Here is a 119691-nt window from a genome sequence, read left to right as displayed (position 1 = left end):
CATTGGTTTAATTGCTGATCTTAGGGGCAGTGGAATGTGAATGCCTTTTCACAACACATCAAGGAGCTGATCAAGGGTCCCCTTGTGTTCAATATTTCCAGTGGTATGCAAGGGAGGCCTTCTTCTAGGAGGCGCTAGGGTCAAAGTGACTCAGAGGAATGGGCTGGCTCGAAACTGAAGATGGAGTTGTTTGGAACCCTCCCCAGCCAGCTGATCAAGACCTACAGCTTGATATTTAAACGTTACCTGGAAGCACGACTTTATACATGTGTTTTGTTTTGGGGAAGGAAGTATATCCTTCGTTCAGCTCTGGGAATCCTTGAAGTCAATAGATTTAGGGCAGGTTGCATCTAAGCAGGCTTGCATGTCAGAAGGTTGGGACTGTGACAAATATGCTTCTGCCCTCTGGTGGTGGAATGGAGATGGCATCTCCTCAGGGGGTGTCCTCAGTCCTTGCTCTCCAGCTGTTCACGGGCCAATCCCAGCTTTTGCCTTGGATGCAAATCTGCAGCTGTCTTTGCTGGAATTGGGATTAGCCAATCTGTCATCTAGCACAATGGTCTTGAATAAAGTCTTCCAACTGCTTTAAGAAGTGTCAGAGTAATTTGTTCTTTTTTTAGTTTTTTATTTTTTGACTTTAAAAATTTATTTTTATTTTTAATTAGTTTTTTTTTTTTAACAGATTCAATGTGATTTGAAGTTACGATTCTAAGGACATAATGATATGCCCTTCTACCTTCCTCTCTCCCTCCTTGCCTCATCATCTCTCTCTCTCACACTCTCTTTCCTTCTCCTTTTCTTTTTGTTTTAGTTTTTGAAATAATGCACTTTAAAATTACATTGCAGTAAAAAGGCTTAGATCTTCAACAAACAAGAAGTTTAATAAGTAAAAGTGAAAAAGATCCTAGATTAGTTGGAAAATATATGACTATAACAATAATTGAATGGAAAAATGACCATTTCACCCATAAACCGTAATTTTTAAAGTAATCACAGATCATGAAAACTGGAGTAGTATAATATTCTTTTCCATTGGTTTGACAAAGGTATAAAGCAAAGTTTTACAGAGCTATATTTGCAGCAACACTGATAACACAGACCTTCCTTTCTTTTTGTTTTTTAAATTTTAGCTCCCACATATAAGGGAGAACACATGGCATTTATCTTCTGGGTGTGATTTATTTCATTCAATGTGATGTCCTCCAGTCACACCCATTTTGCTGCAAATGGTAGAATTTCGCTCTTTTTAAAAGCTGAATAATATTTCATTGTGTATATGTGCCACATTTTCTTTATCCATTCGTCTGATGATGGACACCTTGGTTGATTCAAAGGTGAAGTGATAGCTCATTGTGGTTTGATTTACGTTTCCCTGATGGCTAGTGATGTTGAGCATTTTGTTTTTTTTTTTTTTTTTTGGATAGGCAGAGTTAGACAGTGAGAGAGAGAGAGATACAGAGAGAAAGGTCCTCTTTTTCTGTTGGTTCACCCCCCAAATGGCTGCTATGGCCGGCGCGCTGTGCTGATCCAAAGCCAGAAGCCAGGTGCTTCTCCTGGTCTCCCATGCGGGTGCAGGGCCCAAGGACTTGGGCCATCCTCCACTGCGCTCCCGGGCCATAGCAGAGAGTTGAACTGGAAGAGGGGCAACCGGGACAGAATCCAGTGCTCCAACCGGGTCTAGAATCCGGGGTGCCGGTGCCATAGGCAGAGGATTAGCCTAGTGAGTGCAGCGCCGGCCTGAGCATTTTTTCATATATTTGCTGGCCATTTGCATTTCTTCTTTTGAGAACTATCTATTGAAGTCCTTTGCTCATTTCTCAACTGGATTTTTTTTTTTTAAGATTTGTTTATTTATTTGAAAGTCAGAATTACAGGGAGAGGAAGAGAGACAGAGAAAGAGATCTTCCACCCACTGGTTCACGCACCAAATGGCCACAATGACCTGGGCTGGGCCAGGCTGAAGATAGGAGCCAGGAGCTTCTTCCAGGTCTTCCAGGTGGTTGCAGGGGCCTAAGGACTTGGGTCATCTTCTGCTACTTTTCCCAGGCCATTAGCAGAGAGCTGGATCAGAAGTGGAGCAGCTGGGATTTGAACTGGCAGTCATGTGGGATGCTGGTGCTACAGGCTGTGGCTTCAACCTCTGTACCACAGTGCCAGTCCCTGTTGTTGAGTTTTTTAAGTTGCTGATATTTTCGTGATTTTAACCTTTGACAGGCAGGTGGTTTGGAAATACTTTTTCCCATTCTGTTAGATGTCTCTTCACTCTATTATTCCCCTTTTCTGTGCAAAAACTTCTAAGTTTGATGTAGGCCCATTTGTTTAGTTTCCTTTTGTTACCTGTGCTTTGGAGGTTGTGGGGAGCAATCCGGACTAGACTAAGTTACTCGAATTAGGACTTATTCTATGCATCTGCTCTCCCACAATATGGCGCTGGGAGAGAAGTAAACAGCTTCCGCACAGCTGCCTCCAGTTCAACCAATTAACTGTAGGACTTGCTCCTGATTGGAGAGCAGCGTACTCAGCCGAGTTGGGATTGGCGGAGGAGGACTATAAAGGAGGAGAGAGACGGCATGCACCAGGAAGATCTATGGGGAACATCTAAGGGAACCCGTGCAGCCCCCAGAGAGCCGGCCGGCGGTGTGCCGCTCCCCTGCGGAAGTGGGGAATGTGGCTAGGGGGAACTGCCCTTCCACGGAGGTGGAAGGGATAGTAGCCAACCCGGGAAGAACCAGCAGCAAACCCGGGGAGGGCCGAGCAGACGAAAGAACAGCGCAGGGTCCTGTGTCGTTCCTCCACGAAGAGGGGGAGCGACCTAATGGTGCCGTGACTCGGATATGAAGCCCAGGCAGGGTTTAGTGTTGCTCCTCCACGAAGAGGGGGAGCGACATAATGGTGCCGTGACTCGGATAGGAAACCTAGCTCGGATAGGAAACTTAGAACGGATAGCAAACTTAGGAGGGAAGAAACGGGAAGAACTGGGAAATTACCGGAGAGAGAGACTAGCAAACAGCCTAGGGAAAAGCCGGCCGAAAAGGGTGCCGGAAGAAGCTGTTGAAAGCCTAGGCATAGACTCGGATACGGACTACGGGGGGAAGCTGGGAGAAATCTTTAAGGTCGAAAGCGAAAGTGAAAGCTAGAACAAACAGACTCGGACGCGGACTGTGGGGAGAGGCCAGGAGAAATGAGGGAGGAATATCGTTGGAGGAAAGCTTGGGGAAACATACCGGGTAGAGAAAAATGCTAGGGAAATTGAAGCCGCGGGGGGCAGGCCGAGGCGGAAACGAAAGCCACTTTGGGGTTCTCAAGTTAGCCCGGGAATAGGGGGCGAAAAGTTGAAACCAGAAGCTGAGACGTAAGCCAGATTGGGATCCGTCTGATTAGCCCGGGGAGCAAAGGACGGGAGGCCAAATCGTGGGGCGGAGACGTACGCTGGGTTGGATTCGCCGGGCTAGCCCGGGGAACTTAGATTGAATCCTAGTGGTGGAGACGCAAGCTACGCTGTGTTACTCGCGGAAGCCGCCGCGTGCAGAGAGAGCACGGGGCGTGAATAGATAGGGAACGGGGCTGGCGTAGGCCGTGGTTCAGACGCGAAAGGGTTAAGCGTGGAGACCGCAGAGCGCGCGAAGCCGGGAAGCCGCGCAAAGCCGGGAAGCTGCGCAGATGAGAGAGGCGCGCGGGCTGAAGCGGCGCAGAGCCGGGAACCCGCCGGCGGGGCGAGGTGCCGGAAAGCTGCGGGGATAAGAGAAACAGAAGTTTTAGAAGTAAAGTGAGAGAAATAGGAATGCTGGAAGATAGAAGTAAAATGGGAGAAATAGGAATGCCCGGAGATAGAGAAATAGAGAGAAATAAGGCCTCCCCTCAACATGCCAATTAGAAGGCTTGGATTCGGTCTGCCCGATTAGTGAGGCGGTGAGCACCTGGGCGGCTAGCTGCAGGTCACCGAAGATAGGCACGAACCAACACTAATAAGTCTCCCCCACAATAAGGCAATGAGAAGGCTTGGATTCGGTTTGCCTGATAGGTTTTGTAAGTCCCCTGCAGGCAGAGCAGAGCATGCGCTGCAGGGCACCGAACACAGGCATGCATCAGCGCCTAAAAACCTCCTCACAATGGCGAAGAGAGGACCCGGATTCGGTTTTCCTGATTGATAGGACTTGTAAGAGCCTGTGGCAACTCTAGCAAGTAGAGTAGAGTGTGTGCCGCGGGACACCGAAGACAGGCGCGTATCAACGCTAAAAAATAAAAAGAAAGGGGGATCTGTGGGGAGCAATCCGGACTAGACTAAGTTACTCGAATTAGGACTTATTCTATGCATCTGCTCTCCCACAATATGGCGCTGGGAGAGAAGTAAACAGCTTCCGCACAGCTGCCTCCAGTTCAACCAATTAACTGTAGGACTTGCTCCTGATTGGAGAGCAGCGTACTCAGCCGAGTTGGGATTGGCGGAGGAGGACTATAAAGGAGGAGAGAGACGGCATGCACCAGGAAGATCTATGGGGAACATCTAAGGGAACCCGTGCAGCCCCCAGAGAGCCGGCCGGCGGTGTGCCGCTCCCCTGCGGAAGTGGGGAATGTGGCTAGGGGGAACTGCCCTTCCACGGAGGTGGAAGGGATAGTAGCCAACCCGGGAAGAACCAGCAGCAAACCCGGGGAGGGCCGAGCAGACGAAAGAACAGCGCAGGGTCCTGTGTCGTTCCTCCACGAAGAGGGGGAGCGACCTAATGGTGCCGTGACTCGGATATGAAGCCCAGGCAGGGTTTAGTGTTGCTCCTCCACGAAGAGGGGGAGCGACAGGAGGTCTTGTCCAAGAAGTTGTCCCCTATTTCAATGTCATAGAGTGTTTTTCTAATGTCTACAATGGTGTTTACATTTTCTTCCAACACCATTGTAGTCTCAGGTCTTAAATTTAGGTCTTTGATTCATCTTGAGTTGATTTTTGTGTATGGTGAGAAGTATTGATCTAATTTAATTCTTCTACATATATAAATCCAGTTTTACCAGCTCCATTTGTTGAGGAGAGTATCCTTACTTCACTGTATGGTCTGAATACTTTTGTCAAAAACTCAGTTGGCTGTATGTATGTGGATTAATTTCTGGGCCCTTTATTCTGTTCCATTGATTTATGTTTCAGTTTTTATACCAGTACCATGCTTTTTTTTTTTTTTTAAGATTTATTTATTTATTTATTTATTTATTTATTTGAAAGACAGAGAGGCAGAGGCAGAGAGCCAGGAGCCTGGAGCTTTTTTCAGGTCTCCGACACGGGTGCAGGGACCCAAGGACTTGGACCATCTTCTACTGCTTTCCCAGGCCATAGCAGAGAGCTGGATTGGAAGTGGAGCAGCCAGGTCTCCAATAGGTGCCCATATGAAATGCCAGTGCTTCAGGCCAGGGTGTTAACCCGCAGCTCCACAGCGCGGGGCGGGGCGGGGTGGGGGTGGTGTATGCTGTTTTAATTACTTAAGCTTTGTGTGTGTTTTGAAGTCAGGTATTGTGATGCTTCCTGCTTGTTTTTTATTGTTCAGGATGATTTTGGTTTCAGATCTGAGGGGAAATGCTTTCAGATTTTCCTTATTCAGTATGATATTGGCTGTTGGTTTGTGCAATATAGTCTTTTCTTTATAATTTTAAGGAATGTTCCTTCTGTACCTATAGTTCCTGCAAAGTGTCCAGCGCGTAACAAATCTTCCCAGCCAAATTGATTCGATGAATTAATTTACAGGCTTTTATTGGGATTCTGCTCCTGGGTGAGGTTCCCTAGTCCCAATAAACTGGGGCTGGGAAGTCGCCCATCAGAGGTTGGGAGGGCTCCTTTTATAGATACAGGGTGTGGAGGTTAAAGGTTGAGGCAGGTCTGATCCTCGATGGTTGACCTTAAGGCACCTGCGGGGACCTTGGCAAGGACTTTTCATTCCCAGAAGTGCAGGTAGGGACTCTCCATTCCTGGAAGTGTGGGCCTTCTCTCCTTTGGATCCCGAAGCTACCATTTCCCTTTAGATCTAGTAGTGTTTGCTGAATATATCTGGGTGGTCTTGTGTTGGGTACATATATATTTATGATTACTAGGCCTTCTTGGTGACTTGAACATTTTTTCAAAATATAATGTTCTTCTTTATCTCTTTTTCAGTTTTTGACTTAGTCTATTTTATCTGCTATCAGGATAGCTAGCTATACCTACCTGCTCATTTTTGGTTTCCATTTGCCTGGTAAATCTTTTTCCAATCTTTCACTTTTGGTCTGTGTGTATCTTTGTTTTTGAAGTGTGCTCCTTTCCCTTTCTTTCCTTCTTTCTTTCTTTCTTTCTTTCTTTCTTTCTTTCTTTCTTTCTTTCTTTCTTTCTTTCTTTCTTTCTTTCTTTCTTTCTTTCTTTCTTTCTTTCTGACAGAGTTAGACAGTGAGAGGGAGAGAGAGACAGAAAGAAAGGTCTTCCCTCTGTTGGTTCACCCTCCCAAGTGGAGGCCTGGCCTGGCGTGCTGTGCCGATCCGAAGCCAGGAGCCAGGTGCTTCCTCCTGGTCTCCCATGTGAGTGCAGGGCCCAAGCACCTGGGCCATCCTCCACTGTCTTCCCAGGCCACAGCAGAGAGCTGGACTGGAAGAGGAGCAACCGGGACAGAACTGGCACCCCAACCGGGACTAGAACCCGGGATGCCCGTCCCACTGGTGGAGGATTAGCCTAGTGAGATGCGGCACCGGCCAAAGTGTGTTTCAGGCCATTTAGTGGTGTCCTGATTTTTTTTAATCCATTTAGCCAACTCAAGTCCTTTGGGTGGTGAATTTAACTCATTTACATTCAAGGTTAGTATTTATAGATAAGAAATAAGACCTGTCATGTTTTGTTATTGGATAATGAATCTGCCTGCTCTTTTGGTGAAATTTGATGGTATCATATATTTTCATGATGTTTACTTCTAATGTAGGACATCCTTCAGAATTAATAATTTTTTTCTTTAAAGGGACTTTTACCAACTGCCCAGTCTGTTATGTTCTATTCCATATTTTTCCTCTTTCTCTGTGTGATTTGTGTTGGTTGTAGCACTGATCTGAATTCACCTTGCACCTACACCTTGTGTGCTTGTAAAAATAACAATACATAACTTTCCAGCCTCCCACATGTTTTCTGTACACTTAACATAAGTGCTTTTAAAACACAATACCTCAGCTAATCTGAACCACAATCTTACAAGGTGGGTCTTATTACTACTTATCCTACAGGGATGGGAACTGAACTGGAGTTTAGGGAGGTGTTATTTTCCTTGGTCACCTGGCTAGGTTGACAGCGGAACTTGGCTCCAAACCACTAGAGTGCACATGGGACCCTGAGGGCTCCTGACCAAGAAGGGGCAGCTTTTAGTTTGGACCCTTCTTCCTTTTCAGGGCTTTCCCTGAACTTGAGACCTGTATCCAGAACCGTGTTATTAGTAGAAGGTGCTAGAAAGCTCTAGCTAAGATGCACTGGTAAGGAAATGGAAATACCAACTTCCCTGTTTGGTCATTACACATTGGATCCCTGGAATGAAGTATCATGCTGTGCTCTATAAAAATGTGTAACAGCAACAACAAAGCAAGTAATAGTTAAATTGTTGCTTCTGCATTAGAGAGTGGATGCCAGCCAAAATGCTCAACCTGTGGCAAGCACAGGGCAAGAGGTTACAAGGTAATCTGCAGGCCAGAGAGGGAATGTAAGGAAGAAAAGATGCGTTGGCCTAGCATCCTCAGGAGTATTCAGGGGCGCCATATGAATGGGGGAACAAGTGTGAGAAAGATCTAAGCCAGGGAGATGTGTGTGTGTGCATGTGTGTGTGTGCGCGCGCGTGGGTGTGTATTGAAGGGAAAGTCCAAATGTAACTGAAGTTTAGGCATAAAACATTTGGGTCTAAGTGCTCGGTATAAAATCCTCTGTACAGGAGCCCAAGAAGGGCTGAGCAGAGGGAGATGCTCACCCTCTCCCGCCTGTCAAGGCTCTGTAGAGGGGTTTCTGCCTCCGCTGGACTGGTGCAGGTGGCAGTGCTGGTGAACCAGTGGGCCCCAGGGTCAGGCAAGTGAAGGTCAGGAGTGCCCAGTTTTTTTATATTCAACTTTTATTTAATAAATATAAATTTCCAAAGTACAACTTTTGAATTATAGCAGCTTTTTCCCTCCATAACCTCCCTCCCTCCCGCAACCATCCCATCTCCCACTCCCTCTCCTATCCCATTCTTCATCATGATTCATTTTCAATTATCTTTATATACAGAAGATCAACTTAGTATATACTAAGTAAAGATTTCAACAGACTGCACCCTCAAAGACACACAAATATAGAGTACTGTTTGAGTAGTAGTTTCACCATTAATTCTCATAGTACAACACACTAAGGGCAGAGATCTGACATGGAGAGTAGGTGCACAGTGACTCCCACTGTTGATTTAACAATTGACGCTCTTATTTATGATGTCAGTAATCACCCAAGGCTCTTGTTATGAGCTGCCACAGTGTATTGGCTTTCCATGCCTAGGAAACTCTCACAGGCTTTTTAGCCAGATTCGAATGCCTTAAGGGCTGATTCTGAGGCCCGAGCAGGAGTGCCCAGTTTTAGGCAAGCTGGAGCAAGAGGTATCAGGCCTTGCTGAAGCAGCTGGCCAGGCGGTGACTTTGTGGGCAGCAGCTTCTGTCTGAGGTGTGACAAAGAAAAACCTCTGAAACCCAGAGGGGAAAGAGCAAAATCCTTGCAGGGACCAAGAGTTACATCCAGGGCCTCTGGGCCTCTGTCTAGAGAGCAAAACATTAAAAAGGGGGCAAGCTGACTCCTTAGCAGTCCCCTGCAGAACAGTTATGTCAGTTTCTAAGTTCTGTCCATTGCCTGTGCCCTGTCGCCCTGCAGCACCTGATTGGGGGTGGGTGGGGGAGCTGTTGCTATCTTCTTTTCTCAGAGGATACGCATAACTAGAAGTGACTAGCTAGGTCCTCCGTTCTGGAATCCCACCTGCAGGGAGATACCAGGAGGGTCTGAGGTGCTGCCCTATGGCCGCACCTGACATGGTTTTGGGGGATCTCCTTCCACTCAATCAGATTGTTTCTAGAATTCCCACTCCCAGGTGTAAGATCACCCTGCGGACAGGAAGAGCAGGAGGAGAGGCAGGAAGCCAAGACACCATCTTTTTGTTGGCAAAGATGAAAATATGAAGAAAGGCTTCAGGTGTGAGCCTCACCAGTCAACAGTTCATGTGGAATGTGGAAGTTGCCAAATTAAAGATGGAGTTGCTTGTGCCAACCCTAACAAAGAATGACAGGCCAGCAGGTTGTGAAGAGAGGATTCTTTCTTGGTAGTAACTATTGTAAAAGAACCACAAGCTGCACAGAGGCCACTCTGACCTAGCACAAACAGTACATCTGCAAGGACACCTGCCCAGTACACTTGTTCAAGCTTTGTTCATCTTGGCTATTAATCACTGTGGCCAACGATTATTGTTTCAAAATATCTGATGTTACCTTCCTCATTTTTGCTTTTAAAAACTTCCTCTTGGAGTGAGCATTTGGTCTAGTAGTTAACTGACTCGTTGAGATGCTGGCATCCCGTATCAGAGCGCCTGGATTCTCGTCCTGGCTCAACTCCTGAGTTAAGCTACCTGCAAATGTGCACTCTGGGAGGCAGCAGATGATGGCTCCAGTAATGAGTCCCTGCCACCTGGGTGGGAGACCCAGATCAAATTCCTGCTGCCAGATTCAGCCAAGGAGAGAGGGGTCGGGGAGCATCCCTGGAGACAACTGACCTTGTATTTCAGCCTCCAAAGCTGTGAGGAGGGAAGTTCTGGTGTTGCAGCTGCCCTGTCTGAGGTGTTTTGTTAAGCAGCCTGAACTGCCTAACTGACTATCTCTGGGACTGACATCCGTGCTCACCCCACAGGACTCCCAGACTGCAGTCTCCTTTCTTTTACTTTTTAAAGATTTATTTATTTGAAAGGCAGAGTTACAGAGAGAGAGGAAAAGACACACACAGAGAGACACACACAGATCTTCCATCTGCTGGCTTACTCCTTGTATGGCTACAACAGCTAGGGCTGGGTCAGCCAGGCTAAAGTCAGGCAGCTGCAATCCCATCCAGATCTCCCACGTGGGAGCAGGGGCTCAAGCACTTGGGCCATCATCTGCTGTTTTCCCAGGTGCATTCAGGGAGCTAGATTGGAAATGGAGCAGCAGAGACTCAAACAAGTGCCCAGATGGGTTGTCGGCATCGCAGGTGGCAGGTTAGTCTGTTACACCACAGTGCTGGCCACTGTGGCCTCTTTTCTAATCCACCGTCTGCACTGCTGTGAGTGACCACTCTGAACTAAAAACCCACTTGAGCTTTTATCTGTTACCTGAAGAGCCAGGTGTGGCTCCCAGGCCTGGGTGCCTGCCTGAGGAGCACTGTTTTCTGTGCTCCCCCACACATGCAATCTCTCACACACAGCTGCGTGTCGTGTCCTCAGAGCAGCCCGCTCTTTCCTGCATCCAAGACTCCTTTTCTTTTTTTTTCTTTTCCTTTTTTTTTTTTGACAGGCAGAGTGGACAATGAGAGAGAGAGAGACAGAGAGAAAGGTCTTCCTTTGCCGTTGGTTCACCTTCCAATGGCCGCCGCGGCAGGCCCGCTGCGGCCGGTGCACCACACTGATCTCAAGGCAGGAGCCAGGTGCTTCTCCTGGTCTCCCATGGGGTGCAGGGCCCAAGGACTTGGGCCATCCTCCACTGCACTCCTGGGCCACAGCAGAGAGCTGGCCTGGAAGAGGGGCAACCGGGACAGAATCCGGCGCCCCGAGCAGGACTAGAACCCGGTGTGCCGGCACCGCAAGGCGGAGGATTAGCCTATTGAGCTGCGGCCCTGGCCTCCAAGTGTCGCTCCCCCTCTTCATGGAGGAACGACACTAAACCTTGCCTAGGCTTCATATCCGAGTCACGGCACCATTATGTTGCTCCCCCTCTTCGTGGAGGAACGACACACGACCCTGCGCTGTTCTTTTGTCTGCTCGGCCCTCCCCGGGTTTGCTGCTGGTTCTTCCCGGGTTGGCTACCGTCCCTTCCACCTCCGTGGAAGGGCGGTTCCCCCTGCCACATTCCCCACTTCCGCGGGGGAGCGGCACACCGCCAGCCGGCCGGCTCTCTTGGGGGCTGCACAGGTGTTCCCCTTAGATGTTCCTGGTGCATGCCGTCTCTCTCCTCCTTTATAGTCCTCCTCCGCCAATCCTAACTCGGCTGCCCACACGCCGAGTACGCTGCTCTCCTCCAATCAGGAGCAGGTCCTGCAGCTTGTCAAGTTGGTGAGAGGCAGCTGGGTAGAAGCTGTTGCCTCCTCTCCCAGTGCCATATTGTGGGAGAGCAGATGCATAGAATAAGTCTTAATTCCAGTAACTCAGTCCAGTCCGGGTTGCTCCCCACATCCAAGACTCCTTTTCCAGATACTCCCAGGCTCTGTCTTGTCAGAGGCTGTGTGTGGCGGAATGAGAAGGCCATGCCAAGGTGGCCACTGGCAAGCGAGTGTCAGTTACTCAGGAATGGCTTTGAAACCCACCTGGCAATGGAGCCTGCCTGGCAACAGGCTGTGATTGGATGGCTTTGGAAACTGCCTGGCAACAGGCTGTGATTGGTTGGGGCATAGACCGCCCCTTGACCAGATTGGCTGGTCTTGGCTATATAAGATATGGTACCAACTGAAATAAACGAGTCCATGGGCTGCTCGCCTCAAGCCTGCTTTCACCCGACTCCCGGAATCTGTGTGGTGACTCAGTGCCTCTTGCCCCCACCACGCTGCTCCTCTCAGAAACAATCCACTGCAACATTGTTGAGAAATCAACGGCAACAGCTGTGAATCAGCAGACCGAGTGAGAAGGTGCACCCTGGCCAATGTGGGTAGACAGCATCTGATCCATTGAGGGTCTCAGGAGAACAGGAAAGCAGAGAAAAGGTGAATTTTCTCACTCTGCTCAAGTTGGCACACCGTCTTCTTCTACCCTCCGATACCAGCTGCCCTGTCTGAGGTGTTTTGTTAAGCAGCCTGAACTGCCTAACTGACTATCTCTGGGACTGACATCCGTGCTCACCCCACAGGACTCCCAGACTGCAGTCTCCTTTCTTTTACTTTTTAAAGATTTATTTATTTGAAAGGCAGAGTTACAGAGAGAGAGGAAAAGACACACACAGAGAGACACACACAGATCTTCCATCTGCTGGCTTACTCCTTGTATGGCTACAACAGCTAGGGCTGGGTCAGCCAGGCTAAAGTCAGGCAGCTGCAATCCCATCCAGATCTCCCATGTGGGAGCAGGGGCTCAAGCACTTGGGCCATCATCTGCTGTTTTCCCAGGTGCATTCAGGGAGCTAGATTGGAAATGGAGCAGCAGAGACTCAAACAAGTGCCCAGATGGGTTGTCGGCATCGCAGGTGGCAGGTTAGTCTGTTACACCACAGTGCTGGCCACTGTGGCCTCTTTTCTAATCCACCGTCTGCACTGCTGTGAGTGACCACTCTGAACTAAAAACCCACTTGAGCTTTTGTCTGTTACCTGAAGAGCCAGGTGTGGCTCCCAGGCCTGGGTGCCTGCCTGAGGAGCACTGTTTTCTGTGCTCCCCCACACATGCAATCTCTCACACACAGCTGCGTGTTGTGTCCTCAGAGCAGCCCGCTCTTTCCTGCATCCAAGACTCCTTTTCTTTTCTTTTTTTCTTTTCTTTTTTTTTTTTTTTTTTTTTTTGACAGGCAGAGTGGACAATGAGAGAGAGAGAGACAGAGAGAAAGGTCTTCCTTTGCCGTTGGTTCACCCTCCAATGGCTGCCGCGGCAGGCCCGCTGCGGCCGGCGCACCACACTGATCTGAAGCCAGGAGCCAGGTGCTTCTCCTGGTCTCCCATGGGGTGCAGGGCCCAAGCACTTGGGCCATCCTCCACTGCACTCCCGGGCCACAGCAGAGAGCTGGCCTGGAAGAGGGGCAACCGGGACAGAATCCGGCGCCCCGAACAGGACTAGAACCCGGTGTGCCGGCACTGCAAGGCGGAGGATTAGCCTATTGAGCCGCGGCCCTGGCCTCCAAGACTCCTTTTCCAGATACTCCCAGGCTCTGTCTTGTCAGAGGCTGTGTGTGGCGGAATGAGAAGGCCATGCCAAGGTGGCCACTGGCAAGCGAGTGTCAGTTACTCAGGAATGGCTTTGAAACCCACCTGGCAATGGAGCCTGCCTGGCAACAGGCTGTGATTGGATGGCTTTGGAAACTGCCTGGCAACAGGCTGTGATTGGTTGGGGCATAGACCGCCCCTTGACCAGATTGGCTGGTCTTGGCTATATAAGATATGGTACCAACTGAAATAAACGAGTCCATGGGCTGCTCGCCTCAAGCCTGCTTTCACCCGACTCCCGGAATCTGTGTGGTGACTCAGTGCCTCTTGCCCCCACCACGCTGCTCCTCTCAGAAACAATCCACTGCAACATTGTTGAGAAATCAACGGCAACAGCTGTGAATCAGCAGACCGAGTGAGAAGGTGCACCCTGGCCAATGTGGGTAGACAGCATCTGATCCATTGAGGGTCTCAGGAGAACAGGAAAGCAGAGAAAAGGTGAATTTTCTCACTCTGCTCAAGTTGGCACACCGTCTTCTTCTACCCTCCGATACCAGCTGCCCTGTCGTCTGTCCTGTAGGCTCAGGCTGGGACTCACACTGTTGGGTTGCCAGTCCTCATGTCTTTAGGTTCAGATCAGGATCACTCTAACGGCTTTCCTATGCCTCCGGCTTGCAGACAGCAAACCACAGGACTTCTCAGCCTTTATAGCTGTGGCAATGCAGCCCTGGTGATGTCTCTTTCTGTGTATCCCTACCTATCCTACTTGTTCCCTGGAGAGACCCGGCTAACACAGACGGACGTGTGGACCAAGACCCTCTCTAAGACAACAGTCATTGGATAGCAAAGGGTGTTTGTTGTGACAGAGTCACAATGTAGGTGACCAAGAAGCAATGGGGCAACTTAAAAGCTTTCACACTCATCAGGGGTATGTGAGTAGATGCCAAGCAAGGACTTGTGTTTGAGAAATTTGGAGAGAGAGAGACTCCATCCATCCATCCATCCATCCATCCATCCAGACAAGCCAGAGGAGAGAGGGTGGCATTCATGGCTCCACACCTGGACCTGGCTGGGGAGAGCAATGAGCAATTCCTGTGGCCAGACCATGCCTTCAAGGGACCCCTGGGGAGGTTTCATGGTCCTGTTGGACAGGGCCACCTAGATGGTTGGCTGGGCTTTAGCAGAGAGAGCTGCAGCTCTCTGTGTATTTGCTGGGGCTGCAGAAGAAGCAGGCGGCAGCAGCCCTGATGATGAACGGCTCTGTATGAAAGAATGGCAGGTCAGAGGGACTCTTAGCAGCATGGGCTGAGTGGCTGAGGGACCGTAGCAGACTGGTTGTGTCTGCAGGGCTACAGAGGCAGCGCTGGTTGTGGGGAAGGTGAAGAGATGCTGAGAAGGGAAGAGAATGGCGACTCTGTTCCTTTGCTAGAGTGCAAGGCCTTCTCCTGAGACAAACCTTAGCTTAGCGAGGGGGAGTTGATGTTTTAAAGCTTTATTTATTTATCTGAAAGTAGTGTTACAGATAGAGACGGGGGAGGGAGAGAGAAAGAGAGAGACAGAGAGAGAGATAGAGAGAGAGAGAGAGAAGAGAGAGAGAATCTCCTATCCATTGGTTTATGCCCCAGATGGCTGCAACAGCCAGGGCTGGGCCAGGCTGAAGCCAGGAGCAGGGAGCTTCATCCGGGTATCCCAGGGTGGTGGCAGGGGTCCAAGCACTTGGGCCATCTTCTGTTGCTTTCCCCAGGCCATTAGCAGGGAGCTGGCTGGGAAGTGGAGCAGCCAGGACAGGAACTGGCCCCATCCCAGGTGGCAGCTTAACCTGCTGCAGCAGAGCAGGGCCCTGAGAAGGGAGAGTTTTGGCTGTTGCAGGTGACTTGCACTCTAACCACCAACTGGAGGATTACCAGGATGGAACGAAAGTGCCTTGACTGCCACTCGGGAGACAGGAAGAATCGGCGCTCCTGAGTGCACGTAATGAGACAGCAGCAGATGAATACAGTGGCTGCGCAGCCGTAACGCCTGCCTGTTTAATCCAGCAGAACAGGAGCAAAGCGACTTTGACAAAGACAACTGGCTCCTGGGTGACTCAGTTTCCTCCTCCATAAAATGCCTGCCTTCATGAACCTTTTTATTCTCTGCTTGAACACTTGGTAATTGGCACATAATAATTGTACACATTTATGGGGCAGAGTGTGATATTTCAATGTATTTTCGTGTGTACAATGAGCAATAATCAGATCAGGGTAATTGCTATACATATCACCTAAGCATTCATCCTTTACGTTAGTTGGAACACTCAAAATCATCTCTGCTAGCTATTTTGAAATGTGCAATTGTTGTTCCGTAGTCACCCTACTCTGCTACAGAGCACGACACATTACTCCTCTATTTTAACTACCCCCTGTACCTTTCAACTAGCCCTCCCTCCCCTTCCCACTTCTCCCCAGTCTCACCATCCTATTCGCTATGAGATCAACTTTCTAAGCTTCCACAAATGAGTGAGAACACATAGTATTTGTCTCTCCATTCCTGACTGATTTCCTTAACAATGAAGTTTACATTGTTAGATACAACAGTTACTGCTTTTTTAGGAAGGGTTCAGATTGTTGTGTATTTTTCTTCAGCATATGGAGTTATTTTAAGAGGACCGTAAAATGTTAAACTCTACGGACAATAGCTGAAGCAGAAAAGCCAGAGTTCCCTGCATAGCTCTCCTTGCTTGTTCATAGTGGGCATAGTGGATTCTGAACCTGAGGCCCATCTCTTCTATGGAGCTGTGCCTTGGACAAATGCCTTAAACGCGTAACCCTTCAACCTTCAATCTCATAAAATTGGAGGCAGGATTAGAACATTCACCCCGTGTATAAATGTGACTCTACTTAATGCATGCTCACTACTTGGCATAGAACATCACATGTCATAAATGACTGCTATGTGCTGGCCATTGCCACTGAACCCACTGGTCAGTTTCTCTTGGGGCCATTTTCTTTTAAGTTTCTGAACTTTATAAGAGACATGACCTAACTTGATAGCTATTGTTCTAGAAAACAGTTCTGTTCAGGTATGTGTGTGAGGGACTCCCACATTAGTGCACCAGCTGTCTGTGTGCAGGTAGTTCTTGAGTTACTCCCCCAGTGGCAGCCCTGTTGATGGGAGGCAAGCTCCAGACTATCAAAACACTGTTACCTGAATTCCTTGGACACCATATTCTTAAATTTGTAGTGTGGTACCACTGTAGGTTTTAACCATATCTGCAAATCCTTTGTAAGTTCAATGCTGAGCCACATGCTCTGGCCACCATCTCCTGTAATTCTAAATTAATCATTGCAAGTCCGACTCTTTATAATTCCTAGACCTACTAGAATTCAATTCCTTGATATGATCTATGGGTTCAACCACATTTTCATGCATCTCAATGTATTTTACATCCTCGTGTTGTCACGCACCCTGTTTAGAAGCCATGGCACATGATATATGTATTAATCCCTCATCCACTGCATCCGCCACCCTCTTTCCCAGCTCCTTCTTTTTCACCTTTGCTGGGAGAGAACTCCACCCTGATGGAGTCCAGCACTCAACCCATGGAGTGCCAGCACATGTGGAGCTGGTTGTAGCTGACGAGAAAGAGGATCCTGCTTAGTGTCTGACCTTAATGACGATGTACCTTAGGTGGGAACTTGGGGGCCTGTTTCCCTCTACTCACTATGCACGTTTTCCTGGACAATTAAGTCATACTTTACCTTCACCTCAGTCTGTTTTCTGAGGCTGTAACAAAATTTCAGGGGTTGGGAACTTCATCAAGAACAGGGAATTATTCAGCTCTCAGTTCTGGAGCATCAGGGGTATGGCTCTGGCATCTGTTCAGTCCCGGCAAGTGCCTGTTACTAGATGATGTCACGGTGTTAAGAAAAGGACAGACCACATGGTGAGACAGGAGGCCAGAGGGACTCAAAGGCCACTCACTTTTTTTTATTTTAAAAAATGTTTATTTTTCACCCAATTAAAAGGCAGAGTAATACACATAACAGATTGAGAGAGACAGAGAAGTATCGCCCTTCTGCTTGTGCAGGCTAAAGCAAGGAGCCTGGAACTCCACCCCAGTCTCCGTGTGGTTTCAGGGGTCCAGGCTCTTTCATGTTCACCTGCTGGCTCCCAGGAAGCACTGGCAGGAAGCTGGGTGGGAAGTGGAGCAGCTGAAACTCGAACCAGGTCGTAGTCTGCTGTGGTCATGGCAAGGTGTGTCTTACCCTGCTGTGTCACAGCACTCACTTTTTTTTTTTTTTTTTTTTTTTTTTAATAACAGCCTGCTCTGTGAGAACTCACTCTGCGAGATCAGCGTCGATCCCTTTTGAAGGCAGCGTCCCCAGGTACTCACCCTACATGGAGGCCCCACCTCTAAAGCCTCCATTGTGACAACGCCATCTTGAGGATCAAGCCTCCAGCACTTGAACCCTGGGTGATGCACTCAAGCCACAAGCAGACCTCCTGAAGCTTCCATCAACTGCATCTTCATGCCCTGTTCCTGCTGATAAACCATCCAATTTTTCAAGGAAAATGGAAACCAGAGAACTTCCACAAGTTTCTGCCCTCCATGGTCTTTTCTTCCACCTCTGAATTCCTCAGTCATGTCTGCCATCTTGTCTGTCTGCCATCTTGTCTGTCTGCTCTGCCTGTTTGTTTTCAGTTGGTTTGTAGGAAGACTTTATTGATTCAGGAAATAGTTTCTGTCAGATGCATTACAAATATCCCTCACAGTCTGTCACTTTTCTTCTGACTTTCTTCATGTTATTACTATTATTTCATCATTTCTTACTTTATTCATGTTGTTATTATGATTTTTTCCATGCAGAATCTTTTGATTCCTAGATAGATGAATTATCAGTTTTTAATTTCTTCCCTGGTGTGCCAGTTTTTGTTTTTTCTCATTAAAATTCCTAAGATTCCCCTACCCCCATATTTCTTCCAGTAATTTTATTTTATTTATTTATTTATTTTTTCATTTTAGAAGTTGTATCTGGCCGGCACCGTGGCTCACTAGGCTAATCCTCCACCTGCAGCACTGGCACCCCGGGTTCTAGTCCCGGTTGGGGCGCCAGTTCTGCCCCGGTTGCTCCTCTTCCAGTCCAGCTCTCTGCTGTGGCCCAGGAAGACAGTGGAGGATGGCCCAAGTGTTTGGGCCCTGAACCTGCATGGGAGACCAGGAAGAAGCACCTGGCTCCTGGCTTCAGATTGGCGCAGCATGCAGGCCATATCAGACATTTGGGGTTTGAACCAATGGGAAGGAAGACCTTTCTCTCTGTATCTCTCACTGTCTAACTCTGCCTGCAAAAAAAAAAAAAAAAAAAAAAAAAAAAAAAAAAAAAAAAAAAGTTGTATCCATATGGAAATTTCTGTGTTTGTAAAGTGTGAACTGTGATGCAATCTCATTATTTTCTAAATTAATTTTTAGGTGTCCCAATGCCATTTATTGAACAACACAACTAGGCCTACATGTAAACTGTCACAAATCTCATATACCATGTTGATATATTTCTGCCCTTTTTATTCTCTTCATTTATGTGTCTCTCTGCTTGTAGATAAGTCTCCTCTTCTTAAAACTTTCTGCTTTATAATGTGTCTTAATCCATGGCAGGGTTAGACACCTAGCTTCTCTCAGAATTCTAGCTTTGCCTTAGATGACCTTTACAACCAGGTTGTTTGGTTCATATAGAAATCAATAAACAACAAATGTTGCTGAGAATGTGGGGACAAAGGTACCCTAATCCACTGTTGATGGGAATGTAAATAGGTAAAACCACTATGGAAGACAGTATGGGTATACCTCAAAAATCAGAATATAGACCTAGCATATGACCTAGCCATCCTACCTCTGGGAATTTACCCAAGGGAAATTAAATCAGTAAACAAAAGAGCTATCTGCACCCCCATGTTTATTGCAGCTCAATTCACAATAGCTAAGACATGGACTCTACCTAAATGCCCATCAACAGAAGACTGGATGAAGAAATTATGGGATATGTACACTATGGAATACTACACAGCATTAAAAAATGAAACCCAGTCATTTCCAGCAAAATGCATGAATCTGGAAAACATCATACTTAGTGAAATAAGCCAGTCCCAACTGGACAAATGCCATATGTTTTCCCTGACTTGTGAGAACTAATAGCACACCTAAAATGAAATCTGCAGAAGTGAAACTGACACTTTCAGAAGTAATGACTTGAACAATCCTTGTCTTGACTGTCAAGGAACAGTTTATTTTTATTTTTATTTTCTTTTCTCTTCTTCATACTATATGTTGAACTCTTTACTTAACATAGAGTTAATCATGTATATAAAGTCAATTGAAACTAGATATCAGTAAAAAATAAGAGGAGGAATAGGGGGAATAAGAGAGGGAGGAGTAAGTTTGTAACTGTAAAGATGTATTGTTCTGCATACATTCCTATGGACTTACTTCTAAGGATAAATTTAAAGACTTGTCATGGTATTCCAAATCCCATTAAAATTTGGCAAAAATGCCATCTTAATTGTTAAAGTGATGATATTAAATGTTAAAGTGAATATAGATAGGGTTAAGTGTTAAAGAGATCATATAAATGGCATCAAGTGCCTGGTAATAATAGACAGAATTAAAAAGGAGGTAATGTTCAACTTTGAAAGCAGTGCACAGCAGACTCATAGAATGGCAATTGATTTAAGTAACACTCTGACCTCAGAATCAGCCCTTAAGGCATTTGGATGTGGCTGAAAACCCCATGAGAGCATTTCAGGCATGGAATACCAAGACACTGTGGCAAAAAAAAAAAAAAAAAAAAAAAAAAAAAAGTCTGACCTATGAAGGTTCTCTGTGAGTGAAACCCCCATGGAAAGAAGGGGCCATCAAAGAAGGATGTACCTTTCACTGAAAGGAGGAGAGGACTTTCACTTTGCTCGCAGCCTTGTCTAAATACTGACAAAATTTGTGGTCACAAAAGGCTTCCGTAGTCTTGGTAGATCATGGCAAGAGCCTCGGGTGATCACTGATGTCAGAAATAAGAGTGTCGATTGTTAAATTAACTACAGAAGTCACTGTGCACTTACTCCCCATGTAGGACCTTTGCCCTTAATGGGTTGTACTATGAGAATAAACTGCAAAACTTGTTCTCAAACAGTATTTTACATGTTGTGTGAGTGTGTGGTACAAACTGTTGAAATCTTCACTTAGTATAGAGTTGGTCTTCTGTGTATAAAGTTAATAGAAAATGAATATTAACGAGGAATGGGATGGGACAGGGAGTAGAAGAGGGGATGAAAGTGGGGGTGGTAGTGTGAATATTGAGGGAAGAACCATTATATTCCTAAAGTTGTATCTATGAAATTTGCATTCACTAAATAAAAGCTTTAAAAAATAAAATAAAACAAAAAAAGGCAGATGTTTTCTAGTGTATCATTCATCATTCTTGACTAAGACACTCTGCTGAGCCCATACACCGGTGTGATCACTAGCACCAACAACACATGCTGAGACCCCAGGAGAAGGGAGCAGGTCTTCTCCATGCCCACTCCCCCTTGAGCCTGGGGTGTGTCACAGCCCCAGATGGAACATGTGTGTGTGAGAAGCCAGCACAGGATTCCTGCAGCCCTGGGAGACACTCTGTGGCTGGGGATGAATTCACAGTCCAGATTCCTCAGAGAGGTCAGCGTCAGTCTGTGGTTCTGACCCAGAAATGAACCAGTTCTTCCTCCTTCCATAGCTGGTGAATCTCAAACACTGGGATTCAGGGTGAGATCCAGGAAGCTTGTCTTGAGTTCCTTTGACTGCCAGTGATTTGAAGTTTCGCTGTCTTTGATCAGTTCTCTCTATTGTCTTAAACTGTCCTCTGGGTCTCTCTGCCTCAGTGGCAGAGCATTCGCCCATAACAAAATGCATCTGGCTCAATCCCCCAGTTGCTGGGCTCTGGGCACAAACTCACCATGACACAGAGGGCTGTCCTGATTTCCTTATTTTAAATTGCACTTTGTTCCTTGTGGAGATCATCATCCCTCTTCTTCTCTTTATTTTTCTAAATAAATGTCACAGTCCAGACATCTTGATTATTTTGGATAGTATTACAAAACACTGGGGAGATTTAAATAATACAAGTTGATTTCTTACAGCTCTGCAGTCTGGAGAGTCCATGGTGAGATGTGGCAGATACTGATGGTGGCTTTCTTTCCTGAGGACAAGCAGCTGCCTGGGCCTCACTTGGACAGCACCAATGCCACTCATGGGGGCCCTGGCTGTACCCTCATCTGCACTGATGTGCACAGCCATGTGAGAAATCTGCCAGGAAAAAGGAGATTCATTCCTCCTAGGTGGCTCTGTGTTGAGGTGGATTCATTCTGAGAGGAGGAGTGTGGTGGGGGCAAGAGGCGTGAAGTCACCACACAGCCCCCGGGAGTCAGGTGAAAGCGGGCCTGAGGCGAGCACCTGGCAGACTCCTTTATTTCAGTTGGTACAGCAGCTTAAATAGCCAAGGCAGCCAATCCAGTCAAGGGGCAGTTTATGCCCTAACCAATCACAGCCTGTTGCCAGGTGGTATCTGAAGCCACCCAATCACAGCTTGTTGCCAGGCAGGCTCCATTGCCAGGAAGGTTTTGAAGCCATTCCTGAGTAACTGACACTCACTTGCCAGTGGCCATCTTGGCATGGCCTTCTCATTCCACTGCAGCTCTGGGTTTGGTCTTCTGGTCATTCAGAGAGATGGCCAGGGCTGAGGCTGTGATCTGGACAGTAGTGACAGTGCTACTCCTGTCCACAGGATCCAGGGCTGTGAGGTGAGGAGGTCGTTCCACTCCCAAGCACTTTGCCTCATAAAGACTGCTCTGAGCCCCAGCTTCCTAAAATCTCTGGATGTAGCATGAGAATGATGGAAATGGAGCCATTCATGGCCAGGAGACACTGTATATTTCATGAATTTGTTTGGTAATTTTACTAGAGAAGTAAATGACCACTGCAAGATTGAAATCCTAGTAATATTGTTACAAATTAGTTACTTATAGATCTCATAATTATATGTAAATTACTACATAGTGTATATATTAATATGCATATTAGATACCATATGTAATTGTGTATAGTTTATATATTTCTATAATAGGGTATATGCACAGTATCTATTCATGTGTTATTATAAATATGGCATTCAATTACATGTTGAATATACAATTCAGAATAATAAAACTTAAGCTACAACCTAAAATAACTATTACTTTCTATGTATTTATTCAGGTCTTGATTGTTTGTAATTCTTTCATTTAGAAAATTCTCTAAATCTAAAGCTGAGGACACTCCCTTACAGAGAACTGACAGAGCCAGAGGTGCACCTGAAGGATTAGGCACTGGAGACTGAGGTCCTCACTGGCTGCCCGAGGTCAGCTCAGGCAGCCTCAGCCCCCCTGAGAGGGGCCTGCAAACTCAGACCAAGTGTGGCATCTGTGGTGGGATTCCCCAGCTGAGAACCAGGCTCCCAGGACCCTCACTCTGGCTCCCCTCCCCTCTCTAGGGGACCTGCTCCTGATCCAGGCCTAGTATCCTCTCTCTGTCACTCCCACCTCCACCTGGGGAGGATCCCTTCTCTGCCCCTGATCTCTTCAGTACAAGACCCTGGTTCTGGTTCTCTTGGTCAGGAAACAGGAAACTCAGCTCAGATACATGGAGTTAGAAAACCTTTGTTATTAATCTGAGTACAAACTTAAGGAAAACCTGACAGATAAAAATTGATGGGCTTGTTCACTCTCCAGGTGTCAAATATCTTCACTCGTGTTTACACTTGAAGTAATACATGTGAATGCTCACAAACCATTTTACCTTCTGGTTCTTGTTAAATCATTTTCAAGTTATTAGTTTGATTTTAGTAAAAACAAATAGAGACTCCTACATTATCTAAATCCTGAAATGATAACACGAGATTGTAATTATTTTTATGAACTCTAGGCCTTTATAACCTGACAAGTTCAAGCATCTTCTGTGGATATCCTTCCTTTTTTTTTTTTTTAACTTTCAACACCTGCTTTGAGACTAATATTGTAATGGCTGCTTGTGAGAATACAGGTGCTTCTCAGACTGCTGATTTGATTCTTCAGGGTAGGTGAGCCACCGGCTGGCCGTGAGGTGCTACTGTGGAGTTGTCTGCTCAAATATGAGGGGCTCTTTGGTCCCTTAGCTCATGCTCTCTCATCCCTCACAGATGACCGAGAGATTGGTACTTTGCTGAGATCCCCAGTCACCTTACTTGTAGCACAATTAGCTCTAATCCCACTGCAAGGGAACCACAAGAACAAGTCAGTTTGTGAGCCTTCCCTGTGAGTTTTGCAAAACTGTGGACTTCCTTCCCCATAAACTCCCTGTCTCCTGTCTGGTGAAGAAAACCTGACGGTTGCAATGTGTGCTGTGGGCAAAGATGCTGTGCCCACTACAGCTTCTGTTGCCCACTGGAGGTTAACACAACCACGGACTTTCCCCATGTGCTCACACCACCACTTCTAGTATCCTCTCAAGCAGCTTCCAGGTCTCTACAGGTGACCACTAAATCCCTAGATCCTAATACCAACACCTGCCTCTTGTTCCAAACAAATACCTCAATTTGCCCATTTGCTGGGCTGAGACTGTGCCCACTTCTGCTAGTGCTGAAATTGATTAGTCCACCAAACATGCACTCACTGTCCCCATAGGATGAGATCCTGCCCCAGAGATTTGGCACAGCCACCACTGTTACAAGCCTTGAGACACCTCACATCTCCTTGGCTTGGAGGTGGACACTTTGTTTCTCATTCAGTTGCTCCCAATCCTTCACAGATGATACCTCCCAAATCCATAAAGACCAGAGCCATCCTGAGTCTCTGTCTTTGTGCAGAAGATGGCGTGAGCATCCTGGTGACCACATTGACTGTGGGCTAGAGCACAATGCACCATTGCCTTGTCACCATCCATTCATTCCTCATTTTCCCAAAACCTGTGCTACTCAGTTCATGGTGAGGTGGAACTAGAAAGTGAAATGTGGCACATTCTGAAAAGTGCACTGGTTGCCCTAGGACTTGTCCTCCAGATAACAAAGGGTCGGCCTCATGAGGTGAAGCCTGTGCATCCCGGGTCCCAGGCACACGTGTTCATCCCAGTCATGCTGGATACAGGTCAGTCAGCTTGTGTTGGTGTGGATACCAGGTCTTTGAGCTGTCACCTTGACTGCCTGATATAGGAGACATAAAGTATCATGCAGTAATCTCTTGGGCCTTGGTCCAGATGCACTGGTATTTTCACCCTAGTCTCCTTAACAAGGTATATACTGTAAAGTGCAGGTCCAGGGTTTCCAGCACACTGTAATACTCTCTTGCTCCAAGAGATTCAACCTGGGAAATGGCTTAGGCACCACGGGTCAGCCCTACTAAGAGTGCTGGAGAAACCATAGTCATTGCTGCCTGGGCCTGGGCAAGGCTGACCAAGGCAGATGTGAAGTTCTCTGCTGAGCCCTGTCTTACTGCAGCTTCACATAAACTGCCCAACTGTCCTTGTCCCAGAGTTGTTTGATTGCCCAACAGGAAGTAGTTCTGTAAATTAGGACATTCGCCCCAGGAGATCCTTAAATAGGAGAAGTCCTGTGCTGCATGTGTGTGGTGCCTGCTGCTCCGGGAGGCCTGGGTCAGAGGACTGCTGCCTGCCCCTCTCTGCTCATTCCATACAGCCTGTAAGTACTCTGTGTTGTGATGGTTTTGTCATTGCAGCCCAGCATCAACCTGACCCCTCAAGGTAAGGCTTACAGTGGTGGAACCCAAGGCTGTAGAGCCCGTGCTGCTCTCCTAGTGTGGTCCTCTGGTGGGTGCTGGAGACAGGAGCCGCCAGGTGGGCTAATAGAGAACCTCAAGAAGTTTGTCCAAACATACACATTTTACTTGACATGCGCAGTGGACACAACAGCAGCTTCTTCAAGAGATCTTTTATTTCACAGAATGTCCATTCAGGATCTTTGTGATTTTCCTACCAGGTTGTATGCTTTTGGCTATTGAGTTCTTTAAATTAGTTCTGTACTTTGCATGTGAACGTTCATCAGAGGTGTGGATTGCAAATACTTTACACCTGTCCCTAGGTTGCTCACCCCCACTCACTTGGAATCCTGCTCTCCCCTCCTCCAGGTGCCTCCCAGCCATGAGGACCCTTGCTCTGCTTGCTGCCATTCTCCTGGTGGCCCTGCAGGCCCAGGCTGAGCACATTTCAGTGAGCATCGATGAAGTCGTAGACCAGCAGCCCGCACAGGCAGAGGATCAGGACGTGGCCATCTACGTTAAAGAGCATGAGAGCTCCGCTCTTGAAGCTTTAGGTGAGAGATGCAGCGCGGCAGAGCTGCACAGACTCAGGGGAGGAGCGGGACACGGGCCCTGGGACAGCCTGGGAGAGCAACGGAGATGATTTCACATAACCTCCCAGACCCACAATTTCTCAACTGCTAAGTGAGCATGGCAAGCCCAATGAATCTGGCACGTTCTGCAAAGACTCCTGAATGTGAGAGATGTGTGTGGTATTCTCTAGGTTTAAACATGGACAGACTCATTACTGATTTGTCTGTATCTAAATGTGCAGAATTCTTGGAGAGGAGCATATTGAATACAGTCTATAAGAGGAGGTTTAGAATCTGGAGGCAGGAGCAAGGCTGTGCTCAGATGCGTGTGTGATGGGGCCAGAGCACACAGGAGTGAAGACACTGAGAATGAGTCTCGGGTTCTGTGGGACCAGCACTTGCTGTGGGTTTTGTTGGTTGTATTGTCCATGTTGTTGACTGTCCTAGAGCCAAATAACGAATCCAGTCAACTCACAGGAAAATTCTATAGCATGTTCGTTGCTACCCTCCCTGACCCCCATGCTCAATGCTTTATGCTCCTCCTGTGTCCACAGGTGCAAAGACAGGCGGGCGCTGTGTTTGTAGAAAACAGCTCCTCTGTTCATATCGGGAACGTCGCATCGGGGACTGCAAAATCCGTGGTGTCCGCTTCCCGTTCTGCTGCCCTCGCTGAGCATGAGGAGCAGAGAAAGCGAGTTCCTTGTTTGCCTTGAGACGACTCCTGTGGCACATCCTTTTCTTTCCTACTCAAATAAAGACCTTTTAGTGAATATTATGTGTCTGTGCTCCTTTGAAGTGCATGTGTATATTAGTTCAACTCTTAGAAATGCATGACCCAAAACTCTTAAAACTGGCTCCAAATTCCTCGTTGAACTGAGATTAATTCAGGCTTCAGGAAAAAAATGATCAGAAAGCTCCTATCTGGTTCTGATCTCTCCACTGACCTCTATTTTCTCTTCCTCTGCCTTCATTTAAATGAAGGCTCTGGGCTTGGTTTGCTGGTTAGTCGGAGAGATGGGCCAGTGCTGAGGCTGTGAGGTGGGCAGCAGTGACAGTGGTGCTCCTGGCCACAGGAGCCAAGGCAGGGGTGAGGCAGGGGGCTCCACTTCCAAGCGCACTGCCTCATGAAGCCTGTTCTGAGCCCCAGCTTCCTAAAACCACGGGATGTGGTCTGATATTGATGGAAATGGAACCATTCAAAGCTAGAAGACACTGTATATTCCATATACATTTCTTTGGTAATTTTATTAGAAAAATATTTGACAAAAGGAAGAATGAAATCCTGATAATAATCTTACAAATTATTTATAGATTGCATAATTATATAATATACTACATAGTATATATATATCAATATAAGATTTTATATCATATGTAGTGATGTACAGTTATGTATTTCTATAATAGGGTATATGCACAGTATCTATTCATGTGTTATTATAAATATGGCATTCAATTACATGTTGAATATACAATTCAGAATAATAAAACTTAAGCTACTACCTAAAGTAACTATTACTTTCTATGTATTTATTCAGGTCTTGATTGTAATTCTTTCGTTTAGAAAATTCTCTAAAGCTGAGGACACTCCCTTACAGAGAACTGACAGAGCCAGAGGTGCACCTGAAGGATTAGGCACTGGAGACTGAGGTCCTCACTGGCTGCCCGAGGTCAGCTCAGGCAGCCTCAGCCCCCCTGAGAGGGGCCTGCAAACTCAGACCAAGTGTGGCATCTGTGGTGGGATTCCCCAGCTGAGCACCAGGCTCCCAGGACCCTCACTCTGGCTCCCCTCCCCTCTCTAGGGGACCTGCTCCTGATCCAGGCCTAGCATCCTCTCTCTGTCACTCCCACCTCCACCTGGGGAGGATCCCTTCTCTGCCCCTGATCTCTTCAGTACAAGACCCTGGTTCTGGTTCTCTTGGTCAGGAAACAAGAAACACAGCACAGAATCAGGGAGTTAGAAAATATTTGTTATTATTCTGAGTACAAACTTAAGCACAAAACTTCCATATAAAAATTGATGGGTTTGCTCACTCTCCAGTTTAAACCACCATCACACGTGTTTACACTTGAAGTAACACATGTGAATGCTCACAAACCGTTTCACCTTCTGGTTCTTGTTAAATCATTTTCAAGTTTAGAGTCTTCTACATTATCTAAATACTGAAACGATAACCTGAGATTGTGAGTATTTTTATGAACTCAAGCCTTTGTTACCTGATGTTGTCAAGCGTCTTTTGTGAATATCCTTTGTTTTTCCTTAGAACACCTGCTTTGGGGACAACCTAATGGTTTTACATAGGGATGAGAGGAGCCTCTCAGATAGGGAATTTGATTCTTCAGGGCAGGAGAGCCACCTGCTGGCCATGAGGTGCTACTGTAGAGTAGTCTGCTCAAATATGGTGGACTCATTGGTCTGCCTTGATGAGTGAGGACATTTCCGTGTGAGAACACACAGAGAGGGTGCGCTCTTGGCCTGAAAAGACAGCATTCCCACAGAAACTCTGAGTTGCTTAGCTCCTGTGTGTGCTTAGATGTGAGCACGGGGGTGGAGTTAACAAGAGAAAGAGAGTGACCCGAGTTTAAGATCCTCATTACTGCAGATCATCTTGGAAGTCATTAACTCCTCAGGGACTGCAAGGCCTGATGGCTAACGTGAGGGGTTGTACTGATCTTGTGTTTCACTTGTTCATGCAAATCAGGATCCGAGAGCATTGAGCCCTTCACACCAGGGCTTGGACTTCAGTCCCTGCAAGTATGTGAGTATGGGGCAGGGAAAGGAGAGGAGGGAGAGAGGGAAACCATGAAACTCCCTAGTTGTCCTCCACACACTTGGAGGTTCTACTAACCTAGAATTCCCATGTGCACTGCTTGTTCCATCAGATTGCTGGGGTCAATGAATAGTTCATGTTACAGTGAAACACTGGTGAGCCTTCCCCTTCTCCCTGTGCCTTGGTAGCGATCAGTGGCCATGAGTGTTACCTTCTTGCTTCTCCTCCATTCAGAACAGTCTGCACAAGTTGACCATATAAAGCTAGATTCTTCCTTTAGTCCAGGATATGCAAGTCCATGGAAAGATATTTCCCTTATAGAAAGCTCAGGGATCTGGATCATAACCCTGGGGGAAGATTTCCTCATGAGAGTGTTATTGTCTTCTTCATGGATAAATGGAGCCAGGTCATAACTGCAGGTCACACTGGAAGGCAGAGTGTTAGCTGTGGGGGACAAGGTTAACCAGAAACTTTCATGGGGGTTATAATATCATCTCACATTTGGGTAAATTCAGATCAAATTCAAGCAAATATGAAATGCAGGCATTAATGCACTGATGATGAGTTATCCTACAGTTAAGTGACCACCTCCAGAAGTGGCCATAGAGAGTTCCAGAATTCTTTCATTCTGTGTATATATCAGCAGTGGGATTCAGGAAAAACCTTATGCCATCACTTTTCTGAGGCCCTGGGAGAAGAAGACTCTGCCCTGGATCATGTGGTCCATGAACGGTCAAGTGTCTTCTAGATCAGAAGTTTCAGTAGAACACACTCACTGCAACCCATCCCACCAAGATTGTTATTCAGCATATCTGAGTGAGATTGGAGATTGCATATTTCTAGCATATTCCCTAGTGTCACAAAAATTTCTGCTCCAAAGATCAGCCTTTGATTGTGGAGGTAACGTTGCTCCAACATGTCTGCCTGTAGCAGCAAGAACAGGTCTCAGGTCCATAACTCCCTCAATGCCGGCCCCCTGGCTCATTCCTGAGTGACCCTCCCTGTTAAATACCTCCCTTCTTCTTAAGATTCTTCTCATGCAGGACCTCCGCCTTTAATGAATTATACTATGAGAGTTAACTGTAAAATTTATTTTGAAACTGTTTTGTGTGTGTGTGTGTGTGTGTGTGTACAAAGTGTTGAAATCTTTACTTCATACAGAGTTGTCTTATCCAGAGACCAAAGCATCTTGCTACCATGTGAAGACCATCCCCAATGCCATAAGGTCTCTTCCTGCTCAGCGAAGCTTCTCCACTGGGAGCCAGATTGGTCACCCCCGAAGCCAAATTACTATGCAGCTGGAGATCTTTCTGAGGTGAGGGTGGTGAATTCCCTGGGAGACAAACACCACAATGAGTATCATCCCCATCTGAGTAAGAATGTGAAAGTTGGAGTTTTTGCAAGTCAATAAAGTGGAACTCACCTTCCTTGAGAGGTGAAGCAACCATCACTTCTCCAGGAGCCACTGTCATAAGGAAGCACTTGGAGCAAACAACTCAGAATTTCACCTTAGATCAGTGGCAACCCTTCCAAGACCAGAACCGACCAAAGAGTGCATTCAGCCTCAGGACAGTGGAGCCCACACTGCCTTGCAATGTGATCTGAATTCACCAGTCAAGATCTCCAGGGTAGATGAGGAAGCAAAATCCTGACCAGGAAAGGGCCCTGCTGCATGGGGCAGCTGGGCACATCACTGAGCAGGTTGCCATGAATCCTGGCAACCTCCCTTGTCCGGGAGGAAGGAGCAAACCTCCCAAGAGGAAGAATAAACATGGAAAGAGGCCTCTGTTGCTGTTCGGTGATTTTAGTACAAATGTACTTCACGAGTATGTGGTTGGGTGATAGTGCAGAATTTAAGTGTTTGTATTTGCAAGTGCAAAGTGTTTGCATGTATTATTTGTCCTAGGTGTGAATTGGAATCTTACATTTGAATAAAATTTATGCTCCTTGATCATTTATAAGTGATGAGAGACTGTGTTTTGTGTGAGGCCACAATGTTGGATTTAGATGTGAGCTTCATAGCATGTCACTAAGCAATTGTTGATATTAGAGGCACAGACCTCTGCTTAATGATGGGATTCTGATGAAGCTGAGAAAGATGGGGAATAATGGCTTCCTTCTCCTTTGGCTACAAGCAATCATGCCTCATGCTTTCCTCTCCATCACCTCTCATGGAAGTCTTGGTGACAGATTTCTCTGAGTCAATAGTGAGGGCGATCCTCATGGCCCTCTCTCTTACCACAATGCCATTGCCTCAGGTTGTCCCAGGCCCCAGGAGCTGCGTTTTACACAGGATGAGCTTCTGGAAATTAACCATTGTCTTTAAGCCTCAACTACATTGTGTGATCACCCCATGGTACTGAACAGGAGCCCTTCATCCTCCAGAATCACCAGTTTGCCTAAGGAAATTCTGGAGTCCAGAGACTGATCTTGGCCTCCAGAAAAGGACACTGTTGGCATAGAAACATGGCATTAAAACCAGATGCATTTGAGGTTCTAGGACAGCATTAGACCATCGGAACCTCAAAAGATATGGGGCCCCTTTGTTGCCATGGGAAGACTGAGGCTGCCATGGAATGCAGGGAGACTCCCACACACCTCCACCACCTAAACCATTTGAGCCCTTGAGAAAGTCTGCAGACATCTGCTGCAGGCCTGTGTCACCTCCTGCAGGCCAGACTGACTGTGGATGCCCTGCCTCCCAAATAAACAAGCAGAGCTACAGGGCAGAGGTAAAGGAACCCAGATCCCAGGCTACACTCATGTGTGAACTCCAGAAATATAATCTTATTAGTTGATTCTTAAGAAACTGAGAGAAAAACAGAATCAGTTTTTTTCTTAATTTTAATTTTTTTATTTAGTAAATATAAATTTCCAAAGTACAGTTTATGGATTACAATGGCTTTCTCCGCCCCCCATAATTTCCCTCCCACTCGCACCCCTCCCATCTCCCACTCCCTCTCTCATTCCATTCACATCAAGATTCATTTTCAATTATCTTTATATACAGAAGATCAATTTAGTATCTATTAAGTACTGATTTCATCAGTTTGCACCCACACAGAAACACAAAGTGTAAAATACTGTTTCGGTACTGGTTATAGCATTACTTCACATTGGACAACACATTAAGGACAGATCCCACATGAGAAGTAAGAACACAGTGACTCCTGTTTTTGACTTAACAATTTGACACTCTTGTTTATGGCGTCAGTAATCTCCCTAGACTCTAGTCATGAGTTGCCAAGGTTATGGAAGCCTTTTGAGTTAGCTGACTTCGATCGTATTCCGACAGGGTCATAGTCAAAGTGGAAGTTCTCTCCTCCCTTCAGAGAAAGGTACCTCCTTCTTTGATGGCCCCATTCTTTCCACTGGGATCTCACTCGCAGAGATCTTTCATTTAGGTCTTCTTCTTTTTTTTTTTTTAAGAGTGTCTTGCCTTTCCATGCCTAAAATACTCTCATGGGCTCTTCAGCCATATCGGAATGCCTTAAGGGCTGATTCCGAGGCCAGCGGGCTATTTAGGACATCTGCCATTCTACGAGTCTGCTGTGTATCCTGCTTCCCATGATGGATTGTTCTCTCCAGGAATCAGTTTTTTAAGTCTTTATTTATTTATTTGAAAGGAAGAGTGAGAGAGAGGCAGAGAGTGATATGAGGAAGAGAGAGAGAGAGAGAGAGAGAAAGAGAGAGAGAGTCTCCCAGTCTTCCATTTGTCATGCCTGTGTTCTCACTAGGAGGTGGGTTCTCAGTTCTCCTGGACAAGGTCAGCCTGCTGCACCCTAGCCCTGCCTTGGGATCTTCCAGACCCCGATGCTCTCTTACCACGCTGAATAACTAGAGACACCAAGACTTGAACAGACGGCCACAATGGCTGCCAGCATGGCAGGCTGTAGCTTCAATTCCTGTATCATGAAGCCAGACAGCAAAGGGGTTTGTAGTCTAACTCTTCTGCAATCTTAGAGACCTCTGCCCTGATCTCTCATTTCCATAAGCTCTTCCCATACAGGAAGTAGCCTTGATGAAATATAATACACATTATCTATCTATCTATCTATCTATCCATCTATCTATCTGTGTGTGTGTGTGAGTTTGTCCACGTGTGTGTTAAGAGTCTAATGGGGGTGTCAGCACTGGGGCACACTGGGTAACACTGCAGCCTGCAGTGCTGGCATTCCATATGGGCTCCGGTTTGAATCCTGGGGGCTCCACTAACAATGCAGCTCTCTTCTATGGCATGGGAAAGCAGTAGAAGATGGCTTACGTCCTTGGGCCCCTGCACCGGCATGGGAGACCTGGAAGAAGCTCTGGCTCCTGGCTTTGGATAGGCACAGCTCCCCTGTTGTGGCCAATTTGGGAGTGATCCAGTGGATGGAAGACCTCTCCCTCTTTCTCTCTCTCTCTGTGTAACTCTGACTTTCAAGTTAATACATAAATCTTAGAAAAAGAGTTTCATGAGGGTAAACATGATTGTGCTAAGCAGATTTTTAACACATGGGTGATTCTAGAGTAGGGCAAAATCAGTTTCATTCTACAGGGAGGACTTACCCTACATTCACGTTCATGAAATATTCCCTGACATGGGTACATTATAAGACACACCTGTGATTGCAGTGGAGCTGGTCTTTGCTTGAGATCCTGTATTTCATTTTCTATGTTACAATTTATGTCTTTGAGAGGCTTAGAGAAGGGAGATACAGATAGAGACCTGCCATCCCCTGGCTCACTTCACCATAGACCTCAATTTCCAGGAGCTAGATCCCAACCAGATTTCCTCTATAGGTGCTGGGAGGGTGATTATTTGAGGGATCCTGGAAGTCTCCCGGGGTCAGCATTAGCGGAAGGCTGCAGTCAGTGGGGAAACATTGGTATCAAAGTGAATATGTGACGTGAGCATCTTAACTCTTCAACTCAATCCTAGAGCAAATGCCCAAGCCTAAGGTTCTGTATTTTACAAAAGTGATAGATAGATGTGGTCAAGGTCTTCAAGTGCCAGTAATAAACCATGGTAAATAAAAAGAGTTGTAAAGTGTTTACCCTGCTAAGTGAAGACTGGACACGGCATTTCCTATTTGACATCACTTTATTGATGGCAAAATTACTTTTGTCAATACATGTCCATGTGGCAATACAATAACTGAGAAATACAAGGTCACGAGGACGTTCAGCTGAAGGATTTCCTCTGACACCCGACCAGAGACAGAGGCCCTGCTCTCAGGGCTGACATTACCTCAAAGATGCAGACCCCAAAGAACAGCCAGAGGGCCTCAAAATACAGTTACCTGAACAACAAGTACTGATGAACTGTTTAGTATTTATATTACAATGTCACACCTAGTCCACCAGGTCAATCAATTCTATAAAATCCTTCACGTGAAGGCCATTATTATCCAGTTAAATTCAGTAGGATTGAAGTAATCCAAAGAGGTACTATGTGTCTGCTCCCAGCATTCCCTCTGGCTGCCAGGGTGCTCTTGCTGGACATCCGAGGACATTCTGAGTACACTGGCACAGCCTGAATGTTTCCCTTCCCCAGTACAACCACCAGCCACAAGTCACCTGAGGAGACAGGTGGGCATTGCCCTTCCAGTGGACGTCTCACTCCCAGTCACTGTCCTCAGAGGAGGAGGAGATCTGAAGGGACTCATAGAGGAGTCTCAGTGGAGATTTCACACAGGGTTTCTCTGTCTTCTTGGGGACAGGAGGGTCCAGAGGAGTTGGAGTTGGCTTCCCATGGGGCTGAGGCGAGGGGGTAGTCATGAACCTGCAGCTCCACCAGTTATTGCCTAATGCACTGAATACCATTCTGAGGGACGCGCCTGGGACACAGCTAGGAGCTGGGTGATGGGAGGTAGTGGAGCCCTGCACAGTTTTCTCGGGAACTCTGTTTTTTGGTGGCTGCAGGTCAGTGTCGAGCTCTGGAGCTGGTGAACTCTGTGACACAGGAAGTGACACTTTTCTTCCTTGGCCTCTTGTAGTTGGCAGCTCCTGCAGACTTCGGGGAGTCTCATGCTTAGGTGACTGAGTGGTCCTCTGTAGGTTTTGTAAGGGGCTCAGTCTTGGTCTCTTGGCTGGATTCCAGGAGGAATGATGGGGCATCTTGAGGGATCTCTTGCCTGGAGGCCCATTGCTGGGTTTGGATTGGGGACCCATTCTCAGAGCCTCAGACTGTTTACTGGGCTGTGGCTCCTCATGTGAAAATCTGGCTTGTGTCTGACACCTGGAGCTTCCGTCTAAGTCCTGTGTTCTGGAGGCCTTCTTGGGGATTTTGAAAGCAGACAAATTAGGCCTGTGGTCTGTCTGCTTCACATTGAAGGTGCGGTGCTGGCCAAGTTGCTTCACTGCAGGTGGGCTGGGCTCAGGGGTATTCACCTCCTCACCTTCCTTTTGGCTGGATCTTGAGAAGTGACTCAGTTCAGGTGCTTTTAGGAGAGGTGAAGAGCTACTGGGTTTCAGGGCAGATTTCTGGATGGCTATCTGACTTGTGAGGTCAGGATGCAAGACCCTTGTTTCTTGGGCTCTGTTGAGAGGCATAGGCCCACTTGGCTGCTGTACGAAAAGACAAACACAAACAATAAGGTTAGGATTTTCTTACCACAGGGTAAATGTGAAAACAGAGGAAGTAAAATTAGTGAACACAGCGCAATAATTGAGTCCCATTATAATGACAAACAGCCATTTGAATGAGGACTGTCCACCTGCCCTTGTGATAATCAGAAATAAAGAAATGACACAATCAATGAGAAACCTCTGGGATGCCACCAGTTCATGGAACTATGGAACATGACTCTATATCTGTTTTGATGCAAACATGTTAAGTTACTGCACAATATTTCCAAACTCATCATTCCACTTTATTGAAGACGCCCTCATCATTTTGTGTCAGCTACAAAGGATAGTTTTTCAGATGTAAAAATGGAGGATGAAGGAGATGCACTGAGCTTTGGAGAAATGGTGAAGAGAATTGTGTAGGAGGAAGTGCACCCTTGGCAGAGAATTGGAGAGCAAGCCTTCCAGGAAGCCCCATGGGTAGCCCTGGGTGCTGAGTGCTGATCCACAGCCCGAGAGCTTGGAGAGCTGGAAGTGTAGAGGGCCAAAGATGGAAGCATTTTTGAGATGGGGGAGAGAAGAAGGGCTGCAGCGATCCGTGGGGATAGAGCTGGAAAGGGAGAATGGCGTAGGTCCAGACTGGAGCCCAGACTGGGGGCTAGTGGTTGCTAGTGGTCACCTGTGGTGCCAGGGCAGTGGAGAACCAGAGCCAATTCAAATGAATCTAGCCAAATCCCAACCAAGATCTAGCTGAGAAAGGACGGGTGCCCTTCTAAAGGAGGGCAAGACTATGGAAGCTAGCAGGTGCACACAAAACAGCTCACTGAGACGGGGCACCTGAACGCAGTGCTGGCAGCGGGGGCAGGCAGGCTTCAAAGAGTGACTCTAGTGTGCTGGTGTGAGCCAGATCTTCTAGCAGAGGGAGCATCCCGGCGCACCCCATGCCCCCTACCACACCCCCGACCCAGAGCTCGGCTGGGCAGTGACTGGGCAGGTGTGAATGGTGCTTGAGCCAGCAACGCTCTCTGACCCAGTGACTGTGGGAGTCCTAGGTGCTGAGACCTTGGGGCCTCAGTGTCTACAGGAAAAGGTGTAGGGCGTGGCTGGCTATTGAGTTCTCACACACCCAACTATGGTGTTTCCCTGGAAACTCACCCCATCCTAGACTATTGACAAGAGCCCCTGGCCACACCCACCACGCACCTCCTGGTCTTCACCCAAAGGCCTGACATTCCACAGAGCCAGAGAAGCATAGCCATGAAGATCTAGCTGAACAGTAGAACAAACGAAATATCCATTCCACAAATGCCAAGAAAAATGAGAGCCAAAATTCAAGAGATAAGAATAAGGAAGTCATCATGACAGCCCCAAGAGGAACACAATGACATTTCAGTATGAGATTACCAAGATGAAGAGATCAAAGAAGTGACAGAAAGGGAAGTTAGAAAGTTAATCAGAGGATTACTCAAAAAAAAAAAAAAAATCAAAAGAAATTCCACACAGTAAAGACAATGATACATGAATGACATGATTGAAAATATTTACCAGGAATTTGAAAATTTAAAGTGAAATCAAAACAAAATTTTAGAAATAGAGAATCCAATGGATGAAATTAAAAATGCAGTGGAAGGCCTACACAGCAGACTTGCTGAAGCAAACGAAAAAATATTCGACCTAGAAGACCAGTTTTGGAAATCTTACAGTCAGAAAAGCAAAGATGAAGAAAGTAGGCAGTTACAAACAGTGTTGGAGATCTATGGGATACTATCAATGCACCCAACATATTGGGTCTTAAGATTTCCGGAAGGAGTGGAGAGGCAGAAGGGAATAGAAACTTATTTAGGGAAATAATTACACAATACTTCCCCAATGTGGAGGAAGAAGTGCATGTTTAAGTAGAGGAAGCACATGGAACTCCTAAGAGATAGGACCAGAAAAGATCTTCACCATGACACATTGTAGTCAGACTTTCCACAGTGAAACATGAGGAAAAGTTTCTAAACGGTGCTGGAGAGAAACATCAGATTGCTTTCAGAGGCTTGCCAATGAGCCTCACAGCTGACTTCTCATGAGAAACCCTGCAGGCTAGTTGGGAGTGGTGAGACGTAGTCCAAGTCTTAAAAGGCAAAAACTGTCAACCCAGAATATGTGCCCTGCAAAGCTTGCATTTATGAATGAAGGTGACAAAAAGACCTTGCATAGCAATCAGACATTGAAAGAATTTGTCGATGCTCATCCAGCCTTACAAAAGAAGATGCTTAAAGATGTACTTAGACAGAAACTAGAAAGCTGGGCATCATTATGAAAGCAAGAGGAGGCAGAAAACCCACCAGTGGAAGAACAAAGGAAATCCACAGTAAACCATAGGAGGATTTAAGGGAAAATGGCAGGGCCAAGTCAATCCTTCTCAATAGTCACCTTGAATGGACATGGCTCCCATTCTCCAGTTTAACAAAAGGACCCCTTTATTTGCTGCTCGAACAAAACACATCTGAACAGCAAAGATACACACAGACTAAAAGTGGAAGGATCGACAAAGATTGTCCACGGGAACAGAAACCAAAAATGTGCTGGTGTTACTATCCTAATATCAGACATAATCGGGTTTAACATAAAAACTGTTAAAAGAGATGAAGAAGGGCACCAGGTAATGATTTGATGAAGGGATCATTCCAACAGGAAGAAGTGACTATACGAAATATATATGCACCCGAGGACAGGGCTCCTGACTATTTAAACATGTGAATAGACCTACATGGAGACATACATTCATTCAAGAATAGGGGACTTTAACAGCCCTCTTTCATCAATGGACAGATCAAGCAGCCAGAAAATTAGCCAGGCAACAACCGAGTTGATTGAGGATATAGATACAATGGACCTACAGATATCTACAGAACACTTCATCCCACAGTGACGGCATGCACCTTGTCCTGATCAGTGCGCGGAATGTTCTTAGAATAGAGCATATGCCTGGGATTTCAACAGCTCAACATTTATTCATGGCACAATAATATATAGCTTATTTTGGTGCAAAACTTTAAATGTGTGCAGAATATTTTTGAAAATCACACTTCTATGTAATCAAACACATCCTCATAATTTTGTGTCACACAAAATAAGTTTTCAAAATAATGTTTCCTGTGAAGTTGAGCAAAGCTTTATTAGTACATCAAAGTAATGCAGATTTTTTCTTTCTTTTCTTTTTTTTTTTTGTTTTTGACAGAGTTAGACAGTGGGAGAGAGAGAGAGAGAGAGAGAGAGAGAGAGAGAGAGAGAGAAAGGTCTCCCTTCTGTTGGTTCACCCCCCAAGTGGCCACGACAGCTAGCGCAGTGTGCCGATCCAAGGCCAGCAGGCAGGTGCTTCCTCCTGGTCTCCCCTGCGGGTGCATTGCCCAAGCACTTGGGCCATCCTCCACTGCCTTCCCGGGCCACAGCAGAGAGCTGGACTGGAAGAGGAGCAACCGGGACAGAACAGGCACCCCAACCGGGACTAGCCCGGAGTACCGGCGCAGCAGGTGGAGGATTAGCCTAGTGAGCTGCCGCGCCGGCCAGTAATGCATGTTTGAAGGCTCTTTACTATCTGATGAGTTTTCATGGACAATAAGGGAAAATTAATCCATTTACAGATGCAATCACCTACATGTATGAATCTATGTTTTGGGGCACACTGATTCCAAATGTACCATTGGAATCTCCCTCAAGCATATGGTCTCCAAGCAGGCAATTAATTGTAGAATGCTTTTTGTAAACAAAAACATTGAATTCATGCTCTCCGAATTAGTATGGAGTTAACATGGAAAAAGTAAAACTTTGAAAAAAATGAAATTACAAATGGCATCTCCAAAGTAAGGAAATGACAGTCAACTAGACTTCATTTAAGTTTTAATTAATTCCTCACACAGAAGGGGCCATGAGAGTCAAGAAAACCAAGGCTATCCTAGAGAAGCAGAGCGTGGGCAGCCAGGAAACTCACACTCAGATCCTCCCAGGACTCGGTCACGTCCTTCCAGCTGTGCTGCTGCCTTCCTTGGAGGTTCCTGGGAAGTTTCTGGAGGACAGCCTTGCTTTGCAGCTTGTCTTGCCTGCAGAAAAACATAGAAGGTTTACTGGTGTTCATTTCCTTACCACCACCACCTCCAATCACACTGAACAGCACCATGGGCTACACTGATCTGAACTTCTCTTCCAGTCAAGGCTTTCCCCTAAATGCAGATTGCCCTGCCAATTGTCCACTGCCTACTTTCTAGTAGGTTTCACTGCTTCTCTGCCTGTCATGATCAAATTCCAAGATGTACCCTGCTCCTACAACTTAGTGCTTTGTCAGAAATAGGCAGAGCTCCATGGTCTGGAGACCTGGATGAAGTGGGGGCTCTTTCTGTTACTCTGTAGGCTCTCCGTCACTGTTTAGAGGTGGGGATTCATCTCCTCTCTATGTTTCAGTGCCCAGAATGACTTTCAATGACTTTCACGTGACTCACCTTTGATTCTCTTCCTTCTGTAGCTCTGTCTTCCTCAATGGCCCTGGGTTCACGGGATGCTGCCGTTTCTGAGGCACCAGGTTCTCCTTGTTTGGGCCCATGGGCTGCAGAGTCAGGGTCCCATCTGAGCACTTGATGGGGCACCTCCTGCTGTGTGTCATGTGACCAAAGGCCCCACAGTTTTTGCACTTGACCTAGGAGTAGTAAAGATATTTGTTAGTTGGATCAGCAGAATGCACAGGTTTACTGTATCACAGGTCAGTTGAATAACCTATTTTCAATTCTTACTTTAATGTTCACTTGGAGTACAAACCTAGATGTGGATCTCAAAACTTGTGAAACATTTCAGAAGCTTTGTAGTGCCAAAGCCTGTATTATGGAGGGATGTTAGACTGTAGGACAGGAGATTCCACAGAAGAAGATAATGAACCAGGTTTCAGTGAAAGTACATGGTTAGCTATATCACTTAATGGGACATCAGGTCTCCCGAAGATGTCGAATGGCACAGAGACCTACTGAGGATGTCTCAGGTCAGGATAAGATAGGATGGAAATGATCACGTAAGTCACAGAGGCAGAATCGTCCATGTCCCTATCCAGTCTGTGTGCATGAAGAAGGATCCTTGAGTCCCTCCAGATCCCAACCTCTGCGTACCCTGGGATTCTCCTCCTCTGGTGGGGGCACCCTCAGGCCTGCTGGTCCCCTCCGTTGCTTTCTCATGTTCTGAGAAAGGCCTGACATTCCACAGAGCCAGAGAAGCATAGCCATGAAGATCTAACTGAACAGTAGAACAAAGGAAGTATCCATTCCACAAATGCCAAGAAAAATGAGAGCCAAAATTCAAGAGACAAGAATAAGGAAGTCATTATGACAGCCCCAAGAGGAACACAATGACATTTCAGTATGAGATTACCAAGATGAAGAGATCAAAGAAGTGACAGAAAGGGAAGTTAGAAAGTTAATCAGAGGATTACTCAAAAAAAAAAAATAAATCCAACACTAAAGACAATGATACATGAATGACATGATTGAAAATATTTACCAGGAATTTGAAAATTTAAAGTGAAATCAAAATGAAATTTTAGAAATAGAGAATCCAATGGATGAAATTAAAAATGCAGTGGAAGGCCTACACAGCAGACTTGCTGATGCAAACGAAAAAATATTCGACCTAGAAGACCAGTTTTTGGAAATCTTACAGTCAGAAAAACAAAGATGAAGAAAGTAGGCCGTTAGAAACAGTGTTGGAGATCTATGGGATACTATCTATCCACCCAACATTTGGGTCTTAAGATTTCCTGAAGGAGTGGAGAGGCAGAAGGGAATAGAAACTTATTTAGGGAAATAATTACCGAATACTTCCCCAATGTGGAGAAAGAAGTGCATGTTTAAGTAGAGGAAGCACATGGAACTCCTAAGAGATAGGACCAGAAAAGATCTTCAGCATGACACATTTTAGTCAGACTATCCACAGTGAAACATAGAGAAAAGTTTCTAAACTGTGCTGGAGAGAAAATCAGATTGCTTTCAGAGGCTTGCCAATGAGCCTCACAGCTGACTTCTCATCAGAAACCCTGCAGGCTAGATGGGAGTGGTGAGACGTAGTCCAAGTCTTAAAAGGCAAAAACTGTCAACCCAGAATATGTGCCCTGCAAAGCTTGCATTTATGAATGAAGGTGACAAAAAGACCTTGCATAGCAATCAGACATCGAAAGAATTTGTCGACGCTCATCCAGCCTTACAAAAGACGATGCTTAAATATGTACTATAGACAGAAACTAGAAAGCTGGGCATCATTATGAAAGCAAGAGGAGGCAGAAAACCCACCAGTGGAAGAACAAAGGAAATCCACAGTAAACCATAGGAGGATTTAAGGGAAAATGGCAGGGCCAAGTCAATCCTTCTCAATAGTCACCTTGAATGGACATGGCTCCCATTCTCCAGTTTAACAAAAGGACCCCTTTATTTGCAGCTGGAACAAAACACATCTGAACAGCAAAGATACACACAGACTAAAAGTGGAAGAATCGACAAAGATTGTCCATGGGAACAGAAACCAAAAATGTGCTGGTGTTACTATCCTAATATCAGACATAATCGGGTTTAACATAAAAACTGTTAAAAGAGATGAAGAAGGGCACCAGGCAATGATTTGATGAAGGGATCATTCCAACAGGAAGAAGTGACTATACTAAATGCATATGCACCCGAGGACAGGGATCCTGACTATTTAAACATGTGAATAGACCTACATGGAGACATACATTCATTCAAGAATAGGGGACTTTAACAGCCCTCTTTCATCGATGGACAGATCAAGCAGCCAGAAAATTAGCCAGGCAACAACCGAGTTGATTGAGGATATAGATACAATGGACCTACAGATATCTACAGAACACTTCATCCCACAGTGACGGCATGCACCTTGTCCTGATCAGTGTGCGGAATGTTCTTAGAATAGAGCATATGCCTGGGATTTCAACAGCTCAACATTTATTCAGGGCACAATAATATAGAGCTTATTTTGGTGCAAAACTTTAAATGTTTGCAGAATATTTTTGAAAATCACACTTCTATGTAATCAAACACATCCTCATAATTTTGTGTCACACAAAATAATATGTTTTCAAAATAATGTTTCCTGTGAAGTTGAGCAAAGCTTTATTAGTACATCAAAGTAATGCAGATTTTTTTCTTTCTTTTCTTGTTTCTTTTGACAGGCAGAGTTAGACAGTGGGAGAGAGAGAGAGAGAGAGAGAGAATGAGAGAGAAAGGTCTCCCTTCTGTTGGTTCACCCCCCAACTGGCCACGACAGCTAGCGCAGTGTGCTGATCCGAGGCCAGCAGGCAGGTGCTTCCTTCTGGTCTCCCCTGCGGGTGCATTGCCCAAGCACTTGGGCCATCCTCCACTGCCTTCCCGGGCCACAGCAGAGAGCTGGACTGCAAGAGGAGCAACCGGGACAGAACAGGCACCCCAACCGGGACTAGCCCGGAGTACCGGCGCAGCAGGTGGAGGATTAGCCTAGTGAGCTGCCGCGCCGGCCAGTAATGCATGTTTGAAGGCTCTTTACTATCTGATGAGTTTTCATGGACAATAAGGGAAAATTAATCCATTTACAGAAGCAATCACCTACATGTATGAATCTATGTTTTGGTGCAGACTGATTCCAAATGTACAATTGGAATCTCCCTCAATCATATGGTCTCCAAGCAGGCAATTAATTGTAGAATGCTTTTTTAAACAAAAACATTGAATTCATGCTCTCCGAATTAGTATGGAGTTAACATGGAAAAAGTAAAAATTTGAAAAAAATGAAATTACAAATGGCATCTCCAAAGAAAGGAAATGACAGTCAACTAGACTTCATCAAAGTTTTAATTAATTCCTCACACAGAAGGGGCCATGAGAGTCAAGAAAACCAAGGCTATCCTAGAGAAGCAGAGCGTGGGCAGCCAGGAAACTCACACTCAGATCCTCCCAGGACTCGGTCACGTCCTTCCAGCTGTGCTGCTGCCTTCCTTGGAGGTTCCTGGGAAGTTTCTGGAGGACAGCCTTGCTTTGCAGCTTGTCTTGCCTGCAGAAAAACATAGAAGGTTTACTGGTGTTCATTTCCTGTCCACCACTACCTCCAATCACACTGAACAGCACCATGGGCTACACTGATCTGAACTTCTCTTCCAGTCAAGGCTTTCCCCTAAATGCAGATTGCCCTGCCAATTGTGCACTGCCTACTTTCTAGTAGGTTTCACTGCTTCTCTGCCTGTCATGATCAAATTCCAAGATGTACCCTGCTCCTACAACTTAGTGCTTTGTCAGAAATAGGCAGAGCTCCATGGTCTGGAGACCTGGATGAAGTGGGGGCTCTTTCTGTTACTCTGTAGGCTCTCAGTCACTGTTTAGAGGTGGGGATTCATCTGCTCTCTATGTTTCAGTGCCCAGAATGACTTTCAATGACTTTCACGTGACTCACCTTTGATTCTCTTCCTTCTGTAGCTCTGTCTTCCTCAATGGCCCTGGGTTCACGGGATGCTGCTGTTTCTGAGGCACCAGGTTCTCCTTGTTTGGGCCCATGGGCTGCAGAGTCAGGGTCCCATCCGAGCACTTGATGGGGCACCTCCTGCTGTGTGCCATGTGACCAAAGGCCCCACAGTTTTTGCACTTGACCTGGGAGTAGTAAAGATATTTGTTAGTTGGATCAGCAGAATGCACAGGTTTACAGTATCACAGGTCAGTTGAATAACCTATTTTCAATTCTTACTTTAATGTTCACTTGGAGTACAAACCTAGACTTGGATCTCAAAACTTGTGAAACATTTCAGAAGTATTGTAGTGCCAAAGCCTGTATTATGGAGGGATGTTAGACTGTAGGACAGGAGATTCCACAGGAGAAGATAATGAACCAGGTTTCAGTGAACGTGCATTGTTAGCTATATCACTTAATGGGACATCAGGTCTCCCGAAGACGTCGAATGGCAGAGAGACCTACTGAGGATGTCTCAGGTCAGGATAACACAGGATGGAAATGATCACTTAGGTCACAGTGGTAGAATCGTCCATGTCCCTATCCAGTCTGTGTGCATGAAGAAGGATCCTTGAGTCCCTCCAGATCCCAACCTCTGCGTACCCTGGGATTCTCCTCCTCTGGTGGGGGCACCCTCAGGCCTGCTGGTCCCCTCTGTTGCTTTCTCATGTTCTGAGATTGATGGACTCCGTGGGTCAGAAGTTCTGGAGAGTGCTCTGCCATTCACCCGTCCACGTGGGAGCTTTGGAGGTCAGTTTTCCTCAGCCATTGATTTCTGTGTCCTGAGTGCAAGAAAAATAAATTTTGAAATGATACACAAGGAGAATTCCCTTTAGAACCTCCTTTGACCGGGTCGAGGTATGTGTGTGTGTGGCCAGAAAGTGTAGTTTTCTAAGAAATTTTTGAACACCGTTAATATTTCAACATTCATTGACCACGACACACCCTATTCCGTGACTGTTTTTCTCACTGTCTGTTGAATTCTTTCCTTATGGAGGGTGAATCCCATCTGAATTAAGTAACATGAAAATAGATGATGGTAAAAGTTAAAGAAAGGAAAATAAAGGAAAAGAGGAGTGAGCTTGGTGGTGTAGGCAGGAGGGATGCCAGGGTGGGAGGTATCCCTGTGCTCTTGGATGTGTATATATGAATTATACAAAGTGTTTCACCTAAGAAAATAGAAAGCTAGTCAATTACCATAACTAACATTCACTACCGTAAACAAAGTAGGCTACTGGAGTATATTAGCCTTAGAATTTGGAATTTCAGGTAATCAATATTATTTGGAATGATATGATTTATTTTATTTCAATTTTCTTTTTTGACAGGCAGAGTGGACAGTGAGAATAAGAGACAGAAAGGTCATCCTTTTTTGTTTGGTTCACCCCCAATGGCAGCTGCAGCTGGGGAGCTGCAGCCGGCACACCATGCTGATCTGAAGGCAGGAGCCAGGAGCGTGCTCCTGGTCTCCCAACGGGTGCAGGGGCCCAGACACTTGGGCCATCCTCCACTGCCTTTCTGGGCCACAGCAGAGAGCTGGACTGGAAGAGGAGTAACCAGGACAGAATCCGGTGCCTGACCGGGACTAGAACCCCGGGTGCCGGTGTCCCAGGCGGAGTATTAGCCTAGGGAGCCGGGGCGCTGGCCCGGATGATGCATTTTATCCTCCTCTGTACTAAAAAATGAAGGGAAGAATCTGTTCCAAACAACTAATGCCTTAACCCCAGGTGTCACTTATGCTGCATTTTATTTTTCTTGAGTGATACCCGTAGAACAAAGTCTGAAAAGAAACCCACCTGCACTCCAGCTGTGCTTCTCCTGTCTGTCTGCAGGGACTCAGGTGGGTAGATGCTGCAGAAAGAACACTGGAGAGAAGGAGGCTCCTGGGACAACAGAAGTAAGGAAGTGAGGGAGGAGGGATTCCAGGCTGGCTTTTATCCGGCCCCTAGGAGGCAGGGTCACACCCATCATCCAATCAGATGTTCACTAATCCAGTCAGACTTGATGGGCTTACCTCTGGGAACAATGCCCTCTCCGTTGTTTCCCGATTAATTAGTTGCCTTCAGAATATTTCTACTTGGTAATAAGAACCAAACCTTTGCATTTAAACATCACTCTGCACTGTGCCATTTCCCACTCTGTTCAGTTGCCTCCTTCATCCATGAGGAAAGGAGGTGCTGCCGTTCTGGAACAGTCCCTGGCAGCGGGTGATCTCACTCCAAAGGTGGCCCTCAGGTTCTGCTTCCAAGTGGAAGGGTGCACCAAAGACTGTCTACTGCAGCAGACCGTGCTATGAGTTAAGGAGCCCGAGAAGTCTTTGGATTTCTGTATTAGAAATCTCAGGAACGGGCACTGAGCTTAGGCACAGAAGAAGATCCTGGCTCTAGGCTTTGGATCCGCCAAGCTCCAGCCATTGTGGCCACTTGGGGAGTGAATGGGCAGTGTGTGTGTGTTTGTGTGTGTGTGTGTGTGTGTGTGTAAATTGCTGAGATGTTACTTAGTACAGAGTTAGTCTTCTGTGTACAAAGTTAATTGAAAATAGGTCTTTTTTTTTTTCATTTGACAGATAGACAGTGAGAGACAGAGAGAAGGTCTTCCTTCTGTTGGTTCACTCCCCAAATGGCTGCTACGGTTGGTGCAGTGCTGATCCAAAGCCAGGAGCCAGGTGCTTCTTCCTGGTCTCCCATTGTGGGTGCAGGGGCCCAAACACTTGAGCCATCCTCCACTGCCCTCCTGAGCCACAGCAGAGAGTTGGACTGCAAGAGGAGCAACTGGGACAAGAACCTGGGCCCCTATGGGGTGCCAGAGCCGCAGGCAAAGGATGAACCAAGTGAGCTGTGGCACTGTCCCCAAAGTAGGTCTTAATGTGATATCAGACAGGAGAGGGGAGATGTAGGAGGAGAAGGGGAGGAAGTGTGGGCAGTACGGCGGATATAGTGGGAAGAATCACTCTACTCCTAACGTTGTACTTAAGAAATTTGTATTCATTACATAAAAGGTTTCTTTAGGGAATAAATCAATAGTTTTAAAACTAAAAAACATAAAGCATGCCTCTATAAGGATTTACAAAAAAAAAAAACAAACAACTATTTTCAGCCATCAGTCTTTCCAGCATTCTTCTTTGTTTTCCTTTGAGAAATGCATGGCACATATGAGCACATCATGGCAACCAAGTTCCACAGTAGGCAGATTCAGCCTTCTCCTAACAACTGCATATTTCTCCAGGTGTTGTAATAAAGCAGTTAAGTCCCTGAGGCTTAGGGAATGAGACCACACCCTAAGTCCCCTCCTTAATCCCCTTAAAGGGCTAGCAGTTGATTGGTGGAACTTGTACTGGGTGAAGGGTGGGGTGGGCAGTGTGGACTATAAAGGATGGGTGAGAGGACAGAGGTGATCATTAGCTGACAAATCTCATCCAGAGACTGATCTTGTCCTCCAGAAAAGGACACTGTTGGCATAGAAACATGGCATTAAAACCAGATGCCTTTGAGGTTCTAGGACAGCATTAGACCATCGGAACCTCAAAAGATATGGGGCCCCTTTGTTGCCATGGGAAGACTGAGGCTGCCATGGAATGCAGGGAGACTCCCACTCACCTCCACCACCTAAACCATTTGAGCCCTTGAGAAAGTCTGCAGACATCTGCTGCAGGCCTGTGTCACCTCCTGCAGGCCAGACTGACTGTGGATGCCCTGCCTCCCAAATAAACAAGCAGAGCTACTGGGCAGAGGTAAAGGAACCCAGATCTCAGGCTACACTCACGTGTGAACTCCAGAAAATGTCACCTTATTAGTTGATTCTTAAGAGACTGAGAGAAAAACAGAATTAGTTTTGAAGTCTTTATTTATTTATTTGAAAGGAATACAGAGAGAGAGAATGTGTCTTGCAGTCTTCCATTCATCATGTCTGTGTTCTCACTAGGAGGTGGGTTCTCAGTTCTCCTGGACAAGGTCAGCCTGCTGCACCCTAAGCCTGCCTTGGGATCTTCCAGACCCCGATGCTCTCTTACCCCACGAATAACTAGAGACACCAAGACTAGAACAGACGGCCACAATGGCTGCAGCATGGCAGGCCGTAGCTTCAATTCCTGTATCATGAAGCCAGACAGCAAAGGGGTTTGTAGTCTAACTCTTCTGCAATCTTAGAGACCTCTGCCCTGATCTCTCATTTCCATAAGCTCTTGCCATACAGGAAGTAGCCTTGATGAAATATAATATACATTATCTATCTATCTATCTATCTATCTATCTATCTATGTGTGTGTGTGTTTGTCCACGTGTGTGTGTAGTGTCTAATGGGGGTGTCAGCACCACGGCACACTGGGTAACTTGCAGCCTGCAGTGCTGGCATTCCATATGGACTCCGGTTTGAATCCTGGGGGCTCCACTAACAATGCAGCTCTCTTCTATGGCATGGGAAAGCAGTAGAAGATGGCTTACGTCCTTGGGCCCCTGCACCGGCATGGGAGACCTGGAAGAAGCTCTGGCTCCTGGCTTTGGATAGGCACAGCTCCCCTGTTGTGGCCAATTTGGGAGTGATCCAGTGGATGGAAGACCTCTCCCTCTTTCTCTCTCTCTCTGTGTAACTCTGACTTTCAAGTTAATACATAAATCTTAGAAAAAGAGTTTCATGAGGGTAAACATGATTGTGCTAAGCAGATTTTTAACACATGGGTGATTCTAGAGTAGGGCAAAATCAGTTTCATTCTACAGGGAGGACTTACCCTACATTCACGTTCATGAAATATTCCCCGACATGGGTACATTTTAAGACACACCTGTGATTGCAGTGGAGCTGGTCTTTGCTTGAGATCCTGTATTTCATTTTCTATGTTACAATTTATGTCTTTGAGAGGCTCAAGGAAGGGAGATACAGATAGAGACCTGCCATCCCCTGGCTCACTTCACCAATGACCTCAATTTCCAGGAGATGGGTCCCAACCAGATCTCCTCCACAGGTGCTGGGAGACTGATTATTTGAGGGATCCTGGAAGTCTCCCGGGGTCAGCATTAGCGGAAGGCTGCAGTCAGTGGGGAAACATTGGTATCAAAGCGAATATGTGACGTGAGCATCTTAACTCTTCAACTCAATCCTAGAGCAAATGCCCAAGCCTAAGGTTCTGTATTTTACAAAAGTGATAGATAGATGTGGTCAAGGTCTTCAAGTGCCAGTAATAAACCGTGGTAAATAAAAAGAGTTATAAAGTGTTTACCCTGCTAAGTGAAGACTGGACACGGCATTTCCTATTTGACATCACTCTAATGATGGCAAAATTGCTTTTGTCAATACATGTCCATGTGGCAATACAATAACTGAGAAATACAAGGTCACGAGGACGATCAGCTGAAGGATTTCCTCTGACACCCGACCAGACAGAGGCCCTGCTCTCAGGGCTGACATTGCCTCAAAGATGCAGACCCCAAAGAACAGCCAGAGGGTCTCAAAATACAGTTACCTGAACAACAAGTACTGATGAACTGTTTAGTATTTATATTACAATGTCACACCTAGTCCACCAAGTCAATCAATTCTATAAAATCCTTCACGTGAAAGGCCATTATTATCCAGTTAAATTCAGTAGGATTGAAGTAATCCAAAGAGGTACTATGTGTCTGCTCCCAGCATTCCCTCTGGCTGCCAGGGTGCTCTTGCTGGACATCTGAGGACATTCTGAGTACACTGGCACAGCCTGCTTCCTGAATGTTTCCCTTCCCCAGTACAACCACCAGCCACAAGTAACTGAGGAGACAGGTGGGCATTGCCCTTAAGTGGACGTCTCACTCCCAGTCACTGTCCTCAGAGGAGGAGGAGATCTGAAGGGACTCATAGAGGAGTCTCAGTGGAGATTTCACACAGGGTTTCTCTGTCTTCTTGGGGACAGGAGGGTCCAGAGGAGTTGGAGTTGGCTTCCCATGGGGCTGAGGCGAGGGAGTAGTCATGAACCTGCAGCTCCACCAGTTATTGCCTAATGCACTGAATACCATTTTGAGGGACGTGCCTGTGACACAGCTAGGAGCTGGGTGATGGGAGGTAGTGGAGCCCTGCACAGTTTTCTCGGGAACTCTGATTTTTGGTGGCTGCAGGTCAGTGTTGAGCTCTGGAGCTGGTGAACTCTGTGACACAGGAAGTGACGCTTTTCTTCCTTGGCCTCTTGTAGTTGGCAGCTCCTGCAGACTCTGGAGAGTCCCATGCTTAGGTGACTGAGTGGTCCTCTGCAGGTTTTGTAAGGGGCTCAGTCTTGGTCTCTTGGCTGGATTCCAGGAGGAATGATGGGGCATCTTGAGGGATCTCTTGCCTGGAGGCCCATTGCTGGGTTTGGTTTGGGGACCCATTCTCAGAGCCTCAGACTGTTTACTGGGCTGTGGCTCCTCATGTGAAAATCTGGCTTGTGTCTGACATCTGGAGCTTCCGTCTAAGTCCTGTGTTCTGGAGGCCTTCTTGGGAATTTTGAAAGCAGACAAATTAGGCCTGTGGTCTGTCTGCTTCACATTGAAGGTGCGGTGCTGGCCCAGTTGCTTCACTGCAGGTGGGCTGGGGTCAGGGGTATCCACCTCCTCACCTTCCTTTTCGCTGGATCTTGAGAAGTGACTCAGCTCAGGTGCTTTTAGGAGAGGTGAGGAGCTACTGGGTTTCAGGGCAGATTTCTGGATGGCTATCTGACTTGTGAGGTCAGGATGCAAGACCCTTGTTTCTTGGGCTGTGTTGAGAGGCATAGGCCCAGTTGGTTGCTGTACGAAAAGACAAACACAAACAATAAGGTTAGGATTTTCTTACCACAGGGTAAATGTGAAAACAGAGCCAGTAAAATTAGTGAACACAGCGCAATAATTGAGTCCCATTATAATGACAAACAGCCATTTGAATGAGGACTGTCCACCTGCCCTTGTGATAATCAGAAATTAAAAAATGACACAATCAATTAGAAACCTCTGGGATGCCACCAGTTCATGGAACTATGGAACATGACTCTATATCTGTTTTGATGCAAACATGTTAAGTTACTGCACAATATTTCCAAAATCATCATTCCACTTTATTGAAGACGCCCTCATCATTTTGTGTCACCTACAAAGGATAGTTTTTCAGATGTAAAAATGGAGGATGAAGGAGATGCACTGAGCTTGGGAGAAATGGTGAAGAGAATTGTGTAGGAGGAAGTGCACCCTTGGCAGAGAATTGGAGAGCAAACCTTCCAGGAAGTCCCATGGGAAGCCCTGGGTGCTGAGTGCTGATCCACAGCCTGAGAGCTTGGAGAGCTGGAAGTGTAGAGGGCCAAAGATGGAAGCATTTTTGAGATGGGGGAGAGAAGAAGGGCTGCAGTGATCCGTGGGTATAGAGCTGGAAAGGGAGAATGGCGTAGGTCCAGACTGGAGCCCAGACTGGGGGCTAGTGGTTGCTAGTGGTCACCTGTGGTGCCAGGGCAGTGGAGAAACAGAGCCAATTCGAATGAATCTAGCCAAATCGCAACCCAAGATCTAGCTGAGAAAGGACGGGTGCCATTCTAAAGGAGGGCAAGACTATGGAAGCTAGCAGGTGCACACAATACAGCTCACTGAGACGGGGCACCTGAACGCAGTGCTGGCAGCGGGGGCAGGCAGGCTTCAAACAGTGACTCTAGTGTGCTGGTGTGAGCCAGATCTTCTAGCAGAGGGAACATCCCGGCCCACCCCATTCCCCCTACCACACCCCTGACGCAGAGCTTGGCTGGGCAGTGACTGGGCAGGGGTGAATGTTCTTGAGGCAGCAACGCTCTCTGGACCCAGTGACTGTGGGAGTCCTAGGTGCTGAGACCTTGGGGCCTCAGTGTCTACAGGAAAAGGTGTAGGGCGTGGCTGGCTATTGAGTTCTCACACACCCAACTATGGTGTTTCCCTGGAAACTCACCCCATCCTAGACTATTGACAAGAGCCCCTGGCCACACCCACCACACACCTCCTGGTCTTTACGGAAAGGCCTGACATTCCACAGAGCCAGAGAAGCATAGCCATGAAGATCTAACTGAACAGTAGAACAAAGGAAATATCCATTCCACCAATGCCAAGAAAAATGAGAGCCAAAATTCAAGAGACAAGGATAAGGAAGTCATCATGACAGCCCCAAGAGGAACACAATGACATTTCAGTATGAGATTACCAAGATGAAGAGATCAAAGAAGTGACAGAAAGGGAAGTTAGAAAGTTAATCAGAGGATTACTCAAAAAAAAAAAAATCAAAAGAAAATCCACACACTAATGACAATGATACATGAATGACATGATTGAAAATATTTACCAGGAATTTGAAAATTTAAAGTGAAATCAAAACAAAATTTTAGAAATAGAGAATCCAATGGATCAAATGAAAAACGCAGTGGAAGACCTTCACTGCAGACTTGCTGATGCAAACGAAAAAATATTCGACCTAGAAGACCAGTTTTTGGAAATCTTACAGTCAGATAAACAAAGATGAAGAAAATAGGCTGTTAGAAACAATGTTAGAGATCTATGGGATACTATCTATCCACCCAACATATTGGGTCTTAAGATTTCCTGAAGGAGTGGAGAGGCAGAAGGGAATAGAAACTTATTTAGGGTAATAATTACCGAATACTTCCCCAATGTGGAGAAAGAAGTGGATGTTTAAGTAGAGGATTCACATAGAACTCCTAAGAGATAGGACCAGAAAATATCTTCACCATGACACATTGTAGTCAGACTATCCACAGTGAAACATGAAGAAAAGTTTCTAAACTGTGCTGGAGAGAAAATCAGATTGCTTTCAGAGGCTTGCCAATGAGCCTCACAGCTGACTTCTCATCAGAAACCCTGCAGGCTAGTTGGGAGTGGTGAGACGTAGTCCAAGTCTTAAAAGGCAAAAACTGTCAACCCAGAATATGTGCCCTGCAAAGCTTGCATTTATGAATGAAGATGACAAAAAGACCTTTCATAGCAACCAGACATCGAAAGAATTTGTCGATGCTCATCCAGCCTTACAAAAGAAGATGCTTAAAGATGTACTATAGACAGAAACTAGAAAGCTAGGCATCATTATGAAAGCAAGAGAAGGCAGAAAACCCACCAGTGGAAGAACAAAGGAAATCCACAGTAAACCATAGGAGGATTTAAGGGAAAATGGCAGGGCTAAGTCAATACGTCTCAATATTCACCTCCCATTCTCCAGTTTAACAAAAGGACCCCTTTATTTGCTGCTCGAACAAAACACATCTGAACAGCAAAGATACACACAGACTAAAAGTGGAAGGATCGACAAAGATTGTCCATGGGAACAGAAACCAAAAATGTGCTGGTGTTACTATCCTAATATCAGACATAATCGGGTTTAACATAAAAACTGTTAAAAGAGATGAAGAAGGGCACCAGGTAATGATTTGATGAAGGGATCATTCCAACAGGAAGAAGTGACTATACTAAATGTATATGCACCCGAGGACAGGGCTCCTGACTATTTAAACATGTGAATAGACCTACATGGAGACATACATTCATTCAAGAATAGGGGACTTTGACAGCCCTCTTTCATCGATGGACAGATCAACCAGCCAGATATCTGCAGAACACTTCATCCCACAGTGACGGCATGCACCTTGTCCTGTTCAGTGCACGGAATGTTCTTAGAATAGAGCATATGCCTGGGATTTCAACAGCTCAACATTTATTCATGGCACAATAATATATAGCTTATTTTGGTGCAAAACTTTAAATGTTTGCAGAATATTTTTGAAAATCACACTTCTATGTAATCAAACACATCCTCATAATTTTGTGTCACACAAAATAATATAAGTTTTCAAAATAATGTTTCCTGTGAAGTTGAGCAAAGCTTTATTAGTACATCAAAGTAATGCAGATTTTTTTCTTTCTTTTCTTGTTTCTTTTGACAGGCAGAGTTAGGCAGTGGCAGAGAGAGAGAGAGAGAGAGAGAGAGAGAGAGAGAGAGAGAAAGGTCTCCCTTCTGTTGGTTCACCCCCCAAGTGGTCACTACAGCTAGCGCACTGTGCCGATGCGAGGCCAGGAAGCAGGTGCTTCCTCCTGGTCTCCCCTGCAGGTGCATTGCCCAAGCACTTGGGCCATCCTCCGCTGCCTTCCCGGGCCACAGCAGAGAGCTGGACTGCAAGAGGAGCAACCGGGAGAGAACCGGCACCCCAACCGGGACTAGAACCCGGAATACTGGCGCCGCAGGTGGAGGATTAGCCTAGTGAGCCGTGGCGCCGGCCAGTAATGCAGGTTTGAAGGCTCTTTACTATCTGATGAGTTTTCATGGACAAGAAGGGAAAATTAATCCATTTACAGATGCAATCACCTACATGTATGAATCTATGTTTTGGGGCATACTGATTCCAAATGTACCATTGGAATCTCCCTCAAGATATGGTCTCCAAGCAGGCAATTAATTGTAGAATGCTTTTTTTAAACAAAAATATTGAATTCATGCTCTCCGAATTAGTATGGAGTTAACATGGAAAAAGTAAAACTTTGAAAAAAATGAAATTACAAATGGCATCTCCAAAGTAAGGAAATGATAGTCAACTAGACTTCATCAAAGTTTTAATTAATTCCTCACACAGAAGGGGCCATGAGAGTCAAGAAAACCAAGGCTATCCTAGAGAAGCAGAGCATGGGCAGCCAGGAAACTCACACTCAGATCCTCCCAGGACTCGGTCACGTCCTTCCAGCTGTGCTGCTGCCTCCCTTGGAGGTTGCTGGGAAGTTTCTGGAGGACAGCCTTACTTTGCAGCTTGTCTTGCCTGCAGAAAAACATAGAAGGTTTACTGGCATTCATTTCCTGTCCACCACTATCTCCAATCACACTGAACAGCACCATGGGCTACACTGATCTGAACTTCTCTTCCAGTCAAGGCTTTCCCCTAAATGCAGATTGCCCTGCCAATTGTCCACTGCCTACTTTCTAGTAGGTTTCACTGCTTCTCTGTCTGTCATGATCAAATTCCAAGATGTACCCTGCTCCTACAACTTAGTGCTTTGTCAGAAATAGGCAGAGCTCCATGGTCTGGAGACCTGGATGAAGTGGGGGCTCTTTCCGTTTCTCTGTAGGCTCTCAGTCACTGTTTAGAGGTGGGGATTCATCTCCTCTCTATGTTTCAGTGCCCAGAATGACTTTCAATGACTTTCACATGACTCACCTTTGATTCTCTTCCTTCTGTAGCTCTGTCTTCCTCAATGGCCCTGGGTTCACGGGATGCTGCCGTTTCTGAGGCACCAGGTTCTCCTTGTTTGGGCCCATGGGCTGCAGAGTCAGGGTCCCATCCGAGCACTTGATGGGGCACCTCCTGCTGTGTGTCATGTGACCAAAGGCCCCACAGTTTTTGCACTTGACCTGCGAGTAGTAAAGATATTTGTTAGTTGGATCAGCAGAATGTACAGGCTTACTGTATCACAGGTCAGTTGAATAACCTATTTTCAATTCTTACTTTAATGTTCACTTGGAGTACAAACCTAGACTTGGATCTCAAAACTTGTGAAACATTTCAGAAGTATTGTAGTGCCAAAGCCTGTATTATGGAGGGATGTTAGACTGTAGGACAGGAGATTCCACAGGAGAAGATAATGAACCAGGTTTCAGTGAAAGTGCATGGTTAGCTATATCACTTAATGGGACATCAGGTCTCCCGAAGACGTCGAATGGCAGAGAGACCTACTGAGGATGTCTCAGGTCAGGATAACACAGGATGGAAATGATCACTTAGGTCACAGTGGTAGAATCGTCCATGTCCCTATCCAGTCTGTGTGCATGAAGAAGGATCCTTGAGTCCCTCCAGATCCCAACCTCTGCGTACCCTGGGATTCTCCTCCTCTGGTGGGGGCACCCTCAGGCCTGCTGGTCCCCTCTGTTGCTTTCTCATGTTCTGAGATTGATGGACTCCGTGGGTCAGAAGTTCTGGAGAGTGCTCTGCCATTCACCCGTCCACGTGGGAGCTTTGGAGGTCAGTTTTCCTCAGCCATTGATTTCTGTGTCCTGAGTGCAAGAAAAATAAATTTTGAAATGATACACAAGGAGAATTCCCTTTAGAACCTCCTTTGACCGGGTCGAGGTATGTGTGTGTGTGGCCACACCGTTAATATTTCAATATTCATTGACCACGACACACCCTATTCCGTGACTGTTTTTCTCACTGTCTGTTGAATTCTTTCCTTATGGAGGGTGAATCCCATCTGAATAAAGTAACATGGAAATAGATGATGGTAAAAGTTAAAGAAAGGAAAATAAAGGAAAAGAGGAGTGAGCTTGGTGGTGTAGGCAGGAGGGATGCCAGGGTGGGAGGTATCCCTGTGCTCTTCGATGTGTATATATGAATTATACGAAGTGTTTCACCTAAGAAAATAGAAAGCTAGTCAATTACCATAACTAACATTCACTACCGTAAACAAAGCAGGCTACTGGAATGTATTAGCCTTAGAATTTGGAATTCAGGTAATAAATATTATTTGGAATGATATGATTATTTTATTTCAATTTTCTTTTTTGACAGGCAGAGTGGACAGTGAGATTGAGAGACAGAAAGGTCATCCTTTTTTGATTGGTTCACCCCCAATGTCAGCTGCAGCTGGGGAGCTGCAGCCGGCACACCATGCTGATCTGAAGCCAGGAGCCAGGAGCATGCTCCTGGTCTCCCATGCGGGTGCAGGGGCCCAGACACTTGGGCCATCCTCCACTGCCTTTCCGGGCCACAGCAGAGAGCTGGACTGGAAGAGGAGCAACCAGGACAGAATCCGGTGCCTGACCGGGATTAGAACCCCGGGTGCTGGTGCCACAGGTGGAGGATTAGCCTAGGGAGCCGGGGCGCTGGCGTGGATGATGCATTTTATCCTCCTCTGTACTAAAAAATGAAGGGAAGAATCTGTCCCAAACAACTAATGCCTTATACCCAGGTGTCACTTATGCTGCATTTTATTTTTCTTGAGTGATACCCGTAGAACAAATTCTGAAAAGAAACCCACCTGCACGCCAGCTGTGCTTCTCCTGTCTGTCTGCAGGGACTCAGGTGGGTGGATGCTGCAGAAAGAACACTGGAGAGAAGGAGGCTCCCAGGACAACAGAAGCAAGGCAGTGAGGGAGGAGGGATTCCAGGCTGGCTTTTATCTGGCCCCTAGGAGGCAGGGTCACACCCATCATCCAATCAGATGTTTACTAATCCAGTCAGACTTGATGGGCTTACCTCTGGGAACAATGCCCTCTCTGTTGTTTCCTGATTAATTAGTTGCCTTCAGAATATTTTGACTTCGTAATAAGAACCAAACCTTTGCATTTAAACTTCACTCTGCACTGTGCCATTTCCCGCTCTGTTCAGTTGCCTCCTTCATCCACGAGGAAAGGAGGTGCTGCCGTTCTGGAACTGTCCCTGGCAGCGGGTGATCTCACTCCAAAGGTGGCCCTCAGGTTCTGCTTCCAAGTGGAAGGGTGCACCAAAGACTGTCTACTGCAGCAGACCGTGCTATGAGTTAAGGAGCCCGAGAAGTCTTTGGATTTCTGTATTAGAAATCTCAGGAACGGGCACTGTGCTTAGGCTCAGAAGGAGATCCAGGCTCTAGGCTTTGGATCCGCCAAGCTCCAGCCATTGTGGCCACTTGGGGAGTGAACGGGCAGTTTGTGTGTGTGTGTTTGTGTGTGTGTGTGTGTGTACATGCAAATTGTTGAGATGCTTACTTAGTACAGAGTTAGTCTTCTGTGTACAAAGTTAATTGAAAATAGGTCTTTTTTTTTTTTTTTTCATTTGACAGTTAGACAGTGAGAGACAGAGAGAAAGGTCTTCCTTCCGTTGGTTCACTCCCCAAATGGCTGCTACGGTTGGTGCAGTGCTGATCCAAAGCCAGGATCCAGGTGCTTCTTCCTGGTCTCCCATTGTGGGTGCAGGGGCCCAAACACTTGGGCCATCCTCCACTGCCCTCCTGAGCCACAGCAGAGAGTTGGACTGCAAGAGGAGCAACTGGGACTAGAACCTGGGCCCCTATGGGGTGCCAGCACCGCAGGCAAAGGATGAACAAGTGAGCTGTGGTGCTGGCCCCAAAGTAGGTCTTAATGTGATATCAGACAGGAGAGGGGAGATGTAGGAGGAGAAGGGGAGGAAGTGTGGGCGCTACGGCGGATATAGTGGGAAGAATCACTCTACTCCTAACGTTGTACTTGTCCCTTTGGGACTGGCTTACTTCACTCAGCATGATGTGTTCCAGATTCCTCCATTTTGTTGCAAATGACTGGATTTCGTTGTTTCTTACTGTGGTATAGTATTCTAAAGAATACATATCCCATAATTTCTTTATCCAGTCTACCATTGATGGGCATTTAGGTTGGTTCCAGGTCTTGGCTATTGTGAATTGTGCTGCAATAAACATTAGGGTGCAGACCGCTTTTTTCTTTATCAATTTAAACTCCTTTGGGTAAATTCCAAGGAGTGGGATGGCTGGGTCGAACGGTAGGGTTATATTCAGGTTTCTGAGGAATCTCCAGACTGATTTCCATAGTGGCTTGACCAGTTTGCATTCCCACCAACAGTGGGTTAGTGTCCCTTTTTCCCCACATCCTCGCCAGCATCTGTTGTTGGTAGATTTCTGTATGTGAGCCATTCTAACCGGGGTGAGGTGAAACCTCATTGTGCTTTTGATTTGCATTTCCCTGATTGCTAGTGACCTTGAACATATGTTCTCCCTGATCGGTGACAACTGACTGAACACCAAAAAGGAAACCTCCTGAAGTGAAATGGACATTATGAGAAATGGTGACTTGATCAGCATAGCCCTGACTGCTAATGGACAACTTAATACATTATCCCTCATAGTATTTTTTTTTGTCTGTTCTACTTAATATGACTGGTTTAATTCTGTAATTATCACACAGTTATTCTTAAAGTGTTGAAAATTAACTGAAATGTGATCCCTGTTAAACATAAAAGTGGGAATAAGAGAGCGAAGAGATGTATAATTTGGGGCATGCTCGGGCTGACTTGCCCCAATTGGTAGAGTTGGAAACATACCAGGGGATTCCAATTCAATCCCATCAAGGTGGCATGTGCCAATGCCATCTCACTATTCCAAGTGATCAATTTCAGTTCACAATTGATCATAATGAAAGGACTAAGAGTCAAAGGGAGCACATAAACAAGTCTAGTATCTGCTAACACTAACCGATAGAATAAATAAAGGGGAGAGTGATCCTAACGTTGTACTGATGAAATTTGTATTCATTACATAAAAGGTTACTTTAGGGAATAAATCAATAATTTTAAAACTAAAAAACATAAAGCATGCCTCTATAAGTATTTACAAAAAAAAACAACTATTTTCAGCCATCAGTCTTTCCAGCATTCTTCTTTGTTTTCCTTTGAGAAATGCATGGCACATATGAGCACATCATGGCAACCAAGTTCCACAATAGGTAGATTCAGCCTCATCCTAACAACTGCATATTCTCCAGGTGTTGTAATAAAGCAGTTAAGTCCCTGAGGCTTAGGGAATGAGACCACACCCTAAGTCCCCTCCCTAATCCCCTTAAAGGGCTAGCAGTTGATTGGTGGAACTTGTACTGGGTGAAGGGTGGGGTGGGCAGTGTGGACTATAAAGGATGGGTGAGAGGACAGAGGTGATCATTAGCTGACAAATCTCATCCAGAGACTGATCTTGTCCTCCAGAAAAGGACACTGTTGGCATAGAAACATGGCATTAAAACCAGATGCATTTGAGGTTCTAGGACAGCATTAGCCCATCGGAACCTCAAAAGATATGGGGCCCCTTTGTTGCCATGGGAAGACTGAGGCTGCCATGGAATGCAGGGAGACTCCCACTCACCTCCACCACCTAAACCATTTGAGCCCTTGAGAAAGTCTGCAGACATCTCCTGCAGGCCTGTGTCACCTCCTGCAGGCCAGACTGACTTTGGATGCCCTGCCTCCCAAATAAACAAGCAGAGCTACTGGGCAGAGGTAAAGGAACCCAGATCTCAGGCTACACTCACGTGTGAACTCCAGAAAATGTCACCTTATTAGTTGATTCTTAAGAGACTGAGAGAAAAACAGAATCAGTTTTGAAGTCTTTATTTATTTATTTGAAAGGAATAGAGAGAGAGAGAGAGAGAGAGTCTCCCAGTTTTCCATTTGTCATGTCTGTGTTCTCACTAGGAGGTGGGTTCTCAGTTCTCATGGACAAGGTCAGCCTGCTGCACCCTAGCCCTACTTTGGGATCTTCCAGACCCCGATGCTCTCTTACCCCACGAATAACTAGAGACACCAAGACTTGAACAGACGGCCACAATGGCTGCAGCTTGGCAGGCCATAGCTTCAATTCCTGTATCATGAAGCCAGACAGCAAAGAGGTTTGTAGTCTAACTCTTCTGCAATCTTAGAGACCTCTGCCCTGATCTCTCATTTCCATAAGCTCTTCCCATACAGGAAGCAGCCTTGATGAAATATAATATACATTATCTATCTATCTATCTATCCATCTATCTATCTCTGTGTGTGTGTGTTTGTCCACGTGTGTGTGTAGTGTCTAATGGGGGTGTCAGCACTGCGACACACTGGGTAACGCTGCAGCCTGCAGTGCTGGCATTCCATATGGGCTCCGGTTTGAATCCTGGGGGCTCCACTAACAATGCAGCTCTCTTCTATGGCATGGGAAAGCAGTAGAAGATGGCTTATGTCCTTGGGCCCCTGCACCCGCATGGGAGACCTGGAAGAAGCTCTGGCTCCTGGCTTTGGATAGGCACAGCTCCCCTGTTGAGGCCAATTTGGGAGTGATCCAGTGGATGGAAGACCTCTCCCTCTTTCTCTCTCTCTCTGTGTAACTCTGACTTTCAAGTTAATACATAAATCTTAGAAAAAGAGTTTCATGAGGGTAAACATGATTGTGCTAAGCAGATTTTTAACACATGGGTGATTCTAGAGCAGGGCAAAATCAGTTTCATTCTACAGGGAGGACTTACCCTACATTCACGTTCATGAAATATTCCCCCACATGGGTACATATTAAGACACACCTGTGATTGCAGTGGAGCTGGTCTTTGCTTGAGATCCTGTATTTCATTTTCTATGTTACAGTTTATGTCTTTGAGAGGCTCAAGGAAGGGAGATCCAGATAGAGACCTGCCATCCCCTGGCTCACTTCACCAATGACCTCAATTTCCAGGAGCTTGATCCCAACCAGATCTCATCCACAGGTGCTGGAAGGGTGATTATTTGAAGGATCCTGGAAGTCTCCCGGGGTCAGCATTAGCGGAAGGCTGCAGTCAGTGGGGAAACATTGGTATCAAAGCGAATATGTGACGTGAGCATCTTAACTCTTCAACTCAATCCTAGAGCAAATGCCCAAGTCTAAGGTTCTGTATTTTACAAAAGTGATAGATAGATGTGGTCAAGGTCTTCAAGTGCCAGTAATAAACCATGGTAAATAAAAATAGTTATAAAGTGTTTACCCTGCTAAGTGAAGACTGGACACGGTATTTCCTATTTGACATCACTTTATTGATGGCAAAATTACTTTGGTCAATACATGTCCATGTGGCAATACAATAACTGAGAAATACAAGGTCACGAGGACGTTCAGCTGAAGGATTTCCTCTGACACCGACCAGAGACAGAGGCCCTGCTCTCAGGGCTGACATTACCTCAAAGATGCAGACCCCAAAGAACAGCCAGAGGGTCTCAAAATACAGTTACCTGAACAACAAGTACTGATGAACTGTTTAGTATTTATATTACAATGTCACACCTAGTCCACCAGGTCAATCAATTCTATAAAATCCTTCACGTGAAGGCCATTATTATCCAGTTAAATGCAGTAGGATTGAAGTAATTCAAAGAGGTACTATGTGTCTGCTCCCAGCATTCCCTCTGGCTGCCAGGGTGCTCTTGCTGGACATCCGAGGACATTCTGAGTACACTGGCACAGCCTGCTTCCTGAATGTTTCCCTTCCCCAGTACAACCTGAGGAGACAGGTGTGCATTGCCCTTCCAGTGGACGTCTCACTCCCAGTCACTGTCCTCAGAGGAGGAGGAGATCTGAAGGGACTCATAGAGGAGTCTCAGTGGAGATTTCACACAGGGTTTCTCTGTCTTCTTGGGGACAGGAGGGTCCAGAGGAGTTGGAGTTGGCTTCCCATGGGGCTGAGGCGAGGGGGTAGTCATGAACCTGCAGCTCCACCAGTTATTGCCTAATGCACTGAATACCATTCTGAGGGACGCGCCTGGCACACAGCTAGGAGCTGGGTGATGGGAGGTAGTGGAGCCCTGCACAGTTTTCTCGGGAACTCTGTTTTTTGGTGGCTGCAGGTCAGTGTTGAGCTCTGGAGCTGGTGAACTCTGTGACACAGGAAGTGACGCTTTTCTTCCTTGGCCTCTTGTAGTTGGCAGCTCCTGCAGACTCTGGAGAGTCCCATGCTTAGGTGACTGAGTGGTCCTCTGTAGGTTTTGTAAGGGGCTCAGTCTTGGTCTCTTGGCTGGATTCCAGGAGGAATGATGGGGCATCTTGAGGGATCTCTTGCCTGGAGGCCCATTGCTGGGTTTGGATTGGGGACCCATTCTCAGAGCCTCAGACTGTTTACTGGGCTGTGGCTCCTCATGTGAAAATCTGGCTTGTGTCTGACATCTGGAGCTTCCGTCTAAGTCCTGTGTTCTGGAGGCCTTCTTGGGGATTTTGAAAGCAGACAAATTAGGCCTGTGGTCTGTCTGCTTCACATTGAAGGTGCGGTGCTGGCCAAGTTGCTTCACTGCAGGTGGGCTGGGGTCAGCGGTATCCACCTCCTCACCTTCCTTTTCGCTGGATCTTTTGAAGCGACTCAGTTCAGGTGCTTTTAGGAGAGATGAGGAGCTACTGGGTTTCAGGGCAGATTTCTGGATGGCTATCTGACTTGTGAGGTCAGGATGCAAGACCCTTGTTTCTTGGGCTCTGTTGAGAGGCATAGGCCCACTTGGTTGCTGTATGAAAAGACAAACACAAATAATAAGGTTAGGATTTTCTACCATAGAGTAAATGTGAAAACAGAGCAAGTAAATTAGTGAACACAGCGCAATAATTGAGTCCCATTATAATGACAAACAGCCATTTGAATGAGGACTGTCCACCTGCCCTTGTGATAATCAGAAATAAAGAAATGACACAATCAATTAGAAACCTCTGGGATGCCACCAGTTCATGGAACTATGGAACATGACTCTATATCTGTTTTGATGCAAACATGTTAAGTTACTGCACAATATTTCCAAAATCATCATTCCACTTTATTGAAGACGCCCTCATCATTTTGTGTCACCTACAAAGGATAGTTTTTCAGATGTAAAAATGGAGGATGAAGGAGATGCACTGAGCTTGGGAGAAACGGTGAAGAGAATTGTGTAGGAGGAAGTGCACTCTTGGTAGAGAATTGGAGAGCAAACGTTCCAGGAAGCCCCATGGGTAGGCCTGGGTGCTGAGTGCTGATCCACAGCCTGAGAGCTTGGAGAGCTGGAAGTGTAGAGGGCCAAAGATGGAAGCATTTTTGAGACGGGGGAGAGAAGAAGGGCTGCAGAAATCCGTGGGTATAGAGCTGGAAAGGGAGAATGGCATAGGTCCAGAGTGGAGCCTGGACTGGGGGCTAGTGGTTGCTAGTGGTCACCTGTGGTGCCAAGGCAGTGGAGAAACAGAGCCAATTCAAATGAATCTAGCCAAATCGCAACCCGTGATCTAGCTGAGAAAGGACGGGTGCCATTCTAAAGGAGGGCAAGACTATGGAAGCTAGCAGGTGCACACAATACAGCTCACTGAGACGGGGCACCTGAACGCAGTGCTGGCAGCGGGGGCAGGCAGGCTTCAAACAGTGACTCTAGTGTGCTGGTGTGAGCCAGATCTTCTAGCAGAGGGAACATCCCGGCCCACCCCATGCCCCCTACCACACCCCTGACCCAGAGCTCGGCTGGGCAGTGACTGGGCAGGGGTGAATGTTCTTGAGCCAGCAATGCTCTCTGGACCCAGTGACTGTGGGAGTCCTATTTGCTGAGACCTTGGGGCCTCAGTGTCTACAGGAAAAGGTGTAGGGCGTGGCTGGCTATTGAGTTCTCACACACCCAACTATGGTGTTACCCTGGAACTCACCCCATCCTAGAATGTTGACAAGAGCCCCTGGCCACACCCACCACACACCTCCTGGTCTTCACCCAAAGGCCTGACATTCCACAGAGCCAGAGAAGCATAGCCATGAAGATCTAACTGAACAGTAGAACAAAGGAAATATCCATTCCACAAATGCCAAGAAAAATGAGAGCCAAAATTCAAGAGACAAGAATAAGGAAGTCATCATGACAGCCCCAAGAGGAACACAATGACATTTCAGTATGAGATTACCAAGATGAAGAGATCAAAGAAGTGACAGAAAAGGAAGTTAGGAAGTTAATCAGAGGATTACTCAAAAAAAAAAAAAAAAAAAAGAAAATCCAACACTAAAGACAATGATACATGAATGACATGATTGAAAATACTTAGCAGGAATTTGAAAATTTAAAGTGAAATCAAAACGAAATTTTAGAAATAGAGAATCCAATGGATGAAATGAAAAACGCAGTGGAAGACCTACACTGCAGACTTGCTGATGCAAACGAAAAAATATTCGACCTAGAAGACCAGTTTTGGAAATCTTATAGTCAGAAAAACAAAGATGAAGAAAATAGGCAGTTACAAACAGTGTTGGAGATCTATGGGATATTATCAATGCACCCAACATATTGGGTCTTAAGATTTCCGGAAGGAGTGGAGAGGCAGAAGGGAATAGAAACTTATTTAGGGAAATAATTACACAATACTTCCCCAATGTGGAGGAAGAAGTACATGTTTAAGTAGAGGAAGCACATGGAACTCCTAAGAGATAGGATCAGAAAAGATCTTCACCATGACACAATGTAGTCAGACTATCCACAGTGAAACATGAAGAAAAGTTTCTAAACTGTGCTGGAGAGAAACATCAGATGACTTTCAGAGGCTTGCCAATGAGCCTCACAGCTGACTTCTCATGAGAAACCCTGCAGGCTAGTTGGGAGTGGTGAGACATAGTCCAAGTCTTAAAAGGCAAAAACTGTCAACCCAGAATATGTGCCCTGCAAAGCTTGCATTTATGAATGAAGGTGAAAAAAAGACCTTGCTTAGCAACCAGACATCGAAAGAATTTGTCGACGCTCATCCAGCCTTACAAAAGAAGATGCTTAAAGTTGTACTTAGACAGAAACTAGAAAGCTGGGCATCATTATGAAAGCAAGAGGAGGCAGAAAACCCACCAGTGGAAGAACAAAGGAAATCCACAGTAAACCATAGGAGGATTTAAGGGAAAATGGCAGGGCCAAGTCAATCCTTCTCAATAGTCACCTTAAATGGACATGGCTCCCATTCTCTAGTTTAACAAAAGGACCCTTTTATTTGCTGCTCGAACAAAACACATCTGAACAGCAAAGATACACACAGACTAAAAGTGGAAGGATCGACAAAGATTGTCCATGGGAACAGAAACCAAAAATGTGCTGGTGTTACTATCCTAATATCAGACATAATCGGGTTTAACATAAAAACTGTTAAAAGAGATGAAGAAGGGCACCAGGTAATGATGTGATGAAGGGATCATTCCAACAGGAAGAAGTGACTATACTAAATGTATATGCACCGAGGACAGGGCTCCTGACTATTTAAACATGTGAATAGACCTACATGGAGACATACATTCATTCAAGAATAGGGGACTTTAACAGCCCTCTTTCATCGATGGACAGATCAAGCAGCCAGAAAATTAGCCAGGCAACAACCGAGTTGATTGAGGATATAGATACAATGGACCTACAGATATCTACAGAACACTTCATCCCACAGTGACGGCATGCACCTTGTCCTGATCAGTGCACGGAATGTTCTTAGAATAGAGCGTATGCCTGGGATTTCAACAGCTCAACATTTATTCATGGCAAAATAATATAGAGCTTATTTTGGTGCAAAACTTTAAATGTTTGCAGAATATTTTTGAAAATCACACTTCTATGTAATCAAACACATCCTCATAATTTTGTGTCACACAAAATAATATAAGTTTTCAAAATAATGTTTCCTGTGAAGTTGAGCAAAGCTTTATTAGTACATCAAAGTAATGCAGATTTTTTTCTTTCTTTTCTTGTTTCTTTTGACAGGCAGAGTTAGACAGTGGGAGGGAGAGAGAGAGAGAGAGAGAGAGAGAGAGAGAGAGAGAGAGAGAGAAAGGTCTCCCTTCTGTTGGTTCACCCCCCAAGTGGTCACTACAGCTAGCGCACTGTGCCGATGCGAGGCCAGGAAGCAGGTGCTTCCTCCTGGTCTCCCCTGCAGGTGCATTGCCCAAGCACTTGGGCCATCCTCCGCTGCCTTCCCGGGCCACAGCAGAGAGCTGGACTGCAAGAGGAGCAACCGGGAGAGAACCGGCACCCCAACCGGGACTAGAACCCGGAATACTGGCGCCGCAGGTGGAGGATTAGCCTAGTGAGCCGTGGCGCCGGCCAGTAATGCAGGTTTGAAGGCTCTTTACTATCTGATGAGTTTTCATGGACAAGAAGGGAAAATTAATCCATTTACAGATGCAATCACCTACATGTATGAATCTATGTTTTGGTGCAGACTGATTCCAAATGTACCATTGGAATCTCCCTCAAGCATATGGTCTCCAAGCAGGCAATTAATTGTAGAATGCTTTTTTTAAACAAAAACATTGAATTCATGCTCTCTGAATTAGTATGGAGTTAACATGGAAAAAGTAAAACTTTGAAAAAAATGAAATTACAAATGGCATCTCCAAAGTAAGGAAATAACAGTCAACTAGACTTCATCAAAGTTTTAATTAATTCCTCACACAGAAGGGGCCATGAGAGTCAAGAAAAGCAAGGCTATCCTAGAGAAGCAGAGCATGGGCAGCCAGGAAACTCACACTCAGATCCTCCCAGGACTCAGTCACGTCCTTCCAGCTGTGCTGCTGCCTCCCTTGGAGGTTGCTGGGAAGTTTCTGGAGGACAGCCTTGCTTTGCAGCTTGTCTTGCCTGCAGAAAAACATAGAAGGTTTACTGGTGTTCATTTCCTGTCCACCACTACCTCCAATCACACTGAACAGCACCATGGGCTACACTGATCTGAACTTCTCTTCCAGTCAAGGCTTTCCCCTAAATGCAGATTGCCCTGCCAATTGTGCACTGCCTACTTTCTAGTAGGTTTCACTGCTTCTCTGCCTGTCATGATCAAATTCCAAGATGTACCCTGCTCCTACAACTTAGTGCTTTGTCAGAAATAGGCAGAGCTCCATGGTCTGGAGACCTGGATGAAGTGGGAGCTCTTTCTGTTACTCTGTAGGCTCTCAGTCACTGTTTAGAGGTGGGGATTCATCTCCTCTGTATGTTTCAGTGCCCAGAATGACTTTCAATGACTTTCACGTGACTCACCTTTGATTCTCTTCCTTCTGTAGCTCTGTCTTCCTCAATGGCCCTGGGTTCACGGGATGCTGCCGTTTCTGAGGCACCAGGTTCTCCTTGTTTGGGCCCATGGGCTGCAGAGTCAGGGTCCCATCCGAGCACTTGATGGGGCACCTCCTGCTGTGTGTCATGTGACCAAAGGCCCCACAGTTTTTGCACTTGACCTGGGAGTAGTAAAGATATTTGTTAGTTGGATCAACAGAATGCACAGGTTTACTGTATCACAGGTCAGTTGAATAACCTATTTTCAATTCTTACTTTAATGTTCACTTGGAGTACAAACCTAGACTTGGATCTCAAAACTTGTGAAACATTTCAGAAGCTTTGTAGTGCCAAAGCCTGTATTATGGAGGGATGTTAGACTGTAGGACAGGAGATTCCACAGGAGAAGATAATGAACCAGGTTTCAGTGAAAGTGCATGGTTAGCTATATCACTTAATGGGACATCAGGTCTCCCGAAGACGTCGAATGGCACAGAGACCTACTGAGGATGTCTCAGGTCAGGATAACACAGGATGGAAATGATCACTTAGGTCACAGAGGCAGAATTGTCCATGTCCCTATCCAGTCTGTGTGCATGAAGAAGGATCCTTGAGTCCCTCCAGATCCCAACCTCTGCGTACCCTGGGATTCTCCTCCTCTGGTGGGGGCACCCTCAGGCCTGCTGGTCCCCTCTGTTGCTTTCTCATGTTCTGAGATTGATGGACTCCGTGGGTCAGAAGTTCTGGAGAGTGCTCTGCCATTCACCTGTCCACTTGGGAGCTTTGGAGGTCAGTTTTCCTCAGCCATTAATTTCTGTGTCCTGAGTGAAAGAAAAATAAATTTTGAAATGATACACAAGGAAAATTCCCTTTAGAACCTCCTTTGACCGGGTCGAGGTATGTGTGTGTGTGGCCAGAAAGTGTAGTTTTCTAAAAAATTTTTGAACACTGTTAATATTTCAATATTCATTAACCACAGCACACCCTATTCTGTGACTGTTTTTCTCACTGTCTGTTGAATTCTTTCCTTATGGAGGGTGAATCCCATCTGAACAAAGTAACATGAAAATAGATGATGGTAAAAGTTAAAGAAAGGAAAATAAAGGAAAAGAGGAGTGAGCTTGGTGGTGTAGGCAGGAGGGATGCCAGGGTGGGAGGTATCCCTGTGCTCTTCGATGTGTATATATGAATTATACGAAGTGTTTCACCTAAGAAAATAGAAAGCTGGTCAATTACCATAACTAACATTCACTACCATAAACAAAGCAGGCTACTGGAGTATATTAGCCTTAGAATTTGGAATTTCAGGTAATAAATATTATTTGGAATGATATGATTTATTTTATTTTAATTTTCTTTTTTGACAGGCAGAGTGGACAGTGAGAATGAGAGACAGAAAGGTCATCCTTTTTTGATTGGTTCACCCCCAATGGCAGCTGAGGCTGGGGAGCTGCAGCCGGCACACCATGCTGATCTGAAGGCAGGAGCCAGGAGCTTCTCCTGGTCTCCCATGCGGGTGCAGGGGCCCAGACACTTGGGCCATCCTCCACTGCCTTTCTGGGCCACAGCAGAGAGCTGGACTGGAAGAGGAATAACCAGGACAGAATCCGGTGCCTGACCGGGACTAGAACCCCGGGTGCTACCGCCACAGGTGGAGGATTAGCCTAGGGAGCCGGGGCGCTGGCCCGGATGATGCATTTTATCCTCCTCTGTACTAAGAAATGAAGGGAAGAATCCATCCCAAACAACTAATGCCTTATCCCCAGGTGTCACTTATGCTGCATTTTATTTTTCTTGAGTGATACCCGTAGAACAAATTCTGAAAAGAAACCCACCTGCACGCCAGCTGTGCTTCTCCTGTCTGTCTGCAGGGACTCAGGTGGGTGGATGCTGCAGAAAGAACACTGGAGAGAAGGAGGCTCCCGGGACAACAGAGGCAAGGCAGTGAGGGAGGAGGGATTCCAGGCTGGCTTTTATCTGCCTAGGAGGCAGGGTCACACCCATCATCCAATCAGATGTTCACTAATCCAGTCAGACTTGATGGGCTTACCTCTGGGAACAATGCCCTCTCTGTTGTTTCCCGATTAATTAGTTGCCTTCATAATATTTCTACTTGGTAATAAAGACCAAACCTTTGCATTTAAACTTCACTCTGCACTGTGCCATTTCCCACTCTGTTCAGTTGCCTCCTTCATCCATGAGGAAAGGAGGTGCTGCCGTTCTGGAACAGTCCCTGGCAGCGGGTGATCTCACTCCAAAGGTGGCCCTCAGTTTCTGCTTCCAAGTGGAAGGGTGCACCAAAGACTGTCTACTGCAGCAGACCGTGCTATGAGTTAAGGAGCCCGAGAAGTCTTTGGATTTCTGTATTAGAAATCTCAGGAACGGGCACTGTGCTTAGGCTCAGAAGGAGATCCTGGCTCTAGGCTTTGGATCCGCCAAGCTCCAGCCATTGTGGCCACTTGGGGAGTGAACGGGCAGTTTGTGTGTGTGTGTTTGTGTGTGTGTGTGTGTGTGTACATGCAAATTGTTGAGATGCTTACTTAGTACAGAGTTAGTCATCTGTGTCCAAATTTAATTGAAAATAGGTCTTTTTTTTTTTTTTTCATTTGACAGACAGACAGTGAGAGACAGAGAGAAAGGTCTTCCTTCCGTTGGTTCACTCCTCAAATGGCCGCTAAGGTCGGTGCTGTGCTGATCCAAAGCCAGGAGCCAGGTACTTCTTCCTGGTATCCCATGCGGGTGCAGGGGCCCAAACACTTGGGCCTTCCTCCACTGCCCTCCTGAGCCACAGCAGAGAGTTGGACTGCAAGAGGAGCAACTGGGACTAGAACCCAGTGTCCCTATGGGGTGCCGGCACCGCAGGCGGAGATTGAACCAAGTGAGCTGTGGCGCTGTCCCCAAAGTAGGTCTTAATGTGATATCAGACAGGAGAGGGGAGATGTAGGAGGAGAAGGGGAGGAAGTGTGGGCGGTACGGCGGATATAGTGGGAAGAATCACTCTACTCCTAACGTTGTTTATGAAATTTGTATTCATTACATAAAAGGTTACTTTAGGGAATAAATCAATAGTTTTAAAACTAAAAAACATAAAGTATGCCTCTATAAGGATTTACAAAAAAAAAAAAAAACTATTTTCAGCCATCAGTCTTTCCAGCATTCTTCTTTGTTTTCCTTTGAGAAATGCATGGCACATATGAGCACATCATGGCAACCAAGTTCCACAGTAGGCAGATTCAGCCTTCTCCTAACAACTGCATATTTCTCCAGGTGTTGTAATAAAGCAGTTAAGTCCCTGAGGCTAAGGGAATGAGACCACACCCTAGGGCCCCTCCCTAATCCTCTTAAAGGGCTAGCAGTTGATTGGTGGAACTTGTACTGGGTAAAGGGTGTGGTGGGCAGTGTGTACTACAAAGGATGGGTGAGATGAAACAGGTGATCATTTCTTTACAATCTCATCTAGAGACGGAAGCATCTTGCTGCCAAGGTGGGAAGCCCTGTGACAGTGGCTCCTGGAGACATGATGGCCGCTTCTCCTCTTCAGGAAGTTGAGTTGAACTTCAATGTCTTTCAAAAACTCAGACATTCACATTCTTTCTTTTTTTTTTTTTTAAATTTTTTGACAGGCATTCTAACTCATATGGGGATGATGCTCATTCTGGTGTTTGTCTCCCAGGGAAATCACCACCCTCACCTCAGAAAGAGCTCCCGCTGCAAAGTGATTTGGCTTCGGGGGCGACCCATCTGGCTCCCAGTGGAGGAGCTTCTCTGAGCTGCAGCTGGAAGAGACCTTATGGCATTGGGGCCGGTCTGCAGAATACGGGCAACACCTGCTACCTGAATGCAGCCCTGCAGTGTCTCACGTATACCCCACCCCTCGCCAACTATATGCTGTCCCAGGTGCATTCTCAAACTGGATTTCTGCATCCTATGTGCTGTGGAACTCACTTTCTTTGGGCCCTCCACAGCCCTGTCAAGTGCTGGCTGCTGGTTTTCACACAGACAGGCTGGAAGGTGCCCACAAATTTCTGATGTTCGCTCTGGATGTCCTGAAGGCAGCAGGTCTGCCTGGGCTCACGGACGGGGTGGGTCCCCAAGAGGACCAATCTGCATCCCAGCAGATAGTGGGAGGACACTGGAGGTCTCAAATCCAATGTCTCCAGTGCCAAGGCATTTCAGAAACCTTGGACCCTTACCTGGAGATCGCGTTGGATATCAAGACAGCCGACAGTGTGGAGCAAGCTTTGCAGCACTTGGTGCAACCTGAAGAGCTGGCTGGAGAAAACGCCTATCACTGTGCTACCTGCCTACAGAAGACAGCTGCTTCCAAGACACTCACCTTGCAATCGGCTGGCAAGGTGCTTCTCTTTGTATTGAAATGGTTTTCTGATTTCACCGGTGAGAAACTTGGAGGACAAGTGCACTATCCCGAGTGCCTGGACATGAGACCTTACATGTCTCAGCAGAATGGGAGGCCACTGGACTATGTTCTCTATGCGGTTCTCGTCCACGTTGGCTTGAGGTGTCAATCAGGACACTACTTCTGCTATGTCAAAGCTGGCAATGGCCACTGGTATAAAATGGATGATGCTAATGCAACTGCTTGTGACATCACTTCTGTCCTGGATCAAAGTGCCTGTGTGTTATTTTACGTCCACAAGAGTGGATTTGGAGAAACAAATGGGAATGTGTCTTCATGCAGGGAACAATCACTACAGTGAGGCTGAAGACAGACATGGCCATACATCAGGAGAGCTTGAAAGGCATTCCAATATTAAAGCTGTAGAGTCAGAGGAGCACTTGGAGCAAACAACTCAGAAAATCACCTTAGATCTATGGCAACCCTTTCAATACCAGAACTGACCAAAGTGTACATCCAAGCTCAGGACAGTGGAGCCCACACTGCCTTGCAATGTGATCTGAATTCACCAGTCAAGATCTCCAGGGGGGATGAGGAAGCACCATCCTGACCAGGAAAGGGCCCTGCTGCACGGGGCAGCTGGGCACATCACTGAGCAGCTTACCATGAATCCAGGCAACCTCCCTTGTCTGGGAGGAAGGAGCAGACCTGCTAAGAGGGAGAACAAACAAGGAAAGAGGCCTCTGTTGCTGTTCCAGTGATTTTAGTACAAATGTACTTCACGAGTATGTGGTTGGGTTACACTGCACATATTAAGTGTGTGCATTTTTTAAAGATCGTATGTGTTTACTTAAAAGTCAGCGGTATAGAGAGTTTGAGGCAGAGAGAGTGAGAGAAAGTGAGGTCTTCCATCCAATGCTTCACTCCTCAGATGGCTGCAGTGGCTGGAGGTGCACTGCTCTGAAACCAGGAACCATGGATTTCTTCCAGGTCTCCCACACAGCTGCAGGGGCCCAAGTCCTTGCGCCCTCTTCTACTGCTTCCCCAGGCCATAGCAGAGAGCTGGTTCAGAAGTGGAGCAGCTGGGACTCGAACAGCTGTCCATATGGGATGCCAGCATTGCTGGTGGCATGTTTACCTACTACACCACAGCGCCAACCCTGTTAAGTGTGTGTATTGCAAGTGTAATATGTTTTTACATATCAATTGTTGTAGAAGTGAATGGTAATCCTACATTTGAATAAAATTTATTCTCCTTATACATTTACAAGTGATGAGAGACTGTGTTTTGTGTATGGCAGTGATCCATTTAGTTGTGAGCTTTAAGTGTGTCTCTAAGCACTTGTTGTAAATTCACAGAATTCTGCTTACTGATGGAATTCTGCTGAAGGTGAGAAAATAGGGGAATAATGGCTTCCTTCTTGTTTGGCTACAAATATAGAACAACGTCTCATGTTTTTCTGACCATCATGTCTCATTGAGGGCTTTGTGATAGTTTTCTCTAAATTGATAGTGCAGGGGCTCCTCATGGCCCTCTCCCTTACCACAGTTCATTGCCTCAGGTTGTCACAGTCCCTGGGAGGATGGTTTTAACCAGGATGAGCTTCTTGAAATTAACCATTGTCTTCAGGCATCAACAGCATTGTGTGATTGTCTCCATGGTACTGAACAGGAGCCCTTAATCCTCCAGAATGGCCAGTTTGCCTAAGGAAATTCTGGGTCAGAGACTGATCTTGGCCTCCAGAAAAGGATACTGTGGGCATAAAAACTACTGCAAGCACCTATAGGTTTGTCTCAATCAATTTAAAGGCAGGAACCCACAATAGATTCATTTGAGTTGCTAGGACAGCATTAGGACCCTTTGAACCAGATCGAGGCTGCGATGGAATGCAGGGAGACTCCCACCACTTACATGACCCAAACCATTTGAGCCCTTCAAAAAGTCTGCAAACATTTCCAGCAAGCCTGTGTCTCCCTCCTGCTGGTCAGACTGACTGGATGTCCCACATCCCCAAGAAAGATACACAGCTCCTGGGCAGAGGTAAAGCAACCCAGATTTCAGGCTGCTTGGAGAATGGGAAGAGCTTATGCAAATGAGAGGATAATACATATGTCTTTGAGATTACAGAGAAGTTAGACTGCAAGCCCCTTTCCTGTCTGGCTGCATGGTCAAGCAGGTTAAGATACTGACTGCCACGCTGGCAACCATTCTGGGCATCTGTTCGAGTCTTGGCTTTTCTAGTTAGTTGGCAGGCTCTGGCTCCTCACTGGATCCCAGGGCATTGTGGGCTGGTCCTTAAGCTCCCCTGTTCCCTTCTCCAGTCCCCTGCATTATCAAAATCTCATTCCAGTCCCCAGATCAGGGTGAGTGTCAGTGGGACTGAACTGCCTCTTCTGCCTGCAGGTTAACAGTGTCAGACACTTGGGGCATAAACTGCTGAGTGCTCAGATCTCTTACGTGGGAGGTCGAGAAGCACCCTTCCCAATGCCCTGAGATTGAGATCAGCTGAACTCCATGTGCATCTGCTGAGCCCCCTGATTCCAGCACAAGCATTTCCACCTCATCACATTAGACAGGGTCAGTGAGGGCCAGGATCAGACCAGGAACACTGCAGGTTCCTCAGGAAAGATGGGTTATCTCCAGCGTAACTGCAAGGTGAAAAGCAGAGGCTGGCTTTGCAGAACGTGCACTTTCACACCCCAACCTCAGGACCCAGTCTCCATTTCTAATTCCCACTTACACATCCATCCCCCCACAAAGTCACGTTGGAAGTGAGGAAGACAGAGCAGCAGGACTGAGAAGTGAGGAAGGAGGAAGGAAACCTCCCTGAGTTGGAGAGGGACATTCACTGACACTTGGCTACGCATGCAGGATCAAACTCCCAATTCAGGGCCGCAGTGCTGTCCATTGAGGGGAACCCAAGTGACCTCCATGGCAGATGCCCATGCAGAAGACAGGGCAGAGGCACTGCAGACTGCGGGAGGCTGTGAGCGATAGCACAAGGTCACTGTCCAGATTCCGCTGAGAAAAGGTCAGAAGACCTAAGTCCTCCTGAGGAGAGGACACAGTATTTAAGTTCAGAGAACTGTGTTCCCAGAACAAGGAGTTTTGCACAGGAAGAAGGAATTCTAGGTAGCTCTGGAGGGTTTTGTTTTATTTTGATTTTACTTTTTTAAGATGTCTTCAATCCGCAGATTGCAGTCAAGTTTACAGTGTCTGCAGCTTGGCCTGGACTCCTGTGTCTTGGACCCTGTTCTCACCACCACACTGATTTCAGAACAACTCTCTTCTTAAAACACCATCAAGTCTCCTGTCAGAGAGGACCCTGAGCACTGGGGACTGAGGTCAGGGTGTATGGGGTGGAGAATCTGGAAGGAGAAAGTGAAGCTTGCTTTTAGCAATCTTACCCCTAGACCTCATTGGTCCGATGCCCAACCATGCACATAGGGCACCAACCCATGCCTGCTCCTCACAGAACAAGGATCCACCCCAGGGACATTCTCTCTCAGAATCTGCTACACTGCAGTTTCAGATTGCATCCTGCATGTGCATACAAATGTTGGACAAAACCCTGTCCTCTCCGGTCCACGATCCTCAGTGACAACCTGTTATTTTCACTACTTCTGGCCACTGTAACTGTACCCATCAGGCAAGCTCAGTGTTCACTACTTCTGTGTTCAGACTTTGTAGCAATAAAGCATTCTTCCACCAAATGTGCATTGTGCTCTACCTGCCCTTGCTAGTAGCACCATGTTCACCTCTTCCTTCCTGACTTGAATGTAAATTACTCACCACCATGGATATAGTAGAATTAAATGGCATAATAAAGTGAGGCTCCCAGCACAATTGTGTGTATTTCTGCAGCATGAAACAACATATAAGCAAATGCAATTTATGTTAATGAAGGACTACATGTTCCTCCCCAAAGAATTCTGTATTTAAAAAATGATCCCATCATGCACAACAAATAAGGGAATTTCTGATTAAATTATGAAGCACATCCTTGATGTTTTTCTTTTTATTTTTTTAAGAAAGCTTTTATTTAATGAATACAAATTTCATAGGTATAGCTTTAGGAATATAGCAGTTCTTTCCTCCATACCCGCTCTCCCACCCCACACTCCCGGCCAACCTCCTATTCTCTCTCCCATCCCATTCTTCAATAAGATTTGTTTTTAGTTAATTTTATATAAAAAAGACCAACTCTATACTAAGTAAAGATTTCAATGGTTTGCACTCACACAGATATACAAGGTAGCAAGTATTGCATGAAAGCAAGTTTTACAGTTAATTTTCACAGTACAACTCATTAAGGACAGAGGTCCTACATGGGGAGTAAGTGCATAGTGACTCCTGTTGTTAACAATTGACACTCTTATTAATGAAGTCAGTAATCACTCAAGGCTGTTAACATAAGCTGTTAAGGCTATGGAAGCCTTATGAGTCCACAAACTCTGTCAGTATTTAGTCAGGGCCATAAGCAAAGTGAAAGTTCTCTCCTCTCTTCAGAGAAAAGTACATCCTTCTTTGATGCCCCCTTCTTTTCACTGGGGTTTCACTCACAGAGGTCTCCATGTTGATTGTTTTTGCCACAGTGTCTAGGCTTTCCATGCCTGAAATGCCCTCATGGGCTTTTAAGCCAGATATGAACACCTTAAGGGCTGATTCTGCAGTCAGAATGCTGTTTAGGACGTTTGTCATTCTATGAGTCTGCTGTGTGGACTGCTTCCAATGTTGGAAGATTCTCTACTTTTTAATTCTACCTATTGTTATTACAAGACACTTGGACCTATTTATGTGATCTATTTGATACTTAATCTTATCTATATGACCAATTCCACATTTATTATGGTTACTTTATGACATAAGATGGGATTACTACCATGCAGCTTAATGGCATTTGGAGTCCCATGGCAAATTTTTAGCTTTACCCTTAAGGGTAAGTCCGTGGGACTGTGTGCCAAACTGTACATCTCCTCCCTCTCTTATTCCCACTATTTTTTTTACTAGGATCTATTTTCAATTGGATTTATACATCTATGAATAATTCTATATGAAGTTAAGAGTTCGACCAATGGTATTAAGTAGAAAAAGAAACTAATAAAATAAGCTAATAAACTGTTCCTCAACAGTCAAGACAAGGGCTGCTCAAGTCATCACCGCTCATAGTGTCAATGCCACTTCTACAAATTTCCTTTTAAGTTCTCTGTTAGTTGTCACAGATCAGGGAGAACATAAGGTATTTGTTCCTGTGGACTGTCTTATTTCACTAAGTATGATATTTTCTAGATTCATCCAGTTTGTTGCAAATGACCAATTTATTTTATCTCTGTGTAGTATTCCATTCTTTATCCAGTCTTCTGTTGACAGGCTTTTAGATTGATCCCATGTCTTAGCTATTGTGAATTGAGCTGCAATAAACATTGAGGTGCAGAATAACACTTTAATTTGCTGATGTCATTTCCCTTGGGTAAATGCTAATGAGTGGGATAGCTGGGTCATATGGTAGGACTATATTCAGATTTCTGAGGCATCTCCAAACTGTCTTTCGTAATGGTTTTACCAGTTTGCATTCCAACCAAGAGTTAATTTGTGTTCCTTTTCCCCCACATCCTTGCCAGCATTTATGTTTTTTGTTGATCTCTCTAGGAAAGCCATTCTAACTGGGATGAGGTGAAATCTCACTGCAGTTTTGATTTGCATTTCCTTGATGGCTAGTGATCCTAAACATTTTTTCAGGTGTCTGTTGGTCATTTGGATTTCCTCTTTTGAAAAATGTCAGTTTAAGTCCTTGCCCATCTCTTAACTGGGTTGTTAGTTTTGTTCTTGTGGAATTTCTTAATCTGTTTGTAGATTCTGGTTACTAATCCTTTATCAGTTGCACATTTTGCAAATAATTCCTCCCATTCTGTCAGTTGCCTCTTCACTTTCCTAACTGTTTCTTTTGCTGTACAGAAACTTCTCAGTTTGAAGTAATCCCATTTGCTAATTTTGGCTTTGGCTGCCTGTGCCTCTGGGGTCTTTTCCAAGAAGTCTTTGCCTGTGCAAATTTCTTGTAGGGTTTCCCCAATGTTCCCTGGTAATTTAATGGTGTTGTGTCATGGATTTAGGTCTTTAATCCATTTTGCGTGGATTTTTGTGTAAGGTGTAAGGTGGGGGTCTTGTTTCATACTTCTGCATGTGGAAATCCAGTTTTCCCCAGTACCATTTGTTGAAGAGATTGTCCTTGCTCCAGGGACTGGTTTTAGCTCCTTGATAAAATATAAGTTGGTTGTAGATGCTTAGAATGATTTCTGGTGATTCTATTCTGTTCCATTGGTCTATCCAACCATCTGTTTTTGTACCAGTACCAGGCTGTTTTGATTATAACTGCCTTGTAGTATGTCTTGAAATCTGGTAATCTGATGCCTCTGGCTTTGTTTTTGTTGTATAAGATTGCTTTAGCTATTTGAGTTATCCTGTGCCTCCATATGAATTTCAGCATCATTTTTTTCTAGATCTAAGAAGAATGTTTTTGGTATTTTCATAGGTATCATATTGAATCTGTAAATTGCTTTTGGAAGAATGGACATTTTGATGATATTGATACATCCAATCCATGGATGTGCAAGAGTTTTCTATTTTTTTTGTATCTTCTTCTATTTCTTTCTTTCTTTAATGTTTTGCAATTCTCATCTTAAAGATCTTTGACATCCTTGGTTAAATTTCTTCCAAGGCATTTGATTGTTTTTGTAGCTATTGTAAATGGGATTGATCTTAGAAGTAGCATTGTATGTAGATTTTTTTTAACAGGCAGAGTTAGACAGTGAGAGAGAGACAGAGAGAAAGGTCTTCCTTTCCGTTGGTTCACTCCCCAAATGGCCACTATGGCTGGCGTGTTGCGCGGATCTGAAGCCAGGAACCAGGTGCTTCCTCCTGATCTCTCATAAGGATGCAGGGCCCAAGCACTTGGGCCATCCTCCACTGTCTTCCCAGGCCACAGCAGAGAGCTGGACTGGAAGAGGAGCAACCGGGACAGAACCAGCGTCCCAACCGGGACTAGAATCCATAGCATCAGTGTTGCAGGCAGAGGATTAACCTAGTGAGCTGAGGCACTGGCCTGTCTGTAGATTTTTGTGTATTGACTTTATATCCTGCTAATTTACCAAACTCTTCTATGAGTTCCAGTAGTCTCTTAGTGGAGTCTTTTGGATCCCCTATATGTAGAATGATGTCATCTGCAAATAGGGATAGTTTGACTTCCTGCTTCCCAATCTGTAGCCCTTTGATTTCTTTTTTTCTTCTTTCCCTGTTGGCTCTGGCTAAAACTTCCAGGACTATATTGAATAGCAATGGTGAGAATGGGCATCCCTGTTTGGTACTAGATCTCAGTACCAACATTTCCATATTCAATATAACACTGGCATGGGTTTGTCATAAATCACATTGATTGTGTTGAGGAATATTCCTTGTGGAGAATAGAGAGGCCAGGAGGAGGAAAGCACAAGGATGTCCCACATTGATGTGCACCTGGGACCTCACAGACACGTGCTTGTCAGTGACCATGACGTCTTTACTGGGAACAGGAAGACAGGCTTGGGAAGAAGGCAATCTTCTTGATGTGTGTTTTGGAGTGGCACAGAAGCATAGCATCAGGGATATGCTATGGTTGTCCCAGGGCAGACTGTGTATCTGCTGAACTTTGCTCATATCTACGTTTCTGCTCTCACCTACAAATGTGCATGGTGATTGGCACACTTACAAATGTGCATGGTGGTTGGCATCAGCACCTCAGCACCTGGCAGCTGCAATAGGGAGCCCAGGTTGCTTGCAGAACTTTCTGTCTCTTCACTTTCCCAGTACCCTTTCGAAGCTGTATTTTATAGACAGTAACAGGTTCCTGGCATTTTAGATTTAATCAGGAGCACATGTCACAAAGTAAAGTTTTAGTATTTTTGTTTGTTCTACTTAATACCATTGGTTGAGCTATCTAATTAACACACAATTATTCTTAGGTGTTTAAAGTTAATTGAAAAGTGATCCCTGTTAAATATAAGAGTGGGAATAAGAGAGGGAGGGGATGTACAATTTGGGACATGCTCAAGCTGACTTGCCCAAAATGGTGGAATTAGAAATGTGCCTGGGAATCCCAATCCAATCCCATCAAGGTTGCATGTACCAATGCCACCTCACTAGTCCAAGTGATCAATTTCAGGTCACAATAGACCATGAAGATAGGTCTAAGAGTCAAAGGGATCACACAAACAGGACTAGTGTCTGCTAATACTAACTGATAGAATTAAAAAGTGAGAGAACGATCCAACATGGGAAGCGGGATACACAGCAGACTCATAGAATGGCAGTTGTCCTAAACAGCACTCTGGCCTCGGAATCAGCCCTAAGGCATTCGGATCTGGCTGAAGAGCCCATGAGAGTATTTTAGGAATGGAAAGCCAAGCCACTCCGGGGGAAAAAAAAAGAGGACCAAAATGAAAGATCTCTGTGAGTGAGATCCCAGTGGAAAGAATGGGCCAACAGAGAAGGAGGTACCTTTCTCTGAAGGGAGGAGAGAACTTCCACTTTGACTATGGCCTTGTCGAAATAAGATCAAAGAAGCGAGCTCAGGGGGCTTCCATGGCCTTGGCAACTCATGACTAGAACCTGGGAAAATTGCTGACGCCTTAAACAAGAGTGGCAATTTGTTAAGTCAACAATAGGAGTCACTGTGCACTTACTCCCCATGTAGGATCTCTGTCCTTAATGTGTAGTTCAATGTGAATTAATGATATGACTAGTGCTCAAACAGTATTTGGCACTTTGTGTGCTGTGTGGGTGCAAACTGATGAAATCTTTACTTAATATATACTAAATCGATCTTCTGTATATAAAGATAATTGAAAATGAATCTTGATGTGAATGGAATTGGAGAGGGAGTGGGAGATGGGAGGGTTGCGGGTGGGAGGGACGTTATTGGGGGGGAAGCCATTGTAATCCACAAACTGTACTTTGGAAGTTTAAATCTACTAAATAAAAGTTAAAAAAAAAAGTAAAGTGGAGGAATGGTGAGGGTGCATTTTGTGTCTGAAAATGTATGGAATGAGTGTTTACTAGACATTGCTAGTATTTATGAATAAGAATTTATCTCAGTATGATCCTCCTGTGATTTTTTATCCTCATTGTTAATCATCTGTTCTAATCTGAGCTAATATTTCAGTGGAGCTGGATCACCCATAACATTAAGAGGGATATAATTAACTAGAATATTTACAACAGAATTTCAACACTTTGGATTAGAGGAAGGTGGTTTTTCATGAACATTAACTGGTAAGAATTTCTCAGCCTTACACTTGGGGAATGTCTTTGGGAGTGGAGCTCATCTGAATGTAGACTGACGGAAGACAAAATAGAGGTCAGTAGAGAGAGCAGAACCAGATTGGGGCTTTCTGATCACTTTCTGCCTGAAGCCAGAGTTCAACTCAGTTCAGCCTCGAATTTGGCACCAGAGTTTTATTTAGAAGAGTTTTGGGACTTGTACTTTAGGAGTCTGGAGTAACACACACCTGAGCATCAAAGGAGCACACACTTAACAGCATTCATTACAAGCACTTTACTAGGATAGGAAAGGATGGGGAAGGCTCAGTAGTCAAAACATGTTCACTTGAGGTTTCAAGGCAAATAAGGAACTTGCTTTTTTTTCTGCTTTTCATGCTTAGCGGCGGCAGCAGAGTGGGTGGATTCTTCCACGGATTCTGCAGAACCCAGCACGACGTTCCAGAGGCAAACAGAGGGCTCGTCTGCACGCACAGACCACACCTGCCTTTACACCTGCGGACAGAGGGGGCCCATCAAGCATTGAACATGGGAGTCATACAGGGTGGCAAGGGTACGCTGCAGAAGCTACTCATGTGGTGAGTAGGCTCATTAGGTTGGCTGCTGTAGAGCTGCCAGCACAGACAATAAATAGCCACAGCAAGGGCTGGTCCCACAGAACCCGAGACTCATTCTCAGTCTTCACTCCTGTGTGCTCTGGCCCCATCACACACGCATCTGAGCACAGCCTTGCTCCTGCCTCCAGATTCTAAACCTCCTCTTATAGACTGTATTCAATATGCTCCTCTCCAAGAATTCTGCACATTTAGATACAGACAAATCAGTAATGAGTCTGTCCATGTTTAAACCTAGAGAATACCACACACATCTCTCACATTCAGGAGTCTTTGCAGAACGTGCCAGATTCATTGGGCTTGCCATGCTCACTTAGCAGTTGAGAAATTGTGGGTCTGGGAGGTTATGTGGAATCATCTCCGTTGCTCTCCCAGGCTGTCCCAGGGCCCGTGTCCCGCTCCTCCCCTGAGTCTGTGCAGCTCTGCCGTGCTGCATCTCTCACCTAAAGCTTCAAGAGCGGAGCTCTCATGCTCTTTAACGTAGATGGCCACGTCCTGATCCTCTGCCTGTGGGGGCTGCTGGTCTACGACTTCATCGATGCTCACTGAAATGTGCTCAGCCTGGGCCTGCAGGGCCACCAGGAGAATGGCAGCAAGCAGAGCGAGGGTCCTCATGGCTGGGAGGCACCTGGAGGAGGGGAGAGCAGGATTCCAAGTGAGTGGGGGTGAGCAACCTAGGGACAGGTGTAAAGTATTTGCAATCCACACCTCTGATGAAAGTTCACATGCAAAGTACAGAACTAATTTAAAGAACTCAATAGCCAAAAGCATACAACCTGGTAGGAAAATCACAAAGATCCTGAATGGACATTTTATCAAAACACACACACACACACGCACACACACACACACACACACACCTCTTGAAGAAACTTCTGTTGTCTCAAGTAAAATATGTATGTTTGGACAAACTTCTTGAGATTCTCTATTAGCCCACCTGGCGGCTCCTGTCTCCAGCACCCACCAGAGGCCCACACAGTGGAGCACAACAGGGCCTCTGCATGCTTGAGTTCCACCACTAAAAGCCTTACCTTGAGGGGTCAGGTTGATGCTGGGCTGCAATGACAAAACCTTCACCACATAGGGTGAGTGTCAATAGCTTTTCAGTACTTACAGATCCTCAGGCTATGCGGGATGAGCAGAGAAGGGCAGACAGAAGTCCTCTGACCCAGGCCTCCTGGAGCAACTGACACCACACACATGCAGCACAGGACTTCTCCTATTTAAGGATCTCCAGGGGCAAGAAGTCCTAATTTAGCTAGACTACTTCCTGTTGGGCAATCAAACAGTTCTTGGGTAGGGACAGTTGGCTGGGGGAGGACAGGACTCTTCAGAGAACTTCACATCTGCCTTGCTCAGCCTTGCCCAGGCCCAGGCAGCAATGACTATGGTTTCTCCAGCACTCTTAGTAGGGCTGACCCGTGGTGCCTAAGCCATTTCCCAGGTTGAATCTCTTGGAGCAAGGGAGTTTTAATGTATGCTGGAAACCCTGGACCTGCACTTTATAGGACATTCCTTGTTTAGGAGACTAGGGTGAAAATACCAGTGCACACCCAGAGCATTTGAATGAGTTCTCCATCAGCCTCCCCAGGACCTGGGGTCAACCCAGGAAAGTGAATCAAATGTGCTCTGTATCGGAGTATGTTGAAGAACTACTCAGTAGACTGTGTACTACCTCCAGATGTGTAGCTACATGGCAATAGCTTTACTGGATTCTCTCTGAGTTATGGATGTGCAGACAGCATGCAGCACCCTAGAGGAGGCAAGCACCTCCTGCTTAAAAAAGAGATGGGTCAGGTCTGGGCTAAAAAGTTTTCTAGGATCATCTGGGCCAAGGTCCAAGAGATTACTGCATGATACTTTATGTCTCCTGTACCAGGCTGTCAGTGTGACAGCTCAAAGACCTGGTATCCACACCAACACAAGACGACTGACCTGTATCCAACATGACTGGGATGAACACGTGTGCCTGGGACCTGGGATGCACAGGCTTCATCTCATGAGGCCGACCCTTTGTTATCTGGAGGACAAATCCTAGGGCAACCAGTGCACTTTTCACAATGTGCCACATTTCACTTTCTAGTTCCGCCTCACCGTGAACTGAGTAGCACAGGTTTTGGGAAAACGAGGAATGAATGGATGGTGACAAGGCAATGGTGCATTGTGCACTAGCCCACAGTCAATGTGGTCACCAGGATGGTCACGCCATCTTCTGCACAAAGACAGAGACTCAGGATGGCTCTGGTCTTTATGGATTTGGGAGGTATCATCTGTGAAGGATTGGGAGCAACTGTATGAGAAACAAAGTGTCCACCTCCAAGCCAAGGAGATGTGAGGTGTCTCAAGGCTTGTAACAGTGGTGGCTGTGCCAAATCTCTGGGGCAGGACCTCATCCTATGGGGACAGTGAGTCCATGTTTGGTGAACTAATCAATTTCAGCACTAGCAGAAGTGGGCACAGTCTCAGTCCAGCAAATGGGCAAATTGAGGTATTTGTTTGGAACAAGAGGCAGGTGTTGGTGTTAGGATCTAGGGATTTAGTGGTCACCTGTAGAGACCTGGAGGCTGCTTGAGAAGATACTAGAAGTGGTGGTGTGAGCACATGGGGAAAGTCCGTGGTTGTGTTAACCTCCAGTGGGCAACAGAAGCTGTAGTGGGCACAGCATCTTTGCCCACAGCACACATTGCAACCGTCAGGTTTTCTCCACCAGATAGGAGACAGGGAGTTTTTGGGGAAGGAAGTCCACAGTTTTGCAAAACTCACAGGGAAGGCTCACAAACTGACTTGTTCTTGTGGTTCCCTTGCAGTGGGATTAGAGCTAACTCTGCTACAAGTAAGGTGACTGGGGATCTCAGCAAAGTGCCAATCTCTGGGTCATCTGTGAGGGATGCAGAGAGCATGAGCTAAGGGAGGCAGCACTGCCAGGGACAGGGGTTCTGTGAATGAGTTTTGGGCTTGCCAATGTCTGTCTGGTTGGCAATAGCAAGGGTATGCTTGTAGTGAGTGTAAGATTCATTGATGTCTCTGGTTTTGGTGAAACAACAATTTTCCTTAATGAACTTTTGGACTGGAGTTCCATGGTGAGTTGGTTTCATCTACACCAACACTCTTGTGGGTTAAGCTGGTGGCATCCAAGTGGGTTCCAGTTTATCAGAGGGCTACTCATTCTGTGCTGTGGGGTCTGAGCATTCCAATGACTTAGAATAGTCTGCGAGATCCATTCATTGGAGGGCAGAATCTCTCCCATTGATGCTGTGTGGAGGAAGGTAAAGTGTGTTGTTTTAAGCCAGTATGTTTTGTGTTGGTTAATTACACACCTGTAAGTGCCCCTGGTATTTTCACAATATTGGAGAAGCTTTAAAATATTTCTTTTTTGTATGTAAATTTCAGCTTCTCCATAATATTCATGAAATGGGGCAGAACTTCTCATTTTATTTCTGAAGTACAACAAATGTCACTGCACATTGAGGGTACATATGTTACTGGAGGGTAGGTGAGAATGATGAACTACCTTCTACCTGTGCTTAGTTCAAATTCCAAATACAAATGGCCAAAAAATATATGAAAAATGCTCAGCATTGTTATCCATCAGGGAAATGCAAATCAAAACCACAATGAGGTTTCACCTGACCCCCATCAGAATGGCTAAAATCCCAAACTCAGAATAACAAACGCAGGTGAGCAAGTGGAGAAAGGGGAGCATTCATACACTGTTGGTGGGAATGTAAGTTAGTACAGCCACTGTGGGAAAGAGTGGCGATTTCTTAATCAAAACGTGAAATTATTAACTGTTTAAATAATTATCAACCATAAAATGCTCCCTCAATTTCACATTTCATGAAAGTGAAGTAAGCATATTTTTAGTTTCTCTGGAGTCCATAATATATGATGTAATTTTGTTTCCCTTTGGAGAATGCAAAAGTAAAGCAATAGTTTTTGAAGGATTACCCTGTGGGGCAAAGAGCTTAGCTCTGCATAGGTTGTTTTTTTTTCAGGTTATTGGGATTTTCTCCAGCATTAACATGATAGTGAAAACAACATGAGGCTGACTGATGTAGGCTTGGCACTTATCAGGGAAGATGAGACAGTGTGTAGGAAAAAGAACAAAAGATTCTTCTGTTTAATTATTTAAGTGATACGGGTCTGAATTTGAAGGCTTAAGAGACAGATCTGGATAATTAAATGGGAACAAGTGGTTGAAGAGAACAGAGGCTTGAAGATGTTGAATAATGGAGTTTAGAGGGCAGCTGAGTGGCAAAGCTTGAAGGATAAGAGGGCTTAGTGTAGGGTGCTGCAATATGGACTTCTAATTTGAGAGTATATCCAAGTCCTAAGAATCTTAAGAAGAAGGGAGGACCTTAACAGGGAGGGTCACTCAGGAATGAGCCAGGGAGCCGGCATTGAGGGAGTTATGGACCTCAGACCTGTTCTTGCTGCTATAGGCAGATATGTTGGAGCAACGTTACCTCCACAATCAAAGGCTGATCTTTGGAGCAGAAATTTTTGTGACACTAGGGAAATATGCTAGAAATATGAAATCTCCAATCTCACTCAGATATGCTGAATAACAATCTTGGTGGGATGGGTTGCAGTGAGTGTGTTCTACTGAAACTTCTGATCTAGAAGACACTTGACTGTTCATGGACCACATGATCCAGGGCAGAGTCTTCTTCTCCCAGGGCCTCAGAAAAGTGATGGCATAAGGTTTTTCCTGAATCCCACTGCTGATATGTACACAGAATGAAAGAATTCTGGAACTCTCTATGGCCACTTCTGAAGGTACTCTTTAACTGCACTCATTAGTGCACTAATGGCTGCATTTCATATTTACTTGAAATTTTATTTGAATTTGCCCAAATGTGAGGTGATATTATAACCCCCATGAAAGTTTCTGCTTAACCTTGTCCCCCACAGCTAACATTCTGCATTCCATTGTGACCTACAGTTATGACCTGGCTCCATTTACTCATGGAGAAGACAGTAACACTGTCACGAGGAAATTTTCCCCTATGAGTATTTCCTAGATACTCTGAGCTTTCTATGAGGGAAATATCTTTTCATGTATTTGAACATCTTGGACTAAAGGATTAATCTGGCTTTATATGGTTTACCTTACCAGACTGCTCTGAATGGAATAGAAGAGAGGATATAACACTCATGGCCACTGATCACTACCAAGGCACAGGGAGAAGGGGAAGGCTCACCAGTGTTTCACTGTAACATGAACTATTCATTGACCCCAGCAATCTGATGGAACAAGCAGTGCACATGGGAATTCTAGGTTAGTAGAACCTCCAAGTGTGTGGAGGACAACTAGGGAGTTTCATGGTTTCCCTCTCTCCCTCCTCTCCTTTCCCTGCCCCATACTCACATACTTGCAGGGACTGAAGTCCAAGCCCTGGTGTGAAGGGCTCAATGCTCTCGGATCCTGTTTTGCATGAACAAGTGAAACACAAGATCAGTACAACCCCTCACGTTAGCCATCAGGCCTTGCAGTCCCTGAGGAGTTAATGACTTCCAAGATGATCTGCAGTAATGAGGATCTTAAACTCGGGTCACTCTCTTTCTCTTATTAACATCACCCCCATCCCCATGTCTAAGCCCTCACAGGAGCAAACACTCAGAGTTTCTGTGGGAATGCTGTCTTTTCAGGCCAAGAGTGCACCCTCTCTGTGTGTTCTCAATTCAAGACAGACCAGGGAGTCCACCATATTTGAGCAGACTACTCTACAGTAACACGTCATGGCCAGCAGGTGGCTCACCTGCTCTGAAGAATCAAATTCGCTGAGCGGCTCCTCTGATCCAGAGGTGCAGCTATTACAGAATTATTCCCAAAGCTGGTGTTCTAAGGAAAAACGAAAGTTATCCACAAAAGATGTTTGAACTTTTCAGGTTACAATGCTTTGAGTTTATCAAAACAGCACAATCTCGTGTTATCATTTCAGCATTCAGGTAATGTAGGAGACTATTTATTTTTACTAAAATCAAATTAATAACTTGAAAGTGATTTAACAAGAACCATAAAGTGAAACAGTTTGTGAGCATTCACATGTATCATTGCAAGTGTAAACACGTGTGATGAGATTTGACAACTGGACAGTGAGCAAACCCATCAATTTTTATCTGTCGGGTTTGAGCTTAAGTTTGTACTCAGATTAATAACAGAAGTTTTCTAACTTTCCATATCTTAGCAGAGTTTCCTTTTCCTGACCAGGGAAACCAGATCCAGGGCCTTGCACTAAGGAGATCAGGGGACAGAGAAGGGATCCTCTCTAGGTGGAGGTGGGAGTGAGGATGGAGGTTACTAGGGCAGGATCAGAGCAGGTCCTCTTGGTGAGGAAGCGGGGGAGGAGGGCAGCCAGAGTGAGACTGAAACTCTGGGATCTGGGGACTCCCAAGACTGCCACGCTTGGGCTGAGGGTGCAGGCCCCTCTCAGGTGGGCAGGGCCTCTCTGAGCTGACCTCGGACAGCTAGTGAGGACCTCAGTCTCCAGTGTCTCTTCCTTCAGGTGCACCTCTGGCTTCTTTGGTTCTCTTTAGAAGTGTATTCAGCTTCCTAGATCTGGAGAAATTTCTAAATGAAAGAATTACAAGCAATTAAACCTGAATTATATATATAGGAAGTAGTAGTTATTTTAGGTAGTATCTTATGTTTTATTAATATTGAATTACATATCCAACACGTAATTGAATATCATATTTTTATTAACACATGACCTCTATTTATATATTTATATTGTGCCTATGAACTAATATAGAAATATAAAAACTACACACAATTATATATGGTATACAATATGAATATTAATATATATATTATGAGGTAATTTAACATATGAGATATATAAGTAACCAATTTTTAACATTATTATCAGTATTTCAATTTGCATTGTGCATATATTTTTTCCTCTTTTTTAAAGATGTATTTTATTTATTTGAAAGACAGAGTTACAGGGAGAGGTAGAGACAGAGAGAGAGGTCTTCCATGCGCTGGTTTACTTTCCAGATGGTCACAATGGCTGGAGCTGTGCTGATCTGAACCCATGAGCCAGGATCCAGGAGCCAAGAGCTTCTTCCAGATCTCCCGTGTGGATGCAGGGGCCTGAGGACTTGGACCATCTTCTACTGCTTTCCCAGGCCATAGCAGAGAGCTGGATCAGGAGAGGAACAGCCGGGACTAGAACCAGTGCCCTTATGGGATGCTGGTGCTTCAGGCCAGGGCGTTAACCCACTGTGCCGCAGCGCTGGCCCCTGTGCATATATTTTTCTAATAAAATTACCAAAGAAATTTATATGAAATATACAGTATCTCCTTGCCACGAATGGCTCCATTTCCACCAGTCTGCATACTACATCCAAAGGTTTTAGGAACCAGGGGCTCAGAGCAGTCTTCATGAGGCAGGATGCTTAGGAGTGGAGCTGCCTCCTTGCCTCACAGTCCTGGTTCCTGTGGGCAGGAGCACCATTGCCACTGATGTCCAACACACAGCCCCAGCACTGGCCCATATCTCTGAATGACCAGAAAACCTGGCCCAGAGCCACCCAGCAGGAATTAATCTCCCTTCTTTGGGCCAGATCTCTGACATGGCTGTGCACACCAGTGCAGATGAGGGTACAATCAGGGCCCCCACGAGTGGGATGGATTGCTGTCCAAGAAAGGCCCAGTATGCTGCTTGTCCTCAGCCACCATCAGTATCTGCCACAGCTCATCATGGACTCTCCAGCCTGCCTAGCTGTGAGAAATGAATTTGTGTAGTTTAAATTTCATGGTATATGGTATTTTTGTGATACTGCCCAAAAAATTAAGATGTCTAGACTGTGACATTTATTTAGAAAAGTAAAGAGAAAAATGGGATGATGATCACCACCATTTGTGTCAAGGTGAGCTTTTGCCAAGACCCCAGGAACTGGGTGATAGAGCCAGATGCACTGAGTTTTGGGCGGATGCTCTGCAATCAAGTCAGAGAGACCAGATGATGGTTTAGGACAATAGAGAGAACTGATTAAAGACAGCAAAACTTCAAATCAGTGGCAGTTAGAGGAACTCAAGACAGGCTTCCTGGACCTCACTACAAATCCCAGTGTTTGAGATTCACCAGCTACACAAGGAGGAAGAACTGGTTCATTTCTGGGACAGAACCACAGACTGACTCTGACCTCTCTGAGGAATCTGGATTGTGAATTCATCCCCAGCCACAGAGTGTCTCCCAGGGCTGCAGGAATCCTGTGCTGGCTTCTCACACACACATGTTCCATCTGGGGCTGTGACACACCCCAGGCTCAAGGGGGAGTGGGCATGGAGAAGACCAGCTCCCTTCTCCTGGGGTCTCAGCATGTGTTGTTGGTGCTACTTATCACACCGGTGTATCGGCGCAGCAGAGTGTTTTAGTCAAGAATGATGACTGAATGATACACTATAAAATGTGCCTTTCTGTGCAAACTGTAGTCTTTCCATCACTCATAGACTTCTTGAGATAATAAGAAGGGTGCTGCTAACATATTCTTTTCCCAAGCATGTAGTGCAGAATCACAAATAGGAAGTCCTAGATAAAGAGTAAATACAATAATTCTGGGGCTCAGTGTAGGATTCCTCCAAAGGACTTTGTGGTCACATCCTGATGGGTGTTTTTCAGAAATGATGCATTAGTGTCTGAAGGTTAGTGAGTTTCTTGTGGAGAAAAGAGAGGCCAGGAGGAGGAAAGGACAAGGATGTCCCACACTGATGTTCACTTGGGGCTTCACAGACACGTGCTTGTCAGTGACCATGACTTCTTGGGATGGAACAGAAGACAGGTTGGGAAGAAGGCAGTCTTCTTCATGCATTCTTGGAGTGGCATGGAGGTGTAGCAGCAGGGATGTGCTGTGGCTGTTCCAGGGCAGACTGTGCATCCTCTGAACTTTGCTCAGATCTGCATTTTCGCCCTAACTTACAGATGTGCATGGTGTTTGGCATCAGAACCTCAGAAACCGGTGACTACAACAGGAACCCCAGGTTGCTTACAGAACTCTCTGTCTCTTTAATTTCCTGGGTGTCCTTTTGAAGCTGTATTTTATCGAAAGTAATTGGTTCCCATCATCTTAAATTTAATTAGGAGCCCATGTCACAAAGCGCAGTGAAGGAATGGTGAGTGTGCATTCTGTGTATGAAAGGTAGCATTTACTAGAAGGAGTGGAAAATATAGACACAAATTGATCACAGTGTGATGCTCCCGTGCTATTTTTCTCCTCATGGCCAATAACCTGTTCTAATCAGTGGAGCTGAATCATCAAAGACATTAAAAGTCATATAATTAACCAGAATCTTTTCAGTATAACTACGACAGTTTGAGTTAGAGGATGGTGGTTTTTCATGAACATAAACTGGTAAGAATTGCTAAGCCTTACACTTGGGGAATGTCTTTGGGAGTGGAGCTCATCTGAATGTAGACTGACGGAAGACAAAATAGAGGTCAGTAGAGAGAGCAGAACCAGATTGGGGCTTTCTGATCACTTTCTGCCTGAAGCCAGAGTTCAACTCAGTTCAGCCTCGAATTTGGCACCAGAGTTTTACTTAGAAGAGTTTTGGGACTTGCACTTTAGGAGTCTGGAATAACACACACCTGAGCATCAAAGGAGCACACACTTAACAGCATTCATTACAAGCACTTTACTAGGATAGGAAAGGATGGGGAAGGCTCAGTAGTCAAAACATGTTCACTTGAGGTTTCAAGGCAAATAAGGAACTTGCTTTTTTTTCTGCTTTTCATGCTTAGCGGCGGCAGCAGAGTGGGTGGATTCTTCCACGGATTCTGCAGAACCCAGCACGACGTTCCCGAGGCAAACAGAGGGCTCGTCTGCACGCACAGACCACACCTGCCTTTACACCTGTGGACAGAGGGGGCCCATCAAGCATTGAACATGGGAGTCATACAGGGTGGCAAGGGTACGCTACAGAAGCTACTCATGTGGTGAGTAGGCTCATTAGGTTGGCTGCTGTAGAGCTGCCAGCACAGACAATAAATAGCCACAGCAAGGGCTGGTCCCACAGAACCCGAGACTCATTCTCAGTGTCTTCACTTCTGTGTGCTCTGGCCCCATCACACACGCATCTGAGCACAGCCTTGCTCCTGCCTCCAGATTCTAAACCTCCTCTTATAGACTGTATTCAATATGCTCCTCTCCAAGAATTCTGCACATTTAGATACAGACAAATCAGTAATGAGTCTGTCCATGTTTAAACCTAGAGAATACCACACACATCTCTCACATTCAGGAGTCTTTGCAGAACGTGCCAGATTCATTGGGCTTGCCATGCTCACTTTGCAGTTGAGAAATTGTGGGTCTGGGAGGTTATGTGGAATCATCTCCGTTGCTCTCCCAGGCTGTCCCAGGGCCCGTGTCCCGCTCCTCCCCTGAGTCTGTGCAGCTCTGCCGTGCTGCATCTCTCACCTAAAGCTTCAAGAGCGGAGCTCTCATGCTCTTTAACGTAGATGGCCACGTCCTGATCCTCTGCCTGTGGGGGCTGCTGGTCTACGACTTCATCGATGCTCACTGAAACGTGCTCAGCCTGGGCCTGCAGGGCCACCAGGAGAATGGCAGCAAGCAGAGCGAGGGTCCTCATGGCTGGGAGGCACCTGGAGGAGGGGAGAGCAGGATTCCAAGTGAGTGGGGGTGAGCAACCTAGGGACAGGTGTAAAGTATTTGCAATCCACACCTCTGATGAAAGTTAACATGCAAAGTACAGAACTAATTTAAAGAACTCAATAGCCAAAAGCATACAACCTGGTAGGAAAATCACAAAGATCCTGAATGGACATTCTGTGAAATAAAAGATCTCTTGAAGAAGCTGCTGTTGTGTCCACTGGGCAAGTAAAATATGTATGTTTGGACAAACTTCTTGAGATTCTCTATTAGCCCACCTGGCGGCTCCTGTCTCCAGCACCCACCAGAGGCCCACAGTAGGAGAACAGCACGGGCTCTACAGGCTTGGGTTCCACCACTGTAAGCCTTACCTTGAGGGGTCAGGTTGATGCTGGGCTGCAATGACAAAACCATCACCACCACAGAGTACTTACAGGCTGTATGGAATGAGCAGAGAGGGGCAGGCAGCAGTCCTCTGACCCAGGCCTCCCGGAGCAGCAGGCACCACACACATGCAGCATAGGACTTCTCCTATTTAAGGATCTCCTGGGGCGAGATGTCCTAATTTTACAGAACTACTTCCTGTTGGGCAATCAAACAACTCTGGGACAAGGACAGTTGGGCAGTTTATGTGAAGGTGCGGTAGGACAGGGCTCAGCAGAGAACTTCACATCTGCCTTGGTCAGCCTTGCCCAGGCCCAGGCAGCAATGACTATGGTTTCTCCAGCACTCTTAGTAGGGCTGACCCATGGTGCCTAAGCCATTTCCCAGGCTGAATCTCTTGGAGTAAGGGAGTTTTAATGTATGCTGGAAACCCTGGACCTGCACTTTACAGTATATACCCTGTTAAGGAGACCAGGGTGAAAATACCAGTGCACACCCAGAGCATTTGAATGAGTTCTCCATCAGCCTCCCCAGGACCTGGGGTCAACCCAGGAAAGTGAATCAAATGTGCTCTGTATCGGAGTATGTTGAAGAACTACTCAGTAGACTGTGTACTAACTCCAGATGTGTAGCTACATGGCAATAGCTTTACTGGATTCTCTCTGAGTTATTGATATGCAAACATCATGCAGAACCCTGGAAGAGGCAATCCTCTCCTTGCTTGAAAAAGAGATGGGTCAGGTCTGGGCTAAAAAGTTTTCTAGGATCATCTGGGCCAAGGTCCAAGAGATCACTGCATGATACTTTATGTGTCCTGTACCAGGCTGTCAGTGTGACAGCTCAAAGACCTGGTATCCACACCAACACAAGCTGACTAAACTGTATCCAACATGACTGGGATGAGCACATGTGCCTGGGACCTGGGATGCACAGGCTTCATCTCATGAGGCCCACCCGTTATTGTCTAGAAGACCAGTGCACTTTTCAGAATGTGCCACATTTCACTTTGTAGTTCCTCCTCACCGTGAACTGAGTAGCACAGGTTTTGGGAAAATGAGGAATGAATGGATGGTGACAAGGCAATGGTGCATTGTGCACTAGCCCACAGTCAATGTGGTCACCAGGATGCTCATGCCATCTTCTGCACAAAGACAGAGACTCAGGATGGCTCTGGTCTTTATGGAAGTTGGGAGGTATCATCTGTGAGGGACTGGGTGCAGCTGACTGAGAGACAAATTGTCCACATCCAAACCAAGGAGATGTGAGGTGTCTCAAGGCTTATAACAGTGATGGGTGTACTAAATTCTGGGGTAGGCTCTCATCCTATGAGAACAGTGAGTTCATTTTATGGTGGACTAAGCAACTTCAACATTTGAAGAAGTTGGCACAGTCTCTGCCCAGCAAATTGGCAATTTGGGGTACTTGGGAGAAACAAGAGGCAGGTGATATTATTGGCATCTAGGGATTTAGTGATCACCTATGGAGTCCTGGTGGATGTGTGTGAAGGTACAAGAAGTGGTGGTGTATGCATGTGGGGAAGGCCCCTTTGTCATACTAACCTCCAGTTGGAAACAGAAGCTGTAATAGGCACAGACTCTCTGCCCACTGCACACACTGCAACCTTTAGGTGTTTCTCTACCAGACAGGAGACAGCGACACTATGAGGAAGTAAGTCCACTGCTTTGCACAACTCATAGGGAAGCCTCACAAAGTGGCTTGTCCTTGTGGTTTCCTTGCAATGGGATTATAGCCAATTGGGCTACAAGTAAGGTGACTGGGGATCTCAGCAAAGAGCAATGTCTGAGTCATCTGTGAGGGATGCAGAGAACAGGAGCTAAGGGAAGCAGCATTGCGAATGCCAGGGATTCCATGCGTGAACTAGGGGCTTGCTAAGGTTCATATCCTTGGTAGCAGCAGGAGTAGGTTGTATAGTCAACATGAGATTCATTGATGTCTCTGATTGTGGTTAGACAACTATTTTCCTTAATGAACTTTTGGGCTGGGGTGCCGTGGTCCCAGGTAGTGTCATCTACACCACAACCTTGTGGGATCAGCTGGTGCCATCCAAATGGGTTTCACTTTCCCAGAATGCCACCCATGATGTGCTGTGGGGTCTGAGAATTCCAGTGACTTATGATAGTCTGTGAGATTCATTGAAAAGCAGCATCACTCCTACTGATGCTTTGTGGTGGAAGGTAAAATGTGTGTAGTTTTAAGACAGTATTTTTTGTGGTTGGTAATTACACACCAGCATGTGCCCATGGCATTTCTGCGATACTGAGGAGAAATAAAAATATTACTGTTTTGTATGTAAAGTTCAGCTTCTTCGTAATATTCATGAAATGGGGCTGAATATTCTCACCTTATTTCTGAAGTACAGCAAAGATAATTGCACATTTTAGGTACATATGATATTGGAGGGTAGGCAAGACTGATGATCTAACTTCTACCCATTCTTAGTTCAGATTTCAGATACAATCGGCCAACCGATATATGAAAAAATGTTCAACATCACTAGTCTTCAAGGAAATGCAAATCAAAGCCACAATGAGATATCACCTCACTTCTCTCAGAATGGCTAAAATCAAAACACAGAGTAACAAATGCTGGCAAGGATGTAGACAACTGGGAACACTTATACATTGTTGGTGGGGATGAAAATTAGTGTAGCCACTGTGGAAAGCAGTGTGGAAATTTCTTAAAAGCTAGAAATAGACTTGCCATATGATCCAACAATCCAATTATTGGTAATAAACCCAAAAGATTTTAACACTATATATCAAAGTGATACCTGCATCTCAATGTCAATAGCAGCACTGTTCACAACAGCCAAAATCTGGAACCAATCAAGGTGCCCATCATCAGATGAATGGATAAATAAAATGTGGTATATATACACAGTGGAATGTTATTCAGTTATGAAATGGAATGAAATTCTGCTATTTGTAGCAAAATGGGTTCAACTGGAGGACATCATGTTGAGTGAAATAAACTGGGCCCAGGAAAACAGCTACTGCATGTTCTCCATTATATGCTGTAGCTAAAAGTTTGAAAAAAAACAAAAAGTAGAAGAAAAAAGTAAAAAGTAAGAAATGTCTGTATCAGTATAGCTGTAAATACAGTTTTATAAAACTTTCTTTTATTATTTTGTCAAAGCAATGGTTAAGAATGCCATTGTAGTTTATTGTAGTTTAATGATCTGTGATTACTTTAAAAATTGCTGAATGTGGGTGAAATGGTCATTTTTCCTTTCAATTATTGTTTATAGCCATTGCCTATATTTCCACTAACTAGGTTCTTTTTTGCTTTTTACTTATTTAACTTCTTATTCAGTGAAGTATTAAGCATTACACTTTGATGTAAATTTAAAATATGTTAAAAATAAAAAAAAGAAAAGGAGAAGGAAGGCCAGTGGGAGGAATGAGGAAGGGAGGGGAGAAGGAAGTGATATCATTATGTTTTTAGAATTGTATATACAAAGTTAAAAACTTATTAAAATAAAAATTTAAAAATTAAGAAAAAAGGAAAAGTGAAATACTTATGTGTAAATCTCAGAAAATCTGTTAGTGACATAAGCAGCGGATACAAATGCAGTTGAACAAAACATGGGCATATAATCTAGCACAGGGACCCAGCATCACATAAAGCAAGGAGTTCAAATGCACAGAATGGGAGAAGGCTTGAAACTCTATGCAGAAAGCTGAAGAAGAGGGGAGAGATGACCAACATAGGGAGCATGGTGCAATTTAAAAAGGGAGATCGGGGTAAGTTGTCTCTGAGGTCTTGGAGCTGGACCTGCCCGACTCTGAGTTCAATGCATATGTTGTAAAATGGAATCAGTATGGCTCAGTGGTCATCTCAGGAACACTACAGAGTAGAAAAAAAAAAAACACTCAAACATGGAGTCCTTTGAAGTCACAGGAACTCAGACAGCTCCCTGACTTTCACACATCAGGTCTGCGTCTATGAGCTTACTGCGTACACCAGGAAGAGGAGATGGGACAGTTGTTTGTCAGATCCACCGGGTTGCACTGACCTCCCTGAGGTCTGGGTAGTGGACACAGCCGTGATTTGCCTCCCATTCCATGAGGTGAGTGCCTTTATGGATGCCCCAGCCTTGTCCAACAGACACACCCAGTGTGTGCCCTCTAGAGACTGTGTTTGACAGTGATTGTGATCCCTTGAAGATACTTGGGAAGACAGGCTCAGGAGGATGTCATCCCCTCGTGGCTTGTGTATCCTGGGTTAGGCAGCAGCTGGCGACAGTCAGCGGTGGGGCTATGGTCATCCCATGCAGCCTGTGTGGATCTGAGAGGGCACTACTGTTGCTTGCCCTTCCTCAGACCTGATTTTCCTGCCTTCACACACTGATGTGGGTATGGGAATCACAGCACACCATGGCACCAGCTGGAAACCCAGATTCCTTGGAGAATGTTCTCTCCCTTTCTTTTACCTTGAGAATCCACTGAAGCTATATTTTATTGATAAAAATATGTTCCTGGAAGGTTTGAGGCTTCCCAAGAGATCTCACATTGCAAAGAACAGTTCAGAAATTCTGTGTGAGCATTTTCAGAATAAGGTGCCCTTTATGTCAGACTTATACACTATGGCCTTTATTAGACATGGGCAGATGACACCGATATTGAGTACATATGTGTATCACTCTGTGGTGCTTCTGTGGATTTAGTCTGACTCATTATGTCTTTGCTAACATCTCATTCCAATGTGACTTAACATTGTTTGAATGGAGCTGATTCAAATCCAGATAATAAAGCATGTATGTTATAACACTGTTCTGTAAAACTCCCCTAATTTAGGAGAAAGGATGGTGATGATTACTGGAAGAAAAGGGTGTTATGGCTATGTAAAGTGAAGCTGACAATGACTGCTTTGTCTAAGATCTGGTAATATCCTTGAGGATGCATCCAATGCAAATGAAGGTACAGATGGCATACAGAGTAGTGTTAGCGATGCAGCATGATTGAGCTTTCATATTAATTTATTTGAAGCCAGTGTTCATTCATAAAATCCCTAGAATTGTGAGCTAGCATTTTGTTAAGAGTCATATTTTAGATTCTGGAATTTGCACCTGTGAGAATCCCAACTAAGACACAAATGAAACAGTGAGGAAGGGCAGGGAGCTTGCATCAAGGATGTTATTTGGGATGAGGAAAAGGATTGAGGACATGGTTCAGGAATAATGTGAGTCCCCTTCTACAAATTATTTATTTGAAAGTCAGAGTTACACAGAGAGAGAGAGAGAGAGCGGACTTCCATCTGCCAGTTCACTCCTCAGTTGGCTGAAATGGCTGGAGCTACACTGATCCGAAGCTGGGAGCGAGGAATTCTTCCAGGTATCCCAGGGGCCCGAAGACTTGGGCCACTTCTAGTGCTTTCTCAGGCCACAACAGAGTGCTGGATTGGAAGTGGAGCAGCTGGGACTCGAACCGGAGTCCATATGGGATGCTGGCACTTCAAGCGGCAGCTTTACCCTCTGTGCCACAGGGCCGGCTCCAATGATGTCGTGTTATTCCTTGAGAGTGAAGATGAGCAGCACCAGCAGAACCTGAAGGGGACTCCAGCTGAACGTCCTGTTCTCCTAAAGGACAATTTCCAACTCTGTAATCACAGGGGAAGCTATCATGAGGTCTGGAGTACTGAGTTCTGGTTTCCGGGGATATTGGTGAAGAGAACCCTGGAGAAGTCACCTGCTGCATTGAGAATATTTGTCATGTGCTACCCTGCAGTCAGAGCACTCACAGCCCCACACAGGAGGGTAAGCATTGGGCACATGCAGGCTGGCAGACTTGCTCTCACTATGCCCTTTAGCAGGTGCTCCTGCCCCAGCTCACACACACACTCACACACACACTCACACACATATAAACTCAACCTAAGTCCCATGCCTGTTTCTAAGGGCTCTCCTACCAGACAAGGTTAAACAAGCTCCCTGTAACTAATTATACATTTTAATCAGGAAGAAACTTGTCAGTAGATGTCTCTAATCAAAACTAGTGATTCAGAGAATCCCTAGTGATCAGAACCTCCTCCCTTAGCTCTCCTTGGTTCTCATTATTCAATTTACAGAAGAGAAAGCAAGGCCTTGAGAGGTAACTCAAGTCACCAAAGAGAGGCAGACAGTCCCTGACCCAATGTCTGATCCTGTCTCAGTCCTTCCTCCCTAGAAATTGTAGCTCTGGCCTGGTGAAACCTCTCACCTGAGAATCTGAGAGCAGAGATTACAGACCTGCAAAGAAGCTGTTCACTCTCTGCCCTGCTACCCTGGTCAGAGGCCATGTTAGCCAGGAGACTGGCAGTGAGGAGGGCGAGGGTCCTCATGTCTGGGAGTCCCCTGGAGGCTGGGAGAACAGGAGCTAGAGTGTGTGAGCAGTAGGGGTCATCCTGCATTTGTGGGTCTGTTAGGGGAGGCTCAGGGACAGAGGCTGCAGCTGAGCAGATGTGTGTGGGTAGGGAGGGTGAGGACCTGTGTTTCATTCAAGGTCACTACTGTTCTTCTGTTTTCACTACTTCCTTTATAACATGAGTGTTTGTGTGAATGAAGGGTCTGTGCTTACTTCCAGTTGATAATCGTGAAGTGGATACGTCTGTATTTTCCTTACAGCTGGAACACACACTTTCTCATGTTCAAAAAATAAGTGAAAGTGTGCTCACTGAGTAAGCTCAGGAACAGCTTTTTATTTTGGCAGAGGGCCCTGCCACTCTCTGGAGGTTAGGTCCTAGGGTAGACGTAGGCCTCTGTGGAGACGAAAGCTAATTCTGTGCAGGGCTGAGGGCGTTACCTTTCTGATGGAGGGTGAGAGGGTCCCTGTTGGGATGAGTCTGGGGTGGACAATGACTTTATCATCTATAATGGAGATGAGCTCAGTGGGCACTAGGAAAACGATTGGTCTAAGGCTATGAGATTGCTTACTTTTCTTGATTTGTTGAACTATGAGTGGCAATTTCATATATTCCTGTGTATATAAAGTGTACAATGTAATGATGCTTATCTCATACTTATTCTTTTTCTTTTTTTTTATCTTTTATTTAATGAATATAAATTTCCAAAGTACGACTCATGGGTTACAATGGCTTCCCCCCATACCGTCCCTCCCACCCGCAACCCTCCCCTTTCCCACTCCCTCTCCCCTTCCATTCACATCAAGATTCATTTTCGATTATCTTAATATACAGAAGATCAGCTTAGTATACCTTAAGTAAGGATTTCAACAGTTTGCTCCCACACAGAAACATAAAGTGAAAAATAATAGATGATTTTTTTTAAATGATGATGAAATCAGATCAGACCTATTGTCATGTTTAATCCCAGTGAGAGTCAAGTTGGGAGTTGATAGTTTCTTTTCTTTTCTTTTTTTTTTTTTTTTTATTACAGAGGATCAGTTTAGTATGCATTAAGTAAAGATTTCAACAGTTTGCACCCCCATAGAAACACAAAGTGAAATATACTGTTTGAGTACTCGTTATAGCATTAAGCCTCAATGTACAGCACATTAAGGACAGAGATCCTACATGAGGAGTAAGTGCACAGTGACTCCTGTTGTTGACTTTACAAATTGACACTCCTGTTTATGGCATCAGTAATCTCCCTATGCTCCAGTCATGAGTTTCCAAGGCTATGGAAGCCTTTTGAGTTCTCCGACTCTTATCTTGTTTAGACACGGTCATAGTCAAAGTGGAGGTTCTCTCCTCCCTTCAGAGAAAGGTACCTCCTTCTTTGAAGATCTGTTCTTTCCACTGGGATCTCACTCACAGAGATCTTTTTGCCAGAGTGTCTTGGCTTTCCATGCCTGAAATACTCTCATGGGCTTTTCAGCCAGATCCGAGTGCCTTTAGGGTATCTCATACTTTTTCTAAAAGCTACTCCAACACTTGAAGGCATCAAACTGTTAGGAGGAAACAAAGTGAGCCCTGCCATGAGCACTGTCATCCCAGTGACTGTGAGCACCCTCACAGCTGTGCCCTTAGATGCAGGAGCAGAGGCTTGACAGTGTGGGAATCAAATCAGCTCCAGGAGTCAAGCCAGCCAGTCACAAGTGAAGAAGCAAAGAGCGTCACAACATGGGAAGTGGGGAGGACCAGTATTCATAGTTGGCATGCTATCTTCAATGCTCACTTTCTAGAAAAATTTAAAATGATATTCAATAATGGGAAATTAGTTCTAATCCTCAAGGAAAAACAAAGCAACATTAACTTCCCATAAGAACATTTGTATGTTAGATTTAATAGATTACATGAAATAATTATCCATGATAAGTACGCTTATGTTTAAAGAATGAAAGGAAATCATGGCTGCAGAAGTAAGGAATTTTTGATGACAGTATCTCTTTAAGTACAGAACATCAAGTAAACAGATGTTAAGGAAAAAAATATGCAAATATTAAACTGAGCAATACAGGTGAATGAAAGAATTTACTGTGAGAGATCAACAATTGATGAGAACTGCCAGAGGGAAGAATGCACAAACTGGCAGCCATGGGTATGGATTTTTGTAAATAAAGAATAAGGGAAGAAAAAGAATAAAGTCCCAGAGAAACAGGGAGGGGGGGTATCACAAAGCGACTAGTTGTGTGTGTGTGATAGAATCCAGAAAACAGGTGACTACAGACCACTCACAGATGGACACACAGAGAACTTGATGCAAAGCCAGGCTAGGTGGCACAGAAAAGGACATTTAGAGTAATCAGGGGGCTTCTGGGTGAGCCTGGCCATTTGGCTGTCCAGAGCCTTCCATGGCAGGGACAAGTGTGAGAGCCTCCCTGTGATGCTGAGCAACCAGGAGGAGGGAGAGCTCAGGGGGAGGCCTGGAAGGACAGCAATGAGGTTGGATAATCAGAGAGGGGGGAATTGCAGGAGATGGCAAGACTCAGGGTGATGCCTTGGGGTGAGAGCTGGAGCAAAGAGAAGGAAGAGTCAGTGTCCCCAAGAAGGTCGAAGAGTTTTGTGCGGTGAGCTCGCAGCTACATGAAAGTCAGAATATTTTCACATAATCTGTAAGCTTTTTAATGAGTCTTGGGGTTATGATGGCAATGGTGGGGGGGAACCTGGAAGCCTAGAAAGAGAAAAATGACTGTTTTTAAAAATCCCCTCCTTTCTGGTTCTGGTAGTCAGCAGAGTTTGAACATCAAAAAAGTCAGGGGCTACTATTGTGAAAGCATTGCACCAGACTCTTTTTGGAAAGAGTAGGGAAGACTTCTTCAGGACTGTTGCCATGGGGTCAAGATTTGCAACAGGAAGAGGAGTTGAACTGAATTTTAAGCAAACAGCAGGAGGGTTTCTAAGCTCTGGATCAGTTGGTGGGGAGTTCTCCAGGGGGTTAGTGGGGAGGTTGACAAAGGTGATTACACCATCTGCGTTCCTTACTTTGCACTAACTGCAGTGGGATTCTAACTGCCCCCAGAAACAGGTGTGTTATGTCCTTGGGCAATTACATCTTCAAGGGATAGCTCTTTATGGCTTATTCTTCATCTCCCTGTCTTAGCACATGAGCAGCTGATTTAAAGCATAACGTGTCTTGTTAGGTGTTCACCTGATGCATCGTGTCTGTGTGCCTCCCACTGATAAGATTTATGCCATATGTGAGGCTGAGAAGGTGCCCAGGTTGGTAGAGACTCTCTCGCATCTTCCCACCATGTCCATCATGGGGTTTGCACAAGTCATTGCCAGTCTGGGCTGTAGCAGCCACAGGCTAATGTGATGCACCCTGTGTCCTTTTCCATACACAGTAGACAGAGGTGTCTCATTCCCATTTGTCCCTTTCTGTTTATCTGGTAAATGAATCTGACTATATCTGCTTAAATTGGTTTTACTCTGTGTCTTTCCACATCACTTCCTGTAATTAGCATCTGACACTGGATTTCTCTTTCCTGTATTCCACTTTCTGCCTAAAATTCTGCCCTGAATCTTATTTTAATCTATTGACGCTTTCAGCATCTGATCTTTCAGCTTCAGATCTCTGTGAATTTTTTCTTGTTACTCCAAGCCAAAATGTTCTCCACTACTTTCTAATTCCCAATGCTTCTTGAAGTTAGATTTAAGAATAATCTTCTATATTTCAGTTTGAAATGATTTAAATCAATTGTTTATAGATAGCCTGCACATTATCTGGATAAAAGTACTGATTGAACTCTAGGTTTCATATTTATTTTATGAGGTGTAGTAATAATAATGTATTTTATGTCATGTGAACACACACTTATCTTAGGCGATTATCTACAGCCTGGGGCACAAAGACCAACAAAATGGGAGACTTACATTCTAGTCTAGGGAGATAACTCTTTTATTATACAAATAGTGTGTACAGATTATGAGAAAATTCAGATTTCCATAAGGAAAAGAAAGGAAATGGAGATTACCATGGAAAAGATGTCACAACTTTAAAAAGGGGGAATTGGACAGTTGTCCAATAAGGAGAACTTTTTGCAGAGACCTAGAGCTGTGGGAGCAGTTGGAATCTGGGTTCATTGCAGATGCCCCATGGTGAAGTTTGTCTGGCTCAGTGGACAGCTCAGGACATGACAGTTAATTGTTAAAACTACAGGCAACTTCAAGTCCTTTGCAATTTCATGAACCCAGACAGCTCCCAGACCTTCATACCCAAGTTCCCACCTATGACCTCTCTCTGTACACATGTGACAGGCTGGGACAATATTTATCATTCTGAATCCCCTGGGAGCTGGACTGTGATTCTCCAGCCATGGAGCATCTCAATGGGGTGTCCGGTCACCTGAGCTCCTCAGTTGGGGTTGTGACCCATCTCAGAGTCAGATGGAGTAGATATGGAGAAGACCTGTGCCTTTCCCTGGGCACCTTGGCATGGGATTTTGGCACTGGTGATCACACCACCTGTCTGTGCACATCAGATTGTTTTAGTCAGGATGGTGAATAACTCCACTGAAAACACTGTCCCTTTCTCTACACACTGAATCTGTCATTCACACTCAGAGCAGTTGGGACAGTCTACCAGTGACTATAACAGAAACAGTAGCCATGGAAGGATCTGACCCATTCTTTTCCCAGACATGCGTTGTGGCATCACAAGCTGGGACTACTTGACCCAGAATGCATTTAAGGAGTCTGGGGCTCCTGCTGCACTTCTCACCAGGACTTTGCGACTACATTGCACTGACATGGGGGAGAGTGACCATGAATCAGTGGGTATGTGGGAGAGGGAAGGAGAGGCCATGCAGGAAGTAGACTCATATCCCAACCAACAGGTGTCAGACTGGCCCTAGCAGATGCTGTGCTTGTCAGTGAGTGTGACTTATAGGAAGATAAGAGGGAGCAAAATAGTGACTTCAAGTCTAGGAAGTTCAAGAAGAAAAGCAAGATTCAGACACAAATTGGCAAGAAAATTGCTTTTCACTGCTTGTTTTGATTTATAAGAGAATGTAATAGTGAAGTGGAATTTAAGAAACATTTCTTGAAAGAAGGTTGAGACCATTTGGCTTGGAGGGGCAAAGAATGATTTCTTGGTGTATTTGATAAGAAAAAATAGTGACATTAGTCAGACATAAAAAAGAATGAGATCCTGATAATTATAAGAATATGGATAGCACTGGTCTCTAACGTGGATGGCAGGAGCTGAAGTACTCAGGTGATTTTGCTGCTTTCCCAGGTGCACTAGCAGAGAGCTGGATCAGAAGCAGAGCAGCCAGGACTTGAACCAGTGCTTATATGGGATACTGGCTTCCCAGGCTGTGGCTTAACTCCCTGTGCCACAATGCCTGCCAGCCCCTATGTGTCCTAAATAAAAGCATGGTAAGTTGGAGACAATCTGGAGTAGAATCATCCAATATGTTTTATTTAATCCCACAGTGGAGGAATTCCAGTCCCTCTTCTTTATCAGACTGCCCTTTTGCTGTCCTAATAGCTGGTATCATCCATAAGTTGTGCTGCCTGAAACTGGTGGGGTTTGATCTGGACCCCTGCACCTGTAGCACTACCCTTTCAGTTTGCTTAGTGGTCTCTTGCAGGAGTAAGTCAACACCACTGTGAACTCAAAGCCACATTAACTGTTGTAATGGTTTTCCTCCAATACTGAGGTTTGGCCACACACTACACAAAATTCAAGGCCAGAATACCATTGTAACATTTCTGAGTAGCATCTGGTGTTCAGCAGAACACAGGATTCTCTTTGCAGTTACCAAATCCCTCAGTCCTGACCATCAGGCCCCCAGCCACTTTGCACCAGGCCCACTGTGTATTAATGGGAAATTTTCTGCACATGCCTCCTGTTGGTCCCTGTCTCAAAGGCTCATCTGTGCTATCAGGAGGATGTGCCCTACATGCTATTGGGACCCACACCAGGATCCAGATACAGCTTGTCGCACAGGCCATCTCCAAGGTCATGCCCCTGATACAAGCAGGTTTGGAGATTTGTGTGGAGACCCTCCCTACTGTCGATGTTGTCTCCTGGAGCCTATGAACTGACATGTCCCATGTGACTACCTTTGGCTTCTGGACACATAGACTGTAAATGACATGGCTTGCTATCCCCATGTAAGGCAGGTGTTCCCTGCACATACACCCTCACTGAGACCAAGACACTCACAGGATATGATCCTGTGCCACCGTGGAGCCAGGTGACATTCATGACCTGGGTCTCCACCTTCAGGTGAAGAGCATATCAGGTTAGTCCTGAGGAAGCTCTAATGAAAGTGTGTTTACCTATAGTAGAGTTAGTATGAGATGTGTTGCACTCCAAACACATATGTTGACCCTCGGATTTCCCAGGTTTGGAGTCCTCAGAATGGCATCTTGCCCGTCACCTGTCTGAGAGTGAAGGGCAGGTTAAGCCCAGTTCACTCTGCTTCTAGCCTTATTCACTTTCTCTTATTAACTACCAGGGAACACTTCTTTCCTGATCACCTGGTTTGCAAGACTAATAGTCTTTTGAACTTCATGAGGCTTCAGGAGTCAGGTGAGCTGTGTAGTGGCTTGATGCACAACTTTTTACCAATGGGCAAATTTATAATAGATAATGTTTGGCTGAACAAATAAAGTCTTTCAGATAATTTTTTTCCTTGTTATGTAGAGATAAAGCCATTCCTTGGTAACACAGGGAGCATTGTATCTGCACTGAGGTTAATCATTAACCATATGTTCTTACATGTGCATACATATTCTCTTATTTTCAAAGGATGAAAGGAAATAATTAATGAAGTAATGGAAATTATGATAGGGGCTGCCGCTGTGGTGCAGCAGGTTAATGCCCTGGCCTGAAGTGCTGGCATCCCATATGGGTGCCAGTTCTAGTCCCGGCTGCTCCACTTCTGATCCAGCTCTCTGCTATGTCCTGGGAAAGCAGTAGAAGATGGCCCAAGTCCTTGGAATCCTGCACCCTTGTCGGAAACCCAGAAGAAGCTCCTGGCTCCTGGCTCCTGGCTTCGGATCGGTGCAGTTCTGGCAGTTGCAGCTATCTGGGGAGTGAACCATTGGATGGAAGACTTCTCTCTCTCTCTCTCTCTGCCTCTCCTCTCTCTGTGTAATTCGACTTTTGAATAAATAAATGAATCTTTTAAAAAAGGAAACTATGATGACTCTATCATCAAATTGAGAACATCACATAAACACATTAAAGTTAGAGAAAAATGAGAAATTACTGATTTGAGAAAGACAAAAGTCAGGGACCACAAAGCACACTAACAATCCAGAGGGCACGGGGACAATGACCACACGTAGAAGGACACACAGAGAACTTGATGTACAGCCAGGGCAGGGGTGTATAGAGAAGGACATTTAGAGCAGAACGGAGTTCTGAGTGGTTCTTGTCATGGGGCTGTCAGGGTCTTCTCAGGCAGGGACAAGTGTGAGAGCCTCCTTGTGATGCTGAGGAACTAGGAGGAGGGAGAGCTCAGGGGAAGGTCTGGACAGACAGGGTAAGTTAGTGACAAGGAGCTTTGGACTCGATATTCAGAGAAGGAGGAGTTGCAGGAGATGGCAAGACACAGGGTGATGTTATGGGTTTGGAACTGGAGCAAAAAGAAGGGAGGAACACCGTCCATAAGAAGGTCAAAGTCCTTGAGTTTTGTGGGGTGAGCTGGCAGCTATGTGAGGTCAGGTCCTTTTCTGTGATATTTAAGTTTTTAAACGAGTCCTGGGCTTTTGCTGGCAATGGGGAAACATAGCTAGTAGCCTAGAAAGATAAAAATGATTGTTTTTAAAAGCCCCCTCCATTCTGGTTCTGATTGTCAGCAGAGTTTAAACATCATAGAAGACACGTTTTGCTATTTTGAAAACATTACATCAGACACTTTTTAAAAGCAGTAGGGAAGACTTCTTCAAGACTGTTGCTATGTGGGTCGAGATATTGCGACAGGGAGAAGACTTGAACTGAATTCTTAGGATGCTAACGGCAGGAGCATTTCTAAGCTCTGGACCGTTGCAGGGAAAGCTCTCCATGAGGTTAGTGGGAGTTTGGTAAAGGTGATTACCACATCTGTGTTCCTTAATTTGCACTAACTGAAGTGAGACTCCTAACTGCCCACAGAGCCAGGGGTGCTATGTCCTTGGGCAATTACAGTTTCAAGCTGTGGCTCCTTGTGACTTACCCTTCACCTGCCTGTCTTAGCACATGAGCAGATGATTTAAGATAGAAAATGTCTTTCTGGGTGTTCAGTAGGTACACAATGTGTGTGCATCTCACTGATAAGATTTCTGTCATATGTGAGGTTGAACAGGTGCCCTGGTTGGTGGAGCCTCTTAGACTTTTTCCCCACTGCCTCTGTCCTTGGGTTTGCATCTATCATTTTCCAGCCTGGATTATAGCAGCCACAAACAAATGTGATAATCCCTGTGTTCCACGATCCATGTGGTAGACAGGGATGTCTCTTCCCCCATTTGTCTCTTTAATTGGTGGTGATTCTGAATTTATCTACTTTGAACTCTATTTAATCCTTCTCATAGAGTGATTGATACACTTGGCCTTTCAGTTCTTCTCATTATATCTTTGTGAGCAACCTGTTCTAATCTTAATTCAAGTTGTCCAGAGAAACTGAGGAAACAATAGTTCTTGGAAGGCATTTGTGTAATGTGGGGCACTTTAATGCAACTGCAGCACTTTGAAAAAGAGGATGTCTGGTTCTCCAGAGAAGGGACGATGTCGGGACTGCGTACACTGGAAGCTGACAATAATTGCTTTGTCTAACCCGAGGTAGATGTGTTTGAGAGTCAATCATTCCAAAATGAAGGTGTGGCTAAGAGAGAAGTAGATAGAAGGTTTGTTCAAAAATTTCATCCATAATTAGAGTTAAATTGCAAGCCTAGTATGATGTAAAACATTTTTAAAAATATTTAAAGATATGTTTGAAAGAGTAGCAGAGAGAGAGAGGGAAACACAGAGATCAAGAGATCTCTGTCTGCTGGATCACTCTCCAAATGGCTGTGGTGGCCCAAGGCTGCACTGGTCCAAAGGCAGGGACCTGGAATTCCATCCAGTTCCCTCATGTGGATGGCAGGGGCTCATGTATTGGTACATCTTCTTCAGTTTTCCAGGCTCATTAGCATGAAGCTGGATCTGAAGAAGCACTTCCAAGTCTCAGAAATCAAAATCCCTTTCTTCTTCCAGATCATTTTACAATTATTTACATTTTATTACATTTACATTTATTATAATATCATATTAACATCTATTTTTTATTTGGAAGGCAGAGTTACAGAGGAAAGAGAGAGAGAGAGACAGAGACAGATCTTCCATTTGCTGATTCACTCCCCAGATGGCCACAACGACAAGAGCTGTGCCAATCCAAAGCCAGGAGCTAGGAGCCAGGAGCATATTCTGCATCTCCCAAGAGGGTACAGGGGCCTAAGCACTTGGACCAATGTCTGCTGCTTTTCTGGCAGCATTAGCAGGAAGCTAGATCAGAAGCAGAGCCATCAGGACTTGAATTGGTACCCACATGGGGTGCCAGTGCCACAGGCAGGGGCTTTACCCACTATTTGTGTGAAAGGCAAAATTACAAAGAGTAGGAGTGAGAGACAGAGATTGTTCATCTGCTGTTTCACTTCCAAATTGGCTGCAATGGCCAGGGATGTTCTGGGCCAAAGCCAGGAGCCAGGAGCTTCTTCCAGTTCTCCCATATAGGTGCAGGGCCTCAAGCACTTGGTTTACCTTCTGCTGCTTTCCCAGGCACACTAGCAGGGAGCTAGATAGGAAGTGGAGCAGCCAGGACACAAAGAATTGCCCATATGGGATATTGGGGTTTGCAGGAGGCAGTTTAATGCACTACAGCCACAAACACAGGCCTCTCTAGCTTCGTTCTTCTTTCTTAATGACAATTTTTTAATTCATATAAGGTGAACAAATTTCATGTATTTCATATATACAGATTCATGAGCATACTGATACTTCCAACCCTCCTTCCTCCTCCCTTCCTATTCTTTAAGTTTTTATCATTTTTTACTTTATATATATTTTATTTGATGTATGTAAAGCTACTCTTCCTTCTTTATGTTTCTATTTCCACTGAATTTCTTTTCTGCTTCTACAGTTTTAACGAATCTGCATCTTTACTGGTGAAGTGAGTTTATCTCAGGCATAATAGACATGTCATTTTTTATTTTTGGCATTCATTCATGAGTACTGTATCTTCTAGTTGTGGAATTTAATCTCTTTACATTTGATGTTATTATTTGTTCTCAGAGTTCTTTTATGTTTCAAATTGTTCAGTGAGCATGAATGAATTTAGTAATTTTTAACATTTTGCCATATTCACTTCATACTAACCATAATACTAATTTTTGAAAGCAGGGATATTAATATCACACACTGTGGGAGTCATGACAATAAAGCAAATTGAGTAAAGAAGGGTATATTATAATGTAAGGGGTATAACTTAGTAGAGACAAAATTTATGACTCTCTATATATCAAATATGGCATCCTCATATCTTGTACTATATATTTGGTATATATAAGATATATTGTTACATGTTATATGCTGTGTCTTTTAATTCTACGATATCTTGAGGACTCTCATGCTTGTGCATTGGTAAATAAGTGGCCTTCACTAATTTTGATGAGTGACTTTGGTACAAAAGACCTTCTCCTGGAATTGTGTCCTATGGGGTCAGTTTGGCACCCTGTGCTGCCTTTGGTACTTGTGGCAGTATAGTCTCTGCGTCACTTATGAGATGTAATCAACACTGGGAGTGCCTGAAAATACAGACATTGCCCTGATCCCAGCAACTGGGCTTCTGCGTTTCAACTTCTAACTCTAAGCATTTATATAGAAATTGCTTATATACCAGAATATTCCCTGAGATTTATTGGCAATGATAAAAGTGTGGAACTTCAGGCCGGCGCCGTGGCTCAATAGGCTAATCCTCCACCTAGCGGCACTGGCACACCGGGTTCTAGTCCCGGTTGGGGCGCCGGATTCTGTCCCGGTTGCCCCTCTTCCAGGCCAGCTCTCTGCTGTGGCCCGGGAAGGCAGTGGAGGATGGCCCAAGTGCTTGGGCCCTGCACCCTATGGGAGACCAGGAGAAGCACCTGGCTCCTGCCTTCGGATCAGCGTGGTGCGCCGGCTGCAGCGCGCCAGCCGTGGCGGCCATTGGAGGGTGAACCAACGGCAAAAGGAAGATCTTTCTCTCTGTCTCTCTCTCTCTCACTATCCACTCTGCCTGTCAAAAAAAGAAAAAAAGAAAGAAAAAAAAAAGTGTGGAACTTCATAGGCCATTTCATTTACCAACACTTAATAAATGTAGTTCCATATGGGACAGGTGTTTGGAGTAGCAGTTCAGACGCTATGTGGGATGCCCACCTCCAACACCAGAGTATCTGAACTTGAGTCCCAGATTCACTCCCTGTTCAGCTCCCTGCTAATGCTCACTCTGGGAGGCAGCAGAAAACAGCTCACGTATTTGTGTCCCTGCCTGAGTTTTGGTCCCCTGGTTTCAGCCTGGCCCAGTGATTCCTCTGGTAGATATTTGGGGAATGAGCCAACAGATGACACCATCTTTCTCTCTCTCTCTCTCCCTTTTTCTCTTTCTTTGAAATAAATGAATAAACATTTTACATAAAAGAATTATAATAGATTTCTTAAAATTAACTTTTACAATTTTTATTCTGATCTCTGCCTACATTTTTATTAGTTTATTTTAAATTGCTTGAGTTCCTTACATATTTTGCATATTCACATCAGATCTTTTCTCTAATCATATTTAGTAGTGCATGAAATATAATTGTTTGTATAACACTTTGTATCTAGTGATTTTGCTAAACGAGTTTATGAATTATAGTATCAGAGATTCTTTTGGGTTTTTCTTTAAAAATGTACCATCTGTGAATAAAAGCATTTAGTTCTTTTTTTTATGGAAAATGAATCATTGCATACATTGTTTAGGTGGCCTTTATTCTAACTGAATGTTTCCCTTCCTGCATGGCAGCTTCACATTTCAGTGCAATCCCACATGCTTATTTGCCTTTTGTTTCCTGTGTCTTTGCCTTCATTTCCAAGAAATCATTGCCCACATCTCTGTCAACATTTTGGCAGGAGATAAAGCAAGATAGTGAGTGGTGAAGCAAGATGCTCCAATGATCCCTTCACCGAGACACAAATTTGAACCATTTTTCATGCATCGTTAATTTCAAAACAGTCAAGGAGGCCAAGTGAGAGGCCATGGTGCCTAGTTTGAGAAACATAAAAAAAGATGTCTTGAAGAAGGTAGGGAAGAGTTGCCATGTCACATCTGTCAAGGGGCCCAATAGCCCAGTGTGAGAGGGAATGGGAACAAAGTTGAGACCCTAAGCCTGAGACCCAGCACCATGCCCACTGTGGTGAAACCTAGGGGACACTTCCCCAAACCAGTAGCTGCAGACTGAGCCATGAGATCCTCTTAGCCAGGAGGCTAAAAGCTGCCTCTAACACCCCTCCACCAACCGAAAGTACAGAGCTGAGGAAGATTGTAGGTCCTGTAGAAAAGACTGGAAAAGAGAACATAGCACTTTACCTGAAAGTTCAGTCGCTGCTTCAGGTGGACACCTGTGTCTCAGGGGGACAGACTGGCTTTGGCCTGCGTCACCACCAACAGCATGCAGGCCTAGCACACTGCTGCATCTGTGCAGCAATGGGTAATTGTAAGACTTAGAGTGACTCAGTTTAGCCTAAGTCTGGCCTGAGAATAGCCTGTCCATCTCTCTCGAAACTCTGGCAGACAGCAGAATAAACTCCAGCAACTGGGAAGTAGAGTAGGAACGTGAGTTCAGAGCTCTGCCTGGACACAGAGCTGGGCCTACTGTGCAGAAATCCAGCACCAGGAAAACCCTACAGGTCGCTACACTGCAGGCAGTGCTCAGAGGCACGGGTCACATATTTGCCATATTTGCCCTAGAACCAGGCAGAGACCTGCACCATGGTGAATCCGATGACAGTCTCTGGCTGCACCACCCCCAGCCTACCTAGGTCTGCTGTGCCTCTACAGGACAATAAGAGCCTCATAGCTGTGAGAATCCATAGCACCCAGCTTTACTGTCAGCCTGGGAGGCCAAGGGACTGCCCACATTACCCTCTCCCAGCAACGAGAGATAGGCTAAAAAAATACATAAATGGGAATATTTCAAACTAAGAGGCTTCTACACAGCAAGTATACAACCAACACTGTAAACAGAAAATTTACAGAAAAGGAGAAATATGTTCAAACTATGTGACTGACATTAGGTTAATATCCAGAGAATATAAGAAAGTTAACCAAAAACCCTTAACAACAGGAAGCAAGAATCCAGTTAAAAATGGGCAAGGACTCTGAATAAACAGCTCTCAGTACAAGAAATATACAAGACCAACAAGTGCATAAAACTTCACAATTTAACTAGTCATCAGAGAAACGAAAACCACAACTATAATGAGGCATCACTTCATTCCCGATAAAATTGGTATTATCAAAAAAACAAAAAATAATGGATTCTGGCAGGGGTGTGGTGGGAGTTCAATTATTATGACCACTGTGATGAACAGAATGGAGCTGTCTTAAAAACTAATTTTAGATATATCATATGACGCAGCTATCCCTCTTTTGGGTACATACCCAAAGGAAATGAAATCAGCATATAAAAGATACCTACACTTTCATATTAATCATAAGCATTATTTACAACAACCAAGTTATAGCATGTATCTAAAAGTCCTTTTTGGGAGAATTGATAGAGGAAATTTGGTATACAAACATAATGAAATATTATTCAGCCATCAAACGAGTGAAATAATGACATTTGCTGCAAATTAGTTTGAACTGGAGATAATTATGTCAGGTGAAATAGGACAAAGAAGAAAAGAAAATACTGTATATCTCTCTGATATGTGTAAATTCAAACAAGAGCCAAGCAGAGCTTATAACACTGACTAGCAGATGTCTGGAGGTTGAGGAAGGGAATAGAGAGGTTGTAAGTGGACATCAATAGCAGTGGATAGCAGTCCCAAGAGGCCAATACAGTGGGCTGACGATGATTCATAGTAATGCTTTATACACTGTAAAGGACTGAAAGGAAAGACCTGGCAGGCTGCAAACGTGTGAGGAAGTGGAGACGCCTACTGGCCTGGTTTGGTTGGTTCTTGCAGTGCAGAGGTGTTGAGATATTGAACTTTGCCCCATAAAATGTACAAGTATTGCATGTTAATCAAAAACATCTTAAATAAAACAATTTTAAGGGCTCAAGCTGAATATTTGTGTCATCAGTCTTTTTTTTTAAAGATTTATTTATTTATTTGAAAGTCAGAGTTACGGAGAGAGAGAGAGAGAGAGAGAGAGAGAGAGAGAGAGATCTTCCATCCGATGGTTCACACCCCAGTTGACTGCAATGGCTGGAGCTGTGCTGATCTGAAACCAGGGGCTGGGAGCTTCTTCCGGGTCTCCCATGTGGGTGCAGGGGCCCAAGGACTTGGGCCATCTCCTACTCCTTTCTACTGCTTTCCCAGGCCATAGCAGAGAGCTGGATCAGTTTCAAACCGATAAGGGATGTTAGAGCTTCCGGCCAGGGAGTTAACCCTCTGTGCCACAGTGCCAGTCTGGTCATCAGTCTTTGAGTTGATGTTCCTTTATAGTACAAGACACGTATACATATGTGTGTGTGTATATATATATATATACACATATGTATATATATTTTATATATCAAGCTATCAGGTAATGTATTTTAGATAAATAAAATTTATTATTATCACTAATACATCAGTAAGGCTGGAAACAAACTAGTTTAGTTTACATGAATTCATTATCTCTTTGATCATAGCCTAATGCACTTATTATCCACTCCCTCCTTGCTCCAACAAGAAATTACTCATCCTACAACCTGAAGCCCCACTTCAGAGGCCATTATTCATGAATTCCACAAAGAATTAACTATCTACTCCCCTGAAGTCAATGTGTGGGCCCCGTTTATATATACCAGAGAGTAGCTTGTCATAGAATAAGAAATAAGAGGGTGCCATGACTTATTAAATAAAAGTACTGCTTTACTTTTTTATATTCAAAATAAACATTCAAGCAGATATAAATAAGAAAATATGCAGGGCGTAGCGGCATTATCTACTTATAGTGACGAGCAACATGAAATGTGCTGTGATGATTACTGGGAAAACAAAAGGTCATGAAGACATCAAAGGGACCTGAGGACAATGGCAGCCTCCCCCTCCCCCATCATAGGAACATCTTCTCTAGCTGCCTCCTTTGTCTCTAAGCCTTCTAACAGCCCAAGAACCCATGCTGATTCTTCACTTCCTATATACTCTCAGCTGCTCACAAAGTTGCTGCCAGCCATAAGCACCTTCATCTTCTCACTGCCATTCCCCGATTGGCCCTCCAGGCAAAGGCCAAGCCTCTCCTAGACAGATAGAAGAAGATTCCAGCCCATGCCTGCAAGGGGTAGTGGAAAATGTTGTGGCCATCTACTTTGCAAGGGTGGAAAGCCATGTTCTAAAATCTTCAGGTGAATGATACCTAAATGACCTAGCTATGAAATCTGGAAAGGTAGGATGGGAGATGTGCTCTGGAACCACTTTGTACCCTTCCTGGACCTTCACTTTCTCATCTGCAAATTAAACACTAAGAAAAATAAAGATAAGAGATTTCTTTATCCAGTGATTTTTGACTCTGAGAAATGCGAAGTTTACTGAGTTTAAGATATAGAGTCATAGTAACTAGTTCTCTGGATCTATATGGGTAGAAGCAGTCATAGGGAGAACAGTGCACTCTGTCTTTTAAGAGGAGACATGAGAAACTGGACATGGGCCTTAGGTTGTGTTCAGATGTGTGCGTTATGGGGGACAGGAGCTCATAGAATAAGGACATATGAGAATGGCCCTCAAATACTGTGTGTGACCAGTACTTCCCATATATATTGATTCCTGTTGACAAAATTTGATCATGTTGCTGACCATAATGTCGGCAACATGACAAATCTTACCCCAGCACTTAACCTCTGCACAATTATCTATTGCCGTCTCAGTTGTCTAGTTAATGTCTGATGCTCTCCTTGTTCCTAGTCATCATGGACAGCTTTGGCTGCTGATGCACATGAGCAGCTGATTTACGGTAGAACATGTGTTGTGAGCATTCAGGAGATACACAATGAGTGTGCATCTTAACGATGAGGTTTATGTTTCACGTGCTGCTGAGCAGGTGCACTGGTTCCTGGAGCCTATCACTCCTTTTGCAATCAGCTCTGTCTCTGGGGTTGCATCTGTCACTGCCCAGCATGAATTGTTGCAGCCACGAGCAAATATGATGTTTCTTGCCTTCCTCCATCTACACAGAGTAGGCATGGATGCTTCATCCTTCCTGTATCCCTTTTCCTTTAATTGCTAGAGGATTCTGAACACAGCAGCTTTGACCTTCACTTCACATTCTTGCTTGCAGCACCAGTGGCATGAGACTCTGACCTAGCCCATCTCTCTCCCTTTTACCTCTCTTTATACCTAAAATTCTAGTTTTCTAATCAACCCATTTAACTGTAGTATAGCCATTCTATTAATCTATCCAAGTTTTATGTATCACTTATGCTTCAAATTAGTATTTAAAATTCCTTGCCATACTTTTCCTCCTTCTAAAATTTAAATGCTTAGTGAATTCACATTTTACTTATTATCTTTTAATGCACTTAAGTTGTGAGTGATTTTAAGCCTCTGTTTAAAGATAAACTGTCACAAAATGAAATACATAGATTAATTTATCTCTGTAGGTTATGGTTAATTTCTGTGCAGTTTAGTAGTGATAATGTAATTATATAACATTATATTAAGTCAAATAAAAATAAAATTAATTTTTAAAAATTTTGTTTATTTTCATCTTATTTAAGAGGCAGAAAGTTGGAGATCTAGATAGACACAGATATATTTTTTCAACTTTTATTTAATAAATATGAATTTCCAAAGTACAAGTTTTGAATTATAGTGGCTTTCCCCCCCATAACCTCCCTCCCACCCACAACCATCCTATCTCCCACTCCCTCTCCCATCCCATTCTTCATCACGATTCATTTTCAATTATCTTTATATACAGAAGATCAACTTAGTATATACTATGTAAAGATTTCAACAGACTGCACCCACAAAGACACACAAAGTATAGAGTACTGTTTGAGTTGTAATTTTACCATTACTTCGCATAGTACAACACATTAAGGACAGAGGTCCTAAGTGGAAGCAGGTGCACAGTGACTCCAATTGTTGATTTAACAATTGACACTCTTAAAATAAGACATCAGTAATCACCCGAGGCTCTTGTCATGAGCTGCCAAGGCTATGGGAGCCTCTTGAGTTCGCCAACTCTGATCTTATTTAGACAAGGCCACAGTCAAAGTGGACGTTCTCTCCTCCCTTCAGAGAAAGGTACCTCCTTCTTTGATGGCCCGTTCTTTCCACTGGGATCTCACTCACAGAGATCTTTTATTTAGGTCATTTCTTTTGCCACAAATACCATGGGTTGAACGATTTAATTAGACACAGATATCTTATATATATACTTGTTGACTCTGAAAATGCCTGCAACAGCCCAGGCTGTGCCCAGTCAAAGGCAGGAACTATTCACTCACTGAGTCTCCCACGTGGACATAGGGACTCAAGTCCTGGAGAGTTCACCTGCTGCCTTCATGCAGTATCCATTAGCAGAAAGCAAGTTCAGAAGCAGAGGAGCCAGGAATGAAAATAATCATTTTGATACCAGTTATGCAACTGCTGCACCAGATCCCTGCCACCCAATTAATTTTTCAATCATCTTGTTAAGCAGTGATCTAGGCACCAAAGTACAACAATGAGAAAAAACTGAGCTTATATTCTAGTATAAGGAAACAATGTCTCATAAAGAAAATCATTAAAATGTGTAGTATGTGAAATTGTTTCAAATTTTACAGAGACTAATAAAGAAAAAATAAAGGATTGTATTCACCAGGAGGAACATGGTGTAATTTGATGTAGGGAAACCAGAACAGCTCTCTATGTCAGGGTGAGTGTGTGCAAGAGACCTGGGAACTAGAGAAGTGACCCAGATGCACTCTGGGTTCAGCACAGGTGCCCTGAGATGGGTTCCACAAACCCAGTGGACAGCTAAGGAACAATACAAAGAGCAGAACTTCATTTCAGTGGCAGTTAGAGGAATTTGAAACAAACTTCCTAGACCTCAACCCCAAATCGCGGTGTTTGAGCTTAACCTGGTACACAAGGGGAAGAACACAGTTCTGTGTCCAAACTGCAGGCAGAGACTCTGACCCCCTTGAGCCTGGGTTGTGAGTCCCCAGCATGGCGGGTCTCAGTGGGGTGCCTGGACCCCTGCACTTGCCTCCTGGTACAGACACAGCTGGGACTGGGACCCATGCCAATGTTAAAACAGAGTGGCATGGACAGGATCTGTTTCCTTCCCTGGGTTCTATGCACGTGTTGTTGGTGCTGGTGGTCAGAACAGTGTTTGGGACCCTCGGGTTGTCTAGTGTCTTTCTCTGCACAGGATAGTCCCTCTTCCGTGGGAGGACTTTGGAGGCCTTGTGCCAGTGATCACCCCAATAAGGGCTGTCATTGAGAACTGACATAACGATTTCCAAACATGTGCACTAGGATCACCCACCAAAACTACCAGGTCCAGCATAGACATAAGTGGTGAGAGCACACACTGGACCCCTCCCAGGGGCCAGTGCTCACATCCTGACAGGAACACCTGCTGAGGTTCAAGGGCCAATGGGTATCAGAGGGAGGGAATATGAGGCTCACGTCCTACCCTATCAGGTCTCAGAGTGGTCCTTTAAGGACCCTGTGCTTTTCCATGAATGCGACTTCTCAGAAGGGAAGAGGAAGAAAGGCTCAGGAGGGACACAAGTCTCACACGTGGTCTGTGCACTGTGGTGAGCAACAGTTGGGACAGAGCAGCAGGGGGCGCTATGGTTGTCCCAGAGCAATGACGCCTGCTTGACCAGACCTGGATTCCCACCCTCACTCACTCGTGTGCTTGGTGTTTGGTATCAGAACCTCAGTTCCCTGCAGCTTCACAGGGAACAAGTTCGCACAGAGCACTTTCCCTTCACTTTCCTGGATGCCCATCTGAAGCTGTATTTTTAGACACCATCAAGTTCCCAGAAGCATACATTAACTCAAAAGGAGACACATCTCAAAGTACCCAAAGAATGGAGAGTGTGCATTTTGTGTGTGAAAACCAACTTTTTATGGACACAGTCCAGCTTTTGCAACTGCACATGTGTTACTGAGTTTATCTCTTTGTGGTGCTCCTACTTACTAGGTCTTTGTTAAAAGTCCATTTGAATCTGAACTCAAGTCATTTCAAAGAAGCTGGTAAAATCAAGAACCTCAGGGATTTATATATATATATATATATATATATTTTTTGACAGGCAGTGAGAGAGAGACGGAGAGAAAGGTCTTCCTTCTGTTGGTTCACCCCCCAAAATGGACACTACAGCTGGTGCTGGGCCGATCTGAAGCCAGGAGCCAGGTGCTTCCTCCTGGTCTCCCATGCCTGTACAGGGCCCAAGGACTTGGGCCATCCTCCACTGCCCTCCCAGGCCACAGCAGAGGGCTGGACTGGAAGAGGAGCAACCAGGACAGAATCTGTCGCCCCAACCGGGACTAGAACCCGGGTACCGGCGCCACAGGCGGAGGATTAGCCTACTGAGCCGTGGCGCTAGCCTGGGGACTTGTCTAGGTCTTTTCAATAGAAATCCTACAACCTGGATAAGAGGATGGTGGTTTTTCATGAAGGATAGCTGGTAACAATTGCTCAATCATACACATGGGAAATGTCTTTGGGAGTGGAGCTTATTTGAATGAAGGCAGTGGGAAGAGGAAATAACGTCTGTAGAGAGATGAGAACCACGTTGGGGTTTTCTGATCACTTTTTGCCTGAAGTCTGAGTTCAAATAAATCCAACCTGTACCCTGGAGCCAGTGTCTTATGTAAAATGGTTTATGATTTTAGAGCTTGCTCTTCCAAGAGCCATTACTAACATAGAGAGGAGCATCAAGGGCAACAGCACTGAATATTCACTATAAGCTCTTTTTTTGGGTAGGAAAGGAAAGGACGTGGCACAGGAGTCATAACATTTCCCCTCGAGATCTCAAGCAAATAAGGAACTCTTTTCTTCTCTGTTTTTGATGTTCAGCGGCGGCAGCAAAGTGAGAGGCGGATTCCACTCTTTGTGCAGTACCCCGCGAAAAGTTCCCCAGACTCACAAAGGTATCGTCTGCAAACACACATGGCCCTTGCCTTTGCACCTGTGGACACAGAGGGAGCATCAGGCATTGAGCATTGAGCATAGAGTCAGTCAGGGTGGCAAAGGGCAACCTGCAGAATCTTGCTGTGTGTCTAGTGTGTTCATTAGGTTGGCTGCAGAGTAGCAATTAGCATGGACAGTCCCTCCAATAAGAACAATTACACACAGCAAGTGCTGGTCACACAGAACCTGAGACCCATTCACATGCCTTCACTTCTATGTGCTGTGCCCTCATCACACCTGCACTTCAGCACAGCCTTGCTCCTGGCTCCAGTTTCTAAACTTTCTATTATAAAGGGTTCAAATTCTCTTTACAATGAATTCTACACATTTAGATACAGAAACAAATACTGTGAATCTGTCTGTCCATGTGCTAAACCTGCAGAATAACACGCACATCTCTCCCATTCAATAGTCTGTGCAGAAAGTGTCAGATTCATTTGGACTTCAGTGTTCTATTTACAGTGGAGAAAATCTGGGGTCTGGGAGGTTACGTAACATCATCTACTTGCTCGCCCAGACTCCTGGAGTCTCCTCCCCTGGAGTCTCTGCAGCTCTGCTATGCTGCATCTCTCACCCAAAACTTCAAGAGGGGAGGTTTCATCCTGTTTAATGTAGACGGCCACGTCCAGATCCTGTGCCCGGGGCTGTTGCTGGTCCACACCGTCATCAGCCATCCCTGAGTGGAGCTCAGCCTGGGCCTGCAGGGTCACCAAGAGAATGGCAGCAAGCAGAGCGAGGGTCCTCATGGCTGGGAGGCACCTGCAGGAGGGGAGAGCAGGGTGTGGGTGTGGGGTGAGGAGTCAGCCTGTGTTCACAGGTCTGTTAGGGGAGCCTCGGAGACGAAGCCTGCATGAGGGAAGGTGTGCGCTGATCTGCAGGGTGAGGGCTGCTGTCCTCTAGGTCCCATGATGCTCCTCTCTCTGGCAGCTGCACCGTATCACAGGTGTGGTCGCTCACTGCCTTTCTTGGCTGACACTAATAATTAGAAGGGGAACCTGTCATCTATTCCTGTTTCTGTTGTTT

General features: G+C 45.3%; 8 protein-coding genes across 8 annotated transcripts in view; 2 read left to right on the top strand and 6 right to left on the bottom strand.

Annotated features, from left to right (window-relative positions):
- The first annotated feature begins 24614 nt into the window (after positions 1-24614).
- Positions 24615-26186, top strand: LOC127482599 (corticostatin-3). Its single transcript, XM_017350472.4, has 3 exons — positions 24615-24768; positions 25214-25398; positions 25971-26186. Exons 1-3 carry the CDS (start codon positions 24689-24691, stop codon positions 26087-26089), a joined length of 384 nt encoding a protein of 127 aa, XP_017205961.3. The 5' UTR covers positions 24615-24688; the 3' UTR covers positions 26090-26186.
- A 16460-nt stretch (positions 26187-42646) lies between these two features.
- LOC149125222 (protein FAM90A16-like) lies at positions 42647-45140 on the bottom strand. The gene is made up of 4 exons (XM_089301812.1): positions 45035-45140; positions 43842-44020; positions 43188-43381; positions 42647-42791 (listed from the first exon to the last, which is right to left on the bottom strand). The coding sequence occupies exons 2-4, from the start codon at positions 43959-43961 to the stop codon at positions 42647-42649; spliced, it is 459 nt and encodes a 152-aa protein (XP_089157938.1). The 5' UTR covers positions 43962-44020; positions 45035-45140.
- Positions 45141-49015: 3875 nt separating this feature from the next.
- LOC138843345 (protein FAM90A23-like) lies at positions 49016-56318 on the bottom strand. Its single transcript, XM_070047153.2, has 6 exons — positions 56195-56318; positions 55033-55211; positions 54379-54572; positions 53874-53982; positions 51171-51236; positions 49016-49966 (listed from the first exon to the last, which is right to left on the bottom strand). Exons 2-6 carry the CDS (start codon positions 55150-55152, stop codon positions 49016-49018), a joined length of 1440 nt encoding a protein of 479 aa, XP_069903254.2. The 5' UTR covers positions 55153-55211; positions 56195-56318.
- Positions 56319-60704: 4386 nt separating this feature from the next.
- LOC103352248 (protein FAM90A23-like) lies at positions 60705-68606 on the bottom strand. Its single transcript, XM_017350473.2, has 5 exons — positions 68493-68606; positions 67300-67478; positions 66646-66839; positions 66141-66249; positions 60705-62157 (listed from the first exon to the last, which is right to left on the bottom strand). Exons 2-5 carry the CDS (start codon positions 67417-67419, stop codon positions 61207-61209), a joined length of 1374 nt encoding a protein of 457 aa, XP_017205962.2. The 5' UTR covers positions 67420-67478; positions 68493-68606; the 3' UTR covers positions 60705-61206.
- Positions 68607-70071: 1465 nt separating this feature from the next.
- On the top strand, positions 70072-71375 carry LOC100354322 (ubiquitin carboxyl-terminal hydrolase 17). The gene is given in 3 exon segments (XM_089301811.1): positions 70072-70141; positions 70331-70624; positions 70627-71375. Coding segments are annotated over 3 exon segments (1113 nt in total).
- A 9211-nt stretch (positions 71376-80586) lies between these two features.
- MCP2 (macrophage cationic peptide 2) lies at positions 80587-82115 on the bottom strand. Its single transcript, NM_001171013.2, has 3 exons — positions 82053-82115; positions 81382-81566; positions 80587-80819 (listed from the first exon to the last, which is right to left on the bottom strand). The coding sequence occupies exons 2-3, from the start codon at positions 81551-81553 to the stop codon at positions 80704-80706; spliced, it is 288 nt and encodes a 95-aa protein (NP_001164484.1). The 5' UTR covers positions 81554-81566; positions 82053-82115; the 3' UTR covers positions 80587-80703.
- Positions 82116-90569: 8454 nt separating this feature from the next.
- On the bottom strand, positions 90570-92066 carry MCP-1 (macrophage cationic peptide 1). Its single transcript, NM_001171015.2, has 3 exons — positions 91993-92066; positions 91367-91551; positions 90570-90802 (listed from the first exon to the last, which is right to left on the bottom strand). The coding sequence occupies exons 2-3, from the start codon at positions 91536-91538 to the stop codon at positions 90687-90689; spliced, it is 288 nt and encodes a 95-aa protein (NP_001164486.1). The 5' UTR covers positions 91539-91551; positions 91993-92066; the 3' UTR covers positions 90570-90686.
- Positions 92067-118151: 26085 nt separating this feature from the next.
- LOC138843293 (neutrophil antibiotic peptide NP-5-like) overlaps positions 118152-119691 on the bottom strand; it is a 3713-nt gene continuing 2173 nt past the window's right edge. The window contains exons 2-3 of the mRNA XM_070047101.2: positions 119243-119427; positions 118152-118666 (exon numbers count right to left, since the gene is read on the bottom strand). Of these exons, the coding sequence (XP_069903202.1) occupies positions 118551-118666; positions 119243-119414 (288 nt within the window). The 5' untranslated portion in view covers positions 119415-119427 and the 3' untranslated portion in view covers positions 118152-118550. The remainder of the gene's footprint in view (positions 118667-119242; positions 119428-119691) is intronic.

Source organism: Oryctolagus cuniculus, chromosome 8 (assembly GCF_051225735.1).
Source record: "Oryctolagus cuniculus isolate XC-2025 breed Fujian yellow rabbit chromosome 8, ASM5122573v1, whole genome shotgun sequence".
In the NCBI taxonomy this organism is placed as follows: Eukaryota; Metazoa; Chordata; class Mammalia; order Lagomorpha; family Leporidae; genus Oryctolagus; species Oryctolagus cuniculus.
This window is presented reverse-complemented; position numbering and strand designations above follow the sequence as displayed.

What these genes read in the sequence shown, in the direction of transcription:
- LOC127482599 (XM_017350472.4), top strand. Translation starts at nt 24,689, where the DNA reads ATGTGTGTGGTGCCTGCTGCTCCGGGAGGCCTGGGTCAGAGGACTGCT. An exon ending in CTGCTCATTCCATACAGCCT is followed by an intron (nt 24,769 to 25,213) that starts GTAAGTACTCTG and finishes CCCCTCCTCCAG; the next exon opens with GTGCCTCCCAGCCATGAGGA. An exon ending in CTCCGCTCTTGAAGCTTTAG is followed by an intron (nt 25,399 to 25,970) that starts GTGAGAGATGCA and finishes CTGTGTCCACAG; the next exon opens with GTGCAAAGACAGGCGGGCGC.
- LOC149125222 (XM_089301812.1), bottom strand. Translation starts at nt 43,961, where the DNA reads ATGGCAGAGCACTCTCCAGAACTTCTGACCCACGGAGTCCATCAATCT. An exon ending in CAGAGGAGGAGAATCCCAGG is followed by an intron (nt 43,382 to 43,841) that starts GTACGCAGAGGT and finishes TACTACTCCCAG; the next exon opens with GTCAAGTGCAAAAACTGTGG. An exon ending in CAGAAGGAAGAGAATCAAAG is followed by an intron (nt 42,792 to 43,187) that starts GTGAGTCACGTG and finishes GTTTTTCTGCAG; the next exon opens with GCAAGACAAGCTGCAAAGCA.
- LOC138843345 (XM_070047153.2), bottom strand. Translation starts at nt 55,152, where the DNA reads ATGGCAGAGCACTCTCCAGAACTTCTGACCCACGGAGTCCATCAATCT. An exon ending in CAGAAGGAAGAGAATCAAAG is followed by an intron (nt 53,983 to 54,378) that starts GTGAGTCATGTG and finishes GTTTTTCTGCAG; the next exon opens with GCAAGACAAGCTGCAAAGTA. An exon ending in AGTCCTGGGAGGATCTGAGT is followed by an intron (nt 51,237 to 53,873) that starts GTGAGTTTCCTG and finishes TCTACTGTTCAG; the next exon opens with TTAGATCTTCATGGCTATGC.
- LOC103352248 (XM_017350473.2), bottom strand. Translation starts at nt 67,419, where the DNA reads ATGGCAGAGCACTCTCCAGAACTTCTGACCCACGGAGTCCATCAATCT. An exon ending in CAGAAGGAAGAGAATCAAAG is followed by an intron (nt 66,250 to 66,645) that starts GTGAGTCACGTG and finishes GTTTTTCTGCAG; the next exon opens with GCAAGACAAGCTGCAAAGCA. An exon ending in AGTCCTGGGAGGATCTGAGT is followed by an intron (nt 62,158 to 66,140) that starts GTGAGTTTCCTG and finishes CTTTTCATACAG; the next exon opens with CAACCAAGTGGGCCTATGCC.
- MCP2 (NM_001171013.2), bottom strand. Translation starts at nt 81,553, where the DNA reads ATGAGGACCCTCGCTCTGCTTGCTGCCATTCTCCTGGTGGCCCTGCAG. An exon ending in CTCCGCTCTTGAAGCTTTAG is followed by an intron (nt 80,820 to 81,381) that starts GTGAGAGATGCA and finishes CTCTGTCCGCAG; the next exon opens with GTGTAAAGGCAGGTGTGGTC.
- MCP-1 (NM_001171015.2), bottom strand. Translation starts at nt 91,538, where the DNA reads ATGAGGACCCTCGCTCTGCTTGCTGCCATTCTCCTGGTGGCCCTGCAG. An exon ending in CTCCGCTCTTGAAGCTTTAG is followed by an intron (nt 90,803 to 91,366) that starts GTGAGAGATGCA and finishes CTCTGTCCACAG; the next exon opens with GTGTAAAGGCAGGTGTGGTC.